The sequence below is a fragment of the Phyllobates terribilis genome, unplaced genomic scaffold (assembly GCF_046119375.1).
Source record: "Phyllobates terribilis strain yellow unplaced genomic scaffold, ASM4611937v1 Scaffold_12__6_contigs__length_324123572, whole genome shotgun sequence".
Taxonomy (NCBI): domain Eukaryota; kingdom Metazoa; phylum Chordata; class Amphibia; order Anura; family Dendrobatidae; genus Phyllobates; species Phyllobates terribilis.
In genome coordinates this window covers 20,279,378-20,423,556 of record NW_027362772.1, presented here as the reverse complement: position 1 = coordinate 20,423,556, position 144,179 = coordinate 20,279,378, and the positions used below count along the sequence as shown (strand labels likewise).

Below are 144,179 nucleotides of genomic sequence, written 5' to 3'. Positions count from 1 at the left end.
GCAAGGTAGGCACGGTCCACTAGGGGGGAGGAGGATGCCGGATACCGAGGGGAGCTCCACTGCCACAGCCACCGCCAGCGCAACCGCTGCTGCGGTCATGCCCTTCACCATGCCCTATATCCCGGGGGCAGCCTGGCTACCCCAGTACTCAGGGGAGTCACATACCCTAAATGACTTTAGAGAAAGACTGGATAGCCTCTTCCAGGTGTACCCCCTCACAGAAGAGCAAAAAGTGAGCATCCTGGTGGCCCAATTAATCGGGGCAGCCCAAAGGGAGGTAAAGTCCTGGCCACCTGGGAGGAAGAGGACTGTCAGAGAGATACTAGCCCGGCTGAAAGACACGTTTGACACCCGCACCTCAGCCGAAATAAAACTAAGATTTTATGGGTGCAAACAACGGGCTCATGAAAGTATAAGAGACTATGCTTTAAACTTACAAGAGGCCCTGAGAGCCATTAAGCAGGCAGACCCTGACAGCGTGGGAAATGAAGATAAGCTGTTGACTGAACAATTTATTGAGGGTCTACTGTGCAATGCCCACCGGACCCAGTTGCGGGCAATGGCCTTACAGGACCCTGACCTGGACTTTGCACAGTTCAAGGACAGAGCCATCCGGGTGCTCCGAGAACCGGCACCAGGTGGCCCTGTGACCCACAGGCGCCCTGCTATCACTTACCACCAGGGGACGGCGCCCTTGTCTGCAGAGCCTGTGGGAGCTGATGCGCAGGCTTTAAACAGTGACCCGGCTACAGACCTGCACCATCAGGTCCAAGAGCTGACTAAGAGCGTTGCCGCGCTAACCAGAACTGTGCAGTCTTTACAGGTCTCTTCTCCAGGAAAGATCCAGCTGGCATCCGGACCGGAGGACGTCCCGTGGCGCCGACTGAGGAGGACCCCACCGGCCAGAGGAAGACCCAGCGACAGATACAACGAGGATGCACGACCCATCTGCCGCCGCTGCAATCAACCCGGACATGTGGCAAGGTACTGTCATTTAAACGGGCACAACCTGGGGTAGAGGGCCAAACCCCAGGCATAAGATCATCAGGCCCATCGAACTGGCGTGATAAATACGTAGGGGGACGTCCAATCTTGCCTGTGGTACTGGATGGCATTCCTATGAGTGCCCTACTAGACACTGGGTCACAGGTGACCACCATCCCGTACGTGCTCTTTAAGCAGTACTGGAATGACTTGGACATAACCCGCTACCCAGATGACGACCTGAGTATCATCGCCAGCAATGGTCAGCCCGTGCCGCAGGTGGGATTCAAGGAGGTGACCATTAAGATCGGTAAAGTCGAACTGGCGGCACAGGGACTGATTATAGTGGACATAGACCGTCATGAGAGTCACCCTAGAATAACCTTGGGAACTAATGTGATTGAAAATTGTCTTGCAGAGGTGATTCTCATTTTACAGCAGGTTGCCAAGAACGCCAGTTCCGGCCAGCAGCGTGTGCTCCTAAAAGAGATCCGGGCACTGATGAAGCGGCAACAGGTGGAACTATCTGGTGGTGAGATAGGTAGCGTGAGAATGTGTGACCCGTTCCCTATTGTCATGCCCCCAAAAAGTGAGATGATGATTTGGTGTCGGGCAGCTATTGGTCTAAGAGGTAGAGACTACCAAGCAATGGTAGACACAGGAGTCCGAGGCTGTGGGGACTGATATTCACCCAGCAGCAGAAACCAGCCGGCAGGGGATTCCAGGTCCTCTGGCCATAGAAGCCCGGAGGCTCAGTCACAAAGAAGGGACCAGCGCCGCCATCCAGGAGCGGAGGCTAACAGAAGGCCCCAAGTCACCAGCCATACGGGTGAGCACCACACGGTATACTCAGGGACGTGGGCTACTTGTAACCGCTGACAGCAAGGTAGCCAGGAAGAGTGCAGATAAACGGGGAGGCCTACAACTCCACCTGGCCAGGGGAACTCCTGCTTGCTCGCAGACTGACCAGGCCCCTTATACTAGCCAGTACTCCCGGGAGGGTCTGCCTTATACCATCAGTAAAGACCCTGAACCGCACCACACGTCTCTGTGATTCCTTGCCGCACCAGCACCATTAGCACTGGGACCCTCACACCATCACTCCCATCATCTTCCACATTAGCTGCCCTGAGGCAATACTTCTCCCGTGGGGAGTCATCCCATACTCAGCTGCGCAAACAACATCAGCCTCAGCAGTCTGCAGCGCAGCGGCGGTCCCCACTGACCGCAATCCACGGGTGGCGTAGTCGGACACTTATTACAATACAAATAGACTGCCACTGGTTTGACCACCCTGGGCACGGACCGGGTCACCGCCACACGGAGACTACAACCCCCAGCATCTCAGCGATCCGGCCCCGGGTATTCCCCTGCACAGCACAGGCCCAGGGGACGCGTCATATAGGAATGCCCTTGTGGCATAGTCACTATTCATGATACCACATTGTAATTGGCGGCACTGGCTACTCACAGCCTGAGGTCTGTGTTGATCACATTTTTGTGCATAAATGTTATATGGGTGTTTTTTGTTACTGATTTTAATCTTTACATGCAATAAAACTTGAATAATCGTTCTAAGCTATTGAAGGCTCCATTTTTCTCTTTGTTATAAATTAGTACTGATACTATTACTACTAATAAATAATTATCAATCTAATTTTAACCCCATAATGCCCAAGTGCAATAAATTTATGGGATTTTGTTCTGGGCATTAATTCTGCTTAATGTAAATTTACAGCCCGGGGTTGAAGCTCCTGCAATCTACTTCGCCGGTGTTATGTGGTGTACAGGGTTCTGCCGAGGGAGCAGAGCAGCTGGGTCCCAGCAGAGCTGATTTTCATGGCGGAAGTTTTCCCCTGTAACTGGGGCTCCTATGAATGCTCCGATTACAGTGGGAAAAAATGAACAACAAAAGAAAAAAAGAAAAAAGTTCCCCGGAGATCTTTTTATGATCTTTTGGCGAACAACTGATGTAAAAAAAATAAATATATATAAAACATCTGCAAGAAAAATGTAAAAAGTAATAATAAAAATAAAAAAAAAAGATCTCCACAAAAAAATTATATAAAATATACAGTATATAGAAAAACCCAACACAGGTATCCCCAATTATCTGGTACTAGATGGTGGCCTGATTCTAACGCATCGGGTATTCTAGATTATGTATGCGGCCGACCGGGCGCGTCTAATCAGTGAAGCCGTGTTTAAATGGGTTGTGCACTACTCTAAATTAACCCCCCAATGTATCCCCCCCGGCGCCCCTAATGAATTTTGGAGGACCGGGGAGCGAGGCCGCCGGTCGGGGAACTTCTGCTGCAAGCAGCCGGGAGATGACCGGCTAGCACAGGGTGAGCGTGGGAGCAGGTGAGCGTGTGAGGGTGAGAGGGTGAGGGTGAGCGTGTGAGGGTGAGCGTGTGAGGGTGAGCATGGGAGCATGTGAGGGTGAGCATGGGAGCGTTAGAATGTGAGCGTGAGAATGTGAGCGTGTGAGGGTGAGCGTGTGAGGGTGAGCATCCGAGGGTTAGCGTCCGAGGGTAAGCGTCAAAGCGTGAGCGTCTGAGCGTGAGTGTCCGAGCGTGAGCGTCCGAGTGTGAGCGTCAGAGCGATAGCATCAGAGCCAGAGCGTGAGCGTTAGAGCGTGAGCGTCAGAGCCTGAGCAATCGAGCCTGAGCGTGAGCGTCCGAGCTTGAGTGTCCGAGCGTCAGAGCATGAGCGTCCAAGTGTAAGCGTCCGAGTGTGAGCGTCCGAGGGTGAGCATCAGAGCGTGAGAGCGAGAGCGTCCGAGCGTGAGCGTCCGAGCGTGAGCATCCGAGCGTGAGCGTCAGAGCGTGAGCGTCTGAGCCAGAGCGTGAGCGTCAGAGCGTGAGCGTCAGAGCGTGAGCGTCAGAGCCTGAGCGTCAGAGCCTGAGCGTGAGCGTCAAAGCGTGAGCGTTAAAGCGTGAGCGTCAGAGCGTGAGCGTGAACGTCAGAGCGTGAGCGTCCAAGTGTAAGCGTCCGAGCGTGAGCGTGAGAGCGTGAGCGTGAGAGCGTGAGCGTCCGAGCGTGAGCGTCCAAGGGTGAGCGTCAGAGCCTGAGCGTCAGAGCCTGAGCGTCAGAGCGTGAGCGTCCGAGCGTGAGCGTCTGAGCGTGAGCGTCTGAGCGTGAGCGTCATAGCGTGAGCGTCAGTGCGTGAGCGTGAACGTCAGAGCGTGAGCGTCTGAGCGTGAGCATCATAGCATGAGTGTCATAGCGTGAGCGTGAGCTTCTGAGCGTGAGCGTCAGGGCGTGAGCGTCCGAGCGTGAGCGTCCAAGCGTGAGCGTGAGCGTCAGCATAAGCGTGAGCGTCAGAGCGTGAGCGTCAGAGCGTCCGAGCGTGAGCGTGTGAGCGTCAGCGTGAGCGTCAGAGCATGAGCGTCCGAGCGTGAGCGTCAGAGCATGAGCGTCCGAGCGTGAGCATCCAAGCGTGAGCGTGAGTGTCAGAGCGTGAGCGTGAGCGTCCGAGTGTGAGTGTGAGCGTCAGAGCGTGAGCATCAGAGGCTGAGCTTGAGCATCTCAGCGTGAGCATCTGATTGTCAGCGTCAGAGCATTAGCATCAGAGCGTGAGCGTCCGAGTGAGCGTCAGAGCATGAGCGTCTGAGCGTGAGCGTCTGAGCGTGAGCGTCCGAGAGTGAGCGTCAGAGCGTGAGCATCCGAGCGTGAGCGTCTGAGCGTGAGCATCCGAGCGTGAGCGTCAGAGCGTGAGCGTCCGAGCGTGAGCGTGAGCATCAGAATGTGAGCGTCCGAGCGTGAGCGTCCGAGCGTGAGCGTTAGAGCGTGAGCGTCGGAGCGTGAGCATGTGAGCGTGAGCGTCAGAGCGTGAGCCTGAGCGTCAGAGCATGAGCGTCCGAGCGTGAGCGTCCGAGCGTGAGCGTCTGAATGTGAGCGTGAGCGTCCGAGCGTGAGCGTCCGAGCGTGAGCGTGAGAATCCGAGTGTGAGCGTCCAAGCATGAGTGTGAGCGTCAGAGCCTGAGCGTGAGCGTCAGAGCCTGAGCATGAGCGTGCGAGCGTGAGCGTCCGAGCGTGAGCGTCTGAGCGTGAGCGTCCGAGCGTGAGCGTCAAAGCGTGAGCGTGAGCGTCAGAGCATGAGCGTGTGCGTCAGAGCGTGAGCGTGAAGGTCAGAGCGTGAGAGTCAGAGTGTGAGCGTGAACGTCAGAGCGTGAGCGTCCAAGTGTAAGCGTCCGAGCGTGAGCGTGAGAGCGTGAGCGTCCGAGCGTGAGCGTCCGAGGGTGAGCGTCAGAGCCTGAGCGTCAGAGCCTGAGCGTCAGAGCGTGAGCGTCCGAGCGTGAGCGTCTGAGCATGAGCGTCTGAGCGTGAGCGTCATAGCGTGAGCGTCAGTGCGTGAGCGTGAACGTCAGAGCGTGAGCGTCTGAGCGTGAGCATCATAGCATGAGTGTCATAGCGTGAGCGTGAGCTTCTGAGCGTGAGCGTCATAGAGATGAGCGTTGTTCTACTCGAACTGTTCGCCAATCTCAAATTCGAGCTGTTTTGGGCGGTGTTCGAGCCGTTCGGCGAACACGAAAAATTTGAGAAAAATTCGGCTGTTCGAGGTTATGTTCGATAACTGTTCGTGCACCAAAATCATAACTGGATTTTTTCTCAGTAATGATGAAAATTAATGTTAATACGCAGTTTGAGTGTACAGCGGGGTGGGGGGAGGGGCAGGGGATGGATCTCTGCAGGAACAATGAAGATCTCCATTTTTTTTTTCTCTTTCCCGCATTTACAGTGGGGAGGTGCAATCTGTCAGCCTATCAGCAGCGCACACACGGAGCGAAGTGCTTTTTTTCACACAAGCAAGGGCATGTGTGATTGGCAGTGTATGTCACATGTCCTTGCCCTATAAGACCAAGCCATTTTCCCCGTCGCCACCATTTTCTCACTGCTGCAGCTGCGTGTTAGACGGCACCGCTGTTGCTGTGTGCGCTATACCTTGTTAATTTCAAGCCAATTTTCGCACAAATCTACAGATAGCTTGGGAGTAGGGAATAGTTGTGATTGCAGTCCTTTTAAGGACTAGGTTACAGCATTTCCTACGACTTTTATCAGGCAGGTCTGTGCTCTTAAATAGATAGATTGTGGGAGTAAAGACTAATTGTAATTGGAGTCCTTTTCAGGACTAGGTTACATCAGTTCCTATCAGTTTTTGCCAGGCAGGTCTGTGCCAGTGCTGTGCAAGTTTTTTTCACAGCATTTGGCTGAATCTAGCAAAGCTAATCCTTTTTGGCCTATTGCAGAGTGTGTTAGTCAGTGGAGTAGCCTATCTGTGTTGCAAGATATACCACCTGTGTATAGAATACCATTTTTTTTACTGCACCTAGTGAAGTAAAATCTTTTGGGCATAGCATCATTCTATTAGTCCATCTATACTGACCTCCATCAGGTGGCAAATTGAATATAATTTTTTTCTGCATCTAGCTCTGAAAAAATATTGGGCTTCTAGCAGTGTGTGGGACTTGTTGTATTAGTCCATCTATACTGACCTCCATCAGGTTGCAAACTGAATATATTTTTTTCTGCATCTACCTCTGAAAAAATATTGGGCTTCTAGCTGTGTGTGGGACTTGTTCTATTAATCCATCTATACAGACCTCCATCAGGTTGCAAAATGAATATATTTTTTTCTGCATCTACCTCTGAAAAAATATTGGGCTTCTAGCTGTGTGTGGGACTTGTTGTATTAGTCCATCTATACTGACCTCCATCAGGTTGCAAATTAAAAATAATTTTTATCTGCATCTACCTCTGAAAAAATATTTGGGCTTCTAGCTGTGTGTGGGACTTGTTCTATTAATCCATCTATACAGACCTCCATCAGGTTGCAAACTGAATATAATTTTTTTCTGCATCTAGCTCTGAAAAAATATTTGGCCTTCTAGCAGTGTGTGGGACTTGTTCTATTAGTCCACCTATACTGACCTCCATCAGGTTGCAAATTCAAAATAATTTTTTGTCTGCATCTAGCTCTGAAAAAATATTTGGCCTTCTAGCAGTGTGTGGGACTTGTTCTATTAGTCCATCTATACTGACCTCCATCAGGTTGCAAATTGAATATAATTTTTATCTGCATCTAGCTCTGAAAAAATATTTGGCCTTCTAGCAGTGTGTGGGACTTTCTCTATTAGTCCATGTATACTGACCTCCATCAGGTTGCAAACTGAATATATTTTTTTTCTGCATCTACCTCTGAAAAAATATTGGGCTTCTAGCTGTGTGTGGGACTTTCTCTATTAGTCCATCTATACTGACCTCCATCAGGTTGCAAATTAAAAATAATTTTTATCTGCATCTACCTCTGAAAAAATATTTGGGCTTCTAGCTGTGTGTGGGACTTGTTCTATTAATCCATCTATACAGACCTCCATCAGGTTGCAAACTGAATATAATTTTTTTCTGCATCTAGCTCTGAAAAAAATATTTGGCCTTCTAGCAGTGTGTGGGACTTGTTCTATTAGTCCACCTATACTGACCTCCATCAGGTTGCAAATTCAAAATATTTTTTTGTCTGCATCTAGCTCTGAAAAAATATTTGGGCTTCTAGCTGTGTGTGGGACTTGTTCTATTAATCCATCTATACTGACCTCCATCAGGTTGCAAACTAAATATATTTTTTTTCTGCATCTACCTCTGAAAAAATATTGGGCTTGTAGCTGTGTGTGGGACTTGTTCTATTAATCCATCTATACAGACCTCCATCAGGTTGCAAACTGAATAAAAAAATTTTCTGCATCTACCTCTGAAAAAATATTTGGGCTTCTAGCTGTGTGTGGGACTTGTTCTATTAGTCCATCTATACTGACCTCCATCAGGTTGCAAATTGAATATAATTTTTTTCTGCATCTAACCCAGCCAATAGTTTTGGCCTAATACCACAGTTTGGCCACTCAGCTCTGCTCGGTTCCCATCCATTGTTTTTTTGTGCAAACAACTCCAGAGTTGTGAATTAGTTAACCACCAAAATGAGTGGAAAAAGGCCTGCTGCTGGTGGAAAGGGGAATAGGCGTGTTGGGAAGGGGAAAAAAGGTTGTGTCCGTGGGGTAGGTGTTAAAGCAACAGTAACATCTGCAGAAGAAAGACCATCTTCCAGCCAAACTAAAATGTCTACTTCTTCTAGCCGACAATGTGATAAGATCCCTTTCTTACGGCCACGCCAATCGCTACAAATTCCAGATGAGGCACAAAAACAGCAGGTGCTTCAACGGATATCAAGTGCTCCTTTAAGTGGGCTCTCCTCCACATCAACTTCAACATCACAAATACTCCAGTCCTCAAAGGTGTCACCCCAATCGCACTTGCTTCCTCACAACTCCCAAATCTCCAGCTGCCCGTCTGAGTATGAGGTAGAACAGATGGTTGAGTCTGCAGAGCTGTTTACTCATACTATAGCCTGGGAATCAGAGGTCGATTCCAGCGCTTCTGTGAATCCAGACGAGGAAATGATCTGCACTGATGCCCAGAATCTTTATGAGTCGGATCCAGGACCAGACGCAGAAGGTTCTGACCATAATGTAGACCCTCATTCCCAAACTGTAACTCCTGTTGGTGGAGACAATGAGGAAGACGATGATGAGACTCAAATACCTGATTGGAGCGACAACTTTAGTTTTTTGTCAGGTCAGGAACAGGTTGGCTCTGAGGACGACGGGTGTGATAACGCACAGGGTGATGATGATGAGGTTGGAGATCCCACTTACTGTCAACCCACAGTCAGCCAAGAGATGAGGTCAGTAGAGGAGGTGGAGGAAGATGCTAGTGACGACGAGGTCAGGTTGCGCCTTCCTGGACAGAGACGTAGTACTGGCAGCACGTCAACAACTGCATCCTCAAACACAACTCTGCCTCTCACCACAAGTCGTGGTGGCTCTTCAGGTCGCATGGGTGATAAGCCTTGCATAGCCTGGGCATTTTTTCAGATCGATAAAGATGACCCAACTCGTGTTATCTGTAACATTTGTCAGCAAAAGCTAAGTAGAGGCCAAAAAATACATAGTTTGAGTACTTCATGCATGAACCGGCACATGGACATGAAGCATAAGTTGCAGTGGGAAGCTCAGTGTGCTACAATGCGGCCTAGCCGGCCGGGCCAACCACCGTCTGCCATATCTTGTGCATCCGCGGCCTCTTCATCCTCTGTGACTGGGGGGACAGCAGTCACACCTGTTTTGGGGCGCAGACCTGCCACCTCTTTACCCGCAACAGCCAGCGTGATTGGCAGGTCATCATTTTCTTTGGAGGTGGTAACACCAGCTGGTGTTGAGCGCTGTCCGACATCGATAGCACCACCTTTGGATCAAGGCAACCTAACATGTCCGCCTGCATCTTCCTCACAGACCGGCAGTTTGCCGGGGACACCCTTATCAACCCCGTCTAAGCACAATAGCCAGCCGTCGGTCCCTCAGATGTGGACAAGTAAAAGACCATTTCCTCCTAGCCATGAGAAAGCTAAGAGGTTGAATTTCACCATCTGCAAGCTCTTGGCTACAGAAATGCTGCCTTTCCGCCTGGTGGACACAGAGGATTTTCGAGACCTTATGTCCGTCGCAGTGCCCCAGTACCAGATGACCAGTCGGCACTACTTCTCAAAGAAAGGTGTGCCTGCGCTCCACCAGCATGTCGCACACAACATCACCGCTTCTTTGAGAAACTCTGTGTGTGACAGGGTGCATTTCACCACAGACACTTGGACGAGTAGGCATGGACAGGGGCGTTACATGTCGCTGACTGGGCACTGGGTAACTATGGTGACAGCAGGACAAGGGGCTGCTGTCCAAGTCTTGCTGTCCCCACGAGTTGTGCGTCAATCCTCTTTATGTCAAAGTTCCTCAACTGCTTCTGCCTCCTCAACCTCCTCTCGGTCTTCCACCTGCACCCAAAGCCTGTCTGGTCATGCCACAAGCTTTCTAACTGCGCAGAAGGGATCCTGCACACCTCCTTACTATGCTGGCAGTAGGGCTCAACGTCATCAGGCGGTTTTTACATTGAAATGTCTGGGAAATGTGAGTCACACAGCTGAGGAGTTGTGGTCAGCTCTGGAGAACCAATTTCATGAATGGTTGTCTCCACTGGACCTGAAACCAGGGAAGGCCGTGTGCGACAATGCTGCAAACCTGGGTGCGGCCCTTCGCCGGGGCAATGTCACACACGTGCCTTGTATGGCTCACGTGTTGAACCTGGTTGTCCAGCAATTTTTAGCCCACTATCCCAGACTAGATGGCCTTCTGCAGAGGGCACGGTCACTGTGTGCTCACTTCCGCCGTTCGCATCCCGCAGCTCAGCGACTTACATCTCTACAGAAGTCGTTGGGCCTGCCACTTCACCGGCTAAAATGCGATGTGCCTACCCGGTGGAATTCAACTCTGCACATGTTGCAGCGACTGTGGCAGCACCGACAAGCCCTGGTGCAATACGTTCTGACGTATAGCCTGGGCCAACGAGATCCAGAGGTGGGGCAAATCACGCTGGAGGAGTGGTCTCAGATCAGGGACCTATGCACCCTTCTGCACAGTTTTGAAATGGCGACGAAGATGTTTAGTGCTGACGATGCCATTATCAGCATGACTATTCCGGTGATTTACATGCTGGAGCACATGTTAAACAGAATTCGGAGTCAGGTGGTGGCACAAGAGGAGGTGGAGGAAGTAGAGGAGGAGGAGTTGTATGCGGAAGGGCTAACATCTGCAAGGTCCAGACGGTCGGCAGCACCAAGGCGGCAGGCATGTAAGGGTGGGGGAGATGGTTTTACCAGGGCGCATGGTAGCAGCCAAACTAGTGAGGAAGGTGCAGGAGCCCAGGAAGAAGTGGAGGACGAACTGATGGAAAACTCATCAGATGAGGGAGACCTTGATCACATTTCTGTTGTGCGAGGTTGGGGGGAGAGGACAGAGGAAGGAAGCATGATTGTTACCTCGCCACCAACACAACAGGGACTTGGTGCTCCTGGATGCGCAACACACATGAGTGCCTTCTTGCTGCACTACCTGCAGCATGACCCTCATATTGTCAGAATTCGAAGTAATCATGACTACTGGGTTGCCACACTCTTAGATCCCCCAAACTTTTCGATCAACCTTTTCATTTTAATAAAGACCAAAAAAATGGTCATTTTTGAAATTATAAGCATTAGCAGGTTGTTAGAAACTGAAATCAAACAGTTTTCAACTCAAAACTTTATTCTAGGTGATGTTACATTTTCACATAGGACCCCTTGTTCGAAAGGAGCTTCTGAACTCTCTCGTCCATTGAATTTGTCAGGTTTTGGATGGTTTCTGCTTCAATTGTTTGGCATGAGGACAGAATACCCTCCCAGAGCTGTTGCTTAGATGTGAACTGCCTCCCGCCATCATAGACACTCCTTTTAATGATGCTCCAAAGGTTCTGAATGGGGTAGAGGTCAGGGGAGCATGGGGGTCACACCATAAGTTTGTCCCCTTTTATGCCCATATCAGCCAGAGATGCATATGTTTTATGTGCAGCATGAGATGGTGCATTATCATGCAAAAAAATGATCTTGCTGTGAAATACACGGTTCTTCTTCTTGAACCATGGCAGGAAGTGCTGTTTGAGAAAATCCACATACATTATGGAGTTCATCTTTAGCGCCTTCAGGGATCCTAAAGGGGCCGACAATCTCTCTCCCCATGATTCCAGCCCAAAGCGTTACTCCACCTCCTCCTTGTTGGCGCTGTAGCCGTGTTTGCGTGGGGTGTCCATCAACCAGCCATCCTCCACTCCATCCATCTGGACCATCGAGCGCTGCACGGCACTCATCCGTGAACAAAACAGTTTTGAAATCAGTCTTCATGTAATGTTTGGCCCACTGGAGCCGTTTCTGCTTGTGTGAAGTGGATAGAGGAGGTCGACAGGATGGCGTATGCACAGCTGCAAACCTCTGAAGGACCCTGCATCTTGTTGTTCGGGGGACGTTGGAGGCACCAGCAGCTTCAAAAACTTGTCTGCTGCTATGACAAGGCTTTTTTGCCGCTGCTCTTTCAACCTGACGTAATTGCCTGTAGGAAAGAGTCCTCAATTTGCCCTTATCAGCACGCACACGTGTGTACTGTGAATCAGCTACATACTTCTTGATTGCCAAGACACTTCATCCTGATCATCGCACAATGTTGATTGTAGTCATGCCTTGACCTAAACACTCCACAATTTGTTGCTTCTCAGCAGCCGACACATCCTTTTTCTTTCCCATTTTGGCAGAAAATGTAGGCTGCTTAATAATGTGAGACAGCCTTCTTAAGTAGTCTTGCCTTTTATTGGACACACCTGCCAAACTAATTAGCACAGGTGTCTGCAATTGCTTACAGTGATATAAAGAGCCCTGACACACATCACCATCAATGAGTTTAACTGACAAACAAACAAATTCTTCCCTTATCACTCCTAAACACTTTTTGCATAATAATTTGGAACACAGTGTACATGTGCTTTTCCACAAAACACCAGTGGTTCACGTAGTGAATCTTACAGTTCTAACTTGCCAACCGTGGTCTGTATGGAGTTGTTCAATAAAGGGCCCAAAATTAAGATAACATAGACGGGAGAGGTCTCTATGAATAGGAATTCCTAAGTATTTGATACCCTGTGAGGGCCAGGCAAAGGGAAAGTTGGACTGGATGGAATCCTATATGGATTTGGGGAGGGAGACATCGAGGGCCTCAGACTTCGCTGCATTGATTTTAAAATTTGACCATGTAACAAAGTGATCTATTTCAGCCATAACAGCATGGATGGATATATGTGATTGAGTGATATATACTAGGACATCATCAGCAAATAGAGAGCACTTGTACTCGGTGCCTCCCACCTCAATCCACCTAATATTGGGGTTATGGCGAATTGATGAGAGCAGGTGCTCCGTCACTAGGATGTATAAGAGAGGGGACAGAGAACATCCCTGCCTTGTCCCATTGGTGATTGTGAAAGGTGATGAAAATGTTCTGACGCGCCCCCTGGGCCTTGGGACACCCGGAGCCGGACCCTTTTTGGTGGATGCTGGTGGTTGTAGTCTCCGTGGCGGCGACCCGGTTCCGTGGCTCAGGGCGGTCAAACCAGTGGCGGAACTATTTATGTGGTTTTGATGTTTAAATGTCCGACTACGCCACCCGTGGATTGCGGTCAGAGTGAACCGCCGCTACAGGGCAGACCGCTGAGGCTGGTGTTGTGGGTGCAGCAGAGCGTAGCATAACTCCCCACGGGAGGAGTATAGCCTCAGGGCAGTGTATGCGGAGGATGGGGGTGATGGTGCAGGGCAGCAGCAGTAACGACACGGAGTCAGTGATGCAGTCCAGGGCCTTTACTCACAGTTCTTATTATCCAGACCACGTCTGCAGGTAACGGCTGCCCACGTCGTACTGTGCTCACCAGGTGAGGGGCTCAGACAACTCCCAGATAACTTTGGAGCGCTTCACAGGACCCCCTTTGTGTGTCCTTTGTCTGGCCTTTCTTACCAACCCTTCTGTCCGGCTGCCTCGGGCCTCCTCTTGGTAAACTTGGCGCCAGTTTCCCTGACCCTATGTGGTGCCTTCCTAGCGGGTGTAGCGAGGGGCTGCGCCACATAAAATGTCAGAGCCTCCGGTTTCTAGCTGAGGGTCGTTTCCTGCCTCCACTAGTTTCGGGGACCGGTCTCCCCCTTTGGCCTGACCCCTCCACGCAGGTGGATTCGGGCGTGCGGTGGCGACTCGCCCGTCCGCACCCCTGGGATCCCTTCATTCCTCGTTCCTGGAGCCTTCTCCGCTCCTCTTCCTTCCTTCTCCCTCTTGCAGGCCTGGGCCTCTGTTACTAGGCCCGCCTCCAGAGCAGAGCTCATGCAGAGCCCCTGCTCCCTGCCACTTCTGCTCAGACTTCTCTGCACTGAACTAAGATGGTGCCCACCTTTTATACTCCCTTCTCAATGCACCCAGGAACTGCTTCCTCCCTGCTCCTGCACTACAGGGTTCCCCTTCCTCAGTGTTCCCTCCCCCCACTCCAGCCAGGGACAGGGACTGTCGTGCCCATCTCAGGGGCATATTGGTCGCCCTGCCCCACGGCAATGTGGTGTAATGCATGCAGGTGTCGGGTCCTGATCCACACTACATCCTTACCTGAGAGTGAGATATCACACCTCTGGGTGAGGTGCAATACCTCTGTAGCAACCGAGCCCTCAGGGTGCTACAGGTCCATTTATCTTCAGCCTAGGTGACGTATTGCGATACAGGGCCGTGATTTTGGCTATAAAAGGGTCCCCTAGACCCCTACCCCAAGCTTTTTAAGAGAATCATATATGGCGTGCCAGGAGACTCTATGGAATGCTTTCTCAGCATCCAACGAGAGTATCTAATTACAAATTTTTAACTGCATCTAGCCCAGGAAATACTTTGTGCCTAGTAGCAGTGTCTGCTAGTCAGCGGATTATCCCGGCTGTTAAGCAAGCTACACCACCTGTAGTTTGGACACTTAATTTTTTCAAAGGAAATGCTTCGGGACCACGGGATACTCAGTGAAGAGCATCAGGAGGCACCCCAACGCATAGGGGCTGGGACTGGCAGTAGGATGCCTTGCGGTGGACAGCCGAGCTCGATCCTTATAAAAGCTTTTTAACTGCAGCAGCTTTAGTGGACGCTACTGGAGCTGGAATTACGCGGCTGCTGGCATGAGACTTGCCCTCCAATAGATCCTTGTAAATGGATTTAAAGTGTATTCATTCAAATTAGAGAGACAATTTAAATTAAAAAGCTTAGAGCTGCCTCCACCACAGGGGGGCTCGCTCGACCCACCAGCGGACAGGCACCAGTATTGGGAGAGGGGGGCTGGCCGTCAGGATTCACCGCGGCTCTGGCACAAACCCGGCGACGCGGAGGTGGCACGGGCAGGAGCGGACTGAACGTGTCGGCTTCTCACTTTTTGGATTTTAGAAGGGCATGACATGCCTATATCTGTGTCTCCCCCTCCTTTTACTCCTCCACCTCTTTTCTTTTCGCATGACTATATGCACTTGTCACTTTTCCATGTGTTAGTTGTGTCTTCTGAGCAGTTTGTCAGCTTTTGGACACCTTTGAAGGTGTTTTCTATGTGTTTCTATGTGTTTTTGTTTGCCTGCCATTGGTTTTAACGATGTTCGAAGGTGTTCGACGAACAGTTCGACGAACAGTTCGGCGAACACACGGGTGTTCGACGAACCGAACCGAACTCGAACACTACGGGGGTGGCTCAACACTAGAGCGTCAGGGCGTAAGCGTCCGAGCGTGAGCGTCCAAGCGTGAGCGTGAGCGTCAGCATAAGCGTCAGAGCGTGAGCGTCAGAGCGTCCGAGCGTGAGCATCAGAGCATGAGCGTCCGAGCGTGAGCATCCAAGCGTGAGCGTGAGTGTGTGAGCGTCCGAGTGTGAGTGTGAGCGTCAGAGCGTGAGCATCAGAGGCTGAGCTTGAGCATCTCAGCGTGAGCGTCCGATTGTGAGCGTCAGAGCATTAGCATCAGAGCGTGAGCGTCCGAGCGTGAGCGTGAGCGTCAGAGCGTGAGCGTCTGAGCGTGAGCGCCCGAGAGTGAGCGTCAGAGCGTGAGCATCCGAGTGTGAGCGTCTGAGCGTGAGCATCCGAGCGTGAGCGTCAGAGCGTGAGCGTCCGAGCGTGAGCGTGAGCATCAGAATGTGAGCGTCCGAGCGTGAGCGTCCGAGCGTGAGCGTGAGCGTCCGAGCTTGAGCGTCAGAGCGTGAGCATCAGAGCGTGAGCGTCAGAGCGTGAGCGTCCGAGCGTGAGCGTGAGAATCCGAGTGTGAGCGTCCAAGCATGAGTGTGAGCGTCAGAGCCTGAGCGTGAGCGTCAGAGCCTGAGCATGAGCGTCCGAGCGTGAGCGTCCGAGCGTGAGCGTCAAAGCGTGAGCGTCAAAGCGTGAGCGTGAGCGTCAGAGCATGAGCGTGTGCGTCAGAGCGTGAGCGTGAAGGTCAGAGCGTGAGAGTCAGAGTGTGAGCGTGAGTGTCCGAGCGTGAGCATCAGAGTGTGAGCATCCGAGCGTGAGCGTCAGAACATGAGCGTCCGAGAGTGAGCGTCCGAGCGTGAGCGTCCAAGCGTGAGTGTGAGCATCAGAGCGTGAGCGTCAGAGCCTGAGCATGAGCGTTCGAGCATGAGCATCCGAGCGTGAGCGTCTGAGCCTGAGCGTGAGCGTCAGAGCGTGAGCGTGAGCGTCAGAGCGTGAGCGTGAGCGTCAGAGTGTGAGCGTGAGCGTCCGAGAGTGAGCATCAGAGCATGAGCGTGTGCGTCAGAGCGTGAGCGTGAGGGTCAGAGCGTGAGAGTCAGAGTGTGAGCGTGAGCGTCCAAGCGTGAGCGTCAGAGCGTGAGCGTCCGAGCGTGAGCATGTGAGCGTCAGAGTGTGAGCGTCCGAGCGTGAGCGTCAGAGCGTGAGCGTCCGAGCGTGAGAGTCAGAGTGTGAGCGTCCGATCGTGAGCTTCCGAGCGTGAGCGTCTGAGCCTGAGTGTGAGCGTCAGAGCGTGAGCGTCTGAGCATGAGCGTCCGAGCGTGAGCGTGTGAGCGTGAGCATCCGAGCGTGAGAGTCAGAGTGTGAGCGTCTGATCGTGAGCTTCCGAGCGTGAGCGTCTGAGCCTGAGTGTGAGCGTCAGAGCGTGAGCGTCTGAGCATGAGCGTCCGAGCGTGAGCGTGTGAGCGTGAGCGTCCGAGCGTGAGCATGAGCGTCAGAGCGTGAGCGTGTGCATCAGAGCGTGAGTGTGAAGGTCAGAGCATGAGAGTCAGAGTGTGAGCGTGAGCGTCCCAGCATGAGCGTCAGAGCGTGAGCGTCCGAGCATGAGCATCCGAGCGTGAGCATCAGAGCGTCCGAGCGTCAGCGCGTCCGAGCGTGAGCGTCAGAGCATGAGCGTGTGCGTCAGAGCGTGAGCGTGTGCGTCAGAGCGTGAGCGTGAGGGTCAGAGCCTGAGAGTCAGAGTGTGAGCGTGAGCGTCAGAGCGTGAGTGTCCGAGCGTTAGCGTCCGAGCGTTAGCGTCCGAGCATGAGCATCCGAGCGTGAGCGTCAGAGCGTGAGCGTTAGAGCGTGAGCGTACGAGCGTGAGCGTCAGAGCATGAGCGTGTGCGTCAGAGCGTGATCGTGAAGGTCAGAGCGAGAGAGTCAGAGTGTGAGCGTGAGCGTCTGAGCATGAGCATCAGAGCGTTATCGTCATCGTGAGCGTCAGAGCATCCGAGCGTGAGCGTCAGAGCGTGAGCGTCAGAGCGTGAGTGTGAGCGTCCGAGCGTGAGCGTCAGAGCGTGAGCGTGTGCATCAGAGCGTGAGCGTGGAGGTCAGAGCGTGAGAGTCAGAGTGTGAGCGTGAGCGTCCGAGCGTGAGCGTCCGAGCGTGAGCGTCCGAGCGTGAGCGTCAGAGCGTGAGCGTCAGAGCGTGAGCATCCGAGCGTGAGCGTCAGAGCGTGAGCGTCAGAGCGTCCGAGCGTGAGCGTGAGCATCCGAGCGTGAGCGTCAGAGCGTGAGCGTCCGAGCGTGAGCGTCAGAGCATGAGTGTGTGCGTCAGAGCGTGAGCGTGTGCGTCAGAGCGTGAGGGTCAGAGCGTGAGAGTCAGAGCGTGAGCGTCCGAGCGTGAGCGTCAGAGCGTGAGCGTCCGAGCGTGAGCGTCAGAGCGTCAGAGCGTGAGCGTCAGAGCATGAGCGTGAGCGTCCGAGCGTGAGCGTCAGAGCGTGAGCGTCAGAGCGTCCGAGCGTGAGCGTCCGAGCGTGAGCGTCAGAGCGTCCGAGCGTGAGCGTCAGAGCATGAGCGTGTGGGTCAGAGCGTGAGCGTGAGGGTCAGAGCGTGAGTCAGAGTGTGAGCGTCCGAGCGTGAGCATCCGAGCGTGAGCGTCAGAGCGCGAGCGTGAGAGTCAGAGCATGAGCGTCAGAGCGTGAGCGTCTGAGCCTGAGCGTGAGCGTCTGAGCGTGAGCGTCAGAGCGTGAGCGTGAGCGTCCGAGCGTGAGCGTCCGAGCGTGAGCGTGTGCATCAGAGCGTGAGCGTGAAGGTCAGAGCGTGAGAATCAGAGTGTGAGCGTGTGCGTCAGAGCGTGAGCGTGTGCATCAGAGCATGAGCGTGAGCGTCAGAGCGTGAGCATCAGAGCGTGAGCGTCCGAGCGTGAGCGTCAGAGCGTGAGCGTTCGAGCGTGAGCGTCAGAGCGTGAGCGTCAGAGTGTGAGCGTGAGCGTCCGAGCGTGAGCGTCCGAGCATGAGCGTAAGCGTCAGAGCGTGAGCGTGTGCGTCAGAGCGTGAGCGTGAGGGTCAGAGCGTGAGAGTCAGAGTGTGAGCGTCCGAGCGTGAGCGTCAGAGCGTGAGCGTGTGCGTCAGAGCGTGAGCGTGAAGGTCAGAGCGAGAGAGTCAGAGTGTGAGCCTGAGCGTCCGAGCGTGAGCATCAGAGCGTGAGCGTCCGAGCATGAGCGTCAGAGCGTGAGCGTCAGAGCGTCCGAGCGTGAGCGTCCGAGCATGAGCGTCAGAGCATGAGCGTCAGAGCGTGAGCGTGAGGGTCAGAGCGTGAGAGTCAGAGTGTGAGCGTCCGAGCGTGAGTGTCCGAGCGTGAGAGTCAGAGTGTGAGCGTGAGAGTCAGAGTGTGAGAGTCAGAGTGTGATCGTGAGCGTCCGAGCGTGAGCGTCCGAGCGTGAGCGTGAGCGTCCGAGCGTGAGCGTCCGAGCATGAGCGTCAGAGCATGAGCGTGAGCGTCCGAGCGTGAGCGTCAGAGTGTGAGCGTCAGAGCGTCCGAGCGTGAGCGTCCGAGCGTGAACGTGAGCGTCAGAGCGTGAGCGTCCGAGCGTGAGCATCAGAGCATGAGCGTGAGTGTCCGAGCGTAAGCGTTCGAGCGTGAGCGTGAGCGTCAGAGCGTCCGAGCATGAGCGTCCGAGAGTGAGCGTCAGAGCATGAGCGTGTGCGTCAGAGCGTGAGCGTGAGGGTCAGAGCGTGAGTCAGAGTGTGAGCGTCCAAGCGTGAGCATCCGAGCGTGAGCGTCAGAGCGCGAGCGTGAGAGTCAGAGCATGAGCGTCAGAGCGTGAGCGTCTGAGCCTGAGCGTGAGCATCAGAGCGTGAGCGTCAGAGCGTGAGCGTCCGAGCGTGAGCATCCGAGCGTGAGCGTCAGAGCGTGAGCGTCAGAGCGTCAGAGCGTGAGCGTCCGAGCGTGAGCGTCAGAGCATGAGCGTGTGCGTCAGAGCGTGAGCGTGTGCGTCAGAGTGTGAGCGTGAGGGTCAGATAGTGAGCGTGAGCGTGTGCATCAGAGCGTGAGCGTGAAGGTCAGAGCGAGAGAGTCAGAGTGTGAGCGTGAGCGTCCGAACATGAGCGTAAGCGTCAGAGCGTGAGCGTGTGCGTCAGAGCGTGAGCGTGAGGGTCAGAGCGTGAGAGTCAGAGTGTGAGCGTTCGAGCGTGAGCGTCATAGCGTGAGCGTGAGCGTCAGAGCGTGAGAGTGTGCGTCAGAGCGTGAGCGTGAAGGTCAGAGCGAGAGAGTCAGAGTGTGAGCGTGAGCGTCCGAGCGTGAGCGTCCGAGCGTGAGCATCAGAGCGTGAGCGTCCGAGCATGAGCGTCAGAGCGTGAGCGTCAGAGCGTCCGAGCGTGAGCGTCCGAGCATGAGCGTCAGAGCATGAGCGTCAGAGCGTGAGCGTGAGGGTCAGAGCGTGAGAGTCAGAGCGTGAGCGTCCGAGCGTGAGCGTCCGAGCGTGAGAGTCAGAGTGTGAGCGTGAGCGTCCGAGCGTGAGAGTCAGAGTGTGAGCGTGAGCGTCCGAGCGTGAGCGTCAGAGCATCCGAGCGTGAGCGTCCGAGCGTGAGCGTCAGAGCATGAGCGTCCGAGCGTGAGCGTCCGAGCGTAAGCATCCGAGCGTGAGCGTCAGAGCGTCCGAGCGTGAGCGTCAGAGCATGAGCGTGTGCATCAGAGCGTGAGCGTGAGGGTCAGAGCGTGAGAGTCAGAGTGTGAGCATCCGAGCGTGAGCATCCGAGCGTGAGCGTCAGAGCGCGAGCGTGAGCGTCAGAGCGTGAGCGTCTGAGCCTGAGCGTGAGCGTCCGAGCGTGAGCGTCAGAGCGTGAGCGTGTGCATCAGAGCGTGAGCGTGAAGGTCAGAGCGTGAGAGTCAGAGTGTGAGCGTGAGCGTCCGAGCGTGAGCGTCAGAGCGTGAGCGTCCGAGTGTGAGCGTCCGAGCGTGAGCGTCAGAGCGTGAGTGTCAGAGCGTGAGCGTCCGAGCGTCAGAGCGTGAGCGTCCGAGCGTGAGCGTCAGAGCATGAGCGTCAGAGCATGAGCGTGTGCGTCAGAGCGTGAGTGTGTGCGTCAGAGCGTGAGCGTGAGGGTCAGAGCGTGAGAGTCAGAGCGTGAGCGTCTGAGCGTGAGCGTCAGAGCGTGAACGTCCGAGCGTGAGCATCCGAGCGTGAGCGTCAGAGCGCAAGCGTGAGAGTCAGAGCATGAGCGTCAGAGCGTGAGTGTCTGAGCCTGAGCGTGAGCGTCTGAGCGTGAGCGTCAGAGCGTGAGCGTGTGCGTAAAGGTCAGAGCGAGAGAGTCGGAGTGTGAGCGTGAGCGTCCGAGCGTCAGCGTCCGAGCATGAGCGTCAGAGCGTGAGCGTCCGAGCATGAGCGTCAGAGCATGAGCGTCAGAGCGTGAGCGTCAGAGCGTGAGTGTGAGCGTCCGAGCGTGAGCGTCCGAGCGTGAGCGTCAGAGCGTGAGCTTCTGAGCATGAGCATCCGAGCGTCAGAGCGTGAGCGTCCAAGCGTGAGCGTTCGAGCGTGAGCGTCACAGCGTGAGTGTGAGCGTCCGAGCGTGAGCGTCAGAGCATCTGAGCGTGAGCGTCCGAGCGTGAGCGTCAGAGCTTGTGCGTCCGAGCGTGAGCGTCAGAGCATGAGCGTGTGCGTCAGAGCGTGAGTGTGAGGCTCAGAGCGTGAGAGTCAGAACATAAGCATCCGAGCGTGAGCGTCCGAGCGTGAGCGTCAGAGCGTGAGTGTCCGAGCGTGAGCGTCCGAGCGTGAGCGTGAGCGTCAGAGCGTGTGCGTGAAGGTCAGAGCGAGAGAGTCGGAATGTGAGCGTGAGCGTCCGAGCGTGAGTGTCAGAGCATGAGCGTCAGAGCGTGAGCGTCCGAGCATGAGCATCTGAGCGTCAGAGCGTCCGAGCGTGAGCGTCAGTGCGTGAGTGTGAGCGTCCGAGCATGAGCGTCCGAGCATGAGCGTCAGAGCGTGAGCTTCCGAGCATGAGCATCCGAGCGTGAGCGTTAGTGCGTGAGCGTCAGAGCGTCCGAGCGTGAGCGTCAGAGCGTGAGCTTCCGAGCATGAGCATCCGAGCGAGAGAGTCGGAATGTGAGCGTGAGCATCCGAGCGTGAGCGTCAGAGCGTCCGAGTGTGAGCGTCCGAGTGTGAGCGTCAGAGCGTGTGCGTCCGAGCGTGAGCGTCCGAGCGTGAGCGTCAGAGCATGAGCGTGTGCGTCAGAGCGTGAGCGTGAGGGTCAGAGCGTGAGAGTCAGAGCATAAGCATCCTAGCGGGAGCGTCAGAGCGTGAGCGTCAGAGCGTCCGAGTGTGAGCGTCCGAGCGTGAGCGTGAGCGTCCGAGCGTGAGAGCGAGCGTCCGAGCGTGAGCGTCAGAGCGTGAGGGTGAGCGTCTGAGGGTGAGTTTCTGAGGATGTGAGGGTGAGCGTGTGAGGGTGAGCCGCTAACGGCCGCCATCTTTTTCTGAAATCCTGCGTCACTGATTGGCCGCGGTCTGACCAATCAGCGACGTGGGATTTCCTGGACAGACAGACAGACGGGATAAGACAATTATATATATTAGATGAAACATGAATGCTGAGACCTGATCATTACGTTCTTAATCCAATAGGTGGCGCTAGGGGACTGGTTATGAGAACCACCAGGGACTTTTCTAGAAATCTTAAGTGTGTTAATTTTTCTATACCGCTATCCTCTAATGTACAGCCGGGGGTGTTTAGTTACAATGTCCCAAATGTTCGTCCTCTATTTCCTTACAGTAATTACCACGACTGCTATATATTATGCTATAATCAGTTTATAACATTCCATGGGATATCCCCTGTGATCTATAGCACACATTCATTCTATCTATAAATATTACAGTAAACTTTAAAAGGCAAAATACAGTGCAAAATGATGATTCGGGCTCTGCTACTAATGTAACTAATCAGAAAAAAAACAAAATGCAACAATGTATCACTTCCTACACGCAACATTAAATGAATAAATACAAAGACATTACCCATCTGATAGATTTCTTCTGAGGTTATGGGTGGGCAGGTGGGCACCTCGTCCCCTCTGTGCCTCCTCTAGTCTCTTTTTCTGTCTTCTTCACACTTTTCTTTGCCAATCACAACTTGTCCCTTAATGCGAGTCACCCTGGCCCCATATAATAAGGAGCGTTGGGTATGAATGAGAGCCGCTCTACAGAGCTAAAGCTGCTGTTTCTGCAGCGAAAACTAAGATAAGGAAGTGAACATATAAATGCTCCTTGCAAAAATCCTCCCACTGAGGCGTGAACATTCAACAAATCACAAAGACTATTGAAATCCAAGTTTACCAAAAGGTGTGAACATCCAAAGAAGCAGAAAAATGACAGGAAGCTGAAAGCCGAGGGCTAAACAAAATGAAAAAGTGCTACAGGGTAAAGACATTATCTAACATCAATAACATTGTTCATTAATTAGAGATACTTCCTTTAAGAAAACCCCCAAAAATTGAGCAGAAGCATATGTTAGTATAAGTGCAATGCATAGAAGCGTATTTACACTGTGGCCAGACACAACCTAAGATAAAAACAAAATGAGCAAATCCTCTGTAGTAAGTAAAAAAAAATAGTAATAGTACATGTATATAGCAATGGGGACTTAGTTAACATTGTTTTGATCAAAAAAGCATAAAAGCCATCCCACCACGACAGGGTGCACCCCAATTGGGATAGTCCCCCAAAACAATATAACTTAGCCCGAATAAGCGGTCTAAACATAGATGGATAAACTAAAATACTTTTATTTAAAGTACAAGTGGGTATATAGTGGCAAAAGAAGGAGCGCGCATACACAACAGGATGAAATAATATAGTGACAAAATACAAAATATTATACAGGTAAAATTGTTGCTGAAGACCAAGCACCCTATGTTATAGAAAAATTTATCAGGTAATGATATTGTAATGATAAAATGCCTAAGCATAGTCTGATTATGGTAAATAATGTCACAGAATGAGTAAAGGTAGATTGGAGTATAAAGTACAGAGGTAATGTGACAATGATTGCAGACCCTTATATCTAACGTAGCACATATAGATCTCCCATGTGATATATAGGGTATCATAGCACAGCCCAACAGAAATTATTGCACTGCCCATTCAGTTTGCACAAGACAATTGTGATGGACTAAGGCTATGTGCACACGATGCAGAAATGAAGCAGAAAATTTCTGCATCATTTCTGCATCTCCCTGGCAGAAAAAACGCATGCAGATTGTGCATGCGTTTTTCCTGCAGAATACATGCGGATCCACATGCAGATTCACATGCGTTTCCGCATGCAGATTGACAAGCGCTTTCCAGGTGATAGCATCACCTGGAAAGTGCTTGACAACTAGGTCACACTATATAAATCCATGCAAACAGCATGGACTTATATAGTGTGACCCGAGAGAGTGTATATACTTACCTCCGATGGCCCGCGCTGTCCTGCTCACTCCGTTCTCCCGGCAACTTTGAATTGAAAGACCTGCCGACGTCAGCGTCACGTGACCTGTCACATGACTCTGACGTCACCGCAGGTCCTACAACTCACTGCAAGTGCCGGGAAGCAAGCAGGAACGGTGCGCGGGCCGACAGATGGTAAGTATATATATATTTTTTATTTTATTCTTGTTTTTACAGCTTTTTTAATGGTACCTGGGTGTGGATGAGACTCTCCTCTCCTCTACTCCCGGGTACCATCCGCACATTAGAACGCGCCAATAACGCAAGTACAGATGCAGTCTTGTGGAATTGGAGAGTTCTAATGCAAGTCAATGGCGGCGAAAACGCCGCGTTTCCGCAAAATTAAATGACATGCTGCAGATTTTTGAGCGCAGCGTTTACGCTGCGGAAAAATCCGCATCATGGGCACAGCACATGCGGATTTCCATTGGGGAACATTGCTTCCCTTCCACCATGCGTTTTTCATGCGTTTCCGCGGCGTTTACGCAACTCCAAAAACGCCGCGGAAACGCATGAAATACGCATCGTGTGAACTCAGCCTAAGTGTGGCAGAAAGTAGCCATACCTGTTATAGAGTAGGATCCATCTTAGAGTGTGGTGCTCACCCCGACGCGCGTTTTAGTGTGTTCCTTCGTCAGGGAGCGGCATCATACTCCAGACCGGCATTTAAAAATAGTATTTCAGTCAATGGGAGAGAGTCAGGTGGGTGATGATGCATGAGGCTCCAGGAGGACCCGGAAATCCATCGGCAACCTGAGTTATGCAATGAGAACACGTCCAGTCACGTGAGGGGTCACGCGGCCATGTGTCCGAGGCAACCCTGTCACATAATGAATCACGTGACCAGGTGCCAGAGACCACATATAGATACGGGAGCCATGGATAGCCGAGGCGCAGGAGATTCACATGTGTTATCATTACTACCAGACACAGCCGCACAGCGCGCTGCCATGTCTGGGGAAGTGCCGGCAATCAAACAGCGCCGGCGGTCCTGAACAGGTTCCGGTGAAGCGGCCCGGGCCCTGACAGCGAGTGGGCCCCTCTGATAGTGCAGCGTATACCCATGTCTGGGTGTGAAGAGGTGCATGGGAATAGACCAATAAAAAGACACTGGATTGGAGTTTATGTTACGCTGCTATCATTCGGTGGTGTTGAGAAGTCTGGCCCAATCCAGCCCTTGTTCATTTTTATAAGAGTCAGCCTGTCAGCATTTTCAGTTTACAGGCGGATACGCCTATCACCATTGATAGACAGGTGTAGATATATTTTGCCGAAGGCTATAAAATGTACAATATAATTCAAAATATGTTGTATTTCAGCATTGCTCTGGTGTGACAGGGTCACAGGCCTCATCAGATATCTACTTTGTCTTATTTGTAATACTCACCTTTGGCACGTATTTCACTAAGTATTGCCTATGTTATACCCACTAGGGATATTTTATATTTTATTAAGGTGTTATTCATATTACCTTGAAGTTTTATCAGTGAGGCTGTTATTATACCTTTGTATTGTATCATTTAGATGGTTTCTCCTATTTGAAATTGTTGCATTATAATAGCATGGTAATATAGCTCAGCGTCCCCTATACGGCATTTTGCTTATTTTATTATGTGGTTTTAATGAATTCAATAAAAATTGTTTTTAATTTATGTATGGATTGCTTCCTTACTCAGTCTAAAACGTTGGTTCTGAGAAGTTGTGTGAGACTTTAAGCCCCGGAGCATTTTCCGTTTTTGCATTTTCGTTTTTTGCTCCCCTTGTTTCCAGAGCCATGGCGTTTTTATTTTTTGGTCAATATGGCCATGTGAGGGCTTATTTTTTGCGGGACGAGTTGTACTTTTCAACGCCATTACTAGTTTTACCATATCCTGTACGGGAAAACGGGAAAAAAATTCCAAGTGCGGTAAAATTGCAAAAAAAGTGCAATACCACAGTTGTTTTTTATTTTTATTTTTTACCACGTTCACTGAATGCTAGAACTGATCTGCCCTTCTTATTCTACAGGTCGTTACGAGTTCATAGACACCAAACATGTATAGGTTCTTTTATATTTAAGTGGTGAAAAAAAAATCCAAAATTTGGTAAAAAATAAATAAAAATAGCGCCATTTTCTGAGACCCGTAGCGTCTCCCTTTTTCGTGGTCTGGGGCTGGTTGATGGCTTATTTTTTGTGCACCGGGCTGACTTTTTTATTGATAACATTTGGGGTAGATCCGATGTTTTGATCGCCCGTTATTGCATTTTATTGCAATTTTGCGGCGACCAAAAGACGTAATTCTGGCGTTTAGAATTTTTTTATCGTTACGCCGTTTACCGATCGGATTAATTATTTTTTTATATTGATAGATCGGGCGATTCTGAACGCGGCAATACCAAATATGTGTATGTGGGTTTTTTTTTTTTATATTTTATTTTGAATGAGGCGAAAGGGGGGTGATTTAAACTTTTATATATTTTTTTTTTTTTATATATTTTTAAAAACTTTTTTTTTTTACTTTTTGCATACTTCTATAGTCTTCATAGGAGACTAGAAGCAGGAACCATCCGATCGCCTCTGCTACATACAGGGGACCAGCAGATCCCCTGCATATAGCAGAAATGGTCCTGTGCTATGAGCGCCGACCACTAGGTGGCGCTCATAGCGACCAGCTCATGACAACCGCAGGCGTCTGCTGCAGACCCTGGGTTGTCATGCCCACCCATCGGTGACCCGCGATCACGTGACGGAGTCGCCGGTGGGCGGGGCTTATGACGCGCTACCCGGAAGCGCGCGTTAAATGCCGCTGTCGGAGATTGACAGCGGCATTTAACATGTTAACAGCCGCGGGTGGATCGCGATTCCACCCGCGGCTGTTGCGGGCACATGTCAGCTGTAAGAATCAGCTGACACGTGCTCGGTTCAGTGTGGGCTCAGCGCAGCAGCCCTCACTGAACGGGCAGTACGCAAATATGCGTACTAATACGTCCCCGGTATTTAAGGGGTTAAATGGAGTATAATGTTTTGCAGCTTCCAAAAAATATTGGATCACGTCTGATGACCACGTTTTTTTGGCACTGACCTCTCTGAGCACTTACCCGACAAGTCCAACCCTAGATTGGCCACAGCATGTGATGAAGGAACTGTCTGTAGGGTGTTTCTCTCCTTTGAATGTAGATGTAGGACTAGGACAAACAATGAGAAGATAAATAGCTTTGCCATGCAAGGAGATTGCGTTTGGATGACTTGTACCTTTAACCCTTTCCCAATGCAGCCAATTTTTTTTTTCCCAATGGTTTTTATTGAATTTTTTTATAATATAACAAATAACATTAAAAGGAATAAAAAATAGAGACAAAAGATGGGTGGGAAAGTGTTAAGGGTAAAAAAGGGTTAAGGAAGGTATACTTTAATAGGGAATATGGGAAAAGTAGGGGAATGGAATGAAAATAAAAAAGAGAGGTACGTAAAGATTAAGAAATTGAGCAGGAAAAAAAGAAAAAACAATGAACAAAATCAAACAATAACAAAAAAAAATCCCTATGAAGATATTGAAGAAAGGAAACAAGTGTACATTATATTATCCTAACCTGAAAAATCCAGAAATAATAGTATTAATATAATATAATATGGTAGGTAGTCTTCGTAATTAAAGTGTTTTGTAACTAAAAGGAAATAAACAGAAAATAAATGAAAATAAAATACAATAAAAAAGAAAATATAATAAGAGTCTTATTAGTTGCTTCAAATGTATCCTTGTTGGGGTCAAGTTAATGCACTTGACCTTGTTGGTTCAGGACAGGATATTCATTTTCCTTGAGAATAGGTTTAATGCCAGTTCCATGTTAAACGCTCTTGATGCCGGCCGTTTTGCTCTTTGAAGTAAAACAAGAGTTGTAATCCATTCCATGAGAGTTGTAACCAATTTGTAATCCTGTAAATCCAGTAAAAGCTGAGATCTTTCCAAAGTATACTGTTGTAGCTTCTTAATTAACAGGTTTGAAGGTGAAACCGTAATAGGGTTAAACGTTATTATGTTCTGAAGAACCAATGTTTGAAATAGCCCATTAAAAAATTATTATGGAAGAGTATTTTCTGGACACTTAAGTAGGAGAAAAGTCTTGGTTCTCTGAAAAGGATTGATGTTGACAATAGTTCCCCAGTTTTGGGATCGACTCTGGTGAAGAGAGAGAAAAGATTCTGCCTCCTGAATTAACTTGAAGAATTGCGGATTGTATCCATTTGTACTTAATGGCTGCCTGTAGTAGTTCTCTTGTAGTGTTTTGAAACGTTTTCCTCGCTTGTATGGTAGCTTTAGAAAGGTCCTTAAATAGGTGGATTGTGTCATAGGGAGCAGGAATTGTTTTTGAGTTCCGAGTCAAGGCCAAGAATTTATTTCTTACATCAAAGGAACTGAAAGTTGCAATGACATCCCTTGGCATTTCAGCTGAATAAAATGTGGTTTAGGGATTCTGTGTGCTTTAATAATGATATCCTCTCCATTCACATAAGGAATGATTTCAGCAGCCAGATTTGAGATGTAATCACATACTAGAGATGGTGCCACTTTCTCAGGAATGCCTCTTATTTTTAAATTATTTTTCCTCAAGTTATCTTCTAGATTGGCATTTTACCAATTAATTGATGAGATTTTTTTTGCACTGAGTCCACTGAATGCATTAGTTCATTTTGTTTTTGTAATTCTATCATTGAGCTATTAGTGTCCTTAATTTTTGAGTTCATAGAAGTTATAGATACCTTAGTAGTAGTGATGAGTGATCATGCTCGCTACTGCTCGGTGCTCGTCCGAGCATCTCAGTACTCAAGATGCTCGGCGCTCGCCGAGTATTTCCGGGTTTCTCGGAGGGAGCTCGGGTCTCCTCCCTGCATGTTTGGCGCTCTTTAGAGAGTCAATAAACATGCAAGGATTGCCTGCCACTCACTGTAATGCCGTAGCCATGTTGGTTGTGGCATTACAGTGATTGACTGGCCACACAGCGTCATCGGGTCTATATCAGACGTGGCACCGCCATGCTCGTCACAGTCACTCCGGAATCAGACAGTGTAGGGAGAGGTGCTGCTGCTGAGCTAGGGAGAGATTTGCTTGTGTATTATGTAATGTAAGGAGAAAAACCGTACAGTACACATATCCATCTTAAGAAACAGTCCTTCTGAGGACTAATCCATCTGCAGAGATATCAGGCAGGCAGTGTATATAGCAGACTGCAGTGCATATAGCACAAGAGGCTCCATTCCAATTCTGCCTTCTGCTGCTGTTAGATATTTCTATACAAAGGCCCTGGTCTCAGGGGCCAGGAATAATTTTCTTTGTATCTTAATCCTCATTATTTGCTTAAAAAGCAATCCAGAGAACACCGTTTTTCTGCGCCATTTGCTTGTTAGTACTGCAGAATACAGCCAGGTCCTTTCCATATTACAGCGCTAGAAATCCAGCTATTTAAAACTGTGGTTTCTCCATCACACAGATCACATATACGTTGTCAGAAAATTCTGCCATTTCTGGCCTCCATTAAAAATTTCTTTCAGTGTGTCAGTGCAGCAATTCACAGCAGATTGCTGTTCAAACTACTTACCTACAGGCCAGGTATTTAAAACTCTGTTTTCTCCGTCACACGGATCACATACTGGGAGGGGCTGGTGAGGACCCAGCGGTCATGGTGCACATTGGCACAAATGACAAATTTAGAGGTAGGTGGAAGGTCCTTAAAGATGATTTCAGTGAATTAGGCTGCAAGCTGAAAGCAAGGACCTCCAAGGTGGTATTCTCTGAAATACTACCGGTACCACGTGCCACGCCAGAGAGGCAGCGGGAGATTAGGGAGATAAATAAGTGGCTCAAGAACTGGTGTAGGAAGGAGGGATTTGGGTTCCTGGAGAACTGGGCCGACTTCTCAGTTGGCTACAGACTCTACGCTAGGGACCGGCTGCACCTTAATGGGGAGGGTGCAGCTGTGCTGGGGGAGAAAATGGCTAGAAGGTTGGAGGAGTGTTTAAACTAGGGATTGGGGGGGGGGGGAGTGTATTCATTTTATAGGTGGGGAAGATAGTGCAGATAGTGACCTGGGCACAAATAAAGAAATTGGGGGTGGGGTTAGAACAGTCAATAAAGTAAGAAGGAATAAAGGTACAGAGAGATACATAAAATGCATGTACACTAATGCAAGAAGCCTCACCAACAAAATGGAGGAATTAGAGTTAATTTTGTTGGAAAATAATTATGACATGGTGGGGATATCTGAGACATGGCTGGACGAGAGCCATGACTGGGCAGTTAATTTACAGGGCTATAGTCTGTTCAGAAATGACTGTACAAACAAGCGAGGGGGGGTGTTTATATGTAAAATCATCCTTAAAACCTGTCTTGCGGGAGGATATATGTGAATCTAATGAAAATGTAGAGTCCCTGTGGGTGGAGATAAGGGGAGGAGGAAAAAATAATAAATTACTGATAGAGGTTTGTTATAAGTCTCCAAAAATAATGGAAGTAGTGGAGAATATCCTCGTAAAGCAAATAGATGAAGCAGCGACTCAAGGAGAAGTCATTATTATGGGGACTTCAACTACCCTGAAATACATTGGGGGACAGAAACATGTAGTTCAAGCAAAGGTAATAGGTTTTTGACAACTATGAGAGACAATTACCTTTCACATCTGGTTCAGGACCCAACAAGAAGGGGGGCACTGCTAGACCTAATATTAACCAATAGGCCAGACCGCATATCAAATATACGAGTAGGGGGTCACTTGGGTAATAGTGATCACAAAATAATACGTTTTCATGTAACCTTTAATAAGATGTGTAGTAGAGGGGTTACAAGGACACTAAACTTCAGGAAGGCAAATTTCCAACGGTTGAGAGATGATCTTAGTGCAATAAACTGGGACGATATCCTGAGACATAAAGCTACACAAAGCAAATGGGAGACATTTATTAACATCCTGAATAGGACCTGTGCACAATATATACCCTTGGGGAATAAACATGCTAGAAATAGGAGGAAACCACTATGGCTAAATAGAGCTGTAAGGGGCGCAATAAGTGACAAAAGGAAAGCATTTAGAGAACTAAAGCAAGTAGGTAGTGATGAGGCATTAAATAAATATAGAAAATTAAATAAATTATGTAAAAAACAAATCAAGGCAGCAAAGATTGAGGCAGAGAGAATCATTGCCAGAGAAAGTAAAAATAACCCCAAAATATTCTTTAACTACATAAATAGTAAAAAACTAAAAAATGATAGTGTTGGCCCCCTTAAAAATAGTCTGGGTGAAATGGTGGATGAGGAAAAAGCCAATATGCTAAATGATTTTTTTTCAACAGTATTTACACAAGAAAATCGCATGACAGAAAACATGATTAGTGATGACAAAAATTCTCCATTAAATGTCACTTGCTTAACCCAGCAGGAAGTACGGCGGCGTCTAAAAATCACTAAAGTTGACAAATCCCCGGGCCCGGATGGGATACACCCGCGAGTACTGCAGGAATTAAGTAACGTCATAGATAGACCATTATTTTTAATCTTTAAAGATTCCATAATAACAGGGTCTGTACCACAGGACTGGCGTATAGCAAATGTGGTGCCAATATTCAAAAAGGGGACAAAAACCGAACTTGGAAATTATAGGCCAGTAAGCTTAACCTCTACTGTGGGTAAAATCCTGGAGGGTTTCCTAAGAGATGCTATACTAGAGTATCTGAAGAAGAATAACCTCATGACCCAATATCAACATGGGTTTACGAGGGACCGTTCCTGTCAAACTAATCTGATCAGTTTTTATGAGGAGGCAAGTTCTGGACTGGACCAAGGAAATGCAGTGGATGTTATGTATATGGACTTTTCAAAAGCTTTTGATACGGTTCCACACAAAAGGTTGATACATAAAATGAGAACAATGGGGATAGGGGAAAATATATGTATGTGGGTTAAGAATTGGCTCAGTGATAGGAAACAAAGGGTGGTTATTAATGGAAAACACTCAGACTGGGTCTCAGTTAACAGTGGGGTACCACAGGGGTCAGTATTGGGCCCCCTTCTTTTTAACATATTTATTAATGACCTTGTAGGGGGCATACAGAATATTATTTCAATATTTGCAGATGACACTAAACTCTGCAGGGTAATCAATACAGAGGAGGACAATTTTATATTACAGGAGGATCTATGTAAACTAGAAGCTTGGGCTGATAAATGGAAAATGAGGTTTAATGGGGATAAATGTAAGGTAATGCACTTGGGCAGAGGAAATAAAATGCATAATTATATGCTTAATTGTAAAACACTGGGCAATACTGTAACTGAAAAAGCCCTGGGTGTATTGGTGGACGACAAGCTCACGTTTAGTGGCCAGTGTCAGGCTGCTGCTACAAAGGCAAATAAAATAATTCGATGCATTAAAAGAGGCATAGATGCTCATGAGGAGAACATAATTTTACCTCTATACAAGTCATTAGTGCGACCACACTTAGAATACTGTGTACAGTTCTGGTCTCTGGTGTATAAGAAAGACATAGCTGAACTGGAGCGGGTGCAGAGAAGAGCGACCAAGGTTATTAGAGGACTGGGGGGTCTGCAATACCAAGACAGGTTATTATGTAGCACCCTGAGGATTCGGCTGCTACAGGAGTATTGCACCTCAACCCAGAGGTGTGATATTCCACTCCCGGGTAAGGAAGGAGTGTGGAGCTGAGCTCAGATAGACTGCATGCACTACATACATCCCATTCCAGAGGAGCAGGCCGACGGCACTCCCACTTAGAAATGTGCAGGTGCGACCGAGCCTGTTCCTGGCTGGAGTGGGAGGGGGGAGGAACATCCCATGTAGTGTAGGGGCAGATAGGGGGAGCAGTCTGGGTAGTGGTAGGAGCTCATTGGGTGCTGGTCACCTGAGCTCACACATAGAGGGCTATATAAGGTGGGCACCATCAAAGATCAGGGTCAGACGCAGAGAGTAAGTCTGCTGCAGAGGAAGTCAGCCTGCAGCAAGGGAGCAGAACAGACCTGAGCCTGAAGAGTGAGAGAGTGGAGTACAGAAAGACCCAGAGGGGGACAAAGAAGGGACCCAAGAACCCAAATAAGAACACCGGGTGAGGAGTCAGCAGAAGGGTACCGGAACCCAAGCTGGTGGGGGTAAAGACATTCCCCAGCCAGAGACCGGAGACCGTGGGCAGAGTCTGTCACGGTCACCCACTACATTCACCCTGAAGGCACACCACATGGAGGGTCAGGGAACCTGAGGCCAAAGGTTGCCCAACAGAAGGCCCGAGGGAGCTGGATTTAGGTGAATCACTGGTGGGGACGGCTGAAGGAAGGACAGAGGGAGAGCTCAGGGCCACGCTCCGGACTTGTTTGGGGGTTGGCCGGATCCAGGACCTGGTGGACGCAGCACGGCTCGGGAGGTCACTTGGAGCTAGAGTGACCAGGAACATCTGCAGTAAGTAAAGACCCTTAACTGCACTACCCGAGTCTGTAATCATTACCGGCTGCACCGCACCACCACAACCCCCATTCTCTGCGCCTGTCCCCTCTGAGGCTATACCCCTCCCGTTGGGGGTTATCCCACCAAGCTGCGCATCCACCATCAGCCTCAGCGGACCCTGCAGCAGCGGCGGCCACAGTGACCGCATCACAACGGGTGGCGTAGTCGACACAATGAACTTTAATAACATCAGTAAGGACTGCCACATAACACTTAGCTTGACGCCCTGGGCACGGGACTGGGTCACAGCCGCTCGGAGACTACAACCCCCCATCTGATCCGGTGCCGGGTATTCCCCTCAAAAAGGAATATGTCCCAGGGGGCGCGTCAACTTTGGCGTAGTCGGCAGGATTACGTGCCCGCAACACCCGGGTACTGCGTGCCTGAAGAAAAGTGCAAGTTTACCTCAGAAAGAAGTCTCCCGCCGGTTCCGGAGGGTCCACGCCATCGGACTCCATCACCAGTCGTTTCCCGCCGATTGTCCGCCATTTCCAGCTTGTTCCCGCCATCTGCCGAGTTTCCCGCCACTGGGCGACGCTTCCCGCCAAAACCGCAGATTTCCCGCCTTGGAAGAGCAGCGGACGCCATTATGGGCGTGCCAAAGGAGGGCAAGAGGCCACATCCCATCGTGGGCCGGGACAGAAAATGGCGCCAAAAGTGGAAACAGCCCCCACCAACAGAGACTGTGATGCTGGAGGTGTCTGTCAGCGTGAAAGAACTCCCCCTGGAGCTGACAGTCACCGAGTTGCCCCGGGACCGCCCTCGAAGTGGGAGGAGACGAAAGAAAAGAGCAAAGATGGGTGTCGCTTGGAGCAGTGTAGAACGAGCGCACCCGGAGGCAAGAGGTCTAATGAGGAGTAGCGGAGAAGCTCACCCGGAGTCGAGGAGAGAAAGAGTGGACCCGGGAATGGAGCGGCAGCAGAGCAGCACCGGCCCGCTGGCCAGGAGCCTGCTGGAGGAAGAAGGAGGAGAGCAGAGCAGCACCGGCCCGCTGGCCAGGAGCCTGCCGGAAGCAGAGCAGAGCAGCACCGACCCGATGGTCAGGAGCCTGCTGGAGTCAACAACCCCGCTAGGCTTAGCGGAGATCCTGGCGCAGCTTCCCCGAGATCGGGAGTGCGCGCGGAGTGCCCTGGAGGGCCTCGCGGGAAGGATGGCCCGAGTGCAGAGGGAGATCCTGGCGGAGTGGGGCCGGGAGATGGCCCAGCAAGCTGGAATCCGTTCACGGAACCCGCTCCCTTGGAAGAAGACACCGACTACCTCTGCGGATGACGCGGGAGGACCCAAGGCCGGAGACGGCGCAGAAGAGGGAGCAAGACGTATGGCAGCAGGTAAGGGGGATGCCTATACCCCATACCGGAAGACCGCTTACCTGCCCCAGCTCCCCGTCGCAGAGCCCGAAGGTCCCCCGGCCGTACCCGAGACCGCCATGACATCGCCACCGACTAGGCCCCGACCGGAAGCCGCCGTCGCGACCCCGATGACGTCACGCATCGTGACCCGGAGCGTGGCGCCGGAAGAGGAGCCTCCGGCCTGGTCACAGGGCCTAGCATTTCCGGGCGCCGCATCCAATGCAGAGCCATCTACCTCCGCGGAGCCTCCGGCCTGGTCGCAAGGCCAGGTAACCCAGGGCGCCGCCGTCCTAACGGTGCCCTTCACCTTCCAGGTGCCCCAGGCCTGGCCGCAAGGCCTGGGCAACCCGGGCGCCATCACCACCGCGCCCGCGCCCGCAATACCAAGGGTGCCACACCTGGGGGAGGACCTCTTCGGCCAGCTCACATGGCCGGACGGGCGGCCCTTCATCTGGCCCGAAGGGTACCCTGAGCTAGAGCGGCAGCAAAGACTAGGGCCCTTGTGTGAGCCCCTGATCCCGGCTCCAAAGCCCGTGACTCGGGTCTCGCCTCCACTCGAGGAAGCCCAGTTCGTGTGGGACCCCACGGGAGAAGATTTGATGGGGTTCACCGGAGAGACTCGGGCAGCTGCAGCAGAGCGTACCGAGTGTTGCCGTCAACAGCTGGCAGAGTTCAAGAGAGAGCGGGAGGAGAGGCGGGCCAGAGAGCAATGGGCCCGGACCCGCAGCGCGGAGCAAAAGAGCCGGACCAGAAGGGACCCCCGTGCAGCAGATCGTCCCCGTACCATCGGGACGGTAATAAAGTTTAATGCGCAGCATGGGTGGGGCTTCATAAAGGACCAGAACACCATGGGTGACGTCTTCGTTACCCGACGGGATGTCGAGTCTCACCTGCCAGAGGGTCACAAAGGCCGTGACCTCTACGTCGGTGACGAGGTAACGTTCACCCGGCACAAGTGTGCCAAGGGACCTTACGCCCTCCACGTGCATCGCTTGACGGAGGAGGAGTTGCGGTGCGAGGAGGAGGAGCAAGAGGACCCGGACGGGTCTGAAGAAACCACCAGCCATAAGATAAGAGCAGGAGGCAGACGCCGTTGAGTGCGGCAGAGCAGGAGACTGTATATAGTTGCCTGTCGGGGCACAGTGAATCGGAACTGAAACTGAAACTGGAACTGTTGTTGCTGCTAAAATAGTCCCCGTTGGGACCAGCGAACTGTTACCTGTAACCCTTTCCATACCAGGCTGAGGACTGTGAGCAGCCATCCCTTTCCCTTTAACTGGCCGGGGACTGAGAACGGCCAAAACTTCCCTGTAAATAGTTGCGCTTGCTAAAGCGCCCCCTACCGGTTTTATAGGAAAAACCATTTTTCTAAAAGACTGTCGCACTCTACCTGGTCACGAGTTGCACGGTGACCAGAGGAACAGAAGAGAGAAAGAGACGACGAGAATGTTGTTTACCTGAAAAAGTTTATATATATATTTATATAGTATTTCGTATAATATTTAATATGTTTTACATGTTTATAAAATGTTGTATGTTTTGGTGTTTTTTGTCTTTGCAGCCCGAGGACGTGCTGTGATTTACCAGGGGGGAATGTAGCACCCTGAGGATTCGGCTGCTACAGGAGTATTGCACCTCAACCCAGAGGTGTGATATTCCACTCCCGGGTAAGGAAGGAGTGTGGAGCTGAGCTCAGATAGACTGCATGCACTACATACATCCCATTCCAGAGGAGCAGGCCGACGGCACTCCCACTTAGAAATGTGCAGGTGCGACCGAGCCTGTTCCTGGCTGGAGTGGGAGGGGGGAGGAACATCCCATGTAGTGTAGGGGCAGATAGGGGGAGCAGTCTGGGTAGTGGTAGGAGCTCATTGGGTGCTGGTCACCTGAGCTCACACATAGAGGGCTATATAAGGTGGGCACCATCAAAGATCAGGGTCAGACGCAGAGAGTAAGTCTGCTGCAGAGGAAGTCAGCCTGCAGCAAGGGAGCAGAACAGACCTGAGCCTGAAGAGTGAGAGAGTGGAGTACAGAAAGACCCAGAGGGGGACAAAGAAGGGACCCAAGAACCCAAATAAGAACACCGGGTGAGGAGTCAGCAGAAGGGTACCGGAACCCAAGCTGGTGGGGGTAAAGACATTCCCCAGCCAGAGACCGGAGACCGTGGGCAGAGTCTGTCACGGTCACCCACTACATTCACCCTGAAGGCACACCACATGGAGGGTCAGGGAACCTGAGGCCAAAGGTTGCCCAACAGAAGGCCCGAGGGAGCTGGATTTAGGTGAATCACTGGTGGGGACGGCTGAAGGAAGGACAGAGGGAGAGCTCAGGGCCACGCTCCGGACTTGTTTGGGGGTTGGCCGGATCCAGGACCTGGTGGACGCAGCACGGCTCGGGAGGTCACTTGGAGCTAGAGTGACCAGGAACATCTGCAGTAAGTAAAGACCCTTAACTGCACTACCCGAGTCTGTAATCATTACCGGCTGCACCGCACCACCACAACCCCCATTCTCTGCGCCTGTCCCCTCTGAGGCTATACCCCTCCCGTTGGGGGTTATCCCACCAAGCTGCGCATCCACCATCAGCCTCAGCGGACCCTGCAGCAGCGGCGGCCACAGTGACCGCATCACAACGGGTGGCGTAGTCGACACAATGAACTTTAATAACATCAGTAAGGACTGCCACATAACACTTAGCTTGACGCCCTGGGCACGGGACTGGGTCACAGCCGCTCGGAGACTACAACCCCCCATCTGATCCGGTGCCGGGTATTCCCCTCAAAAAGGAATATGTCCCAGGGGGCGCGTCAATTACACTTGGGGTTATTTACTGTGGAAAAAAGAAGGCTTAGGGGTGATCTTATTACTATGTAAAAGTATATGAGGGGACAGTACAAAGACCTTTCTACTGATCTTTTTACTCTGAGGCCTGAGACTGGGACAAGGGGGCATCTTCTACGTCTGGAGGAAAGAAGGTTTAATCATAATCACAGACGGGGATTCTTTACTGTAAGAGCAGTGAGACTATGGAGCTCTCTGCCGCATGATGTTGTAATGAGTGATTCACTGTTAAAATTTAAGAAGGGCATGGATGCCTTTCTTGAAAAGTATAATATTACAGGTTATAAATACTAGATTCCTTGATAGGGCGTTGATCCAGGGAACTAGTCTGATTGTCGTATGGAGTCGGGAAGGAATTTTTTTCCCCAATGTGGAGCTTAGTGTTTGCCACATGGTTTTTTTTTGCCTTCCTCTGGATCAACATGTTAGGCTATGGGTTGAACTAGATGGACTTAGTCTTCCTTCAACCTTAAAAACTATGTTACTATGTTACATATAAGTTCGCTCCAAACTTCATCATTTATAGTGAGCGTGGAAGATACTGTCCTCCATTTAAAATGGGCAAGGCACGTAGCAAGGGACGGGGAACTGGACGTGATGGTAATGGTGCATGCAGAGGCCGAGGACAAGGCCATAGGCAAGCTGAAATTGTGCCACAACAAACTCCCACATCTTCTCGCCTGACCTTCCTGTCCCAATTTCTAGGGGACCGCAGCACACCACTATTGAACCCAGAGCAGTGTCAAAAGGTTGTTGGTTGGATAGTGGATAATGCTTCCAGTCACTTAGCCACCACCACCACCACCACCCTGTCTTCCCCATGGTCAAGTCTCAGTAGCCGTGAGTCTGGACCGCATGTTCCTCACCCTGATCCTCCTTCCTCCCACCATGCCGAGTACCCAGAGACAACTGATCCCACACTTGGACACTCTGAAGAGCTGTTCACTTTTCCATTTATAGATTCGGGCCTCTCGCCCGGTTCACTTGAAGCGAGGCAAGAGGAGATCGCGTGTAGCGATGCCCAAATATTTCAGCAGCCACGGTCACACGAAGGCGACGGTGGTAAAGTGTCACAAGAGGTGGAAGATGATGAGACACAATTGCCAGAAAGTCAGGAGGAGGACCAGGGTGTGGAAGTGGAAGACGAGGTGGTGGACGATATAGTAACTGACCCAATCTGGCAGGAGGACATGCAGAGCGAGGACAGCAGCACACAGGGGGAGGGAGGCAGAGCACCCCAACAGGCAGGAAGAAGCAGTGTGGTGGCCACAGACAGAAGGCAGGCAACCGTTCCCCGTAACACCAACACGAAGGAAGTTCCCAGTACAACTGTTAGGTCTTCCCGAGTCTGGTTGTTTGTTAAAGACTCTGCCGATAACCCCAAAAAGGCCATTTGCCCCACCTGCCAGGCCAGCATCAGCAGGGGTGGCAAAATTACCAGCCTGACCACCACCAGCATGATCAGGCACATGGCAGCAAAGCACCCGACCTTGTGGGCCGAACCCCAGGGTCCAGGAACAGTGTCTGCAGGTGGCACCATTGCTTCTGCCGCTGTTGTGTATGCAAGCCAATCCCCTGTCCATGGTGCATGCGAAGATGCCTCCTGCCCTGCACCTGTCGTTGCTCACTCTCAAGTAGCAGCATCAGGAAGCACGACCATGACCTTGTCCCAGCGCAGTTTTCAGTTGTCCATACCCTAGTCCTTGGAACGCAAGCGCAAATACGCAGCCAACGCCCCACAGGCCACACTACTAAATTCTCACATTTCACGACTGCTTGCGCTCGAAATGTTGAATTTTAGGTTCGTGGAGACGGAAGCATTCCGCAACCTGATGGTGGCGGCCGTCCCTCGGTACTTGGTCCCCAGCCGCCACTATTTCTCCCAGTGTGCCGTCCCTGCCTTACACAAGCATCTGTCCCAAAATATTAGCCTTGCCCTCAACAACGCAGTCACCGGGAAAGACCACCTAACCATGGACACGTGGACAAGTGCTTGTGGGCAGGGACGGTACATCTCGCTGAGGGCACACTGGGTTAACATAGTGGAAGCCGGGATCAGGTCGGACCTTGAGACGGAACACGTCCTCCCGACACCAAGGATTGCAGGCCCTAGGTCAATCAGGGTTGCCCCCACGGTCTACAGTTCCTGCACCTCATCCTCCTCAGCCTCCTCCTCCTCTTCAGCCTCCATCTCCGAAATGACCACATCAGTCACAAGCTAGAAGCACTGCTGCACTGCCTTGGCCAAGCAGCAACAGGCTGTGCTGAAGCTAATGTGCTTAGGTGACAAACCGCACAATGCTGAAGAGGTGTGGACAGCTCTGAAAGAGCAGGCAGATCTGTGGCTCACACCGCTGAACCTACAGCCAGGCATGGTCGTGTGTGACAATGGCCGGAACCTGGTGGCAGTTCTGAGGCGAGACGAGCTCACACACGTACCATGCCTGGCCCATGTGCTTAACCTCATTGTTCAACGGTTTCTCAAATACTACCCAGAGCTGCCGGATCTGCTTGTTAAAGTACGCTGCCTGTGTGCCCATTTTAGAAAGTCAGCTACAGCTTCCACCGCCCTTGCAGTGTTTCAGCAGCGTTTGCAGCTTTCGGCTCACAGACTGGTGTGTGATGTCCTCATGCGTTGGATCTCTACACTGCAGATGTTGGGAAGGATTTCTGAGCAGAAGAGGGCAGTTGTTGAGTACCAGCATCAACAAGGATGTCGGTATTCAGTTCAGACTCCACACATAAGACCTCAGGAGTGGACATGGATGTCAGACATATGTACCATCCTCCAAAACTTTGAGGACTCCACCAAGATGGTGAGCGGCGATGACGCCATAATTAGCGTCACCATCACGCTTCTCTGCCTTCTGAAATGCTCTCTGCTCACAATCAAAGAGGATGCATTACAAGCGGAGCACAATGAGATGGAGCAAGGAACCATACAGAGTGATTACACACAGCCAAGCCTCATCTCTTCCCAACGTGGATTGGGTGACAATGAGGAAGAGGAGGAGGAGGAGGAAGGACAGGAGCTAGTTTCATGCACTATAGACGGTACTACCTGCACAGCTGTCATACCGTCTGTTCAGCGTGGATGGCCAGAGGACAGAGAGGAGGAGGAGAGCATGGTCAGTCATCCTCTTGGTGAGGACACGGAAGTCTTGCCTGTTAGTAGTCTGGCACGCATGGCTGAGTTTATGTTACGCTGCCTTTCCCATGACCCTCGCGTTCTCAAAATTTTGGGTGACAGTCATTATTGGTTGGTGACACTTCTAGACCCACTCTACAAGGAGAACTTTATATCTCTTATTCCTGAAGCGCACAGGTCTACAAAAATGGTGCCGTACCAGAAGGCCCTTGTTGCGGAACTATTAAAAAAATTCCTATCTGAAAACGCTGGCGGCAGAGGGCACACTTCGTTGGACAACCAAGGAGTACAGGCGAGAGAGACACAACTTCAATCCAGCAGAGGCAGGGGAACACTGTCAAAGTTCTGGGAGAGTTTTATCAGACCCTCCCATCGCACAGGCCCTGAGGCATGGGGAACTCTCACAAGGAGTGCAAAGTTTAGGAAGATGCTGAGGGAGTACCTTGCCGACCGTACCAACGTCCTCCGTGATTCCGCTGTGCCTTATGATTATTGGGTATCCAAGCTGGATACGTGGAATGAACTGGCTCTCTATGCCTTGGAAGTCCTGGCCTGCCCTGCCGCCAGTGTTTTATCCAAGAGGGTTTTTAGTGCCGCTGGTGGAATTATAACTGATAAGCGCATCCGCCTGTCAACTGAAAATGCTGACAGGCTGACTCTTATAAAAATGAACAAGGGCTGGATTGGGCCAGACTTCTCAACACCACCGAATGATAGCAGTGTAGCATAAACTCAAATCCAGTGTCTTTTCTTGGGAGGAGTATTCCCATGCACCTTTTCACACCCACACATGGGTATACGCTTCCTAATTTTGGATATTTGCTCTTGTCCTCCTCCTTCTCCTCATCCTCCACCACCATATCACCAGGGTGACCATGGTCCGTGATGCAACACCCACATACATTTTTTAAATTGTGTTTATGATGCCCGTAAAAAAAATTTTTTATACAGTATGTTCATGTATACCCTCCAGGGGTAAATGTTTGTCAGCCCATACACTTAGTGCATGGGCATTACAAGTATAGGAGGCCCACTCCTTTCTAATGGGAACATTTTTTTATGAGGCCCTCCTCCACATCTCTTCCAAGGGGCATTGAAGTGCCTCCAAATTTTTGGCAGCCCTTGCATTCTCTGCATAGGCCAACACTATGGGAGACTTTCTCCTTTCTAATGAGAATTTGTCGTTACTATGGCCCTGCTCTGTGTGTCTTTAAATTCTTAGTGGGGTTTTTCCTAAAATTGGTCAGCCGTTGAACTCACTGCATACCCTATAACTGTATAGCAGACCCTCTCCTTTCTAATGGGAACATGTCGTACTCGTTACTGTGGCCCTGCTCTGTGTGTCTTTAAATTCTTAGTTGGGTTTTTCCTAAAATTGGTCAGCCGTTGGACTCACTGCATACCCTATAACTATATAGCAGACTCTCTCCTTTCTAAATGGAATTTGTCGTTACTGTGGCCCTGCTCTGTGTGTCTTTAAATTCTTAGTGGGTTTTTTCCCAAATTTTGGCAGCCCTTGCAGTCACAGCATGGGAATTACCACTATAGGAGACCCGCTCCTTTATAATGAGAACATTTTTTTTACTGAGACCCTCCTCTATGTCTCTTCAAAGGGGTATTGGGTTGCGTCCAAATTTTTGGCAGCCCTTGCAGTCACTGGATACGCAATAACAGTATAGGAGACCCACTTGTTAAAAATGGGAACAACAAAGCATAGCCGGCTGATGGCTCTCTAACAATAGCGAGGGCCGACTGCTGGCCTTTTAAGAATAGTAAGGACCGTCTGATGTCCCTATAAAAATAGGCTTTATGACTTTCAGAGTCCCTCCATCATAAATAAAACAGGATGTGTCTGATGATGTGTTACACACCACATTGCCAGATAAGGTTGTAAAATGTAAAATGACATTTCCCGGTGAATGCATTTGTCTTAAAAAATAACGTAAAAAACAATAGGATATTTCTTTAGTATAAAAAACAGCGTCACCAATTTAACCTCAATGTAATCACATTGTTCAGCTCCTGCACCTCCTCCTCCATCTCCAAAATGACCACATCAGTCACAAGCTGACAGAACTGCAGCACTGCCTTGGCCAAGCGGCAACAGGCTGTGCTGAAGACAACATGCTTAATTGACAAACCGCCTAGCGCTGCAGAGTTGTTGAAAGCTGTAACACAGCAGCCTGATCTGTGGCTCTCACCACTGAACATACAGCCAGGCATGGTCGTGTGTGACAATGGGCGAAATCTGGTGATGGAGAAATGACAGCCGGAGTAGATACGGTTTCCCTTTATGCCAGTAATTTCACCGAGCTAAATACAACTCTCAGCAAAAAAAGCTGTGGACTGTCTCCGTACCGTTCCTGGCCACATTCACCTGTCCACGTGTTTGTGGTTAGGCGGTCCTTCCCAGTAAATGCACTGGGGAGGGCACGGGTAATGTTGTGGGACCCGTGCTTGAGGAAGCCAGAGACGATACCGGAAGAAATAGTGGCGGCTGGGGACCGAGTATGGACACCCGGCTGCCGCCGGCATGAGGTTGTGAAAAGCTTCCGCCTCCACGAGCCTAAAAGGCCATATTTCAAGTGCAAGCAGCCGCCCAGAAATCTGGCAGTTTACTTTTGCGGCCTGTGGGTAGGTGGCTGGTTGCATACTTGCGCTTGCATTCCAAGTAACAGAAAACTAAGCAGATGGTGGCCTCTATTATCATCATGTCCTCACCTCGGCACTATGAACTCTCCTGAAGGAGAAGCCAGGGCCCCCTGGAGGAGTCTCCGGTTCTCTGGTGGGCCTGTCCAATTCTGCCGAGAAGCAGCCCTGGCTAAGAAAAGTGTGTGGAAAGGTTCCTGGACACTCTATGGCTGCTTTTTTAATGTGGATCGGCCATGCTTATGCATGTTATTTCTTAAACTGCATTGCAGATCAGGCCATTGTCCAACTCTGTATTCAAGAAATTAAATGCGCAAAGAAAGATGTTTGTGTGTCAAAGCACCACCGACAAGAGCGAGTTAATGTTGGACGGGCTGCCTTTGCTTCTGCAACAAGCTGCATTAGAGGACTTCCTGGGAGGAATGACACCCAGGGTAGATACGGTTTCCCTCTATGCCAGTCCTTTCACCGAGCTAAATACAACTCTCAGCAAAAAAAGCTGTGGACTGGCTCCGTACTGTCCCTGGCCACATTCACCTGTCCACGTGTTTGTGGTTAGGCGGTCCTTCCCAGTAAGTGCACTGGGGAGGGCATGGGTAATGTTGTGGGACCCGTGCTTGTGGAAGGCGGAGACGATACCGGGAGAAATAGTGGTGGCTGGGGACCGAGTATGGACACCCGGCCGCCGCTGGCATGAGGTTGTGAAAAGCTTCCGCCTCCACGAGCCTAAAAGGCCACATTTCAAGTGCAAGCAGCCGCCCAGAAATCTGGTAGTTTAGTGTTGCGGCCTGTGGGTGGGTGGCAGGCTGACTGCATACTTGCGCTTGCATTCCAAGGAATGGGGTAGGGACAACTGAACGCTGCACTGGGACAAGGACGTGGACGGTGATTGTTGCAAGTCTGCAACGACAGGTGCATGGCGGGAGGTATCTTCGCATGCGCCAAGGATCACTTATGATGGGCAAACTTTTAGGCAGTGACCTGGGAGTCAGAGATGCTTCCAGAGGTCTTCCCCATGCTGTTCCCATGTCTTTTCAGCACTGTATGCATGTGTCTGATGATGTGTCACACAGCACATGGCCAGATAAGGTTGTAAAATGTTAAAATTACATTTCCCAGTGAATGCATTTGTCTTTGTTGAAAGCAATGCAAAAGTGCAAAAACGCATCAAAGATGCTATGTGTGAACATAGCCCAAGGTGTGGAGGAGTATTTTTGGTTTTGGTTATTTATTTTTCCTTATATACAAGTCATTACCCTGGAAAGGATGTTCCTTAATATACAGTATTCCCCAGGAAAATCCATTTTGTTTTTGTTTTTGTATGTTTTATTGTGAGTCCGTAAAAGTGACGTAATACTCTGATAATGTTGTTGACAGCAGTGACCTGGGAGTCAGAAATGCTTCCAGGGGTCTTCCCCATGCTGTTCCCAAGTCATTTGAGCACTGTTCCTATCGATTTGGGCAATTTTTAGGCCCTCTGCAGACCGCCAGGGGGAGCCGCCTGAAAAATGCTCGAGTTTCCCATAGACTTACTTTGGGTTTGTTGCTCGGGTCGAGCACCCGTGTATTCCAATGTGCTCGAACCGAGCATCGAGTACCCGAGCATTTTAGTGCTCGGCCATCACTACTTAGTATCAGTAAAATGGGGCTCAATAAGTCGTTGAATCGCACTTCTCATACTATGTACATTTCTGATACTGGTGTGTTAGGCTTAGTATATGTGTTATCCATCTCATCAGAGTTATTCAGAGAGTAAGGTAACAACTTTTGGCTTTTTGCTGTATCAATTACTTCATCTGTGGTAGCAGACAATTAAATGAATTTAGGAAAGCATTGCAGAGATCTCTTATAAATTCTTTGGAAGCAGGAGCCTTTGATGCCTGAATATTGTGAAGTGTGATTCCTGCTGCATTGCCATTAACATAAGATGGAGCAGAAACAGGATTTTGTGCTGACTCAAAACTATGGAGGCTCTGATTCTCTTCATGGTTATTTGACTCATTGTCTGCTTCTCCTGCGCTCAAGTCCTGTTCAGGATGGGACCATGAGCTTTCTCTGCTCAGGTTTGTGCTGACAGGCATTGACATGTTGTTAGACAGGCATGGGGAGACATTTCCAGAACTTTGCTCCCCTATCTGGGACTTGTCAGAGCTGGATTCTGTGTCCCCCTGATCTTCAGTCTGCTCAACAGCTTTAGCAGATACACATAGCGGGGCTGCTGGAGGAGTCAATGAGGGGATCACAGCTACAGGGGAACTTGATGAGGAGCAAGGGAGGTAACTTCTGCCCCTTTGCTTCACTGTAGGAGACTCACCGTGTCTTGTGATGTCTGAGGGGGGTCTTCTAAGCAGGGTCTTCTGTTCCATCCCTTTCAGCAGGACAGTCAGTCTCTGTATGTGGAGAGCTGTTTTTCAGCTTGCCAGGCTTCAGTGAGGATGACTCTGCAGGTATGCTGCTTGTTTCAACCAGTCTTCTGCCAGAGGACTCAGATAAAAAGTGTTTCTTCTTTATTTCAGCAGACTCCTTCCTTATAATCCTTTTGAACATGGTCCAGGCACTCTTCTTTATCAATTGGTCCACAAAAGTACAGTTAAAAAAGGTGAAAAAGTAGCTTTTTTCAAGGATTTGCCTGGAGCTAAGTAAAAGTGCTGCTGCTCTTGCCCTCAAGCAAACCACGCCCTAATGCAGCCAATTTTCATTTTTGGACTTTTTTTTTCTCCTCTTTTCACCACCAGAGATCTTTTATATTTTTCCATCAATATAACCCTACAAATTGTGTTTTATTACTATGAATATTATATATTTCACATATAGCAGGTTTGGCTTACAATTTTGACGTCAATAACCTCATTTTACTCTAATGAACTGGAAAACAGGAAGAAAAATTTAAAATGATGAAAAAACGTTAATTCCGCCATTGTTTTTTTTGGGGGGGGGGTTTGGTTTAATGTTGTACATTGTTGGTTAAAAATGACTTGGCCATATGATCTTTTGGGCCAGTATGATTTCTGCAATTCCAAACCTCATCATTTTTTTTTCTTATTTTAGTTTTGAAAAAAAAATCCGAAATTTGTCGCCGTTTTCTGAGACGGGTAACATATTTATTTTTCTGTTACTGGAGCTTGTTTTCTGCACGGTAAGCTGACGTTTTTATGTCTTTATTGATATCATTATGGGATACATACATTTCGATCCTCTTTTTTGCAACATACAACTTAAAAATGTAACTCTTGATGTTTCCATTTTTTTTATTAACACCTTAAGGACCTTGGGATTTTCCATTTTTGCATTTTCGTTTTTTGCTCCCCTTGTTCCCAAAGCAATAGCGTTTTTATTTTTTGGTCACTATGGCCACGTGAGGGCTGATTTTTTGCGGGATCAGTTGTACTTTTGAACAACATTACTGGTTTTACCATATCGTGTACGGGAAAACGGGAAAAAAATTCCAAGTGCGGTGAAATTGCAAAAAAGTGCAATACCACAGTTGTTTTTTTTAAATTTCTTTTTACCACGTTCACTAAATGCTAAAACTGACCTGCCATTCTTTTTCTCCAGGTCATTACGAGTTCGTAGACACCAAACATGTATTGGTTCTTTTTTATTTAAGTGGTGAAAAATAAATCCAAAGTTTGCTAAAAAAAAAAAAAACGTTGCGTCTCCATTTTTCGGGATCTGGGGCTGGGTGAGGGCTTATTTTTTGCGCACCGAGCTGATTTTTTTATTGATACTATTTTGGGGTAGATCCGATGTTGATCCCCCGTTATTGCATTTTATTGCAATGTTGCGGCGACCAAAAAACATAATTCTGGCGTTTAGAATTTTTTTCTCGTTACGCCGTTTACCGATCGGATTAATTATTTTTTTTATATTGAGAGATCTGGCGATTATGAATGCGGCGATACCAAATATGTGTATGTGGGTTTTTTTTTATATAATTTTATTTTGAATAGGGTGAAAGGGGGGTGATTTAAACTTTTATATTTTTTTCATTTTTTTTTTAGATTTTTTTTTCACTTTTTGCTTGCTTCTATAGTCTCCATAGGAGACTAGAAGCAGCAACTGTCCGATCGCCTCTGCTACATAGAGGCCATGAGCAGATCACCTCTATGTAGCAAAAATGCTCCTGTGCCACTAGGTGGCGCTCATAGTGATCAGTACATGACAACCACTGGGGTCTGCTGCAGACCCAGGGTTGTCATGCCCACCCATCAGTGACCCGCGATCACGTGACGGGGGTCACCGATGTAAGTGATGCACTTCCGCCGGAGGGTGACAGCCTGGTGCATACTATTACGCCCCAGGCTGTAAAGGGATTAAAGAGCATACTTTTATGGTGGCGGAGATGCCGAATATGGTTACTTATTTTTTTTTATTATTAATCTTGATTCAAATTTTTAGGCTTTTTGTTTTTTTTAAATAGTTTCAAAACTTTTTTTTTTTACTTTTTATTTTAGTTCCCATTACAGTCTTCCTAGAGAACATGAACCAGTGATTTACTGTTTATTCTATCTACTGCAATACATCCAGTAATGGCCAAAAGTGTTGACGCCCTTGAACATGTCACGGAAAATGAAGTATTTCTCATAGAAAATTATTACAATTCTACAGGTTTATTTCCTTTGTGTGTATTGGAACAACACAAAAAAAAAGAAAAATGGCAAATTGGACATAATTTCACACAAAACCCCAAAAATTGGCCAGATACCATTGTTGGCATCTTTCTAAAATTGTGGGTAATCAACTTTGTTTCAAGCATGTGATGCTCGTTCACACTTGCCTGTGACAAGTAACAGGTGTGGGCAATATGAAAAAGAGGGAAGAAGTTGACTCAATCTTTGCATTGTGTGTCTGTGTGTGCCACACTAAGAATGGAGAACAGAAATAGGAGGTGAGAACTGTCCGAGGCAATATGAAAAAGAGGGAAGAAGTTGACTCAATCTTTGCATTGTGTGTCTGTGTGTGCCACACTACGAATAGAGAACAGAAAGAGGAGGTGAGAACTGTCCGAGGCAATTGTTAGAACCTTGCTGTTAGTTTTTTTTTCCTTTGCTGGTCACATGACCTTGTTGGCCTATTTAATCCTGCTCCGCCCTTCTGGCTTTGCTGGACTTCATTGTATATCTACTTTCTAGCTAGCCTGTGCTCTGTGTCTTGCTCTGTTAGTTTGCTTGGTCTACGGACCTCTATGTTCTTTATATTTTGTTTGTTCGTCTGTCTGCTACTATTTCTGTTAGGAGGTGTCCCATATTCCTCCCAGTCCTTAGTACTTGTAGGGATTCCTCCCCCACATCTATAGGTCTTCGTACAGACTAGCTTAGGACTTTAGCAGGTCTGATCGCAGGATCAGGTTCCCTGTTACATCGTAGGGATTCAGCTGAGTCCTATAGTAGGGACAGATCTCCTCTCTTTCCTTAGCTCTGGTAGCAGAACATAACAGTAAGTCCAGCCAGCAAATTCTCTAAGGAAAGATTTTTTTTGTTCCATCATGGTGTCGGTTCAGGATTTGGCTAAACACCTGCAGGGACTCTCTCTGGAAGTGGCCGAGCTCCGTCAGCACGTGAGTAACTGTTCTGGAGCACATTTCTTGGAGCCTAGGGTATGTTTGCCGGATTTATTTTTTGGTGAACATCGAGAATTTTTTTCATTTAAAAATGCTTGCTTATTGTATTTTCGTTTGAGACCCAAGTCCTCTGGGGATGAATCCCAGCGCGTAGTGTTCATAATGTCACTTTTGCGCAAAGAGCCTCAGGAGTGGGCCTTTTCTTTGCAACCTAGTGATACATGCTTCAGATCAGTGGATAGTTTTTTTTCTGCTTTGGGACTATTATATGATGATCCTGACCGTGTCGCATCAGCTGAGACTGAGTTGAGACGTTTAAAACAAGGATCAGGTAATGTCGAAAAATATTGTACTCATTTTCGTCGTTGGTCCACTCAAACAGGGTGGAACGATTCTGCTCTGAAAAGTCTATTTCTTGCTGGGCTCAGTGAAAGGGTTAAAGACCTGCTAATTGCTTATCCTACACCTGAGGATTTGCAACAGGCTATGCAATTAGCTATACGGGTGGATAGAAGACTGCGTGCTAGGGTTAATGAGAGCAAATCCTCTGCTATGTCAGTTTCTGGTTATGAGAATGTGTGTACTAACAGTGGTGAACCGATGGAGATTGGATCGGTGGCACCTCGCTCTCAAGAAAAAGACCGTCGTTTTTCGAAAGGCTTGTGTTTCTATTGCGGAAAATCTGGTCATTTGATTAAAGGCTGTGAGCTTCGTATGAAGAAAGAAAAAAAAATGGTCAGTCACGCCCGTATTGCCTGTTTAAATTCCAAGGGTATATTTTTAGCTGCTTCCACGATTGCTCAGGAAAAATTAATGGAATTTCGGGTGTTTGTTGATTGCGGGTCTACACTGAATGTAATTGATGGGGGATTCGTGGAAAAACTCAATTTAAAACCTGAACCTTTATCATCCCCCATTGCTGTGGTTTCTGTGGATGGTTCCCCTTTGAAGAATATTACTCTCAAGGTCTGTGAATTTCCTCTCACTATTAATGGTGTTCACCATGAGAAATTGGATTTGGTAGTGTTGAATAACTTGCCTTCTCCAGTAATATTGGGTTTGCCCTGGTTAAAATTTCACAATCCTGTACTGGATTGGTCTACCAGTGAAATTAAATCCTGGAGCCATAAATGTTATGACAAGTGTTGTAACGGGCGTATTGCAGCTTTGGATAGGGGAGAATTACCTGTTCCTATTCAGGATTTTTGGAGAGTTTTTTCTGAGAAAGATTCGCAGGTTTTGCCTCCCCATAGAGACTATGATTGTTCTATTGAATTTGTCCCTGGAGCGACTCTTCCTAAAAGTCGTTTATTTAACCTTACTATTCCTGAGAGGAAGGCTTTGGAGGAATACATACAGACAAGTTTGGCCGCCGGTCACATTAGGCCCTCTAAGTCTCCTGTGGCGGTTGGATTTTTTTTTGTAAAAAAAAAGGACGGCGGTTTACGTCCTTGTCTGGATTTTCGTGAGATTAACAAAATTACGGTACGCAATCCTTACCCACTGCCATTGATTCCTGATCTGTTTAACCAGTTATTGGGGGCCAAGTGGTTCTCTAAAATTGACCTTAAGGGGGCATACAATCTGTTGCGCATGAAGGAGGGTGATGAATGGAAGACTGCTTTTAACACTCCTGTGGGTCATTTTGAGAATCTGGTTATGCCTTTTGGTCTTACTAATGCTCCTGCATTTTTTCAGAATCTTATTAATGACATCCTTAGACCTTTGATCGGTAAAAATGTGGTTGTGTATTTGGATGACATTTTGATTTATTCGCCAGATCTGGAGTCTCATTGGCGGAGCGTGCGTGAGGTATTACAGTTATTAATGGACAATTCGCTTTTTGCTAAGCTGGAGAAATGTGAGTTCGCTGTACAGAGAATTAGTTTTTTGGGCTACATTATCTCCAGCAAAGGTTTTGAGATGGATCCGGTTAAGGTTCAGGCTGTGCAGGAATGGCCTAGGCCTATTGGTTTGAAATCGATACAGAGGTTTTTGGGTTTCGCCAATTACTATAGAAAATTCATAAAAAATTTTTCTAGTATTGTCAAACCTCTGACTGATCTCACCAGGAAAGGTGCTGATGCGGTTCAGTGGTCTTCTGAGGCCATTGAAGCTTTTGTGTATCTCAAGGAGAGGTTCACCTCTGCTCCCATCCTTATGCAGCCTGATGTTACTAGGCCGTTTTTGGTTGAGGTTGATGCTTCCTCTGTGGGGGTTGGCGCAGTATTGTCTCAGGATAACGGGGATGAATTACATCCCTGTGCCTTTTTTTCAAAAAAATTTTCGGAGACTGAATTGAATTACGATATTGGTAATCGGGAATTATTGGCTATTAAACTCGCATTTGAACACTGGCGCCACTTCTTGGAAGGTGCGGAATTTCCCGTTCAGGTTCTTACGGATCATAAAAATCTGATATATCTTGACGCTGCCAAGCGCCTGAATGCCCGTCAGGCTAGGTGGGCACTGTTTTTCTCGCGGTTTAATTTCTCCGTTACTTACATCCCTGGTACTAAGAATGTTAAGGCGGATGCCTTGTCTCGCAGTTTTTCTCCCATAGTCGGTGCTGACAAAGAGGAAAACATTTTACAAGAAGGTGTTGTGATAGCTGCTTTAGACTCTGTTTTGGAAGATGAGATTCTTAAAGCTCAGGAGAATGCCCCATCTAACACTCCTCATGGGAGGTTGTTTGTGCCTGGGACCTTTAGGAGAGATTTGTTTGTTGAGTGTCACGAATCTCGGTTGGCAGGTCATCCCGGAATCTCTGAGACCAAGAGACTGGTGGGTCGCAGTTTTTGGTGGCCTGGATGGCAGAAGGAAGTCATTAAGTGGGTACACCAATGTACTGTATGTGCTAGATCTAAGTCCTCACATACTCCTGCTGCGGGGTTGCTTTGTCCTTTGGAGGTCCCCAGTGCTCCTTGGACACATTTGGCTATGGACTTTATAACTGACCTTCCCCCCTCTGAGGGTTTTGCTGTCATCTGGGTGGTCGTGGACCGTTTTAGCAAGATGTGTCACTTGGTTCCCTTCATCAAACTGCCCTGCGCTAAAACTCTCGCTAAGGCCTTTGTCAAGGAAATTGTCAGACTTCATGGCGTTCCTACTGACATTGTTTCTGATAGGGGTCCTCAGTTCGTGGCTCGTTTTTGGCGTGCCTTTTGTGACAGGTTGGGAATTCATTTGTCGTTTTCGTCCGGATATCATCCTGAATCTAATGGCCAGACAGAAAGGAAAAACCAGGATGTTGAGCAGTTCTTGCGTTGTTTTGTGGCAGACAATCAAGAGGGGTGGTCTGAGTTTCTGCCACTTGCCGAATTTGCTCTGAACAATCATACATCTTCTTCTGCTGGTTGTTCGCCTTTTTTTTGTTGTTCTGGGAGACATCCGTCGTTTGGGTCGTTCTCCAAGTTGGGATCTGCCGTGCCTGAGGAGGAGAATTTTTCCGGTGATTTGGAAAGAGTTTGGACGGATGTGCGTGGTAATCTTCAGGAGGCCAACAGAAAATCTAAAGACTACTTTGATAGGAAACGACAGGAGGTTTTGTTCGCTGTTGGTGACATGGTTTGGTTGTCCTCTAGGAATCTGCGGTTGAGGATTCCTTCTAAGAAATTGGGTCCCAAGTTTGTAGGGCCCTTTAAGGTGCTTCAGGTTGTCAACCAATCTGCTGTTAGGTTAGAGGTTCCTACCTCCTGGAGAATTAATCCGGTCTTTCATGTCTCTCTGTTAAAAAAAGCTGTTGTGTCGGATGGTGACGCCTCTGCCTCTGTTCCTCCGGTGGTGGAGGACGGGGAATATGAAATTTCTCGCATCCTTGACTCTAGACGGTATAGAGGTAGTTTGCAGTATCTTGTGGCCTGGAAAGGTTTCGGACCCGAGGATAACTCTTGGGTGAGGTCAGATGATGTTTCCGCGTCCAGACTTATCAGAGCGTTTCACAGGAGATTTCCTGATAAGCCTGGTCCTAGGGGATCCGGAGGATCCTCTTAGAAGGGGGGGTACTGTTAGAACCTTGCTGTTAGGTTTTTTTTCCTTTGCTGGTCACATGACCTTGTTGGCCTATTTAATCCTGCTCCGCCCTTCTGGCTTTGCTGGACTTCATTGTATATCTACTTTCTAGCTAGCCTGTGCTCTGTGTCTTGCTCTGTTAGTTTGCTTGGTCTACGGACCTCTATGTTCTTTATATTTTGTTTGTTCGTCTGTCTGCTACTATTTCTGTTAGGAGGTGTCCCATATTCCTCCCAGTCCTTAGTACTTGTAGGGATTCCTCCCCCACATCTATAGGTCTTCGTACAGACTAGCTTAGGACTTTAGCAGGTCTGATCGCAGGATCAGGTTCCCTGTTACATCGTAGGGATTCAGCTGAGTCCTATAGTAGGGACAGATCTCCTCTCTTTCCTTAGCTCTGGTAGCAGAACATAACAGCAATATGAAAAAGAGGGAAGAAGTTGACTCAATCTTTGCATTGTGTGTCTGTGTGTGCCACACTTCGAATGGAGAACAGAAAGAGGAGGAGAGAACTGTTCGAGGACTTGAGAACCAAATTTGTTGAACAATATCAACAATCACAAGTCCATCTCCAGAGATCTTGATGTTCCTTTGTTCACGATGCGCAACATAATCAAGAAGTTTACGATCCACGGCACTGTAGATAATCTACCTGGATGTGGACAGCAGAGAAAAGAGGTACCAACATGACTGTCATGGGGTTCTTCAGAAGACAGGTAGTTTCCATCTGCCATTCATTGGTGACTTATCGGCTGGAGGGAAAAGACAATTTATACTGAAGGTTCAAAAATGAATATTTATGTTAGTAGAAAAGATTTGGCTTTTACAGGTGATCTGAATAAAATGAGAATTTATTTAGAATAAAAGTTACAATGAAAAAAAAAAGAATAAATATAAGAGATAAAAGCAATACATGCACAGAGGCGCTATAAGGAAAGGTCTGGTCTGTTGCTTCCGCGCATGCACAGACCAAAGTCACTTTGCACATTACGAACAGTCAGGTTTGCAAAAATAATTCTTGGTTTTCAAAGGATCATTTTATCCTGGACAGATCAACATATTGTTCTCATACTGATAATCGAGTCTACATTTGTCCTAGATATATTTAAATTATATATATATATATATATATATTATATATATAATATAATATATGCATTTATAATAATATATTACATATATCTAGTATAATATATTATATTGGACATTTTATATTTATTAAAGGACTTTTACAGGAGTTTTTAATAGCAAAAAAATAATTACTTTCTAATCACATGATTAATTTCTCAGGTTGATATCTCTCCAACATATTCTGTGCACAGATAATAATGACTCCCATCATTTCCTATTCCCAATGGGGATGGTAATCCAACATCTGTATTTCTATGCAGAAGGAGCCGCTGGTCCCAACCGATGAACGGCTTCCTTTTCTTATAAAGTACATGGAGTAAATCTCCGAATGTGTATAGATACAATGAGTGGGATGTCGTCACATTCTATTGTACAGTATCTGCTATTAAGAACCTTTGATATATATATATATATAGATAGATAGATATATAGTTTATTATTAATATATATTTTTTTCATTTTTTTAAATACTTTAAAACTATAAAAACCTGTAAAATTTGTAATTTTTTATTACTTGTCCTAAGAAAACGTCTTTCCACATAACGCTCTCACCTTTTCTTAGGACGGTTTAATGGGTCATTCCCATCCAAAACCTTGATCCACAGGTTAAGTTATAGATGTATGATTGATGTGGTTCCCACCACTAGGATCCTCATACATTTCAAGAATGGGATCCCACCCATCACAAACTGCTGTCAACGGAGTGGTTCCCACCACTGGCGCCTTCATCCGTCTCCAGAAAGGCGCCCCCTCACACTCCCCTGTCAGTGGGGGCACGGCCCAGCTCTCTCTCCACAGAACAATTTTTGTGACTTACATAAAAATGAATACAGAGAACAGAGTACGGTCATTCATCTCTCCTTTCTGGGCAGGACACAATGGAGAACCATTTTCAAGACACAAGGGTGAGTCAAAAATTATCCGCACTATGGTTACTTCTGTTGGCTGCACTGTCTTATCAGCACTTTCCTATGAGATCGCTGTCTTCTCTAGTCACTTCCGTGCAGGTTTGAACGTGTTACATTAGTTTTTGACTGCGATGCGAGAAATATTGGCTGCTCCAATGAGAAAAGAGCAACATGCAGCAATTTATATTTATGTGTGGTCTGGTGGCAATATTTATCGAAGACTTTGTGCACAGTATGAAGAAAGTATTTCACAGTGAAAAAAGTTCAAGGAAAGTCACAAAAGTGTCAGCCATTAAGGAGAAGCCGGACACTCGTCCATGACTGATGACAATATTGAGCGAGCATGTGAACAGATATTTACGTGTGATGAAGAGGTGAAGACAGCGGTGAATTTGTGGCTCATAAACTCAGCCAAAAATAGTTTTTAATGAGGGAATATATGTACTTGCCTTTTCTGACAGTTGATTAAAATACATTCTGCAGCCAGTGTGCGAATAATTTTTGACTAACCCTTGTATATGCTGGTCTGAGATGGGACAACCCAGTTAAGCTGGCCGTAGTCAGGATAATGTCTGCCTGACTCTAATGATTGGTAAGATGGCAATTTGCCAGCTTAGGGCACGGTCAGACCGATCATACACATTGGATAAATGTTAGCTGATTTCATCACATAAGTCTGATATAAATGAGGGCAGACGCAAGCCTAATCTATTGGTAGCACAGGGGGATAAGCAACTCATCCAATTCTCCCTATTTAATAAAATAGAAGAGACATTTGTGAATATTTAGGTGGATGTTGGGAGCGTTAGCCAACAAGTATTTGATGTGTGTGGATAGCTATAAAAGGTTCTCCTCGAAACATCTTCTGTTCGAGGCCCCGTATTATTATCAGAAATGTTCTCCAAAATTGTTTGTCATGCATTAAATGGATGAACCATTCAACCGGTCTTGAGTAATCATTTCTCTAGGGTCACTGGAAGAGATCGGTGACGTACCGAGCATCACCCAAGGGTGATCAGCAGGACTGAAGTTCACAGGTGATGTCTTGTATGACTTAAAGAGGTTGTCCACTACTTTTATATTGATGATGATGACCTATCCTTAAGATTTGTCATCAATGTCTGATAGGTTTGGTTCCAACACCCGGCACCCCCACCGATCAGCTGCTGGTGGTCAATCAGACATTGATGACCTATCCTACAGATAAGTCATCAGTGTAAAAGTAGTGGACAACCTCTTTAAGTGGATTCTTTTTTTTACTTTTTTATAACTTAGGGCAATAAATAACATATTGGTTAATGCTATATGAGCTGCAAAGTTCATAGTATTCCCTTCCCGTGAACGTAACATTGCTAGTTACTGGTAGTGTCCAACGAACAAGAAATGCTGAATGACTGATGGCCAACGACCATTCCATAGAAGTTATGGAGAAGGGAGTTTTTCCTTAGGATTTCTTCCTCTTCACATGGTGTCCACTATACATCAGTGGGAATGCATTTATATTAATGGACACCAGTGTTCAAGAGAGTTTAACCCTTCTTCCCTGCCAAGTAGATGGCTGCCAACTGGTGGACCTCCCTCTATGACCTCAACGCACACACCTCAATAGAGCAATTTGTAAAGGAGTTTCTAAACTAGATGAACATCGCTAAGCTTGCACAATAAAATATGATTAATTCATGATTCGAAAAGAGAAGAAACCTATAAAATCATTAAGAAGGATAAAAGTATAGAGGACATGGAAGAGACGAGTCTTCCACTTAGTTGACTGTGAAGTAGATCCATCAGATTGCTTAGAGCGATGTCTCGCAGGCTTTGGGGGTCGGTTCCTCAGATGATTCTGGATTTAATCTCTGACTTTCATCATCATCAACATCATTGTGATCATCTCCATTGATGTTTCCATTTTCAAGAGGAACAGGGGTTGATAGCTTTGCATTGGGGTCGGTGTTTGAGTTGAGGTTGGAGCCAGTTTCAGGGTCACTGTTGGTATCAGATCTGGTACAAGGACTTTTACAAGACTTCACGCAACTGTCAAAACAATGAAAAAGTTTGAGGTCAAATGGTTCCTGAGAATACGTTTTTTTTTTTTTAAAAATATATATATTTTCATGGCCCTCTAAGGTCCAGACAAATGGCAGCCAATGGCAGAAGCAAATTACAAAATCTGCATTTTGACAAATGCAGATTTTTGTAAAATTAAGGTAGCATTCAATTCCACTCGAATTTATTCGCTCATCTTTAAAACTGGCTAATACTCCAGTACTTTGGTTTGTCTTTTGTAAGTTCACCATGGGGGTCCATGGGGTATCTGTAGCAAGGCTTCAAAGGGTATTTTATGGCATGCATGCACTAGAGCTCCCCCACCAGCACCCCATTATTAGTTTTCCCCTAATAAGCTAATAATAATATTCCGCAATGGATCCAACCACCAAGAGTGTTGTAATATTGTAATTTATAAAAATAGAGAAGAATGGATGGTACCTAGATCAGAGATCTTGGGGCCAGGTTTATGGTTGGTGGATTTGCGTGGTTAGTATTGGTAATGTATCAGATGAAAGCTGAGTTCTGATTGGTCGCAATGATTTTTCTCGGGGGTCTTTTTGTCACTTGAGGTTTTAGTGTTAAATTCATCAAATGTAAAATGTATCAATTACCTTCGAAATTTAGGGCAGAACTTCCACAATAATGGAATTGAAATTACAAGAAGAGCAGCAAGGACTGCCAGAACAAGTACAGTAATCAGCTTGGTATCATTCTCGTTCTTGTTCTCCCTGTTGTCCTCTTTCTTACTCTCGTCCTCGGTCTGGCTTTGCTCCTCCGTCTGGTTCTTGTTCGCTGAGCTATCATGAGAATTGTTGTATTCTGATCTTTCCTTTATATCTGATTGGTTGTTCAGCAGCTCTGAAAAATAAATCTCATGTTCAATGGTTGGAAAAACAATGGTCACATATTACAGAAAAATTACCCAAGAAGCCCAGTCTCCGAGACATGAGGTCACGGTATCCCACTGGATCATTGCCGGGGTTGTGCCCTTTCCCCTATGCTACTGTCAGTCTGTGACCTCCCATAAGTTGCTCACATGTCCTGCAACTTTTCTTAACTTCTTTTAACCATTTCAAGCTTTGAAAGCCATATAGTGGCTAAAAGAAGTTACCAGTCCTTTCTTCTGGCAATTTACTTTTGGAAGCCACCACTATTTTATATATTAAAAAAAAGACTCCTGCCGAAAGAAAACATCAGAAATGACCAGAAAAAACATGCTTCAAGAAAAACTAGGGTGACATTTTCCTAAAGCATCTTCTGCTGGAAAAACTCAGCAGGTACGCCAGGGTCTAACAGACGCCATGTGCATGTACCCTTAGTCTGTGATCTTCTATTTTTGACCTCTTTACATGACATGCTGAAATACTCAGTGCTGCTTCTATAAAGGGAACAGAATGCCGAGCCCAGAGAGGTTTAGCTTTGGTTTTGATCGTTCACACTAGAGTCTACTTACCTCCACGAGTTGCTTGCAATCCATCTCCATTCGCCTTATTTCCATACTCCATTCTCCAGTCCTCTGTACTTCGGTCATCAGCGATCTGCATTTCTACACACGTTTCATTTAATGCGGAAACAGTGTATCCAAATTTTGAGCAGTCATGGGAGAAGGGAAGTGTCGTGTACCTAAATGTACATCCAGGTGAATGACGGTGGTCAAAACTCTTAATGGTGAGAGATTGATTCATTAAGGATTTGTTGCTACAAAGTAACATCTGCCGCAATGGCTTCACCGGGGGCTTCACCGGGGAGGCTGAAAATATAGAAAGACAGTGAATCAGTGTTTGCCACAATGTATCAGTCTGGCTGTTTCTAGTTTGAGACTTTCTTCTACTGTTTGTTCCCCTCCCAACATTCTGGATGTTATCTCAGAGTGCTGCTTTCTTCACTAGTTCTCCTGTATCAGCACAGCATCATTTCTGGAGTGATTTTGCCTTCTACAGCCCATAAGGGATCTCATCTCCCCTGTGCAGACTGACTTTAATGCTGGGGAGTGACAGCAGTTTGCTGTAGGTTCTCTCTTCTCTTTCTCAACTTATACACTGACTGCAGGAGATCCTGCCTCCCTCACTCTATGTTCTCTTATATACAGCCTGTGTGCTCTGCCCTCCCTGAAGACTTGGATGCTTTTCTCCCTCTCTGTTCTCTCATGTATGTCCTTTCCCCCCTTTCTTCCTGCTATCTCTAACACTGAGAGAAAGCTGAGCACCGGAGCAGCCAGCTAGATGTAGAAGCTACATAGACGATACAACAACAAAATGGTAGGAGATTTTTAAAGAAGACTATTTAGAAAACTACCAAACTTCTCATCATGACATTGTGGGTTATAGTTAGTTTAGTGACAAAATGAATTGGTGGAGAAGGTTGAACTTGATGGTATTGGTATTTTTGCATTTACCTTGCACTAGCGATGGAGTCATCAGAGCCATGATTACCAAAAAATAATACACCCAAGAATGGCCAAAACTGAATGCGCTCCATAAGCTTCTGTTCATGGTCCGGGACTTCGCATTGAGTCTTCTTCCAGTGGTCGATACATCGCCATGTTGTTGAAAGCATTTGGAACCTGTGGTATCCAAGACAGTAGGACTTTTTTCAATGGGCTGAGATCGATGCTTGCTTTTGAGTTTGAGGCGCGAGAGGACATTGTTTTCTCCCCCATCGCCTGAGGAAGTTTTATCTTTTGGGTTGTGATTTTTGGGGACATCGTTACTTTTGAAATTGTGATTGTCCCTTTTCCTTCCAGTATAAGCCGCTGGACTGGTACCATTATTCGTTTTAGAGATATTTGTTGTCTTTTTGCAGCCATCATCTATGGAGGCTTTTCCATCAGTCTTACTGGCTCCAATAACCCGGTTATGGGCTTGTTTGTCATCATTGGTTTTGCAATTCACTTTTTTGTTCTGTTTTGTTCTGTTTTGATCCAGATGCCTTTTTACAATGTTTTTTTGCTTTTGGGACTTCAGCTGCCAATGAAATAATGTAGTACTGCCTTCTGGATTGGAGCTGATGGAGATACAAGACTTGGTGTCTACTGGTCTACTGACTTCTTGTGTGGAAGAACTGACATTGGGACTGGGGACATCAAACATTTTCCTTTTTCCTTTGTGGACATCATTTTCTCTAATTTTTGGTTCAACGAGTGAAAACTTATTGCTTCCTCCATGGTCTGTGGACGTCTTATTCTCTGGGTCAATCACGGCATTTTTATCAGATTCAAGATATGCAGTGGAAGTGTCACGTTGTGTAAAGTCTTTATTTCTGCCCTCTTCAATAGCTCCAGTTCTCAGCTCGCTGGATGTAGTAATGGTGGAGGCATCTATTTTGCTACCAATTTTAAAGTTGGAGGCTTCACCAGTAGGACTGATTGTAGAAAATGTGTTGATCTCATCATTACTCCTGCAACCCATATAACCATGGTGTCCTGATCCAAAGAGCTCCGTGGTCTTGTTGTTTGATCTATGAGCTTCGGGTGATATTTTGTTCTCGGCATAGGTGAATGTTTTATCATCTTTGGCATTGTTTGGTTCAAGACATGAAGGCTCATTGTTGCTTCTTTCATGGTCCAAGGACATCTTGTTCTCTGGTTCTTTGGTGTCCACATCACCTCCACCTTGCAGCTTGCTACATACAGAGATATTGGAAGCTTTAATATTTGTACTATCATCATTCTTAATGGTGGAGTCATTTATACCAGTATGATTGGTGGCAGAAATGCTTTTGTTAACTTCATGACTGTAACGAGTATCTTGATTAGGCTCGTGACCAACATCATCCATGTCTTCTGAATGAAGACTGATGTTCATTCTTTGGCTTTCAGATACAACGTTCTTCTTTTCATTGCCCACAGTAGAACTGTCCTCTGACTTCAAGATCATGGCGGAATTGTTATCAGGACTAAATTTTTGGGGGACATTGCTCTCTTGATGATGAAGACATGTGGAAGAACTGTCATTGAGACTAGTGTCATCGAAGGCTTTGTTTCTTTTTTCTTGGACATCAGCTTCTTTAAAGCTTGATGTGGGGTTCAAAAGCTCATTGATGTCCTCTCCATGGTCAGGGGATCTCTCGTCCTCTAAGACTATGGTTCCATCTTCCCACATATTCGCTCCATCTTGCTGATTGTTGGGTGCAGTAGTAGGGCAAGCATCTATATCAATGTCATCGTCAGGATTGAGGTTGGAGAGATTTCTATCACAGTCATCAATTGTCGAGAAGATGTTGTTGACCTCATGATTGGGCTTACAAGGCTCTTTGCCAATTTGTTCAGATTCAAAAAGCTCAGTGGTGCCATCAACTCTTAGTGCAAGGTTGTCCTCTACAAGCTGTGCCCTGGTACCATCCTCTGACTTGGACATTTTGAGCATACAGAACTCATCGGAATGGTCATCTGACCTAATACCATTTGACACATTGCTATCTTGAGGAAGACTCAAGGAAGAGTGGTCATTGGGACAAGTGGCATCAAATAATTTGCTTTTTTCACTTTTGACATCAGTTTCTTTTCTATTATCCTCAAATATTTCAGATGAATTGCTCTGAGGACTAGTGTATAAGTCCATATTGTTCTGTCTATTGTTCATAGAGGGCTTGTGATCTGGTCCATGATCTTCAGTGTCACAGTCACCGCATAATGTAATGTCCTCATTTAACTTCTCTCTTGTGTATAATGTATGATTGCCGAACTTCATGCAACCTGTACATCCAGAGTTATTCTCTTGGGAGACTTTGGAATTCAGTCCCTGGTTGGTCTCCTCAAGGCTCAGGAGTGTTTCCCTATAAAAGATGAGAATAGGAAAAAGAATGAGAGGAAATTAAATTAGTTTGAAAATAAAATCACAAACACACAGACCTCACATCCAGCCTATATTACTGGGAGAGACACACAGACCTCACATCCAGCCTATATTACTGGGAGAGACACACAGACCTCACATCCAGCCTATATTACTGGGAGAGACACACAGACCTCACATCCAGCCTATATTACTGTGAGAGACACACAGACCTCATATCCAGCCTATATTACTGGGAGAGACACACAGACCTCACATCCAGCCTATATTACTGGGAGAGACACACAGACATCACATCCAGCCTATATTACTGGGAGAGACACACAGACCTCACATCCAGCCTATATTACTGGGAGAGACACACAGAGCTCACATCCAGCCTATATTACTGGGAGAGACACACAGAGCTCACATCCAGCCTATATTACTGGGAGAGACACACAGAGCTCACATCCAGCCTATATTACTGGGAGAAGCACACAGATCTCAAATTCAGCCTATTTAACTGGGAAACACACACAGCGCTCACATCCAGCCTATATTACTGGGAGAGACACACAGACCTCACATCCAGCCTATATTACTGGGAGAGACACACAGACCTCACATCCAGCCTATATTACTGGGAGAGACACACAGACCTCACATCCAGCCTATATTACTGGGAGAGACACACAGAGCTCACATCCAGCCTATATTACTGGGAGAGACACACAGAGCTCACATCCAGCCTATATTACTGGGAGAGACACACAGAGCTCACATCCAGCCTATATTACTGGGAGAAGCACACAGATCTCAAATTCAGCCTATTTAACTGGGAGACACACACAGCGCTCACATCCAGCCTATATTACTGGGAGAGACACACAGAGCTCACATCCAGACTACATTACTGGGAGAGACACAGAGCTCACATCAAGCCTATATTATTGAGAGAGACACAGAGTGAACATCCAGCCTGTATTACTTGGAGAGAAATACACAGCTCACACCCAGCTTATATTACTGGGAGATACACACAGAACTCACATTCAGCCTATATTACTGAGAGAGACACGCAGAGCTCATATCAATTATATATTACTGGGAGAGACAGGCAGACCTCACATCCAGCCTATATTACTGGGAGAGACACACAAAGCTCATATCCAGCCTATATTACTGGGAGGGAGAGATGCACAGATCTCATATCCAGCCTATATTACTGAGAGACACACAGACCTGACATCAAGCCTACATTACTGGGAGAGACACACAGATCTCAAATTCTGTCTATATTGCTGGGAGAGACACACCGAGTTCACATCCAATCTACATAACTGGGAGAGACACAGAGTGAACATCCAGCCACTATTACTGGAGAGACACACATAGATCACATCCAGCCTATATTACTGAGAGAGATACACAGAGCTCACATCCAGCCTATATTATTGGGAAAGACACACAGCGCTCACATCCAGCCTATATTATTGGGAAAGACACATAGACCTCACATCCAGCCTAAATTACAGGATGACACACAGACCTCACACACAGCCTATATTACTGGGAGAGACACGCAGACCTCACATCCAGCCAATATAACTGAGAGAGACACACAGCGCTCACATCAAGTCTATATAACTGGGAGAGACACACAGAGCTCACATCCAGCCTATATTACTGGGAGAGACACGCAGACCTCACATCCAGCCTATATAACTGGAAGAGACACACAGAGCTCACATCAAGCCTATATAACTGGGAGAGACACACAGACCTCACATCCAGCCTATATTACTGGGAGAGACAAACAGACCTCACATCCAGCCTATATTACTGGGAGAGACACACAGACCTCACATCCAGACTATATAACTGGGAGAGACACACAGACCTCATATCCAGCCTAAATTGCTAGGAGAGACACACAGAGCTCACGTAGAGCCTATATAACTGGGAGAGATACACAGACCTCACATCCAGCCTATATTACTGGGAGCTACACACAGACCTCACATCTTGCCTATATTACTGGGAGAGACACACAGACCTCACATCTTGCCTATATTACTGGGAGAGACACACAGAGCACACATCTAGTCTACATTACTGCGAGAAACACACAGCACTCACATCCAGCCTATATTGCTAGGAGAGACACATAGAGCTCACATCCAGCCTATATTACTGTGAGAGACACACAGAGCTCACATCCAGTCTATATTACTGGGAGAAACACACAGAGCTCACATCCAGCCTATATTACTGGGAGAAATACACAGAGCTCACATCCAGCCTATATTACTAAGAGGACACACAGTGCTCACATCCAGCCTATATTACTAAGAGGATGCACAGAGCTCACATCCAGGCTATATTACGAAGAGGACACACAGTGCTCGCATCCAGCCTATATTACTGTGAGAGACACACAGAGCTCACATCCAGCCTATATTACTGGGAGAAACACACAGAGCTCACATACAGCCTATATTACTGAGAGATACACACAGAGCTCACATCCAGCCTATATTACTGGGACAGACACAGAACTCTCATCCAACCTATATAACTGGGAGAGACACACAGAGCTCACATCCAGTCTGTATTACTGGGAGAGACACAGAGCTCACATTCAGCCTATATTACTGGGAGAGACACACAGAGCTCACATCCAGCCTATATTACTGGGAGAGACACATAAATCTCACATCCAGCCTATATTACTGGGAGAGACACACAGAGCTCACATCCAGCCTATGTTGCTGAGAGATACACACAGAGCTCACATCCAACATATATTAGTGGGAGAGACACATAAATCTCACATCCATCCAGCCTGTATTACTGGGAGAGACACAGAGCTCACATCTACCCTATATTAGTGGGAGAGACACACAGACCTCACTTCCAGCCTATATTACTGGGACAGATACACCGAGCTCACATCCAGCCTATATTACTGGAAGAGACACACAGACCTCACATCCAGCCTATATTACTGGGAGAGACACACAGACCTCACTTCCAGCCTATATTACTGGGACAGACACACAGAGCTCACATCCAGCCTATATTACTGGGAGAGACACACAGCGCTCACACTCAGCCTATGTTACTGAGAGATACACAGATCTCACATCCAACCTATATTACTAAGAGGACACACAGCGCTCACATCCAGCCTATATTACTAAGAGGACACACAGAGCTCACATCCAGCCTACATTACTGGGAGAGACACACAGCGCTCACATCCAGCCTATATTACTAGTAGAGACACACAGAGCTCACATCCAGCATATATTACTGGGAGAGACACATAAATCTCACATCCAGCCTATATTACTGGGACAGACACACAAAACTCACATCCAGCCTATATTACTGGGAGAGACACACAGCGCTCACATCCAGCATATATTACTAGTAGAGACACACAGAGCTCACATCCAGCATATATTACTGGGAGAGACACATAAATCTCACATCCAGCATATATTACTGGGAGAGACACACAGATCTCACATCCAGCCTATATTACTGGGAGAGACACACAGAGCTCACATCCAGCCTATATTACTGTGAGAGACACATAAATCTCACATCCAGCCTATATTACTGGGACAGACACAGAGAACTCACATCCAGCCTATATTACCAAGAGGACACACAGAGCTCATATCCAGCCTATGTTACTGAGAGACACACAGATCTCACATCCAGCCTATATTACTAAGAGGACACACAGCGCTCACATCCAGCCTATATTACTAAGAGGCTACACAGCGCTCACATCCAGCCTATATTACTAAGAGGCTACACAGCGCTCACATCCAGCCTATGTTACTGAGAGATACACAGATCTCACATCCAGCCTATATTACTAAGAGGACGCACAGCGCTCCCATCTAGCCTATATTACTGTGAGAGACACATAGAGCTCACATCCAGCCTATATTACTGAGAGGACACACAGTGTTCACATCCAGCCTATATTTCTGGGAGAGACACACAGAGCTCACATCCAGCCTATATTACTAAGAGGACGCACAGTGCTCACATCCAGCCTATGTTATTAAGAGATTCACAGATCTCACATCCAGACTATATTACTAAGAGGACACACAGCGCTCACATCCAGCCTATATTACTAAGAGGACACACAGAGCTCACATCCAGCCTATATTACTAAGAGGACACACAGAGCTCACATCCAGCCTATATTACTAAGAGGACACACAGCACTCACATCCAGCCTATATTACTAAGAGGACACACAGCGCTCACATCCAACCTATATTATTAAGAGGACACACAGTGCTCGCATCCAGCCTATATTACTGTGAGAGACGCACAGAGCTCACATCCAGCCTATATTACTGGGAGAAACACACAGAGCTCACATACAGCCTATATTACTGAGAGATACACACAGAGCTCACATCCAGCCTATATTACTGGGACAGACACAGAACTCTCATCCAACCTATATAACTGGGAGAGACACACAGAGCTCACATCCAGTCTGTATTACTGGGAGAGACACAGAGCTCACATTCAGCCTATATTACTGGGAGAGACACACAGAGCTCACATCCAGCCTATATTACTGGGAGAGACACATAAATCTCACATCCAGCCTATATTACTGGGACAGACACACAGAAATCACATCCAGCCTATATTACCAAGAGGACACACAGCGCTCATATCCAGCCTATGTTACTGAGAGATACACACAGAGCTCACATCCAACATATATTAGTATGAGAGACACATAAATCTCACATCCATCCAGCCTGTATTACTGGGAGAGACACAGAGCTCTCATCCAACCTATATAACTGGGAGAGACACACAGAGCTCACATCCAGCCTGTATTACTGGGAGAGACACAGAGCTCACATCCAGCATATATTACTGGGAGAGACACACAGAGCTCACATCCAGCCTATATTACTGAGAGAGACACATAAATCACACATCCAGCCTATATTACTGGGAGAGACACATAAATCTCACATCCAGCCTATATTACTGGGAGAGACACACAGAGCTCACATCCAGCCTATGTTGCTGAGAGATACACACAGAGCTCACATCCAACATATATTAGTGGGAGAGACACATAAATCTCACATCCATCCAGCCTGTATTACTGGGAGAGACACAGAGCTCACATCTACCCTATATTAGTGGGAGAGACACACAGACCTCACTTCCAGCCTATATTACTGGGACAGATACACCGAGCTCACATCCAGCCTATATTACTGGAAGAGACACACAGACCTCACATCCAGCCTATATTACTGGGAGAGACACACAGACCTCACTTCCAGCCTATATTACTGGGACAGACACACAGAGCTCACATCCAGCCTATATTACTGGGAGAGACACACAGCGCTCACACTCAGCCTATGTTACTGAGAGATACACAGATCTCACATCCAACCTATATTACTAAGAGGACACACAGCGCTCACATCCAGCCTATATTACTAAGAGGACACACAGAGCTCACATCCAGCCTACATTACTGGGAGAGACACACAGCGCTCACATCCAGCCTATATTACTAGTAGAGACACACAGAGCTCACATCCAGCATATATTACTGGGAGAGACACATAAATCTCACATCCAGCCTATATTACTGGGACAGACACACAAAACTCACATCCAGCCTATATTACTGGGAGAGACACACAGCGCTCACATCCAGCATATATTACTAGTAGAGACACACAGAGCTCACATCCAGCATATATTACTGGGAGAGACACATAAATCTCACATCCAGCATATATTACTGGGAGAGACACACAGATCTCACATCCAGCCTATATTACTGGGAGAGACACACAGAGCTCACATCCAGCCTATATTACTGTGAGAGACACATAAATCTCACATCCAGCCTATATTACTGGGACAGACACAGAGAACTCACATCCAGCCTATATTACCAAGAGGACACACAGAGCTCATATCCAGCCTATGTTACTGAGAGACACACAGATCTCACATCCAGCCTATATTACTAAGAGGACACACAGCGCTCACATCCAGCCTATATTACTAAGAGGCTACACAGCGCTCACATCCAGCCTATGTTACTGAGAGATACACAGATCTCACATCCAGCCTATATTACTAAGAGGACGCACAGCGCTCCCATCTAGCCTATATTACTGTGAGAGACACATAGAGCTCACATCCAGCCTATATTACTGAGAGGACACACAGTGTTCACATCCAGCCTATATTTCTGGGAGAGACACACAGAGCTCACATCCAGCCTATATTACTAAGAGGACGCACAGTGCTCACATCCAGCCTATGTTATTAAGAGATTCACAGATCTCACATCCAGACTATATTACTAAGAGGACACACAGCGCTCACATCCAGCCTATATTACTAAGAGGACACACAGAGCTCACATCCAGCCTATATTACTAAGAGGACACACAGAGCTCACATCCAGCCTATATTACTAAGAGGACACACAGAGCTCACATCCAGCCTATATTACTAAGAGGACACACAGCACTCACATCCAGCCTATATTACTAAGAGGACACACAGCGCTCACATCCAACCTATATTATTAAGAGGACACACAGCGCTCACATCCAGCCTATGTTACTGAGAGATACACAGATCTCACATCCAGCCTATATTACTAAGAGGACGCACAGCGCTCACATCTAGCCTATATTACTGTGAGAGACACATAGAGCTCACATCCAGCCTATATTACTAAGAGGACACACAGAGCTCACATCCAGCCTAAATTACCAAGAGGACACACAGCGCTCACATCCAGCGTATATTACTAAGAGGACACACAGTGCTCACATCCAGCCTATATTACTAAGAGGACACACAGAGCTCACATCCAGCCTATATTACTAAGAGGACACACAGCACTCACATCCAGCCTATATTACTAAGAGGACACACAGCGCTCACATCCAACCTATATTACTAAGAGGACACACAGCGCTCACATCCAGCCTATGTTACTGAGAGATACACAGATCTCACATCCAGCCTATATTACTAAGAGGACGCACAGCGCTCACATCTAGCCTATATTACTGTGAGAGACACATAGAGCTCACATCCAGCCTATATTACTGAGAGGACACACAGTGTTCACATCCAGCCTATATTTCTGGGAGAGACACACAGAGCTCACATCCAGCCTAAATTACCAAGAGGACACACAGCGCTCACATCCAGCCTATATTACTAAGAGGACACACAGTGCTCACATCCAGCCTATATTACTAAGAGGACACACAGAGCTCACATCCAGCCTATATTACTAAGAGGACGCACAGCGCTCACATCCAGCCTATATTACTAAGAGGACGCACAGAGCTCACATCCAGCCTATATTACTAAGAGGACACACAGCGCTCACATCCAGCCTATATTACTAAGAGGACACACAGCGCTCACGTCCAGCCTATATTACTAAGAGGACACACAGATCTCACATCCAGCCTATATTACTAAGAGGACACACAGCGCTCACGTCCAGCCTATATTACTAAGAGGACACACAGAGCTCACATCCAGCCTATATTACTAAGAGGACACACAGAGCTCACATCCAGCCTATATTACTAAGAGGACACACAGAGCTCACATCCAGCCTATATTACTAAGAGGACACACAGCGCTCACATCCAGCCTATATTACTAAGAGGACACACAGCGCTCACATCCAGCCTATGTTACTAAGAGGACACACAGCGCTCACATCCAGCCTATATTACTAAGAGGACACACAGAGCTCACATCCAGCCTATATTACTAAGAGGACACACAGACCTCACATCCAGCCTATATTACTAAGAGGACACACAGCGCTCACATCCAGCCTGTATTACTGGGAGAGACACACAGAGCTCACATCCAGCCTATATTACCAAGAGGACACACAGCGCTCACATCCAGCCTATGTTACTCAGAGATACACAGAGCTCACATCCAGCCTATATTACTAAGAGGACACACATAGCTCACATCCAGCCTATATTACCAAGAGGACACACAGCGCTCACATCCAGCCTATGTTACTCAGAGACACACAGAGCTCACATCCAGCCTATATTACTAAGAGGACACACAGAGCTCACATCCAGCCTATATTACTAAGAGGACACACAGCGCTCACATCCAGCCTATATTACTAAGAGGACACACAGCGCTCACATCCAGACTATATTACTAAGAGGACACACAGCGCTCACATCCAGCCTATGTTACTCAGAGACACACAGAGCTCACATCCAGCCTATATTACTAAGAGGACACACAGAGCTCACATCCAGCCTATATTACTAAGAGGACACACAGAGCTCACATCCAGCCTATATTACTAAGAGGACACACAGCGCTCACATCCAGCCTATATTACTAAGAGGACACACAGAGCTCACATCCAGCCTATATTACTAAGAGGACACACAGAGCTCACATCCAGCCTATATTACTAAGAGGACACACAGAGCTCACATCCAGCCTATATTACTAAGAGGACACACAGAGCTCACATCCAGGCTATATTACTAAGAGGACACACACACAACAAATTTAATAGTTTAATCAGGCTTCTTATTAGGGAGTCTGAAAACAAATGCAGGAATGAAGATTGTAGACTGAAAATTATTCCACTTTTATCAAATAAATGTAACCACTAACATGTAAAAAAGATATTTTCCATTTCCAAGGTGTCCATTTGCCTTTAATTCTGGTTGTACGATAACAATTAATCATACAGAACAGCCCACATAAAAATTATTGATAGAACAGACATTCTCTTAGATATAATGTAACACATTACAAGTATGAGCAGACTATTCATATATTTGTAGATTGATGTGAATAAATAACAGAAAAAAAATAGGAATTGTGATGATGTAAAACTTATCCTTATGTAGGGATGCGGTGATAACGCTCACAACAGCCGTCCTACAGGAACAGACTATTCATAGTTTACAGTGTTAGCGCTCATATAAAGCAACTTGTACTGTAACTTATATTGTATCTTGTGTACAGGTAGCCGGAGATGAGTGACGCCAGACATCACAACGTCCACCGGCTCTGGCTATGGAATAGCTATTAAAATAAGAGCCGAAATGATCAATGTTTATGTAAATGTTGCTATTTTTGTATCTACACTGCGCGATACAGATATACGAATCGTCTGCTGATACTTTGTATTCCTTTTTTATGTCAATATTTAACATTTGTATTTAAATAGCATTTCTTTGTTTTTTCTTTTTTTATTGTCGGACTAGAATGATTGATAAGATTATTGTATCTTTCTAGTCCCCTCAGGTACAGTGATTTCCAGGCAGCTTTTCAGTGACATTAATGACTTGGTATTTTTTAATTGTGAGAATAGTTTACTATTGATAAAAATGGACACGACTTACGCAGGATCCTTTGCGCTGCCAGTCTCTTGCACTGACTGATATTGACCCAACAATGTCACCATATCTAACCTGCAAAAGAAAACATAATTTTCTTGAGTCTCAAACATATAAAACACGCATTAAGGTTCAGTCTTTAAAAGGTGGATGGGATTAAGCTACAAAGACACGTACAACCTGGGGACAAGTGCACCGTATTTATCCAATTCTGGACAATACTTCTATATGGATTCTATCTCCAACATTCTGCGCTAATTACTCAAAATTAAAGTACAATGTCTGCACTACATTTTGGAGCTCCCCCTAGTGGTGACTGCAAAAAGATAATATTTTACCATTAATTTCTACGGATAAAGACTACTGGATCATTTATAGACCAACGACTTATATTGGATAAAATAGAAATACAATTGGTTCTAATTAAAGGTGCAATATACTATGTTTGCTGAGGATCCTTTCTCTTTACAGAAATTTGCTAATTGATTGAGCTTCATAGGAGATCGTTATTCTCCCAATATACTGCACAAACTTGGTAGCATACATTGCAAGTGATCGGAGGGTCTATGCACACCCAACTTTATTAGGGACTATATATATATATATATATATATATATATATATATATATATATATATATACATACACACACATATATATGTGTGTGTGTATATATAATATATAAATATATACATGATAAAATATAATATATATAAAATTAAATACAATATATCTATATGTATAATATAGAAAATATATGTATATTTAAAATAAATAAATATATATATATATATATATATATCACAGAGAAAAAAAGGAAAATTTGCCAAATCAGGAAGGGGTTAATGATAGTAACCCAGTGTTGTGTCTGTGCTGCCCTCAGCTTGTACTTAGCTCAGCTGACACTAACTGCTGAAGTTCTGTCTGGACATTTCAATATCAATCTGGGCTCTGTCCTGACTGTACTCCTGCCTCATCCTATGGCTGGTCTGCCTGGGACCTGTAGTCCTACCTTCCTTCTCAGATTTTCCTTTGGATACAATGTCTGAAACTTTAGTGCTGCCCCTGATCCTGTTTCTGGGAGTTTGGATACTTTGCTGAAACTTTTACTAATGCGACCAGCCATAGAGGTAAGTCAATCATTGTGATATTTGGGCTTTTGGCTGCTAATCGCTAAATCAAAAGAGCCGGCTTCTCCTTTGTGACTAAACAAAGATTCCAAGGACCCGATTAATCATTTGTAGAACTTTTTTTAAGCCCCCTTTTTTTTTCTTGATATTTTTACACCAAGTTCAAGTTGCCGCATTTGGTTAGAGAATCTTGTTCAAACACTAAAAAAACTTTCTTGGGTGTTAGCTTTTTTTTTTTTTTTAATGCAAAAAGTTGCATGTTCTGTAAAAAAATAAAATAAAAAAATAAAAAATTGCTCGCGAAGGGGGCTGCAGTACGTTTGTTGCAGATTTTGTGAGTTTTTTTAAAAAACGAAAATCAAAAACTGAAAACTACAAACAAAGGCAAAAAAAAAATGCACAAATTTAAAAGAATAAGACACAAGCGAAAAATGCCAAAAAATAGACAAGAAAAAGGAGAAAATGCAACAATGAAAAATGGATATTGTAGGAGGAGAGGAGAATCGCTCAGCTGAACACTTCTCCTTTGTTTTAGTCATAGAAGAAAATATACAAACGTTTAAGTGCCAAGAAAAATCCAAGGAGTCCGCACCCGTCTGGGTGGTGCCATCTCTGGTGAGCGATTGTAACTTACACTAATTAATTTTAAGTTTCTTTACAATCACATAAAGATGTCAGGATGGATTAATTAATGTATAGGATTTCGGAGGCGGACGTGTCAGTAAACTTATGTTATAGCAGGAGTTCTGGGCTACCGTAATATCCAGGTGAAGGCGGCTCCAGTGTTTTTATGGTTTGGCTCTGGATTAGTTGCTTTGCCTAATGGAAGCCTGAGGATATATAAGGCTGTGTTCACACAGCTTGACTTTTTCAGGCTGATTCCACCAGGACCCTACAAGAAAAAACGCTACAAAACTCCAAAAAGAATGAACTTCTATAGAACGACGTCAAAACAACTTGTTGCATGTTCCGTTCCGTCTTTTATAACTTTTTCTTTAACTGCTTCAAGGTTTAAAAGAAGTGACCGGTCCATTCTTCATCATGGGTTTTGTATGGAAAACTTTTCTTTTTTTCCAATCAGTGAAAAAAAAAAAAAAAAAACTCCTCTGCACTTCCCCATGGAATAACATTGTGCAGAGTGCAGTCCGAGTTTTTCATAGACCAAAAATATGGTTGTGTGAACGAGCACTTAATGGGAATGTGTCATCAGGAAATGACTTATTGTTTAAATCAGGTTTTTGCATTAAATGCTTTTTGTAATTTTTTTTTTGTCTATACACCTCACAATCTGTATTAAAAAAAATTAAAAAATAAATCTTGTTATTTTCAAGAAACAACTTCCTATTGTTTCAGGAAATAACTCACATACAGTAGGCCACATGCGTCAAACTGTGGCCCGTGGGCCAAATCTGGCTCGCAGGGTGACTTATACAACCCCTGGCAAAAATTATGGAATCACCCGGCTCGGAGGATGTTCATTCCGTTGTTTAATGTTGTTGAAAAAAAGCCGATCACAGACATGGCACAAATCTAAAGTCATTTCAACTTTATGGCTTTAAGAAACACTAAAAGAAACCAAGATTAAAACTGTGGTACTCAGTAAGGGTATTTTTTTTCAGACCAAGCAGAGGGAAAAAATTATGGAATCACTCAATTCTGAGGGGAAAAAAATATGGAATCACCCTGTAAATTTTCATTTCCAAAACTTACAACTGCATCAAATTAGATCTTCTCGTTAGTCTGCATCTAAAAAGGAGTGATCACACCTTGGAGAGCTGCTGCATCAAGTTGACTGACATGAATCATGGCTCCAACACGAGAGATGTCAATTGAAACAAAGGAGAGGATTATCAAACTCTTAAAAGAAGGTAAATCATCACGCAATGTTGCAAAAGATGTTGGTTGTTCACAGTCCCCTTATACTCTTGGGGGCCCCCTTATACTACTTTGCGGTGGGGGGGACCCCCTTATACCATTGTGCGGTGGGAGGGCCCCCTTATACCGTATGGAGGACTGTGGGGGGCCTTTATACTGTATGGAGGAGTGTGGGGGGGCCTTTATACTGTATGGAGGACTGTGGGGGCCCCCCTTATACTACTGTGCAGTGGGGGGACCCCTTATACTACTGTGCAGTGGGGGACCCCTTATACTCGGGGTGGGGGGGGGCTTATACTGTATGGAGGACTGTGGGGGGGCCCCCTTTATACCATTGTGCGGTAGGGGGGCCCCCTTATACTGTATGGAGGACTGTGTGGGGGGCCACCTTATACTGTATGGAGGACTGTGGGGGCCCCCTTATACTGTATGGGGGACTGTGGGGGCCCCCCTTATTCTAATGTGCGGTGGGGGCCCCCCTTATACCACTTTGTGGGGGTGCCCCCTTATATCACTGTGTGGGAGGCCCCCTTATACTGTATGGAGGACTGTGGGGGGGCCCCCTTATACTGTATGGAGGACTGTGGGGGGGCCTTTATACTGTATGGAGGACTGTGGGGGCCCCCTTATACTACAGTGCGGTTGGGGGGCCCCCTTATACTACAGTGCGGTGGGGGGACCCCTTATACTACTGTGCGGTGGGGGACCCCTAATACTAGGGGGGCCCCCCTTATACCACTGTGTGGGGGGGCCTTTATACTGTATGGAGGACTGTGGGGGGGCCTTTATACTGTATGGAGGACTGTGGGGGGCCCCCTTATACTACAGTGCGGTTGGGGGGCCCCCTTATACTACAGTGCGGTTGGGGGGCCCCCTTATACTACAGTGCGGTGGGGGGACCCCTTATACCACTGTGTGGGGGGCCCCTTATACTGTATGGAGGAATGTGAGGGGGACTTTATGCTGTATGGATGACTGTGGGGGGGCCCCCTTATACTACTGTGCGGGGGGGGGCCCTCTTATACTACTGTGCGGGAGGGGCCCCCTTATACTGCTGTGCAGGTGGCCCCCTTATACTACTGTGCGATCGGTCCCTCCTTATACTGCTGTGCGGGGGGGCCCCTTATACTGTATGGAGGACTGTGGGGGGGCCCTTATACTGTATGGAGGACTGTGGGGGCAACCCCTTATACTACTGTGTGGGGGGGAGCAACCTTATACTACTGTGTGGGGGGAGCCCTTTTATACTAATGTGCGGGGGGCCCCCGTATACTGTATGGAGGACTGTGGGCAGGGGCCTTATACTGTATGGAGGACTGTGGGGGCAACCCCTTATACTACAGTGGGGGGCCCCCTTATACTGTATGGAGGACTGTGGGGGGGCCCCCCTTATACTGTATGGAGGACTGTGGGTTGGACCCCCTTATACTTTGGAGGACTGTGGGTGGGGCCTCCTTATACTACCGTGTGGAGGGGCCCCTCTTATACTTTGGGGGGGCCCCCCTTATACTGTGTGGAGGACTGTGGGGCCCCCCTTATACTGTGTGGAGGACTGTGGGGTGTCCCCCTTATACTGCTGAGTGGGAGGGTCCACCTTATACCACTGTGCGGGGGGGTGCCCCCTTATACTGTGTGGAGGACCCCCTGATACCATGTGGAGGACTGTAGGGGTCCCTCTTTATGCTACTGTGTGGGGGGCCCCACTATGCTACTGTGCAGGGGGCCCACTTATACTACTGTGAGTGACTGGACCCCTTATACTGTATGGAGGAATGGGGGGGACCCTTATACTGTATGGAGGACTGTGGGGGGGCCCCCTTATACTATATGGAGGACTACCGTATGGAGGACTGTGGGGGGGGGCCTTTTACCGTTTGGAGGACTGTGGGGTGGCCCCCTTTTACTGTATGGAGGACTAAGGGGGGGGCCTTTTACTGTATGGAGGGCTGTGGGGGGACCCCCTTTTACCTATGGAGGACTGTGGGGGGGCCCCCTTTTACCATATGGAGGACTGTGGGGGGGGCCCCTTTTACCATATGGAGGACTGTGGGGGGGGCCCCTTTTACCATATGGAGGACTGTGGGGGGGGCCCCTTTTACCATATGGAGGACTGTGGGGGGGGCCCCCTTTACCATATGGAGGACTGTGGGGGGGGCTTTTTTTTACTGTATGGAGGACTATGGGGGGGACCCCCTTTTACCGTATGGAGGACTGTAGGGGGACCCCCTTTTACCATATGGAGGACTGTGGGGGGGCCCTTTTTTACCGTATGGAGGACTGTGGGGGGGGCCCCTTTTTTACCGTATGGAGGACTGTGGGGGGGCCCTTTTTTACCGTATGGAGGACTGTGGGGGGGCCCTTTTTTACCGTATGGAGGACTGTGGGGGGGGCCCCTTTTACCGTATGGAGGACTGGGGGGGGGGGGCTTTTACTGTATACAGGTTGGCCCTCTGTGTGTTTTGAGTTTGACATCTCTGCAGTAGCCTCAATAGTCTGACTCTATCTTTTTGTGTTGAAGTGTTTATTGAGCATGTGCAAAGATCACCAGGAAGGGAGGAGGTGAGCTGTGACATCACCTATTGTGAATGGTGGATCCTGTGTTATCTACTGTATAAAGAGGTGTTATCAGTCATTGTACAGGAGGAGGAGGAGGTGAGCTGTGACATCCCCTATTGCGAATGGTGGATCCTGTGTTATCTACTGTATAAAGAGGTGTTATCAGTCATTGTACAGGAGGGGGAGGAGGTGAGCTGTGACATCACCTATAAACCTGATTAATCCATACCATTTTCTGATTAGTAGCGTTCAATGGATGTACAGAGCCCAGCAATGTCAGTGACTGCAGTTCTACCCTTCATATAATTTCATTAGTCTGAACCCCACCACCGATCTTATGGGGAGGTAAAGGCGAGTTCTCATGATTCCTGATGGGAACTCTCTGCTCTCCCCATATCCTACATTTAAGACAATATCCATCCGTATTTCCATCCGTCCATACTTTGTCTGTGCATCATTCATATTTATAAATAACAGATTAGAATGTCCACAATAAATACATTGTTATTATTAACCTGGGAAACTGTATCTGGAGAATCTGATGCCTCATGGATGATCTGTATGGGAGATTTTTTATATATATATATATAATAATTTGTGCACCCATAGACATGAGGGTCATACCACTACTCAGGTGTTGTGATATCATTCATGTACATTGTACAAGCGTGCAAATGATCACATTTTATATGAATTGTAACATTTACAGTGTGATGTTATTTGGATTTTAGCTCGGAATCTGTGTCTAAAATCCACATTAAAAAAAAAAAACTGTGTGAACACACCCTAAAAAACAACCAACATACCCAGTCTCTTTCCTTCCTCAAGGCTTTTTGCAGGTCCTGCTGCGAGGTGGACTCAGATTTCCTCCCAAAACTGTGCGGTGAATCCCGGAGAGCGAGGGAAAGTACGAAAACGGGGGGAATCCTCCCCTTGTGTCCTATTAATCTGCCATCTCCATCAGGGATCCCCTAAAAGCAAAAGACCAAAAGTTCCATCAGAGCAAATGCAGAAGATTGCAAAATCTTAGAAACAATGTATCTGCAGTGAAAGGAGAGAAGACTAGAGATCATTAGTGTATACAAGATAAATACTGCGTATATCCGAGGATACGAGGGTCAGATATATCTTCTAACAGCGAGAAGCCCCCCAGACGTCATCAGGATTAGAATATTCATTTAGGTATTGTCTAAACCCTACATGGGACCCTCATCAAATGGTTAGAAAAGAGTTTCTCACTTTCTGTAGGACCTGACACATCCTGCAATACATGGACAGAACATTGATAATAAATGCAGACTGTGTAATACCTATTTCCTCCTGTGGTGGCGCTGCAGGATGACTGAGCCGGATTTTCCCATAGATATATTTTTTTAAATTTTTAAAAAAAATTTAATTAATGAATTAAAAATTCCAAACGTGTTTTCAATCCTAATTCTGCCAATAGGATGTTAGCAGACGTATATTTTCCGGTGTTTTGCCATGTCTGCACATTAAAAGCTCATACAAAAAAAAAAATTTTGCCAAAACTTTTTTCTTATCAATAAAAAGTAAATTTTTCTTCTACACATTTTTCATATTAACTTCTCCTATAATGGATAATGAACCTTGTCATAGATTTTAAGCTTTGTCTTTTGTCATCCTATTGGCAGGGAACCCAGACCTGCATGTGGCACACAGTATAAAACATAATTTCCGGTGGACAGAGTTAACCCCTCGTCACCCTGTGATTGCATCAGGGGGCTGCCAATGACCTGACCGGGAAGCCTCCACCCTCTGATAAACCCCCTTTTAGAGCTTGAGTTACTGTTGACTTTGGGAACGACTCTAATTCCAATCTCAGCCGTTAGGTTACTGCTGCGGATTGTAAGGGCTCCGCTGAAGAGCCACTGTAAATCTACATTATGGAATGTGAAGGGTTAAATGAGCTGAGCGAACTGTCATTCAAAGTGCCGGGACGTGATTCCCACCGGGACGTGATTCCCGCCGCGCTCCTGTATGCTGAATACATGATCACCCCTGCCCCGGGACTTGGCGAGAGCTGTTACATTCAACTTGCTAATGAACAATCTCCAACAGGGGGCGCCAACTATCACAATTTTTTTTTTTTATACCAATAGTCTTTTCCTATGGGTCAAAGGGTCCTTTTAGGCCCCCCTTAGTCTCCGGGACCCGGGTGGGATTGCAATCCCTGGTTATATGGAGAATACTCAGTGATTAAAACGTCATTTTCTCCGAGCTCCCGCACTTCCCGTCACCCGCAATTCTTGTCATCTGACTACACAGGGTTTTACTGCTATTTACCTGCAGATTAACCCTATATTTGCAGGTATTTCTGGAGATGAGATTCCCTTTTTATGAAGAATATCTTCAACCGGAACATCAACGTAATAAGAACTTTAGAATAACTCCGCAGTCACCGAAAACTTACCAAAATATTGCAAAATGACAAATACTGCCTTACTACACATGTGTGTATCCTGATCCGGGTAAAACCAAACAAACCAGAAGTTTATATAAACAAAATGTAACAATGTATCAATAACATAAACAAAGTAACTAAAATACCAGAATCCCCCTGCTGTGGTTTTATACGGGGAAAAAAACTCACCGGTCATTTCTTCTTCACTTAGTCGCCGGCTTTATAGTGCGCCCCCATAAAGGGTTATGACTGGGAGCAGAAGCACGCACGACTTTCCTATCCTACAGTAAGAGCCGGTCTGGTAAATCATAAACAGAAGCACAGATATTCTGCACCTCCCCCGGGAAGAACACATGAGACCTCGAGGGGTAGTTTTTCTAAAAGAAAAGTGATCAAAACTTGCTTAAAACGTGCAACAATCAAACAATATCAGAAGCCCTGGGAATAGCAGGGGCCCCCGGCACTAGTAAGGGTCACACAGACCAAACTACAAGTAACAGGGCTCCTGTACTATTTGGTTTAGTCCGAGCGACGCCCTTTGCAATTATGTTCCTTTTTGTAACCTCAGATCTGACACTTCCTATAACATATTATAAGCCTGGTGCCAAGTTTTACGGTATAAACAGTGTGTTTTGGGGTCGATTCTCCAGTGGACATTCAGGTAACAGATTTCCTTTACTTCTTAGCGATTCTTTCTGACACTTTTAGTTCCTTTGATTATGAGACGACGTTCAGTCTTTAGTGTGACCGGCTGGAAACGAGTGATTTAGGGACGACGTTACACTTCGCAACCAAACATTTTGGCTATTAATCATGATATCCCATCGGAAATGCACAAACCACAGATGATTTAGCTCGGAAGTACAGACACTTTTTTTTTTTTAGCAGTGGGTTTTGTTGTGAACTTTGTATTCAGGAAGTATTGTTCTGTGAGAAAACACCCAGGAATACAAAGCCGAGCGTATATGAGGTATAACAGGTCATCACCTTCATATCCAGTAGCCAGTTTCAAGGGATAACCCCCTCTTTTAACCGTTGTGCTGGGACGGAGGACACTATCTACTGACGCGCGCCCGCTTGGATAATTTCCGTATTGTTTTCCTGGGGCTTCTCCTAATCCTCTCCTGGACATCTGCAACAACAACTGCTCTCTGAACACTATGGGTCTGATTAATTATTGCATTTGCACCTTTTTTTTTTTAACTCTATTTTATGTGTTCGCCTATATGAGTTGTGTTTTTAGGGTTTCTAGATATTTTTCATCTGATTTCGTCATTTGCTACTTTTTCAAAAGTTGCAAAATTTGTCATGAATGTTCTCCCAGACCCTCCTTGGAGTGATTTTATGTATATATACACATCAGAAGTTTTGCACCATTTTGAGAATGTGCAGAATTAACGATCCCTGTGCACCACTTTTAAGAATTTGGTGCAAAATAAAAAATGGCAATGAATAGCATCAGCCAAAAAAAGGAAACGTGACGGATAATGAATCAAGGCCATTATAGTCATAATGGTTTTTCTTATTTATTTTTTTTTTATTTGCTTTGCATCAACGCCATAGAAATCACGCAAGCGGCAGGGTCGGAGATATTTCCTACACTGTTGCGAGCTCTTATTGGTGGTTCTTTATAACAGACACTTTGATGATGATGATTGAGGCCAATAAGTGACATCCTGTACAAATCTCATAAGGGGCACAGAGGGCCGTTCATCATGGCGGACGGGGAGAAACAGCTGGGGACTGGCCTTTTTGAATAGCCTCCCATGCTGCTCAGTCCTCCATTACCACTAAAGTATATTTTTCTCTGAAACGCCACAACGTTTCAGACTCAAACGGCACTTGTTGAAATTATACAGTCATGCAGATATGGGGTTATTCTGCAACTTAATAGCATTTTGTATCTAGAACTAAAAGTACAAAAAGTTTTATAAAACAAACCAAAGAGAGAACCTCTTACCATGCCAGTGACACTGCTATTGCTGCCTGGTAAGAAGTTCTCCCTTTTAATTTCCCTTTTATTGCCTAAGAGACGTTTTTTCACGTCTGGTGATGACTCATCCATTGTAGAATATTCGACTCGTTTGCTGACACAGGATGTTTTGAGTCATTGTTTATCTGTCTTATGAAGCGCCGTCCAATCAATCTTTCTGCATTTGGTTGAAAAGTCTCGTCCTGTGCACACAGGATTCATCCAGCTGCTTCTGTCTTCAGTCACATCACCATTAACCACAAGTGACTCGGTGTCATTGGAAGCCATGCATGTCCGCGCCATCACACCGCCTCCACCATGTGTTACACAGGATGTGCCGAGGTTCAGGAGTCGCTCCAAGCCTTCTCCAGGCTTTCTTCTTCTTATCATTCTGGTACAGGTGGATCTAGGTTTCCGCTTTTCCAGAACTTGGCGGCTTCTTAAGATGTTTTTTTGGCAAAGTCTAATCTGTCCTTTCTATTTTCCGGCACCTTGTGGTGACCCTTATGTTTTTCCTCTCATGAAGTCTTCTCTTTATGATACTAAGACAATGACTTCCTGAAGAGTGTTCTTCACTTGGGTGGATGTTGTGAAGGGATTTTTCTTCTCCATGGAAAGAATTCAGCGATCTCCAACCACTGTTGTCTTCCATGGATGTCCAGGCCTTTTTGACTTCTCAAGCTTATTAGTGCACTCTTTTTTTAAAAAAAAAAATGTACCCAACTGTTAATTTGGCCACTCCTAACCTTTCTGCTATGTTTCTGGTTCATTTCTTCCTTTTTTCAGCCTACCAGTGGTCTGTTTCTCTTCCATTGAGAACTTCTTTGTCTGCATGTTGTGTGTTCACAGCAACAGCTTCCAAATGCAAATGCCACAGCTGGAATCTGCTCCAGACCTTTTACCTGCCAAATATTTCTGGACCAATCTGTATATTGCTATGCTATGTTCTGTCACACGGGGCTTCACACCACTTCCTAGTGTGATTTCTTTTGCGCTAAGCACCTTGTTTCTTTTATTGAGGATATACTCTGCTCTACTCGTGGAGCAGTGTGATCCTTCATATAAAGATCTACTCTGCATACAGTTATCTGATCGCAATGCAGCATACCGTTTCATCCTGTTCTCGTACATATATACTTCAACTGAATCTTATTTTTTTTTTTTTACTATTTTGCTAGGAATAAAGTTCACTTCTTCCCAGTAGCCGCACTCTCACTACGGCGGCCACACTGTTTCAGAACACTATAACTTGCAGATTAATCCCAGAGATCCTGGGAATGAAGTGGAAGTTGAGCATGTGCTCCTCCGCTTTATTCCTGGCCTATGGGACTGCCAGACATAATGTCTTAATGATTTGGGGAATACCCCTTTTAATTACCTTACCCTTACAGCGGAATGTGTAGGCTGCGCTGAGATTATTGGGGATGTGTTACTTATTGAGCTGTGTTTTATCAGCAGGAGATTATCGCTAGCTGTCTCATGCCTCCTAGTCAACTGCTGTGTATAACCCCCACCCCCACACTGACTGGCAGCTTTCTGCCTATGCACAGTGTACACAGAAAGCTGCCAATCAGTGATGCGGGCGGAATTATAAAGGGCTCAGTATCCTGAGCACTCACTGCAAGATCTGCAGCAGAGAAAATGGAGATTGTATCAAAATGACAGCAAGAAGTCCAACAAGTGGAATCAGGGTCTCTACCCCGACATCAGGCTGCTCTTATCTTACATAGTAAAAACCTCCTGACAGACTTCCTTTAATTTTCTATTTCTGAGATTATTACATTGTTTTAATCTTTTTATTATTTATATACACAGTTACTGTTACTATCTCTTACCTCCAGGATGTTTTGTAAATCATGCGATAAAGTAGAGCGTGTTTAGTCAAATGCAGTATTTCCTATTCACACATGAGTAAAGCCCATTGGAATGTGATACTTCTGGCTTTTGCCACAGATATAAAGGTAATTGTAACTCTAGTCCCTGTAAAGACAAATCTAGAAAATGAGATAATTTGCTTGTTAGAAAACACCTGATATGATCAGCCTCTCTGGGGATTACTCCATTTTTTTTTTTTAATAATCTTTTAAAAGCCTACTAGGATATAATTAATATCTCCTGGAGTTTGTTAATATCAGGCATTAATTATCTAACAAGCAAATTATCTCGTTTTATAGATTTGCAGGCTCTAGAGATAGAATTGCCTTAATGTTACAAGGACACTACAGCTCTAATTAGGTAGTTAATGTCCGTTAGGTGGTGAAATTATTCAATATTTTTGAACTTTCAATTACTGCTACTTTATTCAACCACTGAGCAAAGTATGGAATTGGACTCAGTAATGTTTTTTTGGAAAAATAAAAGTTCATTAGCAAAGACCCAAACAGCTTTTGTTTGTTAGAAGGGTTATAATACAGAATGTTTTTTTCATATGAGAATAATGTTTATCATCAGATGAAGGGGACCGCGATGGGTGCTCAACTCACCCAGTTATGCAAATTTGTTTATGAATTGTTAAAAATAGCAGTTTTGATCTTCTATTCAGCTCATGTCAGCTATTAAAGATGTTGCATAGATGATTTATTCATAATTTGGAAAGGGGCACAGGAGTCAGCACTAAGGTCTATAGACTACATTAACAAGAATAATTGGTTTTAAATTTAATCCCAATGTGAACTCGAATAATATAATTTTGGAAATAAGTCATAAGAGGTTGGGTCAAATTGTTACAAAAAACGCATTTTAAAATGTGGATTCAATAACATTTTTAATTATCAGAATGCCCTCTATTAAAAATGGATAAGAAATGTTTCCTTCAACTAGTACAAATATATTAGAAAAAAAAAGGTACAAAGACTGCTGACTATAGGGAACAATCGAAAGGCCTTTTAAGGAAGTTTGTCAAAAAGGAATATATCCATGGAATAAAGAGAACAGTATATCAGGCTAAGGCTACATTCACCCATCCTGGTGACAAGTCCTACTGCACATTGGACGTGGAACACTGAGCCAGAGTTTCATTGATCTATACACACATCCCTTTTAAAAATAGATGTCTGAATCATGAGACTCAGAGTAGGCCCTATTCTCCTCCATTTTGTGGATCAGACTCTGCAATGAAAGTCTATGGGGATAAGGATAAAATGGATGAAACACAGAAGACAAACTTTATTCTTCAAAATTGCATCCTAGTTCCTCAATTTTTAACTGATCCATTGTTAAGGGTCAATAAATTAAAAGCTCAGAAAGTCTACCTGCTTCAGTGAAAGATAAGAGAAAAAATAGATACTACTAGGATGACGACTACGAAAAAAAAATTGGTTATTTTCTCTTGGATCTGTGAATGCAGCCCAAAAGCAAGGAGGCTGTGTGAAGAAAAAGCCACTGAAACAACTGGGGTAAAAAAAGACAATAAGGATGATGGATCAATTGGGCACATTCTTTCTAGACATTGCGCAAATAATTTCGAACTCTAGTGCCACCTATTGGAAGCAGCGATCTTAAAAGTCAATATCGACCCTTTAATGAGCCTAGCAAAATGAGTTAGGATAAAAGTCAAACCAGAATCTCAATTTGCAGACAGCTTGTTTCAGGGTGTTGCCCCTCATCAGTGCAAAGTATGAGATCTGATTTGATAGGTGAGAGGTTCTGGACTGGTGTCTAAGGGGTAACATTTCTCCTTGTGGCTAGTGACAAGCCAAACCGGGCATGTCAGAGTGAGGAGACTTATAAGACAGGCTTGGCTTTTCACTCTCCACAAGGAGAAACCTTACCCTTTAGACACCATAGAGGGAAGAGAAAGAGGAGGGACGAAAAGAAAAAGGGGGTTGTGGCGGAAATATCAGAATTCATAACACTTCTAGACCTTGAAGCTGGCACCTTAGTGTCATCTCTGGATGGCACCGCAAATCCTACAAATGACTCTTGCATGTGGAATAAATTTGACCAATATGGTTAGCTTGTTACACGTGTCGCCTCCAGCAAAACCTTCCTGCCTTCTATGTGAAATTGTTATTGTGTAACTTGCACCTTTCTTTCATGTCCTTTGCCTTCAGGAGGATTCACATAAATTGTATCTGTCTCGACAAGTTAAGTAAAATATGCAAATTGTCTCTTCAGAAAGGAAAAGGACTTGACTTAAACCTCGTGTCACTCTCCACAAGAGTCAAGTCCTTTTTCCTTTCTGAAGAGACAATTTGCATATTTTACTTAACTTGTCAGTAATTTGTCCAGAATCGCGAGCACACGATCCAGACTACAAAAAAAAATTGTATCTCCATAGCCATACTGACCTGAAGAATCCTGTTATCAGGTCATTTTTTTTTTTTAACCACACAATCAACATTTGCAGACAGTGTTTCGGGCTGTTGCTCCTCATCAATGCAAAGTAAGAGATCTGATTTGGCTAGGTGAGAGGATAAGACTGTAATCTAAGAGTAACATTTCTCCTTGCGGAGAGTGAGAAGCCAGGCCCGGCATGTCAGGGTGAGGAGACTTATAACCCATGTTTGGCACATCAGAGTGAGGAGACTTGTAAGCCATGTATGCTCCTCTGGGAGATTAAATATGCAAATTGTCCCTTTTGAGGTTCTGGCTTTTATCCCAAGTCATATTGCAAGGCTCTTTAAAGAGTCGATATTGACTTAAGGATGCTGCCTCCAATAGGTGGCGCTAGAGTTCTCGTCATCTTCCTCTCTGAAGAGACAATTCTGCATATTCTTATGTAACAAATCTTGTGTTATCACATTACTTAATTACACTCCATAATGGCTGCTGCAGATGTTTGTAAAACTCTGTGGGAGCAGAGACTGTCCACGTGCCTCCTGACCCGAACCTGACCACTTTATAGGCATGTATGGCACTGTCAAGTTTTGATTGGGGGACCCGCGGACACTCCGTGCATTGAGGTCCGTGCTCGGACCGTTAGGAGCAAAATGTCTGCAACTGGTTCTATTCACATGTCAGGTTCTGCTGCGTTACTGCACAAATTCAGTGTGCGCGCCACTTATTGCAATACCACGTCACTTAACAAATATATTCTTTACACACAATTATCCTATGCAAATAACTTTTGCCCAAGGAAATGACTTTTGTTACACCCTAAACTATTATTATAAATCCCATTGACAAAAACGACATCACAAACTGCATCCAAACAGCGTTAAACAATTGTTTGTGCAAAACTGCACCAAAATCCATGTTTTTTTTTTACTTAGATTTTTCAGTTTGAAAAAATCCACTTGAGAAAACTTGATGTGATCCTACCCTGAAGGGATCCTAGTTTTCCGTCGGAGTCACCTCTTGTCCTCGGCAGACCTCTCACTTTCTCAGCATGATGCTTCAGGAAATATTCTTTATTGTACCTGCAGTCTGAAAGGAAAAAACAGAAGTCAGTGGGTGGGAAGATTATTTCCTTTACACCAATGATAGAAGCCGCTGTGTATCTGCAATGGAATGAGACTGGAGATGCAAGAAAAATACTGTAGATGTATCAGAAAATATCCTATTGTATAAAGCTTCTCTGCTGCTTTTACAAAACTGAAAAGTGAGAACTCCATTATCTGATTGCACCACTTAATTTCTTCTGCCAGATTTTGCAGGGAAAATCCATAGATTACAACTGATCATCGAGAGCCTCAACAGTAGGGCAACAAGCTGTTATTAGGTTTCCTTCAAGAAATGGGATTTGATTCCGTCCATTAAGGCCAAAATCCTGGATGGGAGGGTGTGTCACTGAGTAGGCTAGAATCCAGAGACAAAGTCTCCAGCAGGGAAAAGTTGCTGAGAGGTTTCCTTTTGGTTCCAGGATTTTAGGTCTGGGTTTTAGGAGCGGCTAGAAGAGCTGAGTGGGACTGGCCATTTCCACACCTTCATTCCAGGTATTGATAAGACTAGTTAAGGCAACGGAGTGGAGATGGAAAGAACTCAGATATCTTCTGGCAGACTAATCAGCATAAGTGTGGACCTAGTTTGCAAACGGGTGAGCCTGTACCAGCTGTGGGAATTTTGTTTTCTTTTTGTCACACTTTTTTTTTATGCCAGAGCAAGGCTATTTCTATTTCTTTTTTGTGTGCCGTGATCACTTGTGGACTTTTTAACAAACCGTGTGTTTGACACCAACACTGGATCCCTGTGTGTAAGCTACTGGCTGCCAAAGAGCACGATATCTATTATATATACAGTACAGACCAAAAGTTTGGACACACCTTCTCATTTAAAGATTTTTCTGTATTTTCATGACTATGAAAATTGTACATTCACACTGAAGGCATCAAAACTATGAATTAACACATGTGGAATTAAATACTTAACAAAAAAGTGTGAAACAACTGAAAATATGTCTTATATTCTAGGTTCTTCAAAGTAGCCACCTTTTGCTTTGATGACTGCTTTGCACACTCTTGGCATTCTCTTGAATTCCAAGAGTGTGCAAAGCAGTCATCAAAGCAAAAGGTGGCTACTTTGAAGAACCTAGAATATAAGACATATTTTCAGTTGTTTCACACTTTTTTGTTAAGTATATAATTCCACATGTGTTAATTCATAGTTTTGATGCCTTCAGTGTGAATGTACAATTTTCATAGTCATGAAAATACAGAAAAATCTTTAAATGAGGTGTGTCCAAACTTTTGGCCTGTACTGTATATCTAATAATACATTGGTGCATCAAGGGGGGTCCTTTGGTTACATAATACCCTGAACTATTCAATGAAGCTTTGTGAGGACCAAATAAACATTTGCATCACCAAAGCGAGTGGAAGGAAAATGGGGACCTTCAGGTAGGAATTCTGGAAATGAGAAAATGGGCTACAACCAGTGAGGGGACTACAGAAGTCCATGACTTGTCACTTTCCTTGCAGTCTATGGCATGTGCTCACATATTGTGCCGTTATATCCTCCGCTCTTTCGTCTTCTCCCAGTAGAAGTAGATTTTATCCTCCTCCGTGTAGCTAAAGTCTGGGCAAAGCTCAGTCTCCTGAAAGTTGTGTCCCTCATTGCTGAGTATTTGGTGCAGTGTAGCAAGAAGTTGGTCTCATCCTCCAGGTGGTCGTGGGGGTCTGGTCTCCCTGAGCCTTCAGGTCTATCAGATGATGGCCAGATTGTGAGCACTGAGTCTGTACTGAATCAGGATCTGGCAGTTTCTGGAGTTTTTCCAGATCTGGCAAAAGTTTGTTGACTCTGATATAAATGCTACTTATTAGCATGGTGTATTATTCTTATTGCAGGCAGCCTGAACTTTGTGACTCACTCACCTGATGACCATTGTTTACAGTTGCCATAATAATTTATTGGAATCCTGTGATTGCATCAGGTGGGCGTGGGGCTGCCGGTGGGCTCATCCTGTGATTGCATCAGGTGGGCGTGGGGCTGCCGGTGGGCTCATCCTGTGATTGCATCAGGTGGGCGTGGGGCTGCCGGTGGGCTCATCCTGTGATTGCATCAGGGGGGCGGTGGGCTCATGTGGGCTTCGTGCCTCTGTCAAACCCTTCAGTCTGAGTCACTTCTGACTTTGGAAGCCGGGAAGAACAAAGACCTCAATCTCTGCTACTCTAGGCGAGTAGTGTCACATTACATGTGCAGAACCTGTACCGTTACCACTCTCGTGGGGCTATATTATTGAGAATGAAGGGTTAATTAAATATAATAGACCTCGATATCAGCAGCCTGAAAAACCCAATTCCAATAGCTGATGTGAAATATGACAAAATTCTTCCCTGCTACATGTGTGCGTAACATGATCAGGGAAAAGGAAGGAAACGTCAAGTTAATGTAAATAGAATGCAACAATGTATCAACTCCCAAGAGCTGCTGACAAGGAGCGATAATGTCTGGAAAGTGCTGTGGAATTAATGGCGCTATGTAAGCAAGTAAAATAAATAAATAAAAACATAAGAAAAGAAACCAAGTCATTTAAAATATCAGAGTCTCCAAGAAGCTCCCAGTTGTGGGTCCCTTATTTTTAAAGATAAAAAAACAACTCACCGTCTTCTTCTTCACTTGGTCTGTGGTGTTGTGGTAGGAAGGGGGAGCGATGTGCTGCATAAAGGGAGGTGAGGAGCTCACACTTAAAAGTCTTTACTCTCCCACTGTCAATACTGATTTGTTCTGGTGGAGTGTGGAGCGTGCAGCGCAGCACAAAATCCCTCCCTTTACAGGAGGGGTGTGTAATAGAAAAGTGATGCTGGGACTAACAGGGTCCCCTCCCTGCAGGTTTGGTGCTCTTTAGAGAGCCAATGAACATGCAGGGATTGCCTGCCACTCACTGTAATGCCGTAGCCATGTTGGTTGTGGGCATTACAGTGATTGGCTGGCCGCACAGCGTCATCAGGTCTATATCAGACCTAGCGCCGCCATGCTCGTCACAGTCACTCTGGATCAGGCAGAGTAGGGAGAGGTGCTGCTGAGCTAGGGAGAGATTTGCTTATGTATTAGGTAGTGTAGAGAGAAAAACCGTACATTACACATATCCATTTTAACAAACAGTCCTTCTGAGGACTAATCCTTCTGCAGAGATATCAGGCAGGCAGGGTATATAGGCAGGCAGGCAGTGTATATAGCAGACTGCAGTGCACATAGGACAAGAGGCTCCATTCCAGTTCTGCCTTCTACTGCTGTTAGATATTCCTGGCACCTGAGACCTGGGCCTTTGTATAGAAATATTTTTTTTTTGGATCTTAATCCTCATTATCTGCTTGAAAAGCAATCCAGAGAACACTGTTTTTCTGCGCCATTTGCTTGTTGGTACTGCGGAATACAGCCAGGTCCTTTCCATATTACAGCACTAAAAATCCAGCTATTTAAAACCTGTGTTTTCTCTATCATACGGATCACATATAAGTTCGCTCCAAACTCAGTCATTTGTAGCGAGCATGGAAGATACTGTCCTCCATCTAAAATGGGCAAGGCACGTGGCAAGGGACTGGGAACTGGACGTGATGGTAATGGTGCATGCAGAGGCCGAGGACAAGGCCGTGGGCAAGCTGAAATTGTGCCACAACAAAGTCCCACATCTTCTCGCCAGACCTTCCTGTCCCAATTTCTGGGGGACCGCAGCACACCACTATTGAACCCAGAGCAGTGTCAAAAGGTTGTTGGTAGGATAGCGGATAATGCTTCCAGTCACTTAGCCACCACCACCACCCTGTCTTCCAAATGGTCAAGTCTCAGTAGCCGTGAGTCTGGACTGCATATTCCTCACCCTGATCCTCCTTCCGCCCACCATGCCGAGTACCCAGAGACAACTGATCCCACTCTTGGACACTCTGAAGAGCTGTTCACTTGTCCATTTATAGATTCGGGCCTCTCGCCCGGTCCACTTGAAGCGAGGCAAGAGGAGATCGCGTGTAGCGATGTCCAAATATTTGAGCAGCCACAGTCACACGAAGGCGATGGTGGGAAAGTGTCACAAGAGGTGGACGATGATGAGACACATTTGCCAGAAAGTCAGGAGGAGGACCAGGGTGCGGAAGTAAAAGACAAGGTGGTGGATGATATAGTAACTGACCCAACCTGGCAGGAGGAGATGCAGAGCGAGGCCAGCAGCACACAGGGGGAGGGAGGCAGAGCACCCCAACAGGCAGGAAGAAGCAGTGTGGTGGCCGCAGACAGAAGGCAGGCAACCATTCCCTGTAACACCGACACGAAGGAAGTTGCCAGTACAACTGTTAGGTCTTCCCGAGTCTGGTTGTTTTTTAAAGACTCTGCCGATAACCCCAAAAAGGCCATTTGCACCACCTGCCAGGCCAGCATCAGCAGAGGTGGCAAAACGACCAGCCTGATCACCACCAGCATGATCAGGCACATGGCAGCAAAGCACCCGACTTTGTGTGCCAAACCCCAGGGTCCAGGAACAGTGTCTGCAGGTGGCACCATTGCTTCTTCCGCTGTTGTGCATGCAAGCCAATTCACTGTCCATGGTGCATGCGAAGATGCCTCCTGCCCTGCACCTGTCATTGCACAGTCTCAAGTAGCAGCATCAGGAAGCTCGTCCATTTCCTTGTCCCAGCGCAGTGCTCAGTTGTCCATACCCCAGTCCTTTGAACGCAAGCGCAAATATGCAGCCAACTCCCCACAGGCCACACTACTAAATTCTCACATTTCATCACTGCTTGCGCCTGAAATGTTGCCTTTTAGGCTAGTGGAGATGGAAGCATTCCGCAATCTGATGGCGGCGGCCATCCCTGAATTACACAAGCACGTGTCGCAAAACATTAGCCGTGCTCTCAACAACACAGTTACCGGTAAAGTCCACCTAACCACGGACACGTGGACAAGTGCCTGTGGGCAGGGATGGTACATCTCGCTGACGGCACACTGGGTTAACATAGTGGAAGCCGGGACCCACGTCCTCCTGACGCCAAGGATTGCGGGCCCTAGGACAATCAGGGTTGCCCCCACGGTCTACAGCTCCTGCACCTCATCCTCCTCAGCCTCCACCTCCTCTTCAGCCTCCATCTCTGAAATTACCACATCAGTCACAAGCTGGAAGCACTGCAGCATTGCCTCGGCTAAGCGGCAACAGGCTGTGCTGAAGCTAATATGCTTAGGTGAAAAACTGCACAATGCTGAAGAGTTGTGTACAGCTCTGAAAGAGCAGGCAGATCTGTGGCTCACACCGCTGAACCTACAGCCAGGCATGGTCGTGTATGACAATGGCCGGAACCTGTTGGCGGCTCTGAGGCCCATGTGCTTAACCTAGTGGTTCAGCGGTTTCTCAAATCCTACCCGGAGCTGCCGGATCTGCTTGTTAAAGTACACCACCTGTGTGCCCATTTTAGAAAGTCAGCTACAGCTTCCGCCGCCCTTGCCGTGCTTCAGCAGCGTTTGCAGCTTCCGGCTCACAGACTGGTGTGTGATGTCCCCACGCATTGGAACTCTACACTGCACATGTTGGGAAGGATTTCTGAGCAGAAGAGGGCAGTTGTTGAGTACCAGCATCAACAAGGCCGTCGGTATTCAGTTCAGACTCCACACATAAGACCTCAAGAGTGGACATGGATGTCAGACATATGTACCATCCTCCAAAACTTTGAGGACTCCACCAAGATGGTGAGCGGCGATGACGCCATAATTAGCGTCACCACGCACGCATGGCTGAGTTTATATTGCGCTGCCTTTCCCATGACCCTCGCGTTCTCAAAATTTTGGGTAACAGTCATTACTGGTTGGTGACACTTCTAGACCCACGCTACAAGGAGAACTTTATATCTTATTCCTGAGGGGGACAGGTCTACAAAAATGGATCAGTACCAGAAGGCCCTTGTTGCGGAACTATTAAAAAAAATTCCCATCTGAAATACTGGCGGCAGAGGGCACACTTCGTTGGACAACCAAGGAGTACAGGCGAGAGAGACACAACTCCAATCCAGCAGAGGCAGGGGAACACTGTCAAAGTTCTGGGAGAGTTTTCTCAGACCCTCCGATCGCACAGGCCATGAGGCACGGGGTACTCTCACAAGGAGTGCAAAGTCTGGGAAGATGCTGAGGGAGTACCTTGCCGACCGTACCAACGCCCTCCATGATTCCACTGTGCCTTATAATTATTGGGTGTCCAAGCTTGATACGTGGAATGAACTGGCTCTCTATGCCTTGGAGGTCCTGGCCTGCCCTGCCGCCAGCTTTTTATCAAAGCGGGTTTTTAGTGCCGCTGGTGGAATTATAACTGATAAGCTCATCCGCCTGTCAACTGAAAATGCTGACAGGCTGACTCTTATAAAAATGAACAAGGGTTGGATTGGGCCAGACTTCTCAACACCACCGAATGATAGCAGCGTAACAAACTCCAATCCAGTGTCTTTTCTTGGGAGGTGTATTCCCATGCATCTTTTCACACCCACACAGGGGTATACGCTTCCTGATTTTGGCTATTTGCTCTTGTCCTCCTCCTTCTCCTCATCCTTCCTCCTTCTCCTCATCCTCCACCACCATATGATCAGGGTGACCGTGGTCCGTGATGCAACAACCACATAATTTTTTAAAGGGTGTTTATGATGCCCGTAAAAAATTTTTTTTATACAGTATGGTCATGTATACCCCCCAGGGGTAAATGTTTGTCAGCCCATACACTTAGTGCATGGGCATTACAAGTATAGGAGGCCCGCTCCTTTCTAATGGGAACATTTTTTTTATGAGGCCCTCCTTCACGTCTCTTCTAGAGATGAGCGGTGTTCGACTCGAACTGTTCGCCAACCTCAAATTCGAGCTGTTTTGGGCAGTATTCGAGCCGTTCGAACCCGAACGATTTGCAAAAAATTTGGCTGTTCGAGGTTATGTTCGATAACTGTTCGTGCACCAAAAGCCCAACTGGATTTTTTCACAGTAATACTGGTAATCAATGTTAATAGACAGTTTCAGTGTAGAGTGGGTGGGGGGAGGGGCAGGGCCTCCATTTTATTTTTTCTTTCCCGCATTTACAGTGGGGCGGTGCAGTCTGTCAGCCTATCAGCAGCGCACACACGCAGCGAAGTGCTTTTTTTTCACACAAGCAAGGGCATGTGTCATTGGCTGTGTATTTCACTTGTCCTTGCCCTATAAGACCCAGCCATTTTCTCCGTCGCCACCATTTTCTCACTGCTACAGCTGAGTGTTAGACGGCACCGCTGCTGCTGTGGACGCTATACAGTATAACTGTGTGAATTGGGAGCGAATTTGCTTTTAAATAGAGAAAGAGCTTTAGGGAGTAGGGACTAGTTGTAATTGCAGCCCTTTTGAGGGCTAGGTTACAGCAGTTCCTAGCACTTTTTGCCAGGCAGGTCTGTGCCAGTGACGCGCCCCCTGGGCCTGTGCTGGGGAACCCGGAGCCGGGCCTTCTGTAAGATGCTGGGGATTGTAGTCTCCGTGTGGCGGTTACCCGGTCCGTGCCCAGGGCGGTCAAACCAGTGGCAGTCTTAAGTAATAACCATGTCCGACTACACCACCCGTGGATTGCGGTCAGTGGGGACCGCCGCTGCGCTGCAGACCGCTGAGGCTGATGTTGTTTGCGCAGCCGAGTATGGGATAACTCCCCACAGAGAAGTATTGCCTCAGGGCAGCTAATGTGAGAGATGATGGAAGTGATGGTGTGAGGGTCCCAGTGCTAATGGTGCTGGTGCGGCAAGGAATCACAGAGACGTGTGGTGCAGTTCAGGGTCTTTACTGATGGTATAAGGCAGACCCTCCCGGGAGTACTGGCTAGTATAAGGGGCCTGGTCAGTCTGTGAGCAAGCAGGAGTTCTCCTGGCCAGGTGGAGTTGTAGGCCTCCCTGTTTATCTGCACTCTTCCTGGCTACCTTGCTGTCAGCGGTTACAAGTAGCCCACGTTCCTGAGTATACCGTGTGGTGCTCACCCGTATGGCTGGTGACTTGGGGCCTTCTGTTAGCCTCCGCTCCTGGATGGCGGCGCTGGTCCCTACTTTGTGACTGAGCCTCCGGGCTTCTATGGCCAGAGGACCTGGAATCCCCTGCCGGCTGGTTTCTGCTGCTGGGTATATATATCAGTCCCCACAGCCTCGGACTCCTGTGTCCGGTTTTAGTAACTTCAGCCAGGGCGAGCTATATCTCTGCTCAGCTCCAGCCCCTGGTCTTCAGCTGCTGCTCCTACAGAGCTCCTGATGTATCTTTCCCTGTGTCTAGAACTGAACTCTCTCTGTCCTAATCCCGCCCCAGACCCAGTTTATAAGGGCAGATTCCTCCCTTCCCAGGTCTGGGCGGGCCGTGTTGCATGCTTAGGGCTCCTGACCAGAGAAACCTCCCACTTTCTCTCAGACATAATATCTCTATTACTGTGGTAACCAGACCCCTGGGGTGCCACACCAGTGCTGTGCAAGTGTTTTTCACAGCATTTGACTAAATGTAGCCCAGCCAATCCTTTTGCGCCTAGTAGCAGTGTCTGGTAGTCAGTGGAGTAGCCCATCTGAACCAAGCTACACCACCTGTGTATCTAATAACAATTTTTTACTGCATCTAGCCCAGTAAATCCTTTTGGGCTTAGTAGCAGTGTCTCATAGTCATCGGAGTAGCCCACCTGTGAAGCGAAGAAGTGGAGGACGAACTGGCGATGGGCATGGAAGACTCATCAGATGAGGGAGACCTTGATCACATTTCTGTTGTGCGAGGTTGGGGGTAGAGGACAGAGGAAGGAAGCATGTTTCTTTCCTCGCCACCAACACAACAAGGACTTGGTCCTCCTGGATGTGCAAGACACATGAGTGCCTTCTTGCTGCACTACCTGCAACATGACCCTCGGATTGTCAGAATTCGAAGTAATCCCGACTACTGGGTTGCCACACTCTTAGATCCCCGGTACAAAAGTAAATTTGCCCAAATAATTCCTGCCATAGAAAGGGATTCACGCATGCAGGAGTATAAGCAGAGGCTGTTACAGAATCTTACATTTGTTTTTCCACAAAACACCAGTGATGCTCGTAGTGAATCTCACAGTTCTAACTTGCCAACCGTGGGACTGTCAAGTCTTCATCACTCAAACAGTAACAGTAACACCGTATCTGCTGGTAACAGCAATTTTGTGGAATCATTTCACCAATTTTTTTAGACCATCCTTTTCAAGGCCACAGGAGACAAGAAGTCTGACACATACTCCTGTACCAGCCCCTCTAGGCGTTGACTATCTCCAAGTGAACATCGAAGCTATGACTGTGTCACTGGACCCTTGCTCATTTTGGGCTTCCAATATGGAAAAATGGCCTGAGCTCACCACTCACGCCTTGGAGATCTTGTCGTGCCCCGCAGCCAGCGTTCTCTCTGAACGTGTGTTCAGCGCTGCTGGTGGTGTGCTGACAGATAAGCGCACGCGGCTGTCCACTGAGAATGTAGACAGACTCGCGTTCATAAAGATGAACAAATCATGGATCCGCAAGGACTTTTCTACCACTGTGTCATCCTGGGGAGACCAAAAACTTGAGGATTTTGGAAAATCACCTTGCCAACCATTTTAAGCAACTCTGGGGCAATTGATGCCTCTTAAGTGGTGTCTGTGCCACAATTTTTGGAAAAAATTGAGACTTTTTGGAGTCCCCTTGCTGTGTTTTACATGACGTTGGCATCGTCAATTCCAGGTGGGTCGGGTCGCTCCCCCCCCCCCCCCCTTTTAACCGTAAGAAACTGCATACACTATGGCTTGAGGTAACACAGATGGTTGAGTCTGAAGAGCTGTTTACTCATACTATAGCCTGGGAATCAGTGGTCTGCTCCAAAGCTTCAGTGTCTCGTAGTCAGCGGAGTAGCCCATCTGAAGCAAGCTACACCGCCTTTGTATCTAATAACAACTTTTAACTGCATCTAGCCCAGGCAATACTTTGGGTCTAGTAGCAGTGTCTGCTAGTCAGCGGAGTAGCCCAGCTGTTAAGCAAGCTTCACCACCTGTGGTTTGGACACTTAATTTCGGGCCCACCCAGCAGGAACGTGGGGGAGCTCAGGTTGGCCTTCCAGCATACTCCCTTACCTCCATCGCCTTCTTTCCTTCTTCCGTTCTCCATCTAACCCCCCCGGCTCTGTGGTGTCCGCTCTCCCTCCAGCTCTCTCCTTCTCACGGGTGGACTACGGCGTGTATTCACACTGTGGCGAATCTTTTGGGCCCAGGCATAGGAAGTCGTCGAGGTAATGGATAATATGTGCCCCCTTAGAAACGTCCATGACGACCCATTCGAGGAAGCAACTAAATGCCTCAAATAGTGAGCAGGATCTGGAGCACCCCATGGGCAAACATGGATCTATATAGTATGCTCCTTCCCAGAAGCAGCCCAATAAGCGGACACTATTCGGAGGCACAGGTAGTAAGTAACCGGAACGCCCCCTCAATGTCTGTTTTGGCCATTAGGGTGCCCCTTCCCAACTTCTTGACCCGCCTGATTGCCTTGTCAAAGGATGTACAGTATATACTACTGTACTTGGTTCCGCGTCGATGTTGTCATGTACTGACCTGCCCCTTGGATATGACAAATGGTGGATTAGTCCGAATGTATTGGGTTCCGTTTTTGGCACAACTCACAACAGGGATACCAATATACGTCTTGTAAGGAAAGTGTTCTGAATGGAACCACCATTCTACCTAAAGAAATTTTTTTTTTTTAATTTTCTTGTCACGATGTCTGGGTGTTGGTAGCCTGATTTTAGATTTTTACTCCAGCCTTTCTTGATTTTAGAAGGGCATGACGTGCCTAATTCTGTGTCTCCTCCTCCTTTTACTTCTCCACCTCTTTTCTTTTCGCATGACTATATGTACTTATCACTTTTCCATTTGTTAGTTGTGTCTTCTGAGCAGTTTGTCAGCTTTTGGACACCTTTTGAAGGTGTTTTCTATGTGTTTCTATGTGTTTTTGTTTGCCTGCCATTGGTTTTAACGGTGCTCGACGAACCGAACCGAACCAGAACACTACGGGGGTGGCTCAACACTAGTCTCTTCCAAGGGTCATTGAAGTGCCTCCAAATTTTTGGCAGCCCTTGCAGTCACAGCATGGGCATTACCACTATAGGAGACCCACTCCTTTATAATGGGAACATTTTTTTTTACTGAGACCCTCCTCTATGTCTCTCCAAAGGGGTATTGGGTTGCGTCCAAATTTTTAGCAGCCCTTGCAGTCACTGGATACGCAATAACCTTATAGGAGACCCACTTGTTAATAATGGGAACAACAAAGCATAGCCGGCTGATGGCTCTCTAACAATAGCAAGGGCTGACTGCTGGCCTTTTAAAAATAGTAAGGGCCGTCTGATGTCCCTACAAAAATAGGCTTTATGACTTTCAGTGTTAGAACCTTGCTGTTAGGTTTTTTTTCCTTTGCTGGTCACATGACCTTGTTGGCCTATTTAGTCCTGCTCCGCCCTTCTGGCTTTGCTGGACTTCATTGTATATCTACTTTCTAGCTAGCCTGTGCTCTGTGTCTTTCTCTGTTAGTTTGCTTGGTCTACGGACCTCTATGTTCTATCTATTTTGTTTGTTCGTCTGTCTGCTACTATTTCTGTTAGGAGGTGTCCCATATTCCTCCCAGTCCTTAGTACTTGTAGGGATTCCCTCCTCACATCTATAGGTCTCCGTACAGACTAGATTAGGACTTTAGCAGGTCTGATCGCAGGATCAGGTTCCCTGTTACATCGTAGGGATTCAGCTGAGTCTTATAGTAGGGACAGATCTCCTCTCTTTCCTTAGCTTTGGTAGCAGAGCATAACATTCAGAGTCCCTCCATCATAAATAAAACAGGATGTGTCTGATGTGTCACACATCACATTGCCAGATAAGGTTGTAAAATGACATTTCCGGTGAATGCATTTGTGTTAAAAAAAAAAAAAAAAAAAAACATAAAAAAACCTAAACAATAGGATCTTTCTTTAGTATAAAAAACAGCGTCACCAATTTAACAACAATGTAATCACATTGTTCATCTCATGCACCTCCTCCTCCATCTCCGAAATGACCACATCAGTCACAAGCTGACAGCACTGCAGCACTGCCTTGGCCAAGCAGCAACAGGCTTTGCTGAAGATAACATGCTTAATTGACAAACTGCCCAGCGCTGCAGAGTTGTTGAAAGCTGTAACACAGCAGCCTGATCTGTGGCTCTCACCACTGAACATACAGCCAGGCATGGTTGTGTGTGACAATGGGCGGAACCCGATGATGGAGAAATGACAGCCGGGGTAGATACGGTTTCCCTCTATGCCAGTCCTTTCACCGAGCTAAAGAATATGGCTGTGGTGAAATACAACTCCCACTGAGAAGCTGTTTCAGATTGAAAAACATTGTGCCCACCAGAAGATTTGATTCTGAGGGCTAACCTTTCTCCCCCGCTCAAGAGCCCCATAGCAGCTGTAAAGTTAGCGCTATCATGAACTCTCCCGTGGTAGAAGCCAAGGCCCCCCAGAGGATTCTCTGGTGGGACCGTCCAATCCTGACGGAAAGCAGCCCTGGCTAAGCAAAGTGTGGGGGAAGGTTCCCTGACACTCTATGGCTGCTTTTTTAATGTGGATCGGCCATGCTTATGCATGTTATTTCTCAAACCAAATTACAGATCAGGCCATTGTCCAACTCTGTATTCAAGAAATTAAATGCGCAAAGAAAGATGTGTGTGTATGTGTGTCAAAGCACCACCGACAAGGGCGAGTTGATGTTGGACGGGCTGCCATTGCTTCTGCAACAAGCTCAGTTACAGGACTCTCTGTGAGAAATGACACGCAGAGTACATACGGTTTCCCTCTATGCCAGTCCTTTCACCGAGCTAAATACAACTCTCAGCAAAAAAGTTGTGGACTGGCTCCGTACCGTCCCTGGCCAAATTCACCTGTCCACGTATTTGTGGTTAGGCGATCCTTCCCAGTAAGTGCACTGGGGAGGGCACGGGTAATGTTGTGGGACCCGTGCTTGTGGAAGGCAGAGGCGATACCGAGAAATATAGTGGCGGCTGGGGACCGAGTATGGACACCCGGCTGCCGCCGGCATGAGGTTATGAAAAGCTTCCGCCTCCACGAGCCTAAGAGGCCACATTTCAAGTTCAAGCAGCTGTCAATAATTTGGCAGTATAGTATTGCAGCCTGTGGGTGGGTGGCTGGCTGCATACTTGCGCTTGCATTCCAAGGAATGGGGTAGGGACAACTGAATGCTGCAGTGGGACAAGGACGTGGACGGTGATTGTTGCAAGTCTACAACAACAGGTGCATGGCAGAAGGCATCTTTGCATGCGTCAAGGATCACACTTTTAGGCAGTGACCTGGGAGTCAGAGATGCTTTGCAGAGGTCTTCCCCGTGCTGTTCCCAAGTATTTTCAGCACTGTATGCATGTGTCTGATGATGTGTCTCACACCACATGGCCAGATAAGGTTGTAAAATGTTAAAATGACATTTCCTGGTGAATGCATTTGTCACGGTTGAAAGCAATGCAAAAGTGCAAATACGCATCAAAAACGCTACGTGTGAACATAGCCCAAGGTGAGTATTTTTGTTTTTGGTTATTTATTTTGCTTTATATACATTGTACATGTCATGGAAAGGATGTTCCTTAACATATTTTCCAGGAAAATCCATTTTGGTTTCGTTTTTGTATGTCTTCTTGTGAGTCCGTAAAAGTGGCGTAATACCTCTGACAACGTTGTTGACAGCAGTGACCTGGGCATCAGAAATGCTTCCAGGGGTCGTTCCCATGACATTTGAGCACCGTTCCCATCAATTTGGGCAATTTTTAGGCCCTCTGCAGACTACCGGGGGGAGCCGCCTGAAAAATGCTCGAGTTTCCCATAGACTTACATTGGGCTCGTTGCTCGGGTCGAGCACCCGAGTATTCCAATGTGCTCGACCCGAGCATCGAGCACCCGAGCGTTTTAGTGCTCGCTCATCACTACTGTCAATCAATGCTACTGGGTGGTAGCAGCATGCCCACAGCACTGGGACCTGCAGTCGGCGTGTGCAGGGTGGAGGAGACCGGGGACAACACTATTATTAAACACTTTTAGTGTTAAATCATGATGTCAGGTTTGTTTAATTGATGAAAATAATAAGAAATTTGTCAAACAAAAATTTGCTTTGTGTCCCTTCACTTCTGAAAACCCGAATAGTTTTATTTCTCTGTCGCTGTCAGGGCTCATTTTTTTACGTGGCGGATGATGTTTCTATTGATACTATTAGCTTGATTTTTTTTTTTTTTTAGTGCATTTTCTTTAGGATCTGTTGTGACCCAGAAAATGTTAGTCTTGTTCGTTTTTCTCTTTACAGCATTTTCTGACATTTTTTCTTACTTTGACAGATCAGACTTTTTACTTACGCAGCATTGTATGTGTATGTGTGTGTGTGTATATATATATATATATATATATATATATATATATATATATATATATATATATATATATATATATATATATATATATATATATATATATATATATATATATATATATATTAGTGGCCCGATTCTAACGCATCGGGTATTCTAGAATATGTATGCGGCCGACCGGGCGCAATTAGCAGAGCGGTGTTTAAATTTGGCGGCAATATCGGAGATTGGTCGCGGGCGGCGGCCGCGACCAATCAGCGAACCGTGTTAGTGAGAACTGGAGAGCGTGTTTAAATTTGGCACGAAAATCGCTGATTAGTCGCGACCAATCAGCAGAGCGGTTTTTAAATTTGGCTCCAATACTGCTGATTGGTCGCGACTGCCGACCAATCAGCAGAGCGATGCAGAGCGGTGTTTAAATTTGGCACCAATCTCGCTGATTGGTCGCGGATGGCGGCCGCAAACAAATCAGCAAAGCGGTGTTTAAATTTTGGGCCAAAATCGCTGATTAGTCGCGACCGCGACCAATCAGCAAAGAGGTGTTTAAATTTGGCCCCAATACTGCTAATTGGTCGCGGCAAGCGACCAATCAGCAGAGCGTTGTTTAAATTTGGCGCCAAGGTCGCTGAGTGGTTGCAGCTGGCGTCCGCGGCCGCTATTTAAATGTGGCGCCCAAATCGGTGATTGGTCGCGGCCCTGCCCGCGACCAATCAGCAGAGCGGCGTTTAACTTTAGCGCCAAGATCACTGATTGGTCGCGCTCTCCGCACGCGACCAATCAGTGAATCATATTAGTGAGGAGCGGGGAGCGCCGCTGCCTGTGCGGGTACTTCCGCTAGGAGAACCCGGGACATGAGCGGGCGCTCGGAGCAGAAGTATCCCGACCCGCAGCGCCGCTCCCCGGTCCTCCCTTCACACCCTAGCCGCTGATGTCCCCACAGTATCTGCATGGTGTTACAAAGGTCCGGACATTTGTGTTAAAAATCGCTGATTGGTCGCTGGTGATGCCCGCGACCAATCACCGATTTGGGCGCCAAATTTAAATATCGGCCGCGACCAATCACCGATCTTGGCTCCACATTTAAACAACGCTGTGCTGATTGGTCGCGCCCTACGTCGGCGACCAATCAGCACAGCGGTGTTTAAATGTGGAGGCAAGATCGGTGATTGGTCGCGGCCGATATTTGAATGTGGCGCCCAAATTGGTGATTGGTCGCGGGCAGCGTCCGCGACCAAGCAGCACCGTAGTGTTTAACTTTTGCGGCAAGATCCGTGATTGGTCACGGGCCAAGACCGCGACCAATCACCGATTTGTGTGGCACTTTTAAATAGCGGCCGCGACCAATTGGATGTCAGCGCCGCTCCCCGGTCCTCCCTTCACACCCTAGCCGCATGGATGTCAGCGGCGCTGCCTGTGCGGATACTTCCGTTGCGAGAACCCGGGACAGGAGCGGGCGCTCGCAGCAGAAGTATCCCGACCCGCAGCGCCGCTCCCCGGTCCTCCCTTCACACCCTAGCCGCTGATGTCCCCACAGTATCCGCATGGTGTTACAAAGGTCCGGACATTTGTGTTAAAAATCTGTGATTGGTCGCTAGCGCTGCCCGCAACCAATCACCGATTTGGGCGCCAAGTTTAATTATCGGCCGCGACCAATCACTGATCTTGGCTCCACATTTAAACACCGCTGTTCTGATTGGTCGCGGCGCTGCGGGTCCGGATATTTCTGCTGCGAGCGCCCGCTCATGTCCCGGGTTCTCGGAGCGGAAGTACCCGCACAGGCAGCGCCGCTGACATCCAATTGGTAGCGGCCGCTATTTAAATCTGCCGCACAAATCGGTGATTGGTCACTGTCTTGGCCCGCGACCAATCACTGATTTTGGCGCCAAAGTTAAACACTATTGTGCGGATTGGTCGCGGACGCTGACCGCGACCAATCACCGATTTGGGCGCCAAATTTAAATATCGGCCGCGACCAATCACCGATCTTGCCTCCACATTTAAACACTGCTGTGCTAATTGGTCGTGGACGCCAGCCGCAACCAATCAGCGACCTTGGCGCCAAATTTAAACAACGCTCTGCTGATTGGTCACGGATGCCGGACGCATCCAATCAGCAGAGCGATGTAGAGCGTTGTTTAAATTTGGCGCCAATCTCGCTGATTGGACGCGTCCGGCATCCGTGACCAATCAGCGAGATTGGCACCAAATTTAAACAACGCTCTGCATCGCTCTGCTGATTGGTCGCGGTCGGCGGTCGCGACCAATCAGCAGTATTGGAGCCAAATTTAAAAACCGCTCTGCTGATTGGTCGCGACTAATCAGCGATTTTCGTGCCAAATTTAAACACGCTTTCCAGTTCTCACTAACACGGTTCGCTGATTGGTCGCGGCCGCAACCAGCAACCAATCTCCGATATTGCCGCCAAATTTAAACACCGCTTTGCTGATTGGTCGCGGTTGCCAAACGCGACCAACCAGCGATTTTGGCGCCAAATTTAAACACCGCTCTGCTAATTGCGCCCGGTCGGCCGCATACATATTCTAGAATATCCGATGCGTTAGAATCGGGCCACCATCTAGTATATGTATATGTATATATATATATATTATATATATATATATATATATATATATAATAATATATCATATTTTATTTTTATTATTGTAATGGAGAAAAAGAGGATTATTTAAATTTTTAATTTTTTACTTTTTTTTTTTTTTTTTTTAAGTGGCTTGAAGGGAACCTGTCAGCTGATACATCCTTCCCAAACCGTGGGCAGCATGTATCAGCCACTGGCTGTACTATCACAGCCATATAGGTATGTCTCCGAAACGCTGACCCGCCTGTACGATTGGTTGATAATGTGGCTTGGTCCCCGGCAGCTATTAAAAGCATGTTTGTCTCTGAAACACAGCAATGTTTCAGAGACTAACACACATGGCTGAGATACTACAGCCAGTGGATGATACATGCTTCCCAAACCATGAGCTGCATGTATCAGCTGACAGGTTCTCTTTAAAGGGAACCTGTCACCAGGTTTGTCCGATATGAGATACAGCCACTCTACCATTCTAATATGCTGTATATAAGCCCCCAACCCAACCTGCAAGACAAGCACAAGAGCTTTAATCATACTCACCTGGGGGAACAGTCTGGTTAAGTCTGATGGGTGTAGCTGGTCCTGGTCTGGCACCTCCCTACTTCTTTCGTTGCCGTCCTCCTTCTTACTTCATGTGGATGATGCGTCCTACGTCACCCACACAGTCTCCCCGGCATCGGGCTCCTGCACAGGCATACTTCTCTGCTCCAATTAGGGCAGAGTACAGTACTGTAGTGCGCATGCATCAGGGCTCTTTGACCTTTCCAAGAGAATAAGAGTTGCTGGGTACAGAGCCTAAAGTAAGCTTGAGTAGATAGATAATTTGCTAGTGATTTTCCTTACAATGATTTTGCTATTGTGGTTTTTGTGCATTCCTACGTGTCATCCTCAGGGCAAAGAAAGATGTAAAATAAGGAAAAACAAGACGCGTCTAATTACAAAATCCCTCACGCACGAATAACCTAATTCCACGGGTTACGAGTGTAATCAATTTGGCAGATCTACAAATAATATCATGAGTTTAGTCCTTAGTGTATTTGTGGCACCCCAGGGGTCTGGTTGCCACAGTAATAGAAATATTATGTCTGAGAGCAAGTGGGAGGTTTCTCTGGTCAGGAGCCCTTAAGCAAGCAACACCTCCCGCCCAGACCTGGGAGGGGAGGAATCTGCCCTTATAAACTGGGTCTGGGGCGGGATTAGACAGTCTGAGCCTGGAGACAGTTCCAGACACAGGGAGAGTTACAGCAAGGAGCTCTGTAGGAGCTAGGAGCAGAAGACCAGGGGCTGGAAGCTGAGCAGAGCTTGCCCTGGCAGAAGACACTAAAGAACCGGACATAGGAGTCCGAGGCTGTGAGGACTTATACAGTACAGACCAAAAGTTTGGACACACGTTCTCATTTAAAGATTTTTCTGTATTTTCATGACATTGAAAATTGTACATTCACACTGAAGGCATCAAAACTATGAATTAACACATGTGGAATTATATACTTAACAAAAAAGTGTGAAACAACTGAAAATATGCCTTATATTCTAGGTTCTTCAAAGTAGCCACCTTTTCCTTTGATGACTGCTTTGCACACTCTTGGCATTCTCTTGATGAGCTTCAAGAGGTAGTCACCGGAAATGGTTTTCCAACAATCTTGAAGGAGTTCCCATTGATGCTTAGCACTTGTTGGCCCTTTTGCCTTCACCCTGCGGTCCAGCTCACCCCAAACCATCTCGATTGGGTTCAGGTCTGGTGACTGTGGAGGCCAGGTCATCTGGTGTAGCACCCCATCACTCTTCCTCTTGGTCAAATAGCCCTTACACAGCCTGGAGGTGTGTTTGGGGTCATTGTCCTGTTGAAAAATAAATGATGGTCCAACTAAACGCAAACCGGATGGAATAGCATGCCGCTGCAAGATGCTGTGGTAGCCATGCTGGTTCAGCAAGCCTTCAATTTTGAATAAATCCCCAACAGTGTCACCAGCAAAGCACCACCACACCATCACACCTCCTCCTTCATGCTTCACGGTGGGAAAAAGGCATATAGAGTCCATCCGTTCACCTTTTCTGCGTCGCACAAAGACCTGGTGGTTGGAACCAAAGATCTCAAATTTGGACTCATCAGACCAAAGCACAGATTTCCACTGGTCTAATGTCCATTCCTTGTGTTCTTTAGCCCAAACAAGTCTCTTCTACTTGTTGCCTGTCCTTAGCAGTGGTTTCCTAGCAGCTATTTTACCATGAAGGCCTGCTGCACAAAGTCTCCTCTTAACAGTTGTTGTAGAGATGTGTCTGCTGCTAGAACTCTGTGTGGCATTGACCTGGTCTCTATTCTGAGCTGCTGTTAACCTGCGATTTCTGAGGCTGGTGACTCGGATAAACTTATCCTCAGAAGCAGAGGTGACTCTTGGTCTTCCTTTCCTGGGGCGGTCCTCATGTGAGCCAGTTTCTTTGTAGCGCTTGATGGTTTTTGCAACTGCACTTGGGGACACTTTCAAAGTTTTCCAAATTTTTCACACTGACTGACCTTAATTTCTTAAAGTAATGATGGCCACTCGTTTTTCTTTACTTAGTTGCTTTTTTCTTGCCATAATACAAGTTCGAACAGTCTATTCAGTAGGACTATCAGCTGTATATCCACCAGACTTCTGCACAACACAACTGATGGTCCCAACCCCATTTATAAGGCAAGAAATCCCACTTATTAAACCTGACAGGGGACACCTGTGAAGTGAAAACCAATTCCGGTGACTACCTCTTGAAGCTCATCAAGAGAATGCCAAGAGCGTGCAAAGCAGTCATCAAAGCAAAAGGTGGCTACTTTGAAGAACCTTGAATATAAGATATATTTTCAGTTGTTTCACACTTTTTTGGTAAGTATATAATTCCACATGTGTTAATTCATAGTTTTGATGCCTTCAGTGTGAATGTACAATTTTCATGGTCATGAAAATACAGAAATTTCTTTAAATGAGAAGGTGTGTCCAAACTTTTGGTCTGTACTGTATATCCAACAGCAGAAACCAGCCGGCAGGGGATTCCAGGTCCTCTGGCCATAGAAGCCCGGAGGCTCAGTCACAAGTAAGGGACCAGCACCGCCATCGAGAAGCGGAGGCTATCAGAAGGCCCCAAGTCACCAGCCATACGGGTGAGCACCACACGGTATACTCAGGGACGTGGGCTACTTACACTCGCTTACAGCAAGGTAGCCAGCAAGAGTGCAGATAGACGGGGAGGCCTACAACTCCACCTGGCCAGGGAAGTTCCTGCTTGCTCACAGACTGACCAGGCCCCTTATGCTAGCCAGTACTCCCGGCAGGGTCTGCCTTAATATCATCAGTAAAGACCCTGAACTGCACTGCAAAGACTCTGAGTCGTTCCTGCTTTCTCACCGCATACAGCACTACTAGTACTAGGACGCCCGTGCACCATCACTCCCATCATCCACATTCTCTGCCCTGAGGCTATACTCTTCCCGTGGGGAGTTATCCCATCTTTTGCTGCGCACACCACACCAGCCTCAGCGGACTGCCTCGCAGCGGCGGTACACCCTGACCACAATCCACGGGTGACGTAGTCGGACAATTAACCTAAAACCTATAAAATACTGCCACTGGTTTGACCACCCTGAGCCACGGGACCGGGTCGCCGCCACGGAGAATACAACCCCCAGAGACCCGGCTCCGGGTATCCCACACACGTCCACAATAGGCCCAGGGGGCTCGTCCATTTTGGCGTAGTCGGCAGGATTTCGTGCCCGCAACCACCGGGTACTGTGCGCCTTCAAAAGACTGTCATACTTGCCGTGGTGAAGGTTCCCGCCATCTTCAGCCGTTTTCCCGCCATCTTCAGCCGTTTTCCCGCCATCTTCAGCAGTTTTCCCACCATCGGACGCCATCTTCAGGACGCCGCGCGGGAAGAAGAGGGGCATGGACGCCGAAAGCGCGTGAGATCTGAAGCTCCGCCCTACGCACCACGCTGCGCAAGGTCCTGGAAGGGAGAGAGTGACGCTGACGTCATCGGAGCGCGACGCGAGGTCCTCCACCCTGATGATCGTCTGCGGAGCCGCAGCCTACGGAGAAGAAGCAACGGCAGGTAGGCCACACTTAACTAGGGGGGAGGAAGATGACTGATACGGAGGGACCCTCTACCACCAGCGCGGCCGCTGCCGCAGTAATGCCATTTACAATGCCCTATATCCCCGGAGCGGCCTGGCTGCCCCAGTACTCAGGGGAGTCGCATACCCTAAGCGACTTTAAAGAGAAACTGTACAGCCTGTTTAAGGTGTACCCCCTGACGGAGGGACAAAAAGTGAGCATATTGGTAGGCCAGCTAACCGGGGCAGCCCAACGTGAAGTAAAGTCGTGGTCAGTCCAGGACAAAGAGACTGTAAAAGAGATCTTAACCCGTCTGAGGGACACTTTTGACACCCGCACCTCAGCAGAGATCAAAATGAAATTTTATGGGTGCAAGCAGCGGGCCCAAGACAGTATAAGAGACTATGCTTTGAACTTGCAAGAAGCCCTGGGAGCCTTTAAGCAGGCAGACCCTGACAGCGTGCGGAATGCAGATGAACTGTTAACTGAGCAATTCATTGAGGGTCTGAACCCAGTTACGTGCAATGGCCTTGCAGAACCCTGGTTTAGACTTTGCAAAGTTCAAAGACCGGGCCATCCGGGTGCTCCGAGAACCGGCACTGGGTAGCACTGTAACCCACCGGCGCCCTGCTATTACCTATCACCAGGAGGCGGTGCCCTGGTCTACAGAGTCTGTAGGAGCTGGTGCGCAGGCTTTGGATAACAACCCGGCTACAGACCTGCACCATCAGGTCCAAGAGCTAACCAAAAGCGTAGCCGCGCTAACCAGAACTGTGCAGTCTTTGCAGGTCTCCCCTCCAGGAAAGATCCAGCTGGCATCCGGACCGGAGGACGTCCCGTGGCACCAACAGAGGAGGATCCCAACGACCAGAGGAAGACCCAGCGACAGATACAACGAGGACGGACGACCCATCTGCCGCCGCTGCAATCAACCCGGACATATGGCAAGGTACTGTCATTTAAACGGGCACAACCTGGGGTAGAGGGCCAACCCCCAGGCATGAGGTCATCAGGCCCATCGAACTGGCGTGATAAATACGTAGGGGGACGTCCTGTCTTGCCTGTGGTACTGGATGGCATTCCTATGAGTGCCCTACTGGACACTGGGTCACAGGTGACTACCATCCCGTACGTGCTCTTTAAGCGGTACTGGAACGACTCGGACATAACCCGCTACCCAGATGACGACCTGAGTATCATCGCCAGCAATGGTCAGCCCGTGCCGCAGGTGGGATTCAAGGAGGTGACCATTAAGATCGGTAAAGAACTGGCGGCACAAGGACTGATTATTGTGGACATTGACCGTCATGAGAGTCACCCTAAAATAACCTTGGGAACTAACGTGATTGAAAATTGTCTTGCAGAGGTGATTCTCATTTTACAGCAGGTTGCCAAGAACGCCAGTTCCGGCCAGCAGCGTGTCCTCCAAAAGGAGATCCGGGCGCTGATGAAGCGGCAACAAGTGGAATTATCTGGTGGTGAGATTGGTAGCGTGAGAATGTGTGACCCGTTCCCTATTGCCATGCCCCCGAAAAGTGAGATGATGGTCTGGTGCCGGGCAGCTATTGGTCTAAGAGGTAGAGACTACCAAGCAATGGTAGAACCTGTCTACTCAGACAGTAGGCCCACCATTTTGACAGCACGGGGGGTGGTCGATGTACGCCATGGGAGGGTGCCCGTCCGCATCATAAATATCGGGGAGAGGGAAGTATACCTGCCCCGGTATGCCACGCTAGCTAAATTGTTCAACATAAACCAAAATTCTGTAAAGGCCGTAGAACCCTTGCCTCCATCTCAACCAGAGGAAGGTAACAGCTCTAAGAAACAAATGGAGGACTGGTGTCAGCAACTGCATGTGGGTACTGACTCCACTCCCTCACACCAAAAACAGGGAGTCTACCGGGTGGTTCAGGAGTACGAAAGAGTCTTTAGTAAACACCCGCTAGACTTCGGGCGAGTAAAGGGGGTAGAACATCACATCCCCACAGGAGACAATCCACCCATAAAGGAAAGATACCGACCTGTACCCCCTGCACACTATCAGCATGCAAAGGGAATGTTGCGAGACATGAAGGAGGCTGGGGTAATCAGGGATAGCTGTAGCCCCTGGGCAGCTCCACTAGCTCTAGTGAAAAAGAAGGACAACACAATAAAAATGTGCGTAGACTACAGCTACAGAAAGGTCAACCGTATCACACACAAAGATGCGTACCCGTTACCTAGGATAGAAGAATCTTTAGCTGCATTAAAATCTGTTAACTTCTTCTCCACTTTGGATCTTACTAGCGGGTACTGGCAGGTTCCTGTAGCAGAGGCAGACAAGGAGAAGACCGCGTTCACCACCCCGATGGGTCTCAGCGAATTCAACTGTATGCCGTTCGGGCTCTGCAATGCACCAGGAACCTTCCAGCAGTTGATGGAATGCTGTCTGGGACACCGGAATTTCGAGACGGTCCTGTTATACCTGGACGATGTCATCGTTTATTCCAAAACCTACGAGGACCATCTGAAACACCTGGCAGAAGTGTTTGACGCCCTGGCAAGCTACTGCCTAAAGGTGAAACCCTCCAAGTGTCACCTCCTGAAACCAAAGGTGCAGTACCTGGGACACGTGGTGAGTGCTGACGGAGTGGCTCCCGACCCCGATAAGATCACCGTGATTAAGGACTGGCCAAGACCCTCCAGCATAAAGGAAGTGCGGCAGTTCCTCGGGTTGGTAGGCTACTACCGAAGATTCATTCCCGGTTTCCCCAAAATGGCAGCCCCTATGCAGGACCTCCTGATAGGTCAATCCAGGAAGGCGAAAAACCAGAAGCCGCCCTTCAGGTGGGAAAAGCTGGTCCTTCCACCAGCTGAAGATGGCCCTCACGGGGGATAAAATCCTGGCATACCCTGATTACGGCCAGCCCTTTATCCTCCACACGGACGCGAGCAACATCGGGCTAGGAGCTGTACTGTCCCAGATCCAGCAGGGGAAAGAACGGGTAATCGCTTACGCCAGCCGAAAACTGCGGCCCACAGAGATAAACCCTGAGAATTATAGCTCATTCAAGCTAGAGTTCCTGGCAGTGGTGTGGGCAGTGACCGAGCGTTTCAAGCATTACCTTGCCTCTTCCAAGTTCACCATGTACACGGATAACAACCCGTTGACACACCTGGACACTGCAAAACTTGGTGCCCTAGAGCAGAGATGGATGGCCCGCCTGTCCAACTATGAATTCACCATCAAGTACCGGGCAGGACGCTCAAATGCCAACGCGGATGCCCTGTCCAGAATGCCAAACTTGCCAGACGTAGGGGAAGAACTGGAAGAAATCGAACTCCCTGCGTTCCACCGTCATGGGATTACCATGTATTCCCACCGTGTGAAGGATAGGCACTCTGATACGTTCAATTCCTTACCCCACTACAGCTGGGCGGAGACACAAGACAGTGATCCCGCAGTCCGTCTGGTGAAGGAGATGCTAACACAGGCTGATGCCCGTCTTGACCCAGACGCCCCGGAGGAGACCAAGCAACTGTGGAAGGATAAAAGTAGACTGTTTCTTTACAAGGAGAAGCTGTGCCGAAGAATGGTCAACTCAAGAACACACGAGCTGACCTGGCAGGTAGTGGTCCCAAGACGAGACGCCGCTATGGTTCTGGAGGCGTACCACGACTGAGCAGGACACTTCGGATGGAAAAAGCTGGAGTTCTTGTTGCGTGAACGGTTCTACTGGGTAGGCATGAGAGGAGCCATCGAGAGGTGGTGCAGAGACTGTGGCCCGTGCGGCCTAAGAAGAAGAGACCGTGCCAGCCAAAAGACTCCCCTGCAGCCCATCATCACCAGGCAGCCACTAGAACTGGTAGCCCTGGACCATGTGAAACTGGCTCCAAGCAAATCTGGGTATGTCTACGCCCTTACCATCGTAGATCACTACTCCCGGTTCCTGGTGGTGGTCCCTGTAAAGGACTAAACTGCCCAAACAGCAGCCAGGGCCTTCCAACTGTACTTCTGCCGTCCACACGGGTATCCGGAGCAAGTGCTGACGGACCAAGGACCAGCCTTCTAAGCGGAGGTCTTCCAGGAGTTCTGCAACCTGTATGGCTGCAGGAAGATAAGAACAACGCCCTATCACCCTCAGACCAATGGACTATGTGAGAAAATGAACCAGGTGGTGATAGACTTGCTAAAAACGTTGCCCCTGGAAGAACGCAGTCTGTGGCCTGAAAAACTGCCTGATTTGGTGGACTTGTACAATCATATCCCCGTAGGTTCCACCAACTGTACCCCGGCTTACCTAATGAGAGCAAGACCTGGTAAGCTGCCTATGGACCTGGATATGGGAGTCCTGACACCGGAGGACACCTCGCCAGAAACAGACTGGGATACAGAACTGCAGCAGCAGTATCGGAAAGTACAGGAGAGAGTCGAGCGAAGTCTGTCTCAAGCAAGAGAAAGGCAAGAGAAGGCTTATAACCAGTATGCTCCCGCTGTTCCCCTGGTACCTGGAGAGCAGGTCTTGAAGAGAAAGAGGCGGCTCCACAAGTTGGACGACCAGTGGGAGAAGGACCCGTACACCATACTGCCCTCAAGCCATGAGAACCCAAAAGTCTGTGTCATCAGTAAGGATGGAGGAGAGACCACAGACATTGTCTCCAGAGACCGCCTGAAAAAGTGTCCCGAGCAGCTGCAAAGCCCTGATGACGGTCAAGAAAACCCTCAACCCGCAGAGGAAAGGGAAGAAATGAGCAGCACCGTACTCTGAGACTTTCCCCGGTCTTGGACACAAGTAAACAACGCTATCGTGGTACCCATCCTCACCTTTCTCCAGCCAGCCCCTCAAGGACCTACAGAGGAACAGGTAGAGCTGGAAGAGCAGCCGGCCCAGGAGGCAGAAGAGTCCATACCAGCAGCCCAGGAGAATCAACCCTCTGCTAGTAGTGAGCCTGCCGTGCCCCTAGTGAGCCACAAAGTACGCAGACAGCTGCCCAGCTTACCCATGACACCTCCTACACCCTGTAGTGCAGAACCAGCTAGTGAGTTGCGTAGATCCACTAAAAGCACTAGAGGTCAGGTGCCCGCTCGCTGGAGAATCTAAAATAATGCACTGTGAATTTATCTGTTTAACTGTTTATGGTTTATGTTTGTCGCCTGTTATTAATTATGTTTCTCCAGTTACCCTGCAGATTTATTTGGATTGACAGGTTATGGACGCTGAGTAACCGGAACTATATTGTAGATAGTTGCACCTTGGTGCCTCTTGTGAAGACGGCCGCGGAAGAGAAAACCTGTCTGGCGTGGCCTCCTTGCGGCCCAAAGTAGCTAGCCTCAGCCTTGCAGCCATGCCCAGGGCCAACGCTTGGGGTTTGCTTTGGACAGGTCCCCTACTCTGTTCCAAGACTTCACCTTGTTGGGTGACATGGACACCCGGTTATGGACATGCCGTGACCTCTACAGACTAAAACTTCTTGTACATATGTTGTTGTATTATTGTTTATGCCCTGTATTTGTGTTTTCTTGAAAATGTGTTTAGTCCCGGAGTGCTAAAATTTACTAGGGGGGAATGTGGCACCCCAGGGATCTGGCTGCCACAGTAATAGAAATATTATGTCTGAGAGCAAGTGGGAGGTTTCTCTGGTCAGGAGCCCTTAAGCATGCAACACCTCCCGCCCAGACCTGGGAGGGGAGGAATCTGCCCTTATAAACTGGGTCTGGGGCGGGATTAGGGAGTGAGAGCCTGGAGACAGTTCCAGACATAGGGAAAGTGACAGCAAGGAGCTCTGTAGGAGCTAGGAGCAGAAGACCAGGGGCTGGAAGCTGAGCAGAGTTTGCCCTGGCAGAAGACACTAAAGAACCGGACATAGGAGTCCGAGGCTGTGAGGACTTATATATCCAACAGCAGAAACCAGCCGGCAGGGGATTCCAGGTCCTCTGGCCATAGAAGCCCGGAGGCTCAGTCACAAGTAAGGGACCAGCACCGCCATCGAGAAGCGGAGGCTATCAGAAGGCCCCAAGTCACCAGCCATACGGGTGAGCACCACACGGTATACTCAGGGACGTGGGCTACTTACACTCGCTTACAGCAAGGTAGCCAGCAAGAGTGCAGATAGACGGGGAGGCCTACAACTCCACCTGGCCAGGGAAGTTCCTGCTTGCTCAGACTGACCAGGCCCCTTATGCTAGCCAGTACTCCCAGGAGGGTCTGTAAAGACCCTGAACTTCACTGCAAAGATTCTGAGTCGTTCCTGCTTTCTCACCGCATACAGCACTACTAGTACTGGGACGCCCGTGCACCATCACTCCCATCATCCACATTCTCTGCCCTGAGGCTATACTCTTCCCTGAGGGGAGTTAGCCCATCTTTTGCTGCGCACACCACACCAGCCTCAGCGGACTGCCTCGCAGCGGCGGCACACCCTGACCGCAATCCACGGGTGGCGTAGTCGGACAATTAACCTAAAACCTATAAGACTGCCACTGGTTTGACCACCCTGAGCCGTGGGACTGGGTCGCCGCCACGGAGACTACAACCCCCAGAGACCCGGCTCTGGGTATCCCACATACGTCCACAATAGGCCCAGGGGGCGCGTCATATTTATACCACTTTTCAATTCATTATCAGGAAATAGATAATCTCCTGGTAAAATAAGAGAACTATTGGTTATCACCCCGACTATCCCGGAAGAAGCTGTACGAAACGTGCGTCAGGGTGTAGGGACTCAGCACTGGACACATCTTAGCATATTAAGGTACTGAAAACCTTATTTATTACTGTATGACAGTCTATATTGTGCACTTTAGATTATGGACTACACAGGCTGACTGTATTATTGAGTAGGATGATAGCTCCACTGAATTTAATTTATCCCATATTCATGCCATGTGTATTTATCCCATATCTACAAGCGTCACTCCAGATATATGCTGGGTCCCGTGTTGAGGCATTTTTTTCTTTGTTTATATTTTAACATAATTTTTGTATGTAATAAACTTGTATTCAATAACCTACAGCCAATAGTTCTCTACTTTAACAATTTGTGTAGTCTCTCGTTTGGAAATATCTCCCATTTACACTAAAGCAGAAGTTCTTGGTGGGTCTGATGGCAGGAAAATACTTGCAGTTACCACATCTGTAGGTGCCTCAAATCGTTTTATCTTTTTATCTCTTGGTATTTGGCCTCCTCAGACTCTTAAGATGATTTCCATGTTATCAGAACAGACTATTTGTTGCTGCCCTCGGCTTCCAGAATGTTTTTTGTTATAACCTTACCCTCATTGTCCCTTGAGATGAGAATGTACAGGAAAGGCAATATTTTCTCATTTGTCTTAAAGGTGAAATTGAGGCCAGTATCATTGTGACAATATCAGAAAAGATGCATGCAGACTCAGATTATATCAATGTTTCACCACAACCATAAATGTCATAAAGTTCCCCTAGATAATATATCCCTGAAAACCACTATACCTTCCCACCACCGGTCCAGTAAGAAGTTTTCATATAAGGGGGCACATGGGCTCCCCATCGCGGTACCTCTGAGTTGGTGGTTAAAAATTCTCATTCCAAAAAAAAATTTGTGTGGGAATGAAACCCTGGGGTTTAAGAATAAAGGTATTGTATTGAAAATACTGTGTGCTCCTTGTTCTGAGGAAAAAAAACTCCACTGCCTTCAGCCCTGATGTATGCGGAATACTATAGAGTCCTTCACTGATTGTGGCCAGTAGTGATCACTCACTGATCAAAATGCCTTTTCAATTTCATTATCAGTTTGGTTGTGTGCCATATATAGGACAGGAAAGATGCGACTTATGACTTTAGACTTTACTCATTTAATTTTAGGAGATAGAATCAATGCTGAGGTCTGATTGTTTTCTCCATAGCAAATAGTCCGTTATGCTGTAAGATAATTCTATTCATGGAGGACTGACAATGGGCTGTTTTGGGCTGGTTTTCGCAGATCACCCTTTAAATGGTGTCTGCAATGTTGTTTTCTTGAGTGTTTCTCATTTTTCAGACAACAATCACAGGCCAAATTCAGTTCAGTGTTCTACAGAGCCTCCAAGGACATTTTGTATCGTGCAGACTTTCAACAATTGTGTTTTATATAGAGATGTCAACACTGTGCCATCCTGATACCCAAGGTATTGCTTTGGATGATAGTCAACTGATTGGGTATCAACATTAGCCTTCTTTTGTTTATCCGCTTAGATACAATAGTCAATACCGCAACCCTAAATGTGACCGAGGAATCTTAAGTGCTTTCTTGTCCGTGTCACACTAGCAGGCAAGAATACATTTGCCACTTCAAGTCTGCTAAGTTTAATGAAAAATTTTTTTTATTTTTTTTTTATAAAAAAAAAAAAAAACATCTGTAGAATGAGAACATGTTTTTTATACAGTAAATAGTGTGTGGGGAGAGCGCAGTCATTCTTTTTACATGCTACCCCTAAAAAATGTATTTATAGATCATATGTGCCAGAAAATAAGTCATTCCATTCTGCTAAAAACAAATCCTCTGAAGCTTACCATTCTATATGTATCTCCAAATCGTGGTTTGAAGCCAGTGAGGAAGGTGCGAAACCTGGAAAACTAGTAGGTGTAGCGCTGCACTGAGCCTCTGCCAGGGTGGAAAACTAACTGTCATTTTTTATTTATTTACCGATTGTTAACTAAGGACTATTTGTTTTACAAGGCTTTGTGCTTCGTATCAGTTTGGGCTGACGCACTCCCTTTAAGTCAGGGATGTTTTATTTTACTAATGGGAATTATATCACTCAGGTGGGAAATCCAGACAAGTTTAATAAGTCACATATATATCCAAACTGTGCTGATTTTCTTTTGAGAGAAATATTTCATTACTTCGTTTTCAAGCAAAGAATTTAAAAAATAACATTTTAAAAGATCTTACGAAACTTTTTAAAAAGTTTTGAAGTAAGTTTGTTCAATCATATTTATATAGGGCACGAGTGAGTGTTTTTAGTTTTTTGTCGGAAAGGATGGGTGATAAATTTAAAAATAGAAGTGTTTTATACACATGGTGTCATTTTTTTAGTCACATTTTTCACATACGACATTGTTGGTAATATTTCTGGTGTATTTGGTAATGTGTGGGGGTGATTTCCTGATTTCCTGTTGATTGGAGTGAGGAGATGATGAAACGCTTGTAGAAGTTGCCAGATATGGTTCCTGTAATATGTAGACTGCTAAATTGGCAAAAACAGTAAATAACCATGTTTAGCTGGCACTTTGTCTTTTTTTTTTTTTAACAAATCTTTTGAACGTGAGGAGGAGGAAAGGAAGAAAGAGCTGGATAATAGTAATAATAATAATATGCAACTATATAAAAGTGTTTGTAAAATATCTGCAGCTTAGTGAGACGTGTCCCGACCTGCTAAAGTTTGCAACTAGTATTTATAAGTAATCATTAAGAAACCAATATCTCCAAATTCTCCTTATTGTATAGATCAAAACATAACCAGGTCTACACCCTGTTTTGCATTATTTTGCGCATGTTGGATTAGAGCATTACTATTTTTTTTCTTTTTCGATATTCATATAAGTTTTGTCTCTGATGGACCTAATTTTGTCATTTTTACATTATTTTGCTTTGGTGATATCGGGTTAGGGAAGAGGATATAAAGACAGAAATGGAAATGTGTGTGTAGCTTTTTTTATGTTCTCTCTAAGTTTATAATAGAACTTTTGGGGATATTTCATGATTTTAAATACATGTTTGTTATTGCTGATTTCCCCTGTAACTGCTTATTCGCCCGAGTTACAGAGAAAATTCAGCCTCCTAATTCCACTGCTGAGCTGATCTGTGTCTGCAAAGATCCAACCGATCCTTCCCAGCACCTGGTGATCACATGATCATTGGATCTAGAGGAGGAAGTACTGTTAGCGGCACATTTGGATGTCCGTACAAATCTGTCCAATCAATGTACGGACTGGTTTTGAGTCTCTTGACTGGAACCCTAATACACATGCATATGTGATTTTAATGGAAAGGATTGAGTAATTAATCAGTCACCTACAACTGGGGCTTACTCTTCTCACAAAAATGGATTGGGCATGTTGAATTCTACCATGCCCCATCCGTCTTTCCCAGACATCACCTACCAGGAGTTGACCAGTCTGTCTGACTTTGGAGGATTGGGTATTCTTTACTCTTTTGTGTATGGAGGTGTCCATTTTATGGTTATTTCTGAATTTCTTACTTGGCATTGTCATAGTTTAAGTACATTAATTATCTTGTGCAAGTGACCAGGAGGCGTCATAAACTGGAAGCCTTATCTCAGAGATCATGCTGTAATTGGATACCTGTAGACCTTTTGGTGTTTTCTTTTTTCTTCACTTTATTGTTGCCATGTTACTTTTATTTACATGTTGTTTTGTAACAAGTAAAAGGAAATGAAGATTGTTTATCCAGATGGTGCATGTACAACACATACACACATGGTCAAAATTGTTGGTACTCCTCGTTTAATGAAAGAAAAATCCACAATGGTCACAGAAATAACTTGAATCTGACAAAAGTAATAATAAATTAAAAATCGATGAAAATGAACAAATGAAAGTCAGACATTGCTTTTCCGCTTCCACAGAATTTAAAAAAAAAATTAAATTCATAAAATAGGTCTGGACGGAAATGATGGTACCCCTGAAAATAATGTGACAAAAAGGACATGTTAAATCAAGTTGTGTCCACTAATTAGCATCACAGGTGTCTACAATCCTGTATTCAGTCAGTGGGCCTGTATATAGGGCTACAGATACTCACTGTGCTGTTTGGTGACATGGTGTGTGTGATGAAAGCCGGCCGGCGGGTGCAGCTCTCTGGTGCCCCTTACCTCTCAGGTGAGTCAAGGTATTGCACCTAGAGTAAGTGGTGCCAGGAAGCTGCTACTAGCGGGGGAAAACACGGTGTGATGTCCCTTACACGTCACCAATCCGTGACGCCACGATACAGGCACAACTCTCTGGCACCCCTTTGCCTCTCAGGTCAGTCAAGGTACTGCACCTAGAGTGAGTGGTCGCTGGAGAGGCCGTCCTGTAGCCCTCTGGGTATTTGAGGCCCTCTGCAGTGAGGGCGGTATATATATTCCCCGGGCTGCGCCAGTAATATATATCCATACCTCCGACCGTCACTGCCAGCCTTCCTCAAATCCCCCAGATGGTATGCTGCCACCAGTTCTCGTTTGATACAAGCCCGGTCCATTAATAGACTTGTATCGGGTCAGGAACCAACCCAGTAGCGTTTCAGCCAAGCGTTTCCGGACCAATGGATTCGTATATGCAGAGTAAAGGATACAGCCCACGATTAATTTATGATTTAATTGATTATAAGAATACACTAGATTACAGGCTATACAATTAACTATACAATGGTATTTTGGCCAGAATAAGAAATATAACAATTAGACATACAAAACACAGGAATAACAACGATAAATCAGTTACCGTTCTTGTGGTGCAAGGGAGGATTGTGATCCCACAGGTTCAAGCTTAGTTGCAGTTGTCCAGACCTCAGTAGCACATGGCAAAGGTGCTCCTCCCACTCAGAGACCGGGACGCAACGTCAGGAGCTGTTCACATCATCTCCTGGGTCAAACTGAGGGGGTTTCTTACTGTCGGCTATACTAAAGTCCTGTCACGCCCACTCTTTGTGATGTCAGTTTACTAAGCCCCGCCCCCCTACTAATGCTCGTTTTAGCTTCCATTTTAGAAAAGTACCCATAACTTTCCCTGGGGTGATCTCATCGTATTACCAGAGATCTCGTTGTGATCCTCCTCTTGTGGGGAAGCCATTGACTCTAAACATGCCTCCCCTGGGACCTTGTATATGGTTCTTCTAAATATCCAGCTTTCCAGGCCACTTATGGATTTATAGGTCTCATAATTGTGTCCGCGGGCACCTTCCTCACATGATGCATTTTAGTTGGGTTCCCTAACTTGTATCGTGTGGTTAGGAATTGATAGTGTATCTTGTAGCTTATGGTGGCCATTTTACACAAAGAAAGCACATGGTTTTCACAAGACAATGGAGGGGTTTGCAGGCTGGCTTCAAAGGACATCAGGTGTGAATCACCCCCCCCCCCCGGGGGGGCCTAGCTGACTCTGTCCTGCTACAAAGCTGGCCCATCTATTTATCATATCAAAGACGTTTCTGGACACTGCTCTCCAGAGGTGGGGGCGAATTGCTCTGTTTACCAAGGGCTGCAAAAATGTGACATGCCAATAGGAGATATCTTCAGGTAGGACGTATCATACCTAAGATGGCGGCTGACTTTCATGACACCTCCCCCTATAAGATGGCGCGAGGGGGTAACACACTCCTGTGTTCTCCCATGCATCCTTCTGCACCCTCCCCTTGCCGGGATAACCCGTCAGCGTTACCGTGGTCACGGCCTCTTCTGTGGCGAATGGAGAAGTGATAATGCTGGAGAGCGAGGCTCCAGCGTAGCAACCTTCCATTCGACCCAGAGACCGTGTGTAACCAGCTGAGGGGGTTGTGGTCTGTCTCCACGGTGAAATGGCTCCCGTACAAGTAGGGCTGCAGACGCTGCAGCGCCCATATAATTGCCAGGCATTCCTTTTCCACCGTGGAGTAGGCCACCTCCCGTGGCAGTAGCTTCCTGCTCAGGTACAAGACAGGATGTTCCTGGCCTGTCGTGTTGACCTGACTTAGCACAGCACCGAGGCCAAAGTCACTGGTGTCGGTCTGTACCACAAACGGCCGGTCGAAGTCGGCAGCTTGAAGTACAGGGGAGCTACTTAGGGCGGTCTTGAGTGTCGACTGCGACAGGCAGCTTCTTCTTGGTGAGGTCCGTCAGGGGCTTGGCCAAGGTGCTATCGTGTGGAACGAACCTCCTGTAGTACCCGGCAGTCCCCAAGAAGGACAGCACCTGCTTTTTGGTCCTGGGGGTGGGCCAGGATGCGATGTCATCCACTTTTCCAGGTTCTGGCTTCAGAACACCCCTGTCTACCCGGTGACCCAGGTATAGGACCTCACTCATGCCCAACTGGCACTTTTCCGGCTTTATGGTCAAGCCTGCCCGGTGGATCCCGACTGAGCACCTGTCGCAGGTGCTCTAGGTGATCCTCCCAGGTGGGACTGAAGACTGCAATATCGTCCAAGTACGCAGCCGCGTACCCTCCAAGTCCCTCAAGCAGCGTATTGACCATCCGCTGAAAAGTGGCAGGGGCATTCCTCATGCCGAAGGGCATCACCGTGGACTCGTATAGTCGAAAAGGGGTGATAAAGGCAGAGCGTTCCCTTGCCGCGGGGGTCAGGGGAATCTGCCAGTATCCCCGGCTCAGATCCATGATGGTCAGGTACTTGGCCCCGGCCATACGATCGAGCAGGTCATCGATGCGTGGTATGGGAAACCCATCGGGGACCGTCACCGTGTTGAGCCCCCGGTAGTCCACGCAGAACGGCGTAGTTCGGTCCTTTTTAGGAACGAGGACTACAGGTGAGGCCCACGCGCTGTTGGATGCCTGGATCTGCAAGCGACTTTCGACTAACATCTGTACTAATCCGTACCTCCCACTCCCGGCTTCAAGACTTCTCCCGAGCTGCACCTATTCTTTGGAATGCTCTACCCCAAGAAATTAGGATGAACCACAATTTACACCGTTTTAGGCGCTCCCTAAAAACACATCTGTTTAGGGTGGCCTATCACGTTCCTTAATCAAAGTCCTTTTATATTCTTATAGCCCATTCCTTATTTCTCCAAACATAAGTCTCCACCTAACCAAAAAGCACTACAGATACTGGCTGGTGATAAGCTCATGCAGCCTCTATCTATCCCTCATCCCCTCAAGATGGCTGGACCATCCTTGTAAATAAGCCATTGTACTGTACTTTGTGTCACCCCCACCTCATTTTAGATTGTAAGCTCTTAGGAGCAGGGTCGTCATTATTTTTGCTGTAATTATTGTATTATCTTTAGCTATGTTACTTATGACTGTTGTACATGAACCTGTGAATTGTTAAGCGCTGCGGAATATGTTGGCGCTATATAAATAAAGATTATTATTATATTATTATCACCCCCAGCTTCAGCATCTCGTCTATCTCTCGTCGCAGGTTTTCCTGCACCTCGAAAGAGACCCGATATGCTGAACGCCAGATCGGGGGGTGATCACCGGTGACCACGTCGTGGACAGCTATCTCAGTCCTTCCGGGCAGGCTGCTGAACAGCTCCCGGAAGGAGTGCAGGGTGGCCTCCAGCTGGGACCGTTGGTCCTCCATGAGATGGTGGCCAACCCTCACATCCTCGATGGATCCACCCGCCTTGGCTTGGGCGAGCAGATCCAGGAGGGTTTCTACTTCTCCCTCCTCGGGAAGGTTGCACACTGGGTGGGCATACGCTTCCAGCTCATGATGAGCCTTCATCATGTTCATGTGGAAGGCCTTCCTCCTTCCACGGGCGTGGTCCAGGGTGACCAGATAGGTGACGGCGTTGAGTTTCTGGTGCACGAGGTATGGACCTTCCCAGGCTGACTGAAGCTTGTTCTGTGGTAAGGGGACCAGTACCTACACTTTTTGACCCACCGGGTAGGTCCTCTCACAAGCATTCTGGTCGTATCACCGCTTCTGGTCGGCCTGGGCCTGGGCCATCTTGTCCTGCACCAGCTTTGCCAAGGCCATCATCCTGTCCCGGTGGAGTGCCACATACTCGATGACCAACACCTGCGAGGTGGCTAAATCCTCTTCCCATGCTTCCTTCACCAGAGCCAGGGATCCCCGTACACGTCGCCCGTACAGGATCTCAAAGGGGGAGAACCCCGTTGAGGCCTGCGGAGCCTCCCGGTAAGCAAATAGCAGGTGCGGGAGAAGACGTTCCCAGTCGCTCCCGTAGGAGTCGGCGAACATCTTCAGCATCTGTTTCAAGGTGCCATTGAACCGCTCACACAGGCCATTAGTCTGTGGGTGATACGGGCTGGCCACCAGGTGTTGCACCTGTATTTGCTTACATAGGGACTCCATCAGCTCCGACATGAACTGGGTCCCCTGATCGGTGAGCATTTCCTGGGGAAATCCCACTCTGGAGAAAATCTCCAATAAGGCAGTTGCCACTTTGTAGGCCTTAGTGGACGACAAAACTACCGCTTCCGGGTACCGGGTGGCGTAGTTAACTACAGTCAGTATGAAGCGTTTCCCACGGGGGCCAGTGGGCAGGGGTCCCACGAGATCACAGCCACCCTCGAGACAGGCTCTCCAATGATTGGCAGAGGTATCAGTGGGGCTTTGGAGCGCTGCCCTGACTTCCTCACCCTCTGACAGGTGACACACGACTTGCAGTAGGCCGTCACCTCGGCTCCCATCCCAGGTCAGTAGAAATGCTGAGCTATCCTGGCCTTGGTTTTAGCGATCCCCAGGTGTCCGGCCATCGGAATCTCGTGTGCGAGCCGCAACAATTCCGCCCTGAACGGATAGGGTACCACTAACTGTCGGTCCCTGGGCCACGCCTCTGGTGAACCCTGATGGACCATCATCCGGTACAGCCGTCCCTGGTCCCAGACCACATGCTCGCTGTCTGAGTCCTGGGGAGGCTGCGTCGCCCGCTCCTTGAGCGCTTTCAGCCTGTCGTCGCCTTCCAACGCAGCCCGAAACTCCTGACTCGATGGGGCAAGAATCGAAGAAACTGCCACATCTTCCGTCAGCACCTCCGGACATCTCTCCTGGCCGCTGTCTGACCCAGCTGCCACTTGTTCAGAAATGGGGAAGCCTTCGGACCTTTGCGAGGCTCCTTGGGCTCCGGCGCTCCCACTCCTGGTGACAGTGGCTATGACCGCTGTGACTGTGGGTAGTGCCCGCTTCCCCTCTGCTTCTGACCAAGCCGCCAGATCAGGCAGGCTTCCTAGGCCTGTCGACATCCCGGACGTGGGGAACTCCTGTTCTGGGGTCTAACCTGGCGGTTCCTCTCCTGGGACACCCCCACCCCCCATGGCTCGCTCCCCACCCTGCAGAGGCCCTAGTCTCAGCGGCCTGGATTCTCCTGGAAGCCCTACACTGCCGGTAGCAACCTTCCTCTCCATCCCTGAGCCTCGCTCTACAGGATCCTGCCCCCCTCCTCCCTTACCGGAGAACAAGAGGTCCCTGTGCGCTGGCTGAGCACCTCTGGGGGCATCCTCACCTTCCTCACCTGCTCTCACTAACAACCCTGTTTGTGTTGTGTCTGTGTGTGGGTTACTCTCAGGTTCCACTCCCTCCTCCTCCGCTGGAGACACACTCCATACAAAACATTATTTGTGTTAGAATCAGATAAATCAAGACATTTTGGGGGGGCCGAACTTAGGGGTTCAGTGGGTACATACTGAGACACTAACCGCCCCAAGTCGGTCCCTGATAAAACGTTTGTGGGAATATTTGGTGTTACTCCCACCTCCCGCATCTCCTTCCCGGCACCCCAATCCAAATACACCATGGCAACGGGAAGTGCCAGCTTCACGCCTCCAATCCCGGAGACGGAAAGGGTCTTTCCCGGTACAAAGTCTTGAGGGGACACCACCTCAGGCCGTACCAGGGTTCGTTCAGCACCAGAGTCCCGCAGTCCCATGACCGCAGAACGGCCTATGGTGACGGGTTGGATGTTGTCCAGGGACCTACCACCACCCTCTCCCACACACAGAACATTGGGCGCTCTCTGGGACTGGGATGGGGCCTTTTGGTGCTGGGGACACTCAGCCCTTAAGTGTCCTGGCTTGTTGCACTGATGACAACGTCTTACGTCTGTTCCTTGCTTGGAGAGGGCAACAGGGGGATACACCCCTTGCATTCTGGGGGCTGGGGAAACAGGGGCAGGATAGGGTTTACCCCCTCTCCAGGTGCTGCTGGCAGACTTCTTCAGCTCAGGTGCCCTGTTATTGGCATACTCATCTGCCAAGGTGGCTGTAGCAGAAGCCTCCGTTGGTTTGCGGTCACGGAGGAACTGTCGGAGGTCCTCTGGGCAGTTCCACAAGAACTGCTCCGTGAAGAACAGTTCCTGGACCTCCTGGCGGGTAGTAAGCGCTAGACCCGAGGTCCAGTGCTCTTCGGCTCTCAACAGCGCCCGCATATGATCGGTCCAGGTGTCCTTGGGGCCACGCAGCAGGCTCAGGAACTTCTGGCGGTACGACTCCGGAGTGAGGTTGTACTGCAGGATCAGGACCCGCTTGATGCTTTCGTAGTCCTGTACCTCCCCGGCAGTTAAGTCCCCCCCAAGGCATCCAGGGACTTACCCCTCAAACGGGGGGTCAGGTATCTTGCCCACTGATGCCGGGCCAGCCGGTGCTGAGGGCAGGTCCTTTCGAATGCCACCAGAAAGGAGTCCAGGTCTCCATCTTTCTCAAGCAGGGGGAAGTCCTCGGCTCAGACTTTACAGGTCTTCGCCTCCTGCTGTGCTGGAGGTGCTGGAAGGAATCCATGCTGAGCCAGGTCCAGTTGATGCTTGCGCTCCGCATCTCATTCTGCGCGCTCCGAAGCAGCTCGTTCTGCACGCTCCATCTCTTCTATCCACCGGCGTTCATCCATGGGGAGCCGAAGAGTGGCAGTGTCCCCAGACCGCTGACTGGCCAGGGCCGATTGCAGGAGGGCATCCATGCTGGACAGGCTGTGGTGGGCAGTCCACTGTGTGACCAAGTACTGGGGTCTGGCTCCTTGAGGTGCCCGAGCTGAGCACCTCCCCGCCATGAGTAACATTGTCCTCCCCCACCTGCTCATCGACCAAAGCATTGGTCTTCTCCTTCACCTTGTTCCTGGTGCCTTCCGCCATCTTGGTAACCTTGGGTCACTGACACCGCTGCAACCCTGAGTTTGCACACACTTTGTTATAATTTTACTCTGACCGTCTAGTGTTGGGCTGACCTTAAGACTCCAGCAGTGGAAATTACCACTGGCAGTCTTTAGAGTCTGGGAGTAGGGATCCCACGTACACTATACTCTGCAATCCCACCGCTCCTCCACCAATGTGATGAAAGCCGGCCGGCGGGTGCAGCTCTCTGGCACCCCCTTACCTCTCAGGTGAGTCAAGGTACTGCACCTAGAGTAAGTGGTGCCAGGAAGCTGCTACCAGCGGGGGAAAACACGGTGGTGTGTTGTCCCTTACACGTCACCAATCCGTGACGCCACGATACAGGCACAACTCTCTGGCACCCCCTTGCCTCTCAGGTCAGTCAAGGTACTGCACCTAGAGTGAGTGGTCGCCGGAGAGGCCGTCCTGTAGCCCTCTGGGTATTTGAGGCCCTCTGCAGTGAGGGCAGTATATATATTCCCCGGGCTGCGCCAGTAATATATATCCACACGTCCGACCATCACTGCCAGCCTTCCTCAAATCCCCCAGATGGTATGCTGCCACCAGTTCTCGTTTGATACAAGCCCAGTCCGTTAAGACTTGTATCAGGTCAGGAACCCACCCAGTAGTGTTTCAGCCAAGCGTTTCCGGACCAATGGATTCGTATATGCAGAGTAAAGGATACAGCCCACGATTAATTTATGATTTAATCGATTATAAGAATACACTAGATTACAGGCTATACAATTAACTATACAATGGTATTTTGGCCAGAATAAGAAATATAACAATTAGACATACAAAACACAGGAATAACAACGATAAATCAGTTACCGTTCGTGTGGTGCAAGGGAGGATTGCGATCCCACAGGTTCAAGCTTAGTTGCAGTCGTCCAGGCCTCAGTAGCACATGGCAAAGGTGCTCCTCCCACTCAGAGACCGGGACCCAACGTCAGGAGCTGTTCACATCATCTCCTGGGTCAAACTGAGGGGGTTTCTTACTGTCGGCTATACTAAAGTCCTGTCACGCCCACTCTTTGTGATGTCAGTTTACTAAGCCCTGCCCCCCTACCAATGCTCGTTTTAGCTTCCATTTTAGAAAAGTACCCATAACTTTCCCTGGGGTGATCTCATCGTATCACCAGAGATCTCGTCGTGATCCTCCTCTTGTGGGGAAGTCATTGACTCTAAACATGCCTCCCCTGGGACCTTGTATATGGTTCTTCTAAATATCCAGCTTTCCAGGCCACCCATGGATTTATAGGTCCCATGGTTGTGTCTGCGGGCACCTTCCTCACATGATACATTTTATTTGGGTTCCCTAACTTGTATCGTGTGGTTAGGAATTGATAGTGTATCTTGTAGCTTTTGGTGGCCATTTTACACAAAGAAAGCACATGGTTTTCACAAGACAATGGAGGGGTTTGCAGGCTGGCTTCAAAGGACATCAGGTGTGAATCACCCCACCCCCGGGGGGGCCTAGCTGACTCTGTCCTGCTACAAAGCTGGCCCATCTATTTATCATATCAAAGACGTTTCTGGACACTGCTCTCCAGAGGTGGGGGCGAATTGCTCTGTTTACCAAGGGCTGCAAAAATGTGACATGCCAATAGGGGATATCTTCAGGTAGGACGTATCATACCTAAGATGGCGGCTGACTTTCACGACAGTGTGTACCACACTCAACATGGACCAGAGGAAGCAAAGGAAAGAGTTGTCTCAGGAGATTAGAAAATTATAGACAAGCATGTTAAAGGTAAAGGTTATAAGACCATCTCCAAGCAGCTTGATGTTCCTGTTACTACAGTTGCACACATTATTCAGAAATTTAAGATCCATGGGACTGTAGCCAACCTCCCTGGATGTGCCCGCAGGAGGAAAATTGATGAGCAATCAAAGAGATGGATAATACGAATGGTAACAAAAGAGCCCCGGATAACTTCTAAAGAGATTAAAAGAGAACTTCAAGCTCAAGGGACATCAGTGTCAGACCACACCTTCCGCCGTTGTTTGATCCAAAGTGGACTTCATGGGAGACAACCAAGGAGAACATTGTTGAAAAAAAATCATAAAAAAGCCAGACTGGAAATTGCCAAACTACATGTTGACAAGCCACAAAGCTTCTGAGAAAATGTCCTATGGACAGATGAGACAAAAATGGAAGTTTTTGGCAAGGCACATCAGCTCTGTCTTCACAGGTGGAAAAATGAAGCATATCAAGAAAAGAACACTGTCCCTACTGTGAAACATGATGGAGGCTCTGTTATGTTCTGGGGCTGCTTTGCTGCATCTGGCACAGGGTACAATGAAATCTCAAGACTATCAAGGGATTCTAGAGAGAAATGTGCTGTCCAGTGTCAGAAAGCTTGGTCTCGGTCACAGGTCATGGGTCTCACAACAGGATAATGACCCAAAACACACAGCTAAAAACACCCAAGAATGGCTAAGAGGAAAACATTGGACTATTCTGAAGTGGCCTTCTATGAGCCCTGACCTAAATCCTATTGAGTATCTTTGAAAAGAGCTGAAACATGTCATCTGGAAAAGGCAACCTTCAAACACGAGACAACTGGAGCAGTTTGCTCATGAGGAGTGGGCCAAAATACCTGTCGAGAGGTGCAGAAGTCTCATTGACAGTTACAGGAGTCGTTTGATTGCAGTGATTGCCTCAAAAGGTTGTTCAACAAAATATTAAGTTAAGAAGAAGAGAACCATCATTTCTGTCCAGGCCGATTTCATGAGGTTAATTTTTTTTTTTTTAAATTCTGTGGAAGCGGAAAAGCAATGTCTGACTTTCATTTGTTCATTTTCATAGATTTTTAATTTATTATTACTTTTGTCAGATTCAAGTTATTTCTGTGACCATTGTGGATTTTTCTTTCATTAAACGAGGGGTACCAACAATTTTGACCACGTGTGTACATGATGTGGTTAACAATTCCTCATGAGTATGTTTTCAATCAAAGGCAAACAGAACAGGTCACCACACCTGCATCATTAACATTCCTTGACAGCCTGACAGGGCATGAAGATAAATGCAAATGAAAAAAAATTGGCACTCCGTCTTCCAGTCCGATCTCTTGTTCTTTATTCAAAAATCACGTGCAGAGACAACAATTAAAAATAAGTTTCAGAACATCTACTGACTTGTTTCAGAATTTAATTCCTTAAATACAGGAATATCCTTTTCACCATCCAGCCCAGACCATTATGACCACCTCCATAGATTATAATCACTCTACTGTCTTTTCTTCTCTGTCCAGCTCAGACAATTATGACCACCTCAGTAGAACCTCACTTAAACTATAAATGCCTTACACCTTGCCTCTAAGTATAATTATAATCAGAGGGGTCATCACCTGTAATTGGATTTAAGTGTATTTTAATCAAAGTGTCTGAGGAGCTTCTGTTTAGTACTGGCCATACCCACGAATAAAGACCCAACTACTACATAGCACTGCCTAAGATAATATCTCCCCCTATCCGGCTAGCCCTGCCTCTACTGCAGACTTCACTTGCACTGACCCAATCCAAAGAGCGGTGGCATTTTTTAGTTAAAACCCCTTTTGTTATTTGTTACATTGGTCTTTGTGGTATTTGTACATAGTCTTGGGACAAGTTTGTAAAGTATATACTTTCAAACTTGAGCCTCTCATGTTATAAAATCCCTTCTACACCTCTGTGCATCACCTGCAAAACCTTGTAATATACAGGTGCATCTCACTAAATTAGAATATCATCAAAAAGTGTTTATTTCTGTTAATGTTGATTATGGCTTACAGTCAATGAAAACACAAGTCATTAGCTCAGTAAATTAGGATAATTAACAAAAAACACCTGCAAAGGCTTCCTAAGCGTTTAAAAAGGTCCCTTAGTCTATTTCAGTAGGCTTCACAATCATGAGGAAAACTGCTGACTTGACAAATGTCCAGAAAGCAGACACTGACACACTCCACAAGGTCCCAGATTCTAGAGGAAGAGTGGAGAGGCCACAATCCAAGCTGCTGGAGGTCTAGTGTGAAGTTTCCATGATCAGTGATGGTTTGGGGGGCTATGTCATCTGCTGGTGGAGGTCCACTGTGTTTTATCAAGACCAAAGTCAGCGTCGCCGTCTACCAGGACATTTTACAGCACTTCATGCTTCCCTCTGCCGACAAGCTTTTTGGAGATGGAAATGTCATTCTCCAGCAGGACTTGGCCCCTGTCCACACGGACAAAAGTACCAATACCTGGTTTACACACAACAGTATCACTGTGCTTGATTGGCCGCAAACTCGCCTGACCTTAAGCCCATAGAGAATCTATTATAGAGAATCTATGGGGTATTATCAAGATGAAGATGAGAGACCCCAGACCCAACATAGCAGACGAGCTGAAGGCTGCTATCAAAGCCACCTGGGCTTCCATAACACCCCAGCAGTGTCACAGGCTGATCGCCTCCATGTCACATTGCCACATTGATGCAATAATTCATTCAAAAGGAGCCCGACCAAGTATAGAGTGCATTTACTGAACATACATTTCAGTAGGACATTTCTGATTTTAAAATCATTTTTCAAGCTGTTATAAAGTATTCTAATTTACTGAGATAATGACTTTTGTGTTTTCATAGGCTGTAAGCCATAATCATTAACAGAAATAAACACTTGAAATAGATCACTCTCAGTAGGGTAGCTACTGGGGGGGGGGGCAAAGGGGGCAGTAGCCCTGGGCCCTGCGCACTGAGGTGGCCTACTCGGAGCTATGCTAGTGTAACTGTATCCGGCGTGCACAGCACTCCAGATATAATCTCCGTGCACTGCCCAGCGGGCGCTATAGGGCCCTTGAGCATGAGGTGGGGTCCCCGGTGTCAGCATTGGCCCCCCTGCCCATCATTGCCGCAAGTTTACTGATGGGAGAGGGAGCGCGGCTATGGGGGGAAGAGTTATACTAATGACTCTGCCTATGGTGAGGGGGGGTATTATACTACAGACTCTGCCTATGGGGGAGAGGGGGAAGCATTATACTACAGACTCTGCCTGTGGGAAGGGGGGAGCATTATACTACAGACTCTGCCTATGGGGGGTCATTATACTACAGACTTTGCCTATGGGGGAGCATTATACTAAAGACTCTGCCTATGGGGAGGGAGGGAAGCATTATACTAAATATTCTGCCTATGGGGAGGGGGGGAGCATTATACTAAAGACTCTGCCTATGGGGGTGTAGCGCCCCGAGGGTTCGGCCGCTACAGGGGTATTGCACCTCAGTCCAGAGGTGTGATATTCCACTCCCAGGTAAGGATGGAGTATGGACCAGGACTCAGTTAGCTGCATACAGCACACACACCCCATTTCCGAGTGACAGCTCAACGGTGCTCCCACTAGACAGAAGTGCAGGCACTACCGACTATGTCCCTGTCTGGAGTGGGGAGGGGGGTGGAACACCCAGTGCTGTAGGGGCAGATAGGGGTTGGTCCCTGAGCGTAGGAAGGAGCCCATTGGTTGCTGGTCACCTGGGCTCATGGTCAGAGGGAGGTATAAAAGGTGGGCACCATCTTAGAACAGTGTTCAGTTCAGGTTCAGTCTGTGAGGAGAGCTGACAGGGAGCAGCAGCTCAGGCTGAGTGCTGCTCCAGAGGCAGGCCTAGAGAAGAGGCCGGAGCCTGAGAGGAGAAGGAGAAGTGGGCCTGGAGAAGAGGCAAAGGGAAGGAGGAGAAGACAGAACAGGAAAGAAGAAGAAGAGAGAGAGAAACAGAAGGGCTCAGGAACAAGAAGGTGGAAGGGACCCTAAGAACCCACTAGAATCCAGGGTGAAGGGTCAAGCAGATTAAGGGTACCGGATCCCAAGTTGGTGGAGGAGAAACTACCCTCAGCCAAAGACCGGTCGTCGTGATCATTTATTGGTGCGACACCTCATCAAACCTGCTAGGAAGGCACCATATAGGACAGCGGAGGACGGGGCCCACGTTTAACCGCACAAGTCCGCGGCAGCTGGACAAAAGTGGGTCACTGGTGAGGCAGGCCAGAGAAAGGATTAAAGGGGGTCCTGTGCCATGCTCCTGAACTGCCTGGGAGTTGACCGAGCCCCACACCTGGTGGACGCAGCAGGGCTCGGGCGGTCACTACCTGTACAGAAGTGACCTGGACTACCTGAACTGTGAGTAAAAGACATTGGACTGCAGTACGTTGTCTGTGTGCTCTTTCGCTCCTCCAGCACTACTGGTACTGGGACTCTCACCACCATAACTCCTACCATCCGCTACACTGCCCTGGGGCCGCACTCTTCCCGTGGGGAGTCACACCATCCCAGCTGCATACATCATCAGCCCCAGCGCAATCCACGGGTGGCGTAGTCGGACATTATCTAAAGTACAGTAGCAGACTACCATTGGTCTGACCACCCTGAGCCGCGGGATCGGGCCGCCACTACTACTCCCAGCGTCTCCCTATTTCCCAGTTGCGCGTGCCCCACGGCCCAGGGGGCGAGTCAGGGGGAAAGAGTTATACTAATGACTTTGCCTATGGTGAGGGGGGGTATTATACTACAGACTCTGCCTATGGGGGGAGGGGGAAGCATTTTACTACAGACTCTGCCTATGGGGGGTCATTATACTACAGACTCTGCCTATGGGAGGGTCATTACACTACAGACTCTGCCGATGGGGGAGCATTATACTACAGACTCTGCCTATGTGTGGGTCATTTTACTACAGACTCTGCCTATCGGAAGTGCATTATACTATATTGAGGGCTATCTGGTGCATTATACTATATGTAGGCTATTTATACAGTGTGGGAGAGAATGTGGGGTCTTTGTATAGTTTGGGCGCCATCATACAGTGTGGGAGATAATGTGGGGTCTTTGCCAGTGTGGGGGCTATCATACAGTGTGGGAGCCATCAGTTTGGAGGCTATTAAGGGATCAGTATACTGTGGTGGGTACTATACAGTGAGGGAGCATTATACTGTGTATAGGAGAGCATCATACTGTGTATAGGGGAGCTGTACATGGGGGTAGACTCAGGACATTATTAAAGTGGGCAGTTATCGTTATAGGGGAACTCAGGTTACAACTGTCAGAGGGGCACACAGAGGGCATTATTACTTTATATGGGGCACAATGTGGGCACTGTTTTCTAGGGCACTTGCACACGGCATTACTATATTCTAGAGGGTTGCTTTACCATCTTGAGAGCGCACAGCAGGTGCAGTAATAGGGGCACGGCAGCAGCAGGGGCTCAGTATTGGGGTATCAGCAGGATGAGGGGTTTGTGCAGGTTGGGAGTAGATGAGGACGGGGCCTGAAATATAAGGAGTCAAATGTGTCTTTGTTGTGATCTCTGCAGACTCTGAGTCCTGGATGGAGAAGTCGTCATGTCGGTCTGGGCCAGATGGAAAAGACGGGAAAAGTGAACAATTTAATCAGAAAGAACATCAGCTGTAAGTCACCATATATAACCGTGCTGTGATGATATCTTATATATTCTGCAGGACTGTTATCTATCAATATATATCACAATATCAGTGCTGGTCTTTGTATAGAGATTATTTTCAGTAACAGCGCTGTCATCTGCTGAGGTTCTCCTACATCCACTATCTGGGTGCGCCACCATAGTTGTAATCAGGGTTACCTGGTTAGGGGCCCACTCAGAAGTTTTGCTCCCCCCCCCCCCCCCCCAAAAAAAAAAAAAAAAACGGAGCTACACCTCTAATTGCTCTGTTTGTAATGACTCCATATAATATGAGTTTCACTTTTTGTATTGAAGAACTGAATTAGAATATCAAATAAAAGTTAATTTAATTTAGTGAGATGCAGCTTTAAATAGAAAGTCACTTATTAAAGTTTGTCTCCAAGTCTTAAAAGCAGCCGGATCAGATCTTGTAAGATTTACTCTATTTTTGATTCCATTGCTATGGAAATAAAAACAGCACAAGCATTACAGCCAGCTGGTAAAGCCTCGCCCCATCACCCCATATCCCAGCACCGCAAATACTGTGATCATGAAGGTCATTTCTGTTTCCTAAATCTGCCAGACGACACTGACGTCTGCTCATTGCTCAGTGTGTTTATCCTTTGGATGATTTTATTAATTTTCTTTTAGGCTACCTTGTTACTTTTATTGTAATTATATGTTATGATACGTTTTGCTTTACTGCTATTCTAGTTTGATACTTGGTGTTTATACTGCTTTTATATTTTATGCGTTGTTGCTTATACTGCGATCATTATGCCTTAATTGGCCCAGGAATTTTTTACTTTAGGCTTTTTCCTCCCCGGAGGTTGCATTTTGTTATTTCCCGGTAAGATCATGTTCACAATATTATTGTAATGTAACATTGTGCAATCTCCGAATGTATAAGTGGGATCTTCAGTAACTGCATTGTCTGCCATGTTCTTCCAAATCCATATTGTGCGGGTCACTTTTTTGCAGAATGATCTTATATTGGAAAGTATATTTGACCCTACAGTGACTAATACTAGATGTGAGCGATCGGTTCAAGGTGATTGGAGATTTGCCTGGAATTTAACCAAAAATTCAGATTCTCTTGGATATCAATTTTTTTTTTTTTTTTTGTGAAAATTGTTTGAAAAATTACAACTGGATGAGAAGAGGATTAGAAAAATTGATATTTGGCTGGTGCAGCCATATAGTCGGTGACATCTTTCCCTTGACCCACAACGTCTTCTTCATTCTGTGCCAATTCTTGCACTTCCGATCGGGCCTTCAACGTCGTGACCTGTTTCCCCCATGGAGCTGACATGGCCGTGGGCAAAAGGTGTCAATGTTTCATGACTTCAGAGGACTAAAGATGCTCAAAGAGGACGTTCTGGACCCAAGGAAAGATCACACCGGATGGGATTTGCAGAGGATCGGTGAGGACCAAGATGAACATTTTCACGTTTTACCTTTACGCCCTACTTTTCTTATACTCTGAGGTCTGGATAGAACATGCAATTTGCATCACCTTCTTTATAAATCAATTTTTCTCGCCAAATTTGAAAAAATTGCCAACTTCGAATTTCAGCTGATTTGCTCATCTCTCAGTAATACCATCAATCTGTGACCAAGATTCCAAAATGCTTCGAGAAGCCACATTACCCCCGACACCAGATAAAACTGTGCAGTACAATTTATACACCCGCCGTCCATACATATAGGCGAGAGGCACCGTAATTCCTTCGATGCGCTGTGATGCTGCAACCATCAGCACCGGAGATAACTCTGATCTCAGTCTTTAACCCCTTAAATGCCGTGGTCACTACCGTGCTTAGATAGCTGGAGCGGACTACCTCTGTCCCCATTACTACAATGTTACTGGATGGATGTGATTATAGTCTAAAAATTATCCACCCCCCATTTCTGCCAGAAATGTGATTAGACTGCAATATAAAAGTATTCACTGCATTATACAAGGGATGAACCAATCAGATGGTCCAAAAAGTGAAAAAAAAAATAGTTTACGACCTTTAGTAAAAGGAATAAAAATATTATGAAAATGAGGCAAAAAGTAGAAAATATTTATATTTTTTTTATTAGTTAATTAGTATCAATTCATCTGCAACACCTCAAAACTATAAAATTATCACCATGATTTAAATGAACACGGAATAAAAATAAACAATTCAAACAATGACATTCATTCTGCCTTTCCAAAAAACAAGAGACTGACCAGCACCTCGGAACAGAATAAAGCTAGTGTGAACAGGTGCACAAACAAGAGAATACAGCAGCAAACTGCAAGGGTTAATATGTATGGAATTTTAACTGCAGCATTGCTAAATTGAATATACTAATAAAAATGAAGGTACTGAGCGCATAAATTGGCCAATTCACGTGTGCCCATCAACCACGACAAGGTGACCTTTCCCTAAACTTAATATTTATCAAACATGGTTTACGGACCCAATGAAATGGTCAATTTTGCGATCAAAGAAAGGTCACCTTGTCGTGGTTAATGGACTCACATGCCTTGGCCAGTTTATGCGCTCAGTACCTTCATTTTTATAAGTCTATTATATAGCAGTAATGCATATCATATATTCAATGTTTGCAGACATCTTAGTGCTTACAGAGAGCTGCTGTGTTCTCTTGTTTCCAAAAAAAAAATAAAGTGACCCAAGAAATCTGATGACCCCCAAAGTGCATAATACATACAAGGTATTGCCAATAAAATTCATCCTAAATGCCAAAATGGGCAGTAAAGGGTTAAAGGAACAAGAAACCTTTTTATTTATCTTGATAACAAAAGAAAACCGCAAATGATCTCACCCGAGTGCAGATAACACTGGAGAGTGATAAATCGTATTGTAAACAGCGGTATTCTCTTATAAAGTGTCAAATAAACAGCAAAGTAGCAGAAAAAAGGAGAATATTGTGTTCTTAGCCAAGAAAGTGTTTAGCAATAATAAACCTAGTATAACCACACAGGACACACTGCGAATACAAGTCAGGGGGGAGCTGCTGCTCCAGAGGCCTTCTGATCTCCTTCCTCCAGACCCCCTCTGTCCTCTTCCTTCTTCTTCCAGTTCTCCTCTGTCCACCTTCTCCTCCCTTCAGACCCACCCTCTGTCCTCCTCCCTCCAGACCCCCACTCAGTCCTCCAACTCCCCCCTCCAGACACCCTATGCCCACCGCCTTCTCCCTCCAGACCCCCACTCTGCCATATATACCACCGGTGCCCCCCACCTAACCATGTGCCATATGTACCACCGGTGCCCCCCACCTAACCATGTGCCATATGTACCACCGGTGCCCCCCACCTAACCATGTGCCATATGTACCACCGGTGCCCCCCACCTAACCATGTGCCATATGTACCACCGGTGCCCCCCACCTAACCATGTGCCATATGTACCACCGGTGCCCCCCACCTAACCATGTGCCATATGTACCACCGGTGCCCCCCACCTAACCATGTGCCATATATACCACCGGTGCCCCCCACCTAACCATGTGCCATATATACCACCGGTGCCCCCCACCTAACCATGTGCCATATGTACCACCGGTGCCCCCCACCTAACCATGTGCCATATGTACCACCGGTGCCCCCCACCTAACCATGTGCCATATGTACCACCGGTGCCCCCCACCTAACCATGTGCCATATATACCACCGGTGTGGCAGAGAAGCCCCTGAGCCCTGTTATGGCAGTTATCTCTGCACTTTCTATAATCACGAGCTGGTTTTTCCGGTCGCCGTCCTAGAGAGGAGCACGTGCTCAGCGAACGCAAAATTCCTTCCGCTGACAGTTACTGAACGACGCATTATGCAATAATCAGATTACAAGAAGTTATAAAAACATTCAGACCGACCTGTAAACGCAAAGACGGCGATTTCACGAGAGAAGTATTTCAGAGACTTGTTCCGGCTCTTCCAAGCCGTCATCACCTCACTGCGTCACTTCCTCTACCTGTCACTGCGTCACTTCCTCTACCTGTCACTTCCTCTACCTGTCACTTCCTCTACCTGTCACCGCGTCACTTCCTCTACCCATCAGCCATTGGTCCTCGGTGACTCAGTGACTTGTGCTGTGACTTTTGTACCATAGATTTCATGGGTCCGATGCCGACGTACAAACAACTGATATGTTCTCTTCTTCCTTGTGAGGAAGCAAAACAAACCAAAACTCTTATTTAAGTTTTGCATTTCTTAGCAGTTACTTCTGACTTGCCGGCTGCAGCCTGCAGTGTATAGAATGGTCTTTTACATTTTGTCCAATATATAGTGAAAAAGTATAAAATGTTTTTATTAATAATAATCACAGCAGACTGGGGAACGTAATACACGTGCAAATGTACAAGGGACACTCAGGACAGGAGCGGTGTCATAGAGGAATGGTTACCAACTAGTGTTAAATACAAAGTCAATGGCAGTAATAAGTAAAACACATTCAGCTGACACATATAGACACATCATATGACCACTAGGTCAGTAGTAGTAAACCATACATGATAATGACAATAAATGTACTTGTGTCTCATAAATATAAATAATGCATTACCATTAGTGTTGAGCGAGTATGTTCTGTTAACCCTTTCGCCGAGTATGCTCGGGCCGATCTCAGAGTATTTATAGCTGCTCGGTGATATGATTTGCATGATTTGCAACTGTTTGATAGCTTTATTACATGTGAGGAATGTGTAAGAAATAGACATTCCTCACATGTAATAAAGCTGTCAAACAGTTGCAAATCATGCACACGGGAGCGATTCAACCATATCACCGAGCAGCTGTAACTACTCGGAGCTCGGCCCGAGCATACTCAGCGAAAGGGTTAATAGAACATACTCGCTCAACACTAATTACCATGTATCGTGTGCTCCAAAGACCTGCTTGTCCGCCCCGACGCACGTTTCTTAATGCCTTCGTCATGGTAGATTGCAGTGAAGTCATCCAGCATCACGGGGGCGCCTTTTACTCTATTTACGCCCCTCTTCTGGTGACAAATTACAATATGCATGGCATTAAAATAATCTGCATGAAAATATTGCTATGGCAGCTGCCAAAAGTGACCATTGATTTAAAAACAAAAGCCATGTAATACCTCATTCTCCCTGCAGGGGAGCTGCAGAAAAATTCCCAAAATAGCAAGTTATCTCCCATCCATCCCCAGAAAAACTTGCTGATCCCTGGGGGTTAAACTATTGGTACCACCAGTGATCCGGAGATTGGAGTCTCCACTCCATTCTCTATAGAAATGCTGGAGAAAACTGAGCTGTGTGCTAGGCTTTCACCAATGTATACCCCTGCTCCATTCCAGAGGAGGGCTACAGAACCCTGATCTTGAGACTGCTGGTGGTCCCTGCAGTACGACCCCCGCAATCAGCATCCGGTTGATGGAAGAAATATAGTGACTAACTCTTAAAATGTTTCTGCAGCTCCCCCGCAGGGAGAATGAGGTATTACGCAGCATTTTTTTTTCTTTTCTTGACGAGCTGTCCACCTTCTTTTGCCCCTCTCTGGGAAAACTTGATTTTTTTTTTATGAATAACCCTTTAATTCTTGTTGCCAAGTTCTCCTATAAATTCTTGCTGATCTGTAGAGGTCTGGGAAGGAGACAATAAATTAACGGTCTTATTTTAAGTCAATCTTGCCTGCAGATGGCAGAGCTCTCCGGTCTCACTGCTTTCATATACAGAGGTGCATGAAGGGTTTCTTCAAAGTCTGTAACCATGGTGGCGCATAAGTCTGCATAAGAGCTGTGTACGCAAAACGGGAAGAGGGTTCTGTACATTTTACTTGCAAAATTGATTTTAAAAATTTTAAAAAAATTGATCCAATGAAACAAGAGGTGGTAAATATGGACATGTAATTTATATGGTTGGTCTGGTACATAGAGGGTTTTGTGTGAGAAATCTGCAGACTGATCTAATTATAAACCATGATTCACTCATTCAAAGAAAACCAGAAGAGCTGGAGGCCGAGCATTGCAGGAAACCCAGCGGCCGGACCCCACGCTGCCAGTGCGGTGTCATCATGTCATGTAACACTGTGTGTGTAAACCTGTGTAGGAAGCCTCATCGTATTGTGTGTTGCATCCGATGCAGAATTTAATGGGTTAAATAAATCATATAAGAGGCGCCCTGGATGTTTCCTACATAATTGTGAAATTTCTCTCTTTTGCAGTAATTTGCTGCCTGTCTGCTCCAGCCTCCTAGATAGTTCTCCAGGGGCCCCCTCCTTGCCCACCCGCCTACAGAATTTTCCATGGCCTTATTCTTTCCACCCTCCAATTCTTGTTTTTTTCCCACTTCTTTTGTTTCACTTTTTTTTCCACTTCTTGTCAAATTTTTTCCCCACTTTTTTCCACTTGTTTTTTCCACTTCTTTTCCCCTTCTTCCTTTTTTCCCCTTCTTCCTTTTTCCACTTCTTTTTCCACTTTTTTCACTTTTTTTGTCCACTTTTTTTTTCCACTTCAGTTTTTTTCCACTTCTTACTTTTTCCCACTCTTTTTTTCCCCACTTCTTTTTCCCACTTTTTTCCCACTTCTTCCTTTTTTTTCCTTGTTTTACCACGTCTGGTTTTACCACTTCAATTTTTTTCCACTTCTTTTTTCTTTCCTTTTTTTTCTCTGAAACTCCTTTTATATGTCATGTCATCTGTTGAACATTGTTTCCAGACATATATATAGATGAATGCACATTTGTTATCTATATCCAGAAGGTGTCGTTTATATTACAGATATTAAGGTAACTTGTTAATGTCGGTTTGCACTTTGATTAACTCTAGGCACAGGCCACCATTCATCATTTTGCTTTATTTTTTTTATTTATTTATTTTTTTTTAAGTTCACTTTTCCTTTTTGGTCTTGTGGTTTTAATTGCCATTTTTGGCACCAAACTTTATCAATACGGCGCATGTGATTTATTAATTTTGTACAAAGTAAAAAATAGTCTGTCTGTCTTGAAGTGTTTTTGACACTCTTGGGCGCCAAACATTTTGGGAGTCATAAAATTTGCGCCTACATTTTAGTGTACACAAAAAAATAAAATACAACCGGTATGGAGCATGGGGGGATTGTAGTGAAGTTGCACTAAAGCTTGCGTTTTTTTTTTTTTTTAAAAGTCACAATTGATGAATCAGGAGGAAATGTTAGTTATCACAAGTCTGCGCATCCGTTGACTCAATAAGGTTCCTAATCTAGTATTTTTTTATAATCAAAATAAGAGTCCTATATATATTCACTACTCATAGCTGTCTGTGCAAATATTAAGATCACAGGAGTAAGTACGGTATTCCACATAGACCTCGGCCATAAACTTACCCAAACTACAACAGAGCAACAATGTATAAGAGTAAAAACAGACCTTTATTAGAATAAGGGTATACAGTACAAGATATACAAACAAAGTAATAAAATAAACCTCACACTCAGAGGGACAGTGGCAAAAGCCACAAGTCATCCATGTAAGGCATGTCACAATAAAGTTAATTAAACATGACCGATAGAGGATAACATGTGCCAAACAGGAAGCAGACTAACAAGTGAGCCAGATAAAGATGTTCATATAGTGAATGGCTACCCATGAAAAAGTGCTTATTGCATTATTTAATAACATAAAGTAATTGCCACCAATATAATAAATAACATTACCTCACTATAGGACTGCTAAATCAAAGATGAAAGGCAAAGTGGCGTCCACCGCCCCTCCACCCCAACGCACGTTTCGTGTGTATTCCTTCCTCATGGGGTGTGATCTAGCAGGGGGGAGACTCGAACCTAATATACATGTATCCCGCCAATCTAATACATGGATAGCGTTTAGTATTTTTTATACTTTTATTTTTTTTTAGACACATCAGCAGACTATATTGTTTTGCTACCTGAGTGGGTGGAGGGGCCGAGTAGATCTATTAGAAAAAAAGTGGTTCTGCAGCAATGATGGAAAAACGGGTAAGTATTAAAACTTCACATCTATTTAAGCATATGAAAAGTCCAACATGTCGGCAAGACACAGTGCAGCACTACAGGAAAACCAACGCGTTTTGGCCAGCGTGCCGTAATCACGGTCTGTGTGAACGAGCACTAGCTAGTCTAATACACATTTGTTCAGTAGTTAATTTTATTATCACCTGTGTGCCAAAGAATATCTAACTCTATCCTAGCTGGATTATATATACTAGGGCGGCTCCGTGCGGTATATCCTGCTGACAAGGGGCTTCAGATTGCGGAGAGCTGACTCTCCCTTCTTCCCTCTCCCTCTTTATTATTATGGAGAGGTCTATTCTCCCTCCAGCAATATGAGTGGCCGTGCCCAGGTAATTTACACAATTACTACTTTTCATATCTTAGCAAAGTCATAAATCAAAAGGAACCTTCCAAGAGATTCATGCCACCTGACCCATTTCCACCATTTTTTTCATTTTTGTGCTTTTGTTTATTTTTTTAGTTAATTTATTAAAAGAGCCGTAACTTTTTTTTTTATATATATGTTTCCATCGACATGGACTTTTTTTTTTTTTTGCAGGACGAGTTGTGTTTGTAGCCAAAATAAAGGTCTAGCTCCAAAGTAATAAGCGTGTGACCTGTAAAGAGTAACCTCACGCGTTACGCCATCATGTGGCTTCTGGTCCTTTTCTCTGTTTTTTCATTTTCCAGTTACTTATTACTCGTTGATGTCTCTCAGACAATACACTTTGCCTTTTGCATTCCTGCAACTATTCTATTGTTAGTAAATATGATAGATTTGGCTTCTGACTCTGTAACTCTTTTATTTGTATTTCTTTAGCCTTTTTTTTTGGGCTTTTTGAGAATTTGTTAGAATTTGCATTTATTCCTCATGGGAATCTTTTCACGTTTAAAAAAAAAAAAGTTTCTTCCACCACTTTTTTGCCTTTTAAATGTGTTTTAATACCCTCTAGTTTATTTTGCACATTTATATAAATATTTCTTTTTTTTTGTCTGCAGACGGTCTTGTGTTATTTTCTGGGATTTGTAGTGCCTGTCTACACTTACTGTACTTCTCCTCCTTTTTTCAAGTGCCATGATTTTTCAGGTGTATGGCATAGATCCCTTTTTTATTGGGGGTGCCAGTCCGTTTCTTGTTCACACTTTCCCATTTTTCAGTGCATTATATGGTAATCAAAATTCTAAATGCAGTCAAACCGTGAAAAAGTAACAAACCACAGTGCTAGGAAGTTCGGGGAGTGGATGAATCATTGTGGTTTGGGTCAAATGTTAAAGTAAATGACTCCAGAAAGAGAGAGGTCAGTTGTAAATCTCTGGGTAATCGGTGATGATACTCTCTGCAGTGTGGACTAACAGGTGGCCCTATGTGGTCCCTCTAGTATTATTGGTCATGATGGTGGACATTCCTCCTTCCTTTGCACCCTTATTGCTTCACCTCTGTGCATCTCCTTAGCTGATAGCACAGACATAATGACAATTATTACATAACTTCCCCTGCAGAATAAAATGAGACTTTGTCTTGTAAGGTCGGGACTCATTGACTTTCCTCTTCCTTTTTTTTTTTTCATCGCTCTGAGTAAATGAACTGAAGAAAGCCGCCCCAGACATCGCCCCAGACCACATGCCAGTAGTAATGATGGTATTATTCTAGTGAGTAAAAAATTTACACATTCATCATACAATACAAGGAAAGTGGCGAATATAAATTGCACAAATAAGATACAAAGCCTCCATATTCCACATGTTAGATGTTTTGTTCGGAGTTTAGGAGATTATTAACCCTTTAGCTGGAGCCCGAATGCCGCTCCAAACACAGTCTCTGGTCCTCCTGGCTGTGAATTGGCCACAGACTGCACTGTTGTGCTCGGGTCGCCACGCTCATGGTACCATGGTCAGAGTTTGGTTCTGGGTTTGTTCCAGTGTTTTAGGCTTTTTTGGCTCCTTCTCTGTCAAAGTAACAAAAAGTTTATAAACTAAAATGGTTCCCAATTATAAACTTCAAGTTTAGGATAGGTGGCACTAGAGTTCTAGCCCTCTTCCTCTCTGAAGAGACAATCTGCATATTTAATTTCCCAGAGGAACATGCGTTGCTTACAAGTCTCCTCGCTCTGACGTGCCAGGCTTGGCTTACAAGCCTCCTCGCTCTGACGTGCCAGGCTTGGCTTACAAGTCTCCTCGCTCTGACATTATTGGTTGGGTGAAGCCATTTATTGTCAAACTACTGTGTTTTCTCTCTTTAAATCTTAATGACAACCATAAACATCCAAATGACCCTGATCAAAAGTTCACATACCCTGGTGATTTTGGCCTGATAACATGCACAGAATTCGACACAAATGGGTTTGAATGGCTACTAAAGGTAACATCCTCACCTGTGACCTGTTTGCTTGTAATCAGTGTGTGTGCATAAAAGCTGAGTGAATTTCTGGGATCCAGACAGACTCTTGCATCTTTCATCCGGCCACTGACGTTTCTGGATTGTGTATGGCACTCGGTATTAAGCGTGGTGCTCGAGTAAAGGTTCCACCCTTTACGTAATATATCTAAGTACTCGGCACTCAGAAAATGATATTTATAAAAATGATGCAATCAATATCTTTATTATTTCATGGAGAAATCAAAAAAGATGACATTTCGACCTGATATAATTGGGCCTTTATCAAACTCTATGCCCTAAAAAACAAACAAAAATCAATTAGAAAGCATACAATAAATTATATAATTTCATAGTAATCCTTATACAAAAGTTCATGTATTTAAGGCAAAACATTTTTTTAACATTTTTAATACACAATTATATGCAAATCTAGTAATAATAATTTGTCATATTAATCAAGCTCCCATCAATCCATTTAAGTATTAAATATATATTAAAGATGACCTCTCAGATCAATATCTTATTGAACTTCCTATAGACCGTCCTCGCGCTCCTTAAAGCCGTATACACACTAAATCTGCAAAAGGGAGAGATGTTGTTTCTAAGTTATATATGCCAGAATAACAAGTAAAATGTTAATACAGAAGATAATCAGAAACAGAAAAAAAGGAGAGAAAGGGAAAAGCCGAAAAAGGCCTAAAAAGACATCCCACTATGTGAAGTGCCCACCACCGCTCCTAGCGATTCTGTAAAGGAAATGGGAACAGGTTATATATCCCGTCTGTATAAAGATACTCCTATATATAAATATTTTTTACAAGTATATATGGGTAAATACACCATTCAATATAACTGGACGCCCTCACCAATTTATCTTTCAAGTTTTTAGGTCTTTTAAAACGAGGTAAGAAAGGATTTTGGAATTCCTTGACTTTCGGGTGACCCCATGATAAAATGTGCCAGTTTTTTCGAATTAAATGGTGAATCCTATAAACATAAGGGTGAAAGGTGTGGATAAATGGTAGACGTCTGCCAGACATCTGGCGAGTAGATCTCAATTGCGCACTATTATCACCCCTTAACACATGTTTAGGGTAACCCCTACTGATCAATTTAAGTTCCATCTCCTCTAAGCGTTGTTTCACTAAAATTAGATTGGATACTATTCTTGTCACCCCTTTAAATTGTGATTTAGGGATGGTTTTCTTGACGGTCGAGAGATGGCAGCTATGAAAATGGAGTAGACTTTGTCGATCAGTGGT

At 46.7% G+C, this 144,179-nt stretch overlaps 1 protein-coding gene across 4 annotated transcripts; it reads right to left on the bottom strand.

The window, feature by feature from the left end:
• Positions 1-53,502: 53,502 nt before the first annotated feature.
• LOC141171946 (uncharacterized) lies at positions 53,503-136,563 on the bottom strand. 4 transcript variants are annotated; one of them, XM_073655663.1, is made up of 9 exons: positions 88,927-89,094; positions 86,209-86,313; positions 77,359-77,523; positions 70,998-71,066; positions 60,699-61,525; positions 59,148-59,936; positions 58,206-58,502; positions 57,364-57,610; positions 53,503-56,737 (listed from the first exon to the last, which is right to left on the bottom strand). In XM_073655663.1, the coding sequence occupies exons 4-9, from the start codon at positions 71,057-71,059 to the stop codon at positions 56,500-56,502; spliced, it is 2,460 nt and encodes an 819-aa protein (XP_073511764.1). In that variant the 5' UTR covers positions 71,060-71,066; positions 77,359-77,523; positions 86,209-86,313; positions 88,927-89,094; the 3' UTR covers positions 53,503-56,499. The 4 variants fall into 4 exon arrangements, with proteins under 4 accessions (XP_073511764.1, XP_073511762.1, XP_073511761.1 ...); XM_073655661.1 differs by lacking the exon at positions 88,927-89,094 and adding an exon at positions 136,444-136,563 and having other exon boundaries at positions 59,148-61,525; XM_073655660.1 differs by having other exon boundaries at positions 59,148-61,525; positions 88,927-89,095.
• Between the last annotated feature and the right edge of the window lie 7,616 nt (positions 136,564-144,179).

Excerpts from the sequence above, each read along its gene's own strand:
- LOC141171946 (XM_073655661.1), bottom strand. The coding sequence starts at position 71,059 with ATGGTGACATTGTTGGGTCAATATCAGTCAGTGCAAGAGACTGGCAGC. Across the intron at positions 57,611-58,205 it reads ATTGCAAGCAACTCGTGGAG|AGCTGCTGAACAACCAATCA; the intron begins GTAAGTAGACTC and ends TTTATTTTTCAG. Across the intron at positions 56,738-57,363 it reads TTCTGCCCTAAATTTCGAAG|TTGCGTGAAGTCTTGTAAAA; the intron begins GTAATTGATACA and ends TTGTTTTGACAG.